Source organism: Crotalus tigris, unplaced genomic scaffold (assembly GCF_016545835.1).
Source record: "Crotalus tigris isolate CLP2741 ecotype Arizona unplaced genomic scaffold, ASM1654583v1 scf7180000017589.2436309, whole genome shotgun sequence".
Lineage (NCBI taxonomy): Eukaryota > Metazoa > Chordata > Lepidosauria > Squamata > Viperidae > Crotalus > Crotalus tigris.
Window position 1 is genome coordinate 919,319 of NW_024096495.1, and position 144,179 is coordinate 1,063,497.

Sequence of the window (144,179 nt, forward strand, 5' to 3'; positions counted from 1 at the left end):
TCATCTAATCCAACCCCCTGCTCAGACAGGAAACCCTATATCATTTCAGACAAATGGCTGTCCACTCTCTTCTTGAAAACTTCCAGTGTTGGAGCATTCACCGCTTCTGGAGGCAGGTTGTTCCACTGGTTAATTGTTCTGTCAGAAAGTTTCTCCTTAGTTCTAGGTTGCTTCTCTCCTTGATTAGTGTCCACCCGTTGCTTCTTGTCCTGCCTTCAGGAGCTTTGGAAAATAGCTTGATTCCCTCTTCTTTGTGGCAGCCACTGAGATATTGGAATACTGCTATCATGTCCCCTCTCGTCCTTCTCTTCATTAAACTAGACATACGCAATTCCAGCAACCGTTCATTATTTGCTTTAGCCTCCATCCCCTAATCATCTTTGTTGCTCTTCTCTGTACTCTTTCTAGAGTCTCAACATCATTTTTACATCGTGGTGACCAAAACTGGATGCAGTATTCCAAGTGTGGCCTTTCCAACGCATTGTAAAGTGGTATTAATACTTCACGTGATCTTGATTCTTGTTGTTGTTGTTAATTGCGAAGTCATGTCCGACCCATCGCGACCCATGGACAACGTTCCTCCAGGTCTTCCTGTCCTCTACCATCTTCTGGAGTCCATTTAAGTTCACACCTACTGCTTCAGTGACTCCATCCAGCCATCTCATTCTCTGTCGTCCCCTTCTTCTATTGCCCTCAATCTTTCCCAGCATTAGGCCCTTCTCCAGTGAATCCTCCTTCTCATTAGGTGGCCAAAGTACTTGAGTTTCAACTTCAGGATCTGGCCTTCTAAAGAGCAGTCGGGGTTGATCTCTTCTAGGACTGACCGGTTTGAACGCCTTGCAGTCCAAGGGACTCGCAGGAGTCTTCTCCAGCACCATAGTTCAAAGGCCTCAATTCTTTGGCGCTCAGCCTTTCTTATGGTCCAACTTTCACAGCCATACATTGCAACTGGGAAAACCATGGCCTGGACTATACGCACTTTTGTTGGCAGGGTGATGTCTCTGCTTTTTAGTATGCTGTCTAGATTTGCCATAGCTTTCCTCCCCAGGAGCAAGCGTCTTTTAATTTCTTGGCTGCAGTCCCCATCTGAGGTGATCTTGGAGCCCAGAAAAATAAAATCTGTCACTACCTCCATTTCTTCCCCATCTATTTGCCAGGAATTGAGAGGGCCGGATGCCATGATTTTGGTTTTCTTAATGTTGAGTTTCAAGCCAACTTTTGCACTCTCCTTCTTCACCCGCATCAAGAGGCTCTTTAGTTCCTCTTCACTTTCTGCCATTAGAGTGGTATCATCTGCATATCTTAGGTTGTTGATATTTCTCCCGGCAATCTTAATTCCAACTTTTGATTCATCTAGCCCTGCCTTTCTCATGATGTGCTCTGCATATAAGTTAAATAGCAGGGCGACAGTATACAGCCTTGCCGGACTCCTTTTCCAATTTTGAACCAATCAGTGGTTCTGTGTTTGGTTCTCACTGTTGCTTCTTGACCCGCATATAGGTTTCTCAAGAGACAAATGAGATGGTCTGGTACTCACATCTCTTTAAGAACTTGCCACAATTTGTTGTGATCCACACAATCAAAGGCTTTTGCATAGTCAATGAAGCAGAAGAAGATGTTTTTTCTGGAACTCCCTAGCTTTCTCCATGATCCAGCGTATGTTGGCAATTTGATCTCTAGTTCCTCTGCCTCTTCGAAATCCTGCCTGTACTTCTGGTAGTTCTCGATCCACATACTGCTGGAGTCTAGCTTGTAGGATTTTAAGCATAACTTTACTAGCATGTGAAATGAGTGCAATGGTGCGATAGTTTGAACATTCTTTGGCATTGCCTTTCTTTGGAATTGGAATGTAAACTGACCTTTTCCATCCTGTGGCCACTGTTGAGTTTTCCAAATTTACTGGCAATTGAATGTAGCACTTTTACTGCATCGTCTTTTAAGATTTTGAATAGCTCAGCTGAAATACTGTCACCTCCACTAGCTTTGTTGTTGCTCTTTGATTCTATCCCTCTGTTAATGCAGCCCAGCACTGTGTTGGCCTTTTTGGCAGCTGCAGCACACTGCTGGCTCATATTTAGTGACTGTCCACTAGACAGGAAGTTTCCGAGGTTCCTCTCACAGTTACTACTATTGACCAGGTTCCACCTATACTGTACTATGTGCATTTGGTTTTTCTTGCCTAAATGTAGAACCTTACTTTTTTCACCATTGAATTTCATTTTGTTAGATAGTGCCCAGTGTTCAAGTCTGTCCAGATCCTTCTGTATCCTAAGCCTGTCTTCTGGAGTGTTGGCTATTCCTGCCAGCTTGGTGTCGTCTGCAAATTTGATGAGTTCCCCATCTATCCCTTGTCCAAATCGTTGATGAAGATGTTGAAGAGCACTGGGCCCAGAACAGAGCCCTGGGGCACCCCACTACACACTTCCCTCCATGTAGATGCGGTTCCATTGAGGACCACATCGCTGAGTACAGCCGGTCAGCCAGCTACGGATCCATCTGGTGGTGATGCTGTCTAACCCACATTTTTCTATCTTATCAAGTAGTAGGTTGTGATCTACTTTATCAAATGCCTTACTGAAGTCCAAGTAAATTATATCCACAGCATTCCTCTGAGCCACTAATTTTGTCACTTGATCAAAGAATGCAATAAGATTTGTCTGGCATAATCTGTTTTTGACAAACCTATGTTGACTTTTAGTAATGACTTTGTTTGCCTCTAGGTATTCGCTGATTCTTTGTTTGATTATCTTTTCCAGAATCTTCCCAGGTATTGAGGTCAGGCTGATAGGTCTGTAATTTCCTGGGTCCATTTTTTTTCCTCTTTTGAAGATGGGAACTACATCACCTCTTTTCCAGTCCTCTGGTAGTTCCCCAGTGCTCCAGGATCTTTGAAAAATATAGTTCAATGGTTCTGAGATCACATCTGCCAGTTCCTTGAGAACCTTGAGGTATAATCTATCTGGTCCTGGTGATTTGAACTCGTCTAAGCTGGGCAGGTACTCACTTACCATTTTCTTGCTTATCTTAACTTGTGTTTCTATTCTGTTTTTACGGCATTATTTTTGATAGGTTGGTCTGTTTTTTCCCTTTGTGTAAAGACGGATGCAAAAAACAAGTTAAATAGTTCTGCTTTCTCCCTGTTGCTTGTCACCTTCTTGCCACTTTCACCCACTAATGGACCAATCATTTCCTTCACTTTTTTTCTTGTTTTTTACATGTTGAAAGAAGCTTTTTTGTTATTTTTGAGTTTGGTCACAAGCCTTAGTTCGTTTTGAGCCTTAGCTTTCCTCACTTCATCTTTGCAGGCTCGGGCTATTTGCTGATATTCTGACTTAGTTATGTGCCCCTCTTTCCACTTTCTATACTTGTCCTTTTTATCTTTCAATTTATCAGAGAGTTCATTATGCAGCCATGCTGGTTTCTTTTGAGAGCTGTTATTTTTCCTCTTTGTTGGTATTATCTGACTTTTCAAAATTTCCAAGCTTCTTGAGTTGTTTTCCCCTTGAGGATCCTCATCCATGGAATCCTTTCCAAGCCCCCTCTAAGTTTATTTTATTTTTATTTTTTTTTATTGAAAATTTTTAAATTTTACAAAACAATACGGTTCCCCTCCCCGAGCCCCCCAACCCTCCCATACCCTCCCCCAACCTTCCCAGAGCTGAATACAGGCTTAATTAATATTTTTTCAAAAAGTATTAAAACAGATATAAACCATAAACAAATCTAAATACATTAATTAAACAAATTATAAACTAACTAACAATAATATATGTATACCAAAACAAAAATACAAGGAAATACAAGAAAATAGGAAGAAAGAAAAAAGAAAAAAGTCTGTAAAATATCTTAAATTTTAAGTATAAGTTATTGAAAAGCTAAATAATATTTTTTATATCCAACTTATATTGTATGAAGTCTATCCATTTTTTCCATACCAAAAAATACTTCTCTTGCGATTGGTCTTTCAAGAAAGCCGAAATCTTTGCCATTTCCTCCAAATAAGAAACTTTAAAAAACCACTCTTGCAAAGTAGGCAAAGATTCCTTCTTCCAACATTGCCCTACTAACAACCTTGCCACTGTGATTAAATTTAACGTTAATATAGTCTCTTTAGTATCACAATCAGAAACAATACCTAACAAAAACAATTGTGGGGTAAATTTTACCCTTCTTCTAAAAATTCTTTGAATATTCCACCATATCTTAATCCAAAAAGCTTTTATATTTTTACATGACCACCAGATATGATAGTAAGTAGCATCCAAACATCCACATCTCCAACATTTAGGCTGTAAGTCAAGATACATACGAGACATTTTTTGTGGATCAAGGTGCCATCTATAAAACATTTTGTAAAAATTTTCCCTTAAATTTTGGGCTTGTGTAAATTTAACATTCCTCACCCAAATAATTTCTCAGGTATATAATAGAACCGGTTCATCAAAATGTTGTGCCCATTTGACCATACATTCTTTAACTAATTCTGCTTCTGAATCCAATTCTACTAACACCCCATAGATTCTCTTAATATGGATTCGTCTTTGATCTTTTATTTGTTTTAATAAATTCTTATCTTCTCTATGCAAACCCACATTACAATCTATCTTCCACCTCTCCACTATTTGTCTATAATGAAACCATGAATAAATAATATTTTCTTGTATTAAATCTTCCAAAGATTTTAATTGCCAATTTTTACCATCCCATCTAAGTAGTTGTACATAAGAAACGCTGTCCATCTTAACTCCTCTCCTTATCCCTTCTATCGCATGCCCCGGTATAGACCATAGTGGAATTTTAAAATCACTTCTATAATATTTCCTCCAAACCCGAAGTAAAGAAATCCTTATAATATGAGATTTAAAGACCCTATCAACCTTTTTATTAAAAATTAAATAGGCATGCCATCCAAAAAGTAAATCCCAACCCTCCAAGAGGAGTATTTCTACATTTGTTAAATTAACCCAATCACTTATTAATGTTAAAACCACAGCATCATAATACAATTTCAAATTCGGTACCTTGAGTCCACCTCTCTCACGAATATCCTGTATAATTTTAAGTTTTACTCTTGGTTTTTTCCCTGCCCAAATAAATTTGTTAATACCTTTCTGCCATTCATTTAAATTAACCTCATTCTTTAAAATAGGTATCATTTGAAATAAAAAAAGAAACTTTGGCAAAACATTCATTTTAATCGCCGCAATTCTTCCCCAAAGGGATAATTGCAACCTCTCCCTGTTTTCCAAATCTCTTTGTATATTGACCCACAGCCTTTCATAATTATTTTTATACAATTTTGCATTAGAAGCAGATAAAATAACCCCCAAATATTTTACCTTATTGACAACCTCAAAATCTGTCAACTTAACCAAAGTCTGCTTATCCAGATTAGTCATATTTTTAGGCAATATTTTAGTCTTATTGTTATTAATTTTAAAACCCGAAACCTGTCCATACTGATATATCAATTGTAATAGCTCTATTACAGAATAAATAGGTTGAGATAAAGTAACCACCAAGTCATCTGCGAAAGCCCTTAGTTTATATTCTTTTTTATTAACTTCTATTCCTTTTATTTGCTGTGATTCTCGAATTTTAATCAACAATATTTCCAAAGTTAAAACAAACAGCAATGGTGACAATGGACAACCCTGTCTAGTCCCCTTCTCTATTATAAACACCTCTGACAAACCCCCATTAACTATAAGTTGTGCCGTTTGCTTTTGATAAATAACACCAAGAGCTTGTAAAAATTTTTCTCCAAAATTCATTTTCTCAAATAATCTTAACATAAATTGCCAATTCAGCTGGTCAAAAGCTTTTTCAGCATCTATAAATATCAATCCTGCAGAAACTTGATTGTTTTTATCTAAATATTCTAATAAATTAATAATTTGTCTAACATTATTCTTCATGTACCTTCCAGTTATAAAACCCGTTTGATCCATATGTATTACATGATGCAAAACCCTCATAAGCCTGTTAGCTAAAATTTTTGAAAAGATCTTGTAGTCTACATTTAAAAGAGATATATGTCTATAATTCTTTGGTAAAGTGAGATCTTGATCTTCTTTTGGAATCAAAGATATAAAAGCTCTACCCCATGACGGGGGAATCTCTGAACCCTGTAATATATTATTAAAAAGCTCACTTAAAGATTGAATCATCTCTTGTACCAATGTTTTGTAATAAATAGATGTCAAACAGTCCGTACCCGGTGCCTTACCTAGTTTTAATTCTTTAATTACTGTCTGAATCTCCTCACTACTAATCAAACCATTGATTTCTTGTTTCTGGTCTTCTGTTAATTTAGGAAAGTTAGCTTCATTTAAATAATTATCTATATCTAAAACCTGTACTTTAGTACTCATATATAATTTTTGGTAATAATCTAAAAAAGATTTCTTAATCAACTCCTTCTGATATACCAATTTACCATTATAATTTATTTTATCTATAGTTCTCTGTCTCTGCTTTTTTCTCAGTTGGTAAGCCAACCATCTCCCTGGTTTATTAGCATTACAAAATGTGTTTTGTTTCATATACAGTAAATTAGTTGCAGTTTGATCAGCCATCAACATATTAAATTGTGATTTAAGCAATTTTATAGATTCCTTAAACTTCTCATCTGTGGGATTTAAAATCAAAGCTTTTTCTTTTAGTTTAATCTCATCTTCCAACTCCTTACGTTTCTGCATCTGCTTCTGTCTATGAACATTGTTCATTTGTGCCCTCTCTAAATTTATTGAAATTACCTCTCTTAAAGTCCAAGACTCTAGTTTGACTGTGTTCTATTGCTTGTGCTTCCATAATGTTGAATTCCATTATTGCATGATCACTTCCTCCCAAGGTTCCTGTGGCTTCAACACCTTCTATCATTTCATCTCTGTTAGTGAGAATTAGATCCAAAATGGCTAATCCCCTAATTCCCTTCTCTACTTTTTGGGAGACAAAATTGTCTGCTAGGTTTGCAAGGAATCTGTTTGATCTTCCACTTGGTGCAGAGTTTGTCTCCCAGTTGATGTCAGGGTAGTTAAAGTTCCCCATTACTACTGTGATGTGCTTCCTACATACCTTAGTTAGCTGATTAGCAAAAAAATTCATCTATTTCCTCTGTTTGGTTGGATGGTCTGTAGTATACACCTATGGCAATGTCATTTTTCCCCTTTTATATTGACCCAAATGCATTCAAGAGAGTTTTCATCATTAATAATAATAATAAAGTTGGAAGGGACCTTGGAGATCATCTAGTCCAACCCCCTGCTCAGGCAGGAAACCCTATACCATTTCAGACAAATGGCTGTCCAGTCTCTTCTTAAAAACTTTCAGTGTTGGAGCATTTACCACTTCTGGAGGCAGGTTGTTCCACTGGTTAATTGTTCTGTCAGAAAGTTTCTCCTTAGTTCTAGGTTGCTTCTCTCCTTGATTAGTTTCCATCTGTTGCTTCTTGTCTTGCCTTCAGGCGCTTTGGAAAATAGCTTCACTCCCTCTTCTTTGTGGCAGTCCCCTGAGATATTGGAACACTGCTATCATGTCCCCCCTTGTCCTTCTCTTCATTAAACTAGACATACCCAATCCCAGCAGCCTTTCCTTATATGCTTTAGCCTCCAGTCCCCTAATCATCTTTGTTGCTCTTCTCTGTACTCTTTCTAGAGTCTCAACATCTTTTTTACATCGTGGTGACCAAAACTGGATGCAGTATTCCAAGTGTGGCCTTACCAAGGCATTATAAAGTGGTATTAATACTTCACGTGATCTTGATTCTATCCCTCTGTTAATGCAGCCCAGCACTGTGTTGGCCTTTTTGGCAGCTGCAGCACACTGCTGGCTCATATTTAAGTGATTGTCCACTAGGACTCCGAGATCCCTCTCACAGTTACTACTATTGAGCAAGGTACCCCCTATACTATACCTGTACATTTGGGGTTTTTTGCCTAAATGTAGAACCTTACTTTTTTCACCATTGAATTTCATTTTGTTAGATAGCGCCCAGTGTTCAAGTCTGTCCAGATCCTCCTGTATCCTAAGCCTGTCTTCTGGAGTCTTGGCTATTCCTGCCAGCTTGGTATCGTCTGCAAATTTGATGATTTCCCCATCTATCCCCTCGTCCAAATTGTTGATGAATATGTTGAAGAGCACTGGGTCCAGAACAGAGCCTTGGGGCACCCCACTACACACTTCCCTCCATGTAGATGCGGTTCCATTGAGGACCACACACTAACTACGGCCGGTCAGCCAGCTACGGATTTTTTATTATTCTATTCTATATTTTATTATTCTGTTCTATTCTATATTTTATTCTATTCTATTCTGTATTTTATTATTCTATTCTGTATTCTATTCTATTCTATTCTATTCTATTCTATTCTATTCTATTCTATTCTATTCTATTCTATTCTATTCTATTCTACTGTATTCTACTCCTATTCTATTCTATTCTATATTTTATTATAGAATTCATTGTTGTGCTCTATTTCTGTAGAGATGTAGTTATTTCTTATATTATAGAGCAATTCCTCCTCCTCTTTTATTTGGTCTGTTTCTTTTAAATAATTTAAATCCCTCTAGCTGTGTGTTCCATTTGTGGGTTTCATCCCATCATGTTTCCATAATTGCAACAATATCATATCTGGTCTCATTAACCTGAATTTCTAATTCACCCTGTTTGCTGTTCATACTCTGTACATTGGTGTATAGACATTTGAGTCCTCTATGACTGACCCTGCTGTTTGTTAGCTCTGCATTCTCCAATCTCTAAATATCTTGACTTTGACTCCCAGAATTTCCCAATCAGCATGCCATTGCTAAGAGTGGAAATTCATTCTGAAAGAGACAAAGATTGGAGAAAATTGGTTTAGACTCAAAACAAACCAGAGGAATACTCAGTTTGTTCTTGAAAGAAATCAGAATTCTCCAGTTTAACCAATATGCTAAAGAAACCACAAATGCAATCTTTTCTACTCTGTTGTTTGCAAATTGGCTCAATTAAAGCTCATATGTAACCTTGTGTCATTAGTGTTAATTGAGGGGGAATGTGACATACCCCCACTTTCCCAGAAGGGAGGTTTCCTTCCAAGCCAAGCCCTTATTTTGTGCCATAATACTAAGTCACTTATTCCAATCAGACTCCTACAAGTACCAGTTTGACAAAACAATTTAGTGTGGTTGTGACTTCCTAAGTTTCATTCAGTACTTTGTTTCCCAACTCTCCATAAGGCACCAAAATGGACTGAAACTTTATATCAATTATTTTATATTTTCACCTACCACATTAACAGGAGAGAGTTGAACACCTTATACTAGATATGAGCCTCCCTTACCTACTCCTCAGGAAATTAACCAGTTTACACTTTGGTTTATAGGTTGGAGAGTCAGCATCAAGTCTTCTTTCCTGTGATATGTGAAAGCAAAGAATATGTTGTTAATCAATTGCTAAAATTATTTGCCTTTCATTTATTAGCTAGCTCATTTTAGGTCTTGTTATCACACAGGTAATTTACCTGTGGCTAAACCATTAGACTGAAATAAATTCTTCATGTCAAGATATACTCTGCACAAAAAAAAGTTTGTTGCATGTTGAGAAGATGATAAGTTATAATGTGTGAGTCCATTCACAAGGTGAACACACAAACAATAGAACTAAAGATCTAGCTGAGGCCATAATGAGCTAATGCTATCACTATAGTAGTAGTGTGCTTTTGCATAAGACATCTTCCTGTGTTCGTGAAATTATATTCAGTCCAGTGGTTTGGAAAAGAAGCTTATGGAAGTCTAACACTAATTCTAAAGATATCATGTTTGAGGGAGAAAAATCCCTAAACGTTAGGCTACTTAGTTATCTACCCTTTTCTATGCCATATTCTGAAATGCCCACCTCTTCATTCTAGTCAGAGAGATGCATTTCAGGCCTCTTTTATGTAAAGTATGAATATTTAACATCTCAAATAATATTGCAAGTGGAGCATTACATACGGCAATAAAAAATAACATGTTTTATCAGCCTGATTTATTTTCATTTCTGAAGGACAAAAAGTGGATAAAATATAGACATTTCTCAGAGTGACAATAAATTACAAAAATAACACAATTACAATTCTGTGGTATTGTTGGCTTTATTTAGTTGTTCAAGAATATTTGAGTTAGAATAATGGCTGTTATTTTATTTTAATAGACTTTGAAGCTTTTTTCCAGTATAGCAGAGAGTCCCTTATGTCCTATGCAACATGCTTTCAGTGAAGTGTATTAGACTTGTTAGGAGTAAATGAGTCATAACATTTCAGCTTTCTGTTATGTTCTGAGTTGTTGCAGTTACTGCTCTGAAAGATATGTAGAAAGTCATCTCAAAACAAATTTCTCTTTCTCTGATGGTTATATATACAATTTTTTTGTCTCCACATTTATATTTCTAACTTCAAAGCACTCCACATTTTACCACTTTATAGCCAAGAAAAAGCAACTTCAGAAATCGATTCACATCTGACCCTCACATTTTCTTGACAGAATTAGGAACACTTTCAGCTTTCATTTTTCTAAGCAGAAGATACCCACACTTATCAAACAGTCTGTGAATTCATTGGTAATCAGGAAACCAGGAGGCAGGAGGAGAATAACATTATGACTGAGAGGTACAAATAAAACAAAGAGATTGTTTTACAGACAAGTGGAAGAAAAAAAGGTAATATAAAATAGAGTGAGGCTTTAATATAGATGCTATGTAACAGGGAGCAAGTACATAAATATGAGTTATGTAGTTAAAATTATTAGGAATCTGGAAGGCACTTGGCATCATGCATTATTTTCTTAGGGTTTTGTGGTCTGAAAACATTAAGGAGTATTGACATTACATTAACCGGTATGCTCAAAACTGCATTTTAAAGTCAGAGACAGCAGATACAGACCAAAGATAACTGGAAGGCACCACCTATACAAAGCTACGCTGTATGAAAATACACTAAACAGTATAGAACATAGAATAATAGGAGTGGAAGGATCTTGGAGGTCATGCTCAAGCTTGAGTCCCTACATCATTCCAGACAAATGGCTGTCCAGTCACTTCTTGAAAACCTCCAGTAACACAGCATCCACAACTTCCAGAGGCAAGCCATTCCACTGACTAATTGTTCTTGCCAACAGGGAAATTCTCCTTAGTTCTAGGTTGTATTTCTCTTTAATGATCTTCCACCCATTATTTCTTCTCCTGCCCTCAGGTGTTTTGGAAATTAGGTGGACCCCTTATTCTCTGTGACAGCCCCACACTACTCTCAAGTATTGAAATACTGCTATCATATCACCCCTCTTTGTTAGACTAGACATACCTAGTTCCCTCAATCTTCATTGTATGGTTTAACCTTCAGACCCCTTATCATCTTCATTGTTCTTCTCTACACTCTTTTTAGGGCCTCAACATCTTTTTTGTATCATGGTGACCAGAACTGGATGCAGTATTCCAAGTGTGGTCTTACAAGTGCAATATGGAGTGATGCTATTACTTCACATGATCTTGAAACTATTCCTCTGTTGATGCAACCTAGGACTCCATTAGCAGATTTTTGGCAGCTGCAGCACACTATTGGCTCTTACTTAAATAGTGGTCTACTAGGACACCTAGATCCTTTTCACAGTTATTACTGTTGAGCCAGATACCACCTATTCTACCCTTGTGCATTTGATTTTTCTCTTTTGTGTGTAGCACCTTATTTTTCTTACCACTGAATTGCATTTTGTGGGAATTTTTTGTTGAAACTTGTTTTATAGGAATGCCATGTTCTCAACTTTGGATTTAGAAAATGTTGGTAATCTACTAGAATCAAAGTGCAGCACCAATAGCAAAAGTCCTGTTTCATATAGTGAATTTCAAATATAAACATGATAATGGAGTGAGAGGAGTTGCTACTGTGGAATATTACCAACAGAGAACCAAAAAAAAAAAAAAAAATCAACTGTCAGCCTGCTATCATCAAGGGCAGGCCTACCATCCAGAGGAGTTTCAAGGTATTTCCATTGTGAAGAAGAATGCTATTCAAACAATACAATCCCTGGCATTAATTCTACATCTGCCCAATTTGTCCTTGTTCTAACTTCATCCATTTGGTAGCCTATCCTTTTATATTTTCCCTGCCATTGACACAAGGCAGCTTGCCAAACCTCCCAATTTCACTTAAACATTAAGGTCTTTAAAGACCAAGGGGGAGAAAAAGCTGGATGTACTTCAATAGGACGCAAACGTTGTGTGTATGTGAATGAAAATGAATAAGCTGAGTTTTTAATTTTTTCAATAAAATTAATGATACACTGTTTCATTTGACTGAGCTGTGATTTTTATAATTCCATCATCTTAATTTATTAAAATTTATCTAACATTATTAGAATAGGATTTGGAAATTAGACATTAGAATGTTTAATATTTAGTGTTTAATGCATGCCCAGTTTTTTCATCATGCTAAGCCATCTTTTGTTTATCTTTGTTTATTGAATGAAACACATTGATTTAGCAATAAAGGAGAGTATTTGGAGCTCAGGGTTGAAATGAGGGATCCTTGGAGCTCTCTGAATTTGGTAGTTTTCTTGCAGACATTTCGTTACCCAAACTAGGTAACATCATCAGCGCTAGTAAGGAGTGAGGTTTGCTCTCAGTTTATATTCTAGGGGTTTGCAATAACAGCAAAGCAGAAGGTCAGAAGCTGAATTATGCTGCCAGTGGTCTGGTAACATATGAAGTAAAAAAAAATGTTTGTTTATTTATTTGTATGTTTGTTTGTAAAATGTATTGGCCACCCATATTATTTCACGGTATTTCATTCATGCTCTCTTGTAGACCTATCATGGGTTATTTTTCAGAAGTTCTTCTGTGGAAAGATGCAAGTAGAACTGGAATCAATTTTCCCCACTATCAGAGTACTGAGGCTTGGGGGGGGGGGTGATTCTTATGAAAAGTTCTGAATCTGGTGCTTTCTATATCCATTGGACTTTAACTTCCATATTTCCCAACTGGCATAATCTTTGTGGACTGCAAATTATGAGGAATTTTGCTTATTTAAGTAAAAAAAATTCAGTTATTGTTTCTTGAGTTTGACTTGCTTTTTTGTTTCCTACAGCTGATTTGAAATGTTAATGTTAACAAATCCTTGGAAGATCAAATTATGATTCTTTCATGGTCTTGACTATTTTGAATCTCAATTCCTAGAAGACAGGAAGTATATAGCAAATCTCAGACAGTAACTTGGACAGTTTGTTTATTGTTGAAAAAAGGAGAGAGAGAGAGAGAGAGAGAGAGAGAGAGAGAGAGAGAGAGAGATGATGTTCTTGCTCATTTGTACACTTGTTCGTTCTGTTTATAATTCTCTAATTATTTGCAGGAATAAAATTACCACTATAATTATATCATTATAATGTAATTATGGCTATATTAATTGAGCAATTATATAAAGCCAAAGTTCATTAATACAGAGTACATAAAATAGAAGCTTGTCTTCACCAGGTATCTGAGAAAGGAAAGGATGTTACTGAAGTGCTGCCATTTCAACCAAAATGCTAAATCATCCCAAATAAAGCTAATCTTTAAAACCACACTATTCATAAAATAGCAGGAAATCTTTGTCCACTTCCTGGACAAAAAATAATGGTCCTTAAAAGCAGAAGAGAGGAGGAGGAGAATTAACTATGGTTAATTGAAATAAGGTGTGATGAATTTTCTAAATTATTTTATTTTTCTGCTGAGATTCAAATCCAAATCTCTTTAGAGATTTGCTCTATCTCATATAATATCTTCTATCAGATCTCAGTATTCCTGGCAGAATCTGACTTCTAAGATCATTGCCTGCAACTCCAACATAAACCCAAAAGGCCTCAAGGAAGTCACTATTATAATAAGTGGCTCATTAGTCAGCATGATGATGAGGTAATTGCAATTTTGGAAGTAACCTTGTTAGTAATAAACAGCACTTCTATGAAAAGGAAAGAAACATACTTAACTAACATGCTAGGTATGATAAAGTATATAAAACTGTTATACCAGGCAACCAAGGAAATACTCTCAGCACCCAAATGATAAAATGTATGCCCAAGACATGTTTAAGAAACAATTTTATCCAATGTATGAAATCAGTATGCATAGCTGAAATTTTGAAAACCCACTTTAAGAGTACTCTTGCCTTATAGATAGCCTATAGGTAACTTTAAATAAATGAATGAAATTAAAATAAGATTACTTATACGACAAAAAAATTCTCTCAAGGTAAATTATAGAATTCATAAAAAAGACATTCATAATTAAAATCTGGTAAAAAAATTGGATGGAGTCATTGAAGCAGTAGGTGGATGGAGTCACTGAAGCAGTAGGTGTGAACTTAAATGGACTCCAGAAGATGGTAGAGGACAGGAAGACCTGGAGGAACATTGTCCATGGGGTCGTGATGGGTCGGACACGACTTCGCAATTAACAACAACAAAAAAAAATTGGACTAAAACAAATAAAATGAAAAAGACTTTTTAGCTGTGCTGGTGACCTGATGGAGTTACAAATACTTGTACAATAAGGATGCCTTACCTGAGAAAATTTAGAATATGGCTTTTCAACCTTTTCACTCATTGTACCACTTTTAGGATATGGCAATATCTGAGTACCACCAGTTGCCTAGCAAGGTGTCAAAAACTTGATGACCAAAAAAAGGAAAAAAGGAAAAAAGTGATAAAGTACAGGTAGCCATCGACTTACAACAGTTCACTTAATGACTGTTTGAAGTTACAATGGCACTGAAAAAATTGCCCCCCAAGCCACAGCCGAGCAAGACACCTGCCTGCCCACCCGACCGTGCTCTTCCTCCTGCCCGAGGTTTTCATGGTTGTGAGCATTTCTGTTGAGGATTGGCAGCGGAAGTGGGGTGGGAGGGGTGTTTGGTTTTTATTTCCCCCATCTGCTGGGTGGTTGCAGCAGGTTTTGGTCACTTCACATGACCCTGGGACACTGTGACAATCATAAATATGAATCAGTTGCCAAGCATCTGAATGTAAATCACAAGACCCTGGAGATGCTACAACATTCCAGCTGATCGGCACTTCTTCTGGGCTCAGCAGATGAGCCAGGTTCAGTGCTGCTTTCCAGCTGTTTGGTGCTTCTTCAGGGCTCAGTAGAAGCACCAGGATCAGCGCCGAGCTCCAGCTGCAGCCTGGTGCTGATCCTAGCACTTCCATTGAGCCCTGACAGCCCCAAAGAAGCGACAATCATCTGGAAAGTAGTACTGATCCTGGCGCTTCCGCTGAACCCCGACAACCCTGCAGCTCCAGCCATCTCTCGCTCAGGCTTGTGCGGTGCTGCCACTGGTTCAGCTCATTCCCTTCCCCCGCTACCACTTTTCTAGGATGGTCATGTACCATCTGCCAGGTGCCAATGTACCACAGGTGGTACCCGTACCACTGGTTGAAAAGCCCTGATTTAGAAGATATAACAATCAGAAAATTAGGTAAAAACTTTATTAACTGTCAGAAACAATTAAGAGAAAAAGGAAACCATTCGCTCCACCCAGTTATTATTCAATTTAACCCATATTAAATGGTTGAAATTTACAGGGGGAAAAAGTTTATGTTTTCCTTTACATTTTAAAATGGTAAGGTTCATAGATTTGCTATGAACATGGTAATAGAATCAGATGAGTTTATTTTATCTAAACTTCCTTTGGAAGCAGATATTATCTAAGATAATATTATCTAAGATAATATTTTAGATGTTATCTAAAATTCCAAATCGTTCATCCCATTGGACAGTAAATGTGGTGCTTAATGCATTACAGAATTAATGCATAATTAATCCACAGTTGATGCACCTTCTTGCCTAGTTAAAAAGTACAGACACAAGAGCTTTAGTAGTAAATCGATATCACAATAGATTCAATAGTCTCCATCAATGGGTGGAATGGCTGTTGATTCTGAAACATTTTTTTTTTTGCAATCCCTCATGCTTCAGAGATAGAAAATTACACAGATCCATCCTGGAGCCAGTTTTGGGACTATCTTCAGTATCATCATGCAGAAATGTAGAGGCTTCTGCCATGGACAGCTGGGAGATTTGCTCTCTCTCCCCCATTCAATTTCGCATCGCTGGGGGGCCCTGAAAAGTGCCAAAAGTCACCCCGAAGAGGCGACCAGCAAGGAGGGACTTTTGCTGGATCGCTGGAGAGCAGCAACTCTCCCGTTAGAGCTGGCGATCCCTCCAAACCAGTGGATGAAAGGACCAGCCACAAAGTTGCATTTACCATCTGGCAACTTTAAAGCAGCGTGGAAGAGACTGGGTGAGATCTGCCTCTCTTACATCCTAATTACTTAATTACCTGCATAAGTTGCTAATGTACTTTCCCCCCTGTGGTGAGGGAAGGGGGATTTTAGCCCTCCCTCCAGAAACAGCAGCGATTGATCACTCAGGGGAGTTTAAAATGTTGGAAAAATACTAGGATCCTAATTGGAATTCTATTTCCTAAAATTGGTGGATTATAAGACTTGTAACTTTCTACTCTCTACTTTTTTTCCCTCTGATTTTTCCTCTAATTATTATTGAAGATTTGGGATTTTTTCCCCTTTAAAATAGAGGGGGGGGGACTGAAAAGATCCAACTAACTCTGAGATTACATTTACTATTCTTTAAAAGAGACTTGTTGACAGCTTTGAAGATAGATAAGATATAAAGCAACCTTGAAGCACCAGCTGCAAGAAACTCAGCTCAGTTCCTCACTTGGTGGACTTTCTGACTGTAAGTTTTTTTTTTTAGTTTAATATATTACAATGGAAGAAGAACAGGAATGGATTTCTCCTACAGAGGAAGAACAAAGAGATGACCTGCTAAATCAGCTAGTCGTCTTAAGAAAACATCAACTGGATGCTTTTATCAACATCAAACAATAGCACAACAATACAAGAAGATCTTTTTGATGATTTAAAAGCAAAGATACGAAAGATGGCTTGGCAAAGAAAAAAAGCTAGAATAAGACTGAAAAGGATTGGAGTTTTGATTTACACATGAGATCTAAAATAGAATATATCCAAATGGATAGAATATGTATTCTGAACACAAGATATTGTAATGATTTGAGATAAAGAAAATTTTGGTTATATAAAATCTAGAAATATATTGAAATAAGAATATTATATTGTTTTATTAGTTTGTTAAGATAGATGGTAGAATTTATATATAAGGTGTATATTTTAAATATTAGATTGTATGAGGAATTGTGATAAAGGAATTGTGCTTAATTAAAATTTTTGAAAAAAAATATTAAATGTCAAAATATTAAGGGAAAATTAACTATCAGGTCACTGACTGGCTAAAAGTTTGAATGTTTAAAAATAACTAAGATTTGAATTTAAGATATTGTTATGAGCTGAGACAAAGGTTAAGTAAAACTTAAAAGTATAAATACTAATAATTAAATTTGTATATTGGTTTGTGATACAAATGCTGATGGTTTATTTTTATTTTTTAATTTTTTTATTTGAAAGGAAAAAAGGAAGGAAGTAGAAGGAAGAAAAGAAAAAAATTATTAGCCCCAAATATGAGATAGGAGACTTAGAAATTGGGGTCATTTAAAATTTGGAAATGATAAAGATTAAATGTTAAATTTAAATATCAATGGGAAATTAAAGTTAAGAAAAACTTACTAGGTTATTGTCTAAAAGATGGAATGTCGAATCAGTTAAGATATGCATAGACTGAAGATTATTGATGAATACTAGAAAGGTATTTTTTGTTTGATTGATAGAATAAGAATTGTATTGGTCTGAATACGGGACAGTAGATATTATGGGGAAAAGAGAGGGAATTAGTTGTTGTAATATTTTCAGATTTGTACTGATGACATTCAAATGTAATGGAATTACGGTGCTCAGCCACCATGCTGCTTTTCAAATATGTAAATGTAATATTGGAAAATTAATAAAAAACTTGGGGGGAAAAGTAATGTAGAAAGAAGGAATTTCTCTGTTGAAGTTTATGTTCAATATACTGGTTTTTTTCTAGATCATTTGCTAGATATGTTGGTTGTGGATAAGTGTTTAAAACAACTGGTAAGCTCAGAGTCCATTGGATTTGGGCAGCTAATATATTCAAATAAATAAATCCATCCATCCATCTGGAGGACACCAAGCTGGAAGAAGGTGGTCTGTCACATTCATAGCCTCAGATTTTTTTTTTTATAAAGAACTAATACGTAAAATCCTTTGCTAGAACAGATATTGTTGGCAGAATGGATTGTCCCTGGCCACCCTGTTCCCTAAATAGGAAAACCTTAGCAGCAGAATTGCAGTAAAAGGGGAAAAGAAGGATCACCTTCAATATATGAACAGAAATCCACTTATGCAGTATTGGTTGGAAATCATCACTGTCACATATAACTAACAAAATCACACATTTATTTTTCTAGTCAATCAAAAATTGTAGAAAAAATTGTTTTTAACAAAGCACAGAATAGTAGACAAACTGATAAGATTTCATGTATTCGATATATCCAAATAGTTTAAGACAGCAGCAGGAATATATTTCTCTTGATCATTTCATCACTAGGACTTATAATATCCTTGGCTATGATCCAGCCATTGTTTAAGTAATATAAAGTCTATCTTTTTTTCTAGTCTGTTGTCATCATAATGATTGATGATGCTAGAAAACACAACAATTACTAATGAGGTAATCATTTGGGTTCAGCAAATATTATTACTATAAAGTATGGAATTTTTTTTAAAAAAACCTTACATGTAGACTCAGAAAGATGAAAGAGCATAAAAAATTCAAATTTACATTCTTTACCTCTATCCCATGGCCTCTGCTTGTATACACAGTAGGAGTAGTTTGACTCTCTATTCATGTGCCTAGACTAATCTAAACTTTCTCATTGATGGGAATTTTCTTCACTTTCTCACTCTATCTTGGAAATCAGAAGGACATTACAATGCTCTCTTTGTTCTTGCCTTTTTGCAATCTCCTCTAATCTTGAACCGGCTTCATGCAATAATATTCTGGCTATGCAAGGGGTAATAACTTTTATTTTCATCTTCAGCAAGAGGACCTTGTACAGGTAGTGTTTGAGAATTGTAGTGGAATCTGTCCATTACAGTCACAAGTTGTGATGGCCATTAAACAAGGTGGCCTCATGATCACCTCATTTAATAGTCCCCGTTCCTACTCTCTCATTTAATGGTCATTAAATGACTGTGCAGCTCATTAAGTGGAGATTGAAGGAGGGGGGACTGGGAGGACTAGAGCAGGCCCAGGCTGACCTGCCCTAGACCTTCCGCACCCCTCCTTGTGGCACCCATGCTTTGCTCCTCAACGCTCAATGTCCCCACAGGCCTTGGGCCTGCTTCCCACCCTGCCAGGTCCCACACCCTCCTTCACTGATTATGCACTTACCTTCTATACAGTAGATCCCCAGGAAAGGAGAGCTGGCTGCTTTGTTCCTCAGCATCCCTGCAGGCCACATGGCATTTTCACAGAAGCAGGTGCCATTTTTGAAGCAGCCACAAATCATTGCGGTTGCTCAAAAATTGATGCCTGCTTCCAGGATAAAGCCATGCAGCCTAGAGATGCCAAAGAATGGAACAATTTGCTCTCCTTCCCTAACATAAGCTCTGAAGCTCCAGATATCTACAGAAGATAACTGAGTAATAAGCAAGCAAAAGCCCTGGTCATGACTTGGGACCAGGGCTATTTGAAGAACTGCTTCTCCCTTATTACATCTACCTAGCCCATCAGGACAGGAAAGCAAGGCATATTATGGATCCCATTAATTAGGGATGTTTATCTAGTAGGACCACAAAAAGTAGTCCTTCTTGGTGGTAGCCCCTTCTTTAGAGGTATGGTTGGCCACTATCCTATTGTTCTTCTGAAAGACCCTAAAAATGTGGTTTTGTCAGCAGACCTGGGACCACAAACTGAAACGGAGCTGATCAGATGGCTGATCTGATTGTGTTGTTGCTGCCATGAAGAGTGAGGGGGGAGGTTTCTTATGAGTTTATATTATATGGTGGACTTTTTTAATGTTGTAAGCTGCCTAGAATCACCTGTGTGTGAGTTGGGCAGCTATATAAATTATATAAATAATAAAATAATAAATATGAAATAATAAATATAAAATAAAATTATTAAAATAAAACAATAAAATAAAATAAATAAAATAAAAAATAAAATGAAATATAAATAAAATAAAATAAAATAAAGCAAGCAAGCAAGCAGGGTCAATAGGGAAGCTGGCAGGAAGTCGGAAGTTGCTACCACTGCTTTTTTGCCATGATCATCCTGTTTCCCTGTTTAGGTAAGGAAATATTTCGGAAAGGATGACCCAACAGGTCATGGGTTGTATAGTTATCTGCTAAAAGAATAAATGAATTTGTGAGGCACTCTTCTGTGAATAATAGTAGTGATTTTATCGAGCAAGAAATCAATCTACTACTTCTATTTACAAAATTAATTTTTAATGTATTGTATATCACAGGATTTTCAAACTTTTTATCATATGCCCACTGTCATATGCAAAGTTAAATGTAAACCTTGCTCTCCCTGTGTTGGCAAGCCTAGAGTGCTGGCAAAACCATTTTCTTTGGCCAAGCCTACATTCACCTTGTGCAGGCCAAGTAGGGAACAAAGTCCAGAAAGAATTTTAATAGTAGTCCTGCTATACATGAAGAAGTGTGATCAAGCTTTTATAAAATGTAATTCTTTCAGTAAGCTCACAATTTCAGAACTCCTGGATTAGGCCCTAGCTCCCATGGAGCTATGACCCCAGATTGTATTTTATCTCCTATACCACCTCCAATAGTGTGTGTGTGGGGGGGGGGGTTGTTAGATACGCTTTTAATTGTTTTTGTATTGAAAGGTGAAATTCCTGTTCATCTTCAGCATTTTAACAGAGGTCTGAAGGTTTAATGCCAAAACTGACTGATACTTGCAACTGTTCAAAATTCCTTACACCTTGACTAAACCCCCAATTCCAGCTGATAAGAAATAGCTCCAAAACAAAATGCTGCCATCACATTTTACTGTGGGCATGGGATGCATTTGGCAATGTGCAATGTTACTTTTGCACCATACTTTTTGAAATTATGGCCAAAACGTTCAACCTTGGTCTCATCAGAGCATAACACATTTTCCCATATGCTTTTGATAGACTTGATGCAGATTTTGGAAAATGTATCTTGGATTTTATTATTTTTTTGTAAGAAAAGGCTTCCATCTTGCCACCTTACCTCACACTCCAGACATATGAAGAATATGGGAGGTTGTTGTTATATGTAGTACACAATCAGTACTCACCAGAAATTCTTGCAGCTCCTTTATTGTTGTTGTAGGCTTCTTGGGAGCCTCTTGGACCAGTTTTCTTCTTGATTTTTTTTTTCATCAATTTTGCAGGTACATCCAGTTCTTGGTAGTGTCATTGTTGTGCCATATTTTCTCCACTTTTTGACTGTCTTCACTGTGTTCCATGGTATACCCAATATCTTGGAAATTTTTTGTACCCTTCTCCTGACTGATACCTTCCAACAATGAGATCCCTTTGATACTTTGTAAGCTCTTTGCTTTTGGCTTTTGTTAAATAAATGTCAGAAAAATCCTACAAGAACAGTTGAACTTTATATGGACTTGATCAGAATTACTTTAATTGATTCCAGGTATGTATTGACTGCTATTTAACATCAGTTTCAATGCGAATGGTTGATTTTGAACACAGCTATATCCTATTTATAAGGTGTGCACATTTATTGTAAACAAGTTGTTTTTTATTTTTTTGCCCTGAAAGATTTCAGTTTGTTTTTCCATTGAATTGTACAGCTTATATGTTGTATTAAAGGTAGGGGAAAATCTGAAGTGATTTATCTTGGTCTAATTTTTTTAAATCTCAAAAACCTAGCATTTTAGCAGGAGCGTATAGACTTTTTATATCTTCAGGAGGGAGGGAAGTAGATCCTAGCTAGCTAACTAGCTCCAAAACCAGTAATGTGGGGTTGTGAATGAATATCATTCTTTGCACATTTTTACTGAGCTGCTGAACAAGCATTGTATAGTTCCTACACATTCTCAGTATTTCAAATTTGATGGAAATAATTACAGGGTTAAGCATGGTTTTGAAAGAGTAGAAAGTAAAAATAGAGATGATGTACGTGTGTTTGAAGTGAATAGAGATATATTCATTTCCTAGGTGTCACCAAAAGATAAGTAAGAGCAGGGGCGAAAGATAAGTAGCCTTTTCACTGGGTAACCCAAAAAATAAATTTCTCACTTATGGAATTGTACTTGGCATCTTGTAGAAGCTTTCAATTATTATATAAATCAATGCTGTTTGTTCCTAGTTTGATGTATAGGATAGTAATATGGGAAAATAGGTTTATTATCTTATTTGAATAAGAAGTTTCAATATTAATGGAACAGCTTGCCTCCTGGAGTTGTGGGTGCTCCATCACTGAAGGTTTAAAAAAGAAGATTAGGCAAATGTTGTCTTTGGGAAGGGAGATGGACCAGAAGGCCTCCAAAGCCCCTTCCAGCCCCAAGATTCTAAGTTCAAAAGATAATGATCCAGGCATGTAGTTTGCAGTTTTTTTCCCCAAATCAGACATTACTCATTGGGATATCAAATGAGCATTTGTGATTGAACAGTGATTTAAGGAAGTCATGCATTTGCCTTCTAAGATAATTAATGTGGAAATAGGTAAAGGAAATATATGGGCTCAATGCTTTTTTCAGTTATAATAAATCAAATTGTTTTAGACCAAAATTGTTATAGTTAGCATACAATAACAATGTTTGTCACATATTATTGGCTCTGTAAATAAATGATGTGATCGTGATTGAATCCTTGCATCCATCTTATTAGGCAGATATATAGATTCTTACTTGATAGCAACACAAACATTCTTCTGGAGTAAACAGATTTAGGATTATTTTAGTCAGATACATTTTATATTTTTCACAAACTTTGGTAGTCTGTAGCCATTACTCTTCATTGACAGTCTTTTATTATCTTTGCTTTCATAATGATACTCTCATTATTTAGATTTCACAATAACAAAATATATACTTGTAACAGCTATTTTATTGGATACTATAGTAATCATGCTGTTATAGAGAGAAAACAATTCCGGACTCACATCATGCTGTAGCTCTATTGTACTGTCTTCAATTAAAGATATGATCAATTTCATAAAAACTTAGGGCTACCAGATACTGTAAAAATGCATTCACTAATTGACAGCAGAGAGTTAATGTTTACTATGTCTCTTTGCTGCCATCTCATGGTCATCTAGATCTGGTAGCCCTACTTGGACTTGACTGATTCATAACATTATTAAAAGGAATAATGCCCTGGAAAATGATCCAGAGTTTTTTGTGCTATGTGATCATACACATATGTTCATGTATAGCCAATGGAAATTAATATATATATATATATATATATATATATATATATATATATATATATATATATATATATATATATATATATATATATTGAATTATGGTTTTGATTTCATTTATTTTGGCTGAAAATACTTGGATGAATGTTTGATCACTCACATATAACTCTAACACACTTATCCAGCAAAGGGAATGAGCTAATTGTTAAATTCAGTTCAACAAGTTCCTCATTAAGAACAAATTACTTGAGTTTGAAATCTGCTAATTTTCCAATCAGGGTAAGTGTTTGCACTTGTGATTTGGAAATAATTACCACAATGTATAACATCTTAACCTATGTAGAAGCTAATGAGAAAATTTATTTCTGTGGAATGAGAAAAAAGCTGAAATAATCTGTGATGTCCTATAGATTTTTATTAACTAAACACTATGTCATTTATACAGCTGATAACTTTTACAGACAGTTCTAATTGTTCTTTCAAGTTGATTTGTATTTCACTCTGATTCCATAGAGAATGTTAATTTATGTTAGAATTATGTCTATCTTGATGCTGAGCAGTCATTTCAAACCTGGAAGAGATAAATTACATTATATTATCAACACAGCTGTCACCATAACTAGCTTTAGACAACATAAAAAGTCAAATCCATATTATGGTTAAACATGATGTATGAGCTCAGCCTTTGTCGAGTCATGTTTTATGGCTTAATATATGAGCTCAATGTAGCCTAGCTATGGTTAAACAAACCATGGCTCAGAATCTTATTGCTTTGATCTCTGTCAGCCTTCCCCAATTTGTGGCTTTCAAAGATGTAAACCTACATTTTTAATTTAGGCCGCAGTGTTTTTAATATAATGCTAAGAATGAGATATGTTCCATTTGGGGATGTAGTGAGATAACCTGAAACAGACAACTTTAAAGATATTGCCACTTGAGTAGGAATGTATGCTAGCTTCCATAACCCCATCTGTTGGCCCTGTTGCTTATAGCCTTCCTGGAGGCATATCTGACCACAGTAGAAACAGGATTTTCCAAATATATCTTTGCATGGGCTCTTCTTGATTTTAGTGAAAGCAGCAAAGAAAATTCACCATTAAGCAGAAAATACATTACTCTAAAAAAAAAAAAAGACAGAAATCTATATTTGGAAATACATGGTAATACATCTCGCTATAATTGAGAAGACTGTGATCAATTGTTTTATATCATTTTTGCTTTGTTCTTGGGGACATCAGGGTCTCAGTTCTGCCTTCATAGATTTCAATTCTTCAGATTAGGAGGGAAATTGATAGTGTCCAAATAAAATATTCAAATAAAATACTTTCCAAAACAGGATTCATGGCTGTTCAACTGATTTAGATGAACAATTTTTATCTGGGGAAAAATGCTTTGCACCCTTATTTCTTCTCTAAGGATATATTTCAAGACATCATTTCCCCCAAAACAATGCAATTTACTAGTTTTAACCATTTTTGTTCTGTTTCTTCCTATTGCAGACTTATAGCTATTTAATACAATTCTCGGCAATACAGAAGATCAATGCCAATATGCTATCTTACGAAATTGTACCAAAAGAAAAAATGTGAGGGAGCAAGAAATTTGTTTAGGAACTGATAGCAGTAGCAGTGAATTTTATTACTGCTCTATTATTTTAAGCCAGAAACACTTGTTTTCTAAGAATTTAGAGACATTTAATCAAAGTTTAGCTATTTAGTTTTGCCAATTATCACAATGGGTCAAAATGTGACTAATATAAAACCATTTCTATAATGCAAACGGACAATTTAGAAGCAATGCTTGTTTTAATAAATAATATTACAAGAAAAGTAATTTTATAATGAATTATATGATAGTAAAAATAATTATCATTCCAAGAAGATCCATGCACAACTATTTTGAGATTAATTCCAGATAGCGCTGATCTCATGGCCTCATCTATTTTTCTTAAGCATTGGTCCATTTTTCCATTTAGTCCAGTTTACCAGCAATAGTAGCAAAATTGGCATTTTCCTTTGAATCAGTGCAACTGTACAGTCGTTGTGGTCAATCTGTTTTCTATTGATGGAATTCTTGCTTCTAGAAATGGGAGCTTTAGTTCCATAAGATTTGTTTTAGAGATCAAATTTGTAGGGTATTTAGCCCACAATTTACAGTATCTATATAAATTAGTTTTTTTATCCTTTTTTATCTTGAACAAGCTTTTCAGTCTCTACCTTTTTATGTTACATAGTCACAGCTAGATCTTCATTCTGTTCTAAATTGTTTTCAGTTGCATCTTGGGCTTTAATCATCTGTTATTCTTGATCATTTCCAATATGATAGCCATCAGAAGTGAACATAAATACTGCATAGCATAATCAGCAGAGGTATACTGATTATGTACTTATAACATTATATCTTAATTTTGAAAACTTTAAATTTTAAAATAGAAAGATAATAAGTAACTGGAACTAATAATAATCAAGGAAAAAGAGAAGAGGAAAAGAGTAGAGAGAGAAGTGCAACAAAATAAAAAAGCAAAGATACAAAAAGATATTCTGACTTCTTTTACAGCAGATATAAGGAGCAGGTCTTTTTAGGAAAGCTAAAGGAGATTGTGAAATAGACTTATAGTATTACATGCAGCCAGAAGACAACTGTTGGGGGATGCTGTGATTCGATTCATGGGAAAGCCTACTGAACAACAAGTGTTGCAGAAATACTCTCAATTGAGCATTTCTTTTTCTTCAATTCATTCATATTTTATGACGGTTGCAGTGTCCCAGGGTCATACGATTACCTTTTGCAACCTTTTGACAAGCAAAGTCAATAGGGATGCCAGATTCACTTAGTGTGTTACTAATTTAACAACTGCAGTGATTCACTTAACAACTGTGGCAAGAAAGGTCGTAAAATGGGGCAAAATAAATTTAACAAATGTCTCACTTTGCTTGGGCTTAATTGTGGTTGTGAGTCAAGGGCTACCTGTACTGTATGAAGAAATATTAATATTAAATTATTTTTAAATCAAATTTAATTTATATTCTGTTTCCATTCTGCTCTATATTTTAGATTGTAATCCCCATTAAATTCCAAGGCCAACAGAAGCAGTCAAACAAGAAGAGCATCTCTGATCTACAATATAATCAAAGTCACGTCCATACAGAGCTACTTTCCATTTGGTGTGAATGGAACTTCCATTGAAATAGATTTTATACACATATACTGTATATGTAATGTTAGTTTCCAAATGGCTGTAAGTCGAGGACTAGCTATATCATCTGTAATTGTTTCCAGAGAAGAATCCTTTAATTCTTTTAAAAATCAAAGGTATTTAAGGCCATTCCCTCAGTAGTGACTTACAGCACCGTCACATCACTTCTAGCCATTTTTAAAGTAATAAAACCAATTCCTAGAACACGGGTGTCAAACCCGCCGCGTCACGTGACGTGTCGCGACATATCACGTTTTTTTTTGCATTGCTGGAGCTGGGGTGGGCATGGCCTCTGTATGATGCAACCGGCCCACGGGCTGGCAGTTTGACACCCCTGTTCTAGAAGATGCTTTAACTGAGGACATGGACTTAGAGAAGATGAAGTGTTTTCTAACTTAATAATATTAAAAGATAGTTATTTTCACTTGGTTCTTAAAATTAGCTATTTGAAATCAATCTTTCAGATTTTGATGCAATGATATTTTTCCACAGAGCAAAATGCATCAACTGGGTTAAAAAACAAACAAAGAAAGCCAAAGTTAATTTGTCATACTAGACTTCTGTTATTGTTACTAGGTTTTTCCTAGAAAATCATCTTGAAATTATAGTTCTAGCATCAATTTTCACTATTTTGAGATTGTATGAAATACCCGTATTTTGATCAAATAGAGTACAGGAAATAAAATCCTTGCCCCCTTATTTCTGTGTATCATCTATCTAAAACAGAAAATTTCTCTTAAATATAATTCATATGCTCTCCAAATGGTCACTAGATGGCATACTAATTTTGCTTCCTACACCAACCAGGGAAGTGATTGAAGCCTGGGAAACAGGCCCCTTATTAGTCAATAGGAATGCTGATTTACCACAAGCCTATCAAGTACTTAGAAGGCAAGGGCTGGGCAGCACAAGCAAATGACAGCTAATGACTTAAAAGCCAGCCATCAACACACCCCAATCAACATCTAAAAAGCCACTTACAACAGGCACTATAAATACCACACACAGAACAGCACACACTTTCTGCTAGAGAGAAGTTCCCTGAGGATGGGCTCCAGCACGAGTCCGAAAGCTCAGAAGACAGAAACTCTGGTCCCGGTGACTGACCCAGATTGGATCCTGCAACATTATCCTGGGACACGTATATTCGCCTTCATTTGTGAGAGATATGGGTGGCTAGCGCTTCAAACAGCTCAGCTTTGGGAATCCTTCACAGCATATGAAGCATCCACTTATAAACAGCTATGCTTCCTACATCAATGCACTTGAGAAGGGGTCATTCCACGCAGCCTATGATACCAATCACCAGTCAACTCAGAGATGGGCAGATGTATGGCAAAAGCATTCAGCAAACAGATGTTAAAAGACTTAATTGCCATCTCTAATTGGGCAAATATAAAGCAGCCATCAATATACACAAGGGGCATTGCCTATCACAACTTGAAGAATAATTAGTCACCCACTTAGAGAATGTTATTAGGACTCTCGTAAAAGAAAAACAGGTGAGAAAAAGGAAACAGTTGGAGGAAAAAATTCAAAAGTTAAAGCCATGTTTCGAAACCTGTGTGAATCTGTTCTATAATTTATCAAACAATTAAGCCAGCAGAAACTACACATACTTGATGAAGGATTCAACAAATGAGATGCCACACCAAGAAAATTCATAGCAGCACTGGAATCCATATTCAACAGAAATAGAAGAGCCAGATAAATATGCTATCAGACAAAAAGTATCACCAATGCTGGTCACACACAAACCAAACAATATGCTCAACCCAATGCAGCAACGCACCTTGAAAGACCTAAAAAAAGATCAGGATATCATTATTTTACTGGCAGGCAAAAACTGCTCAACGGTGGTGATGAACCACACAGATTATGAAACGAAGACATTTGCCCTGCTCAATGATTCCTCAGCATACAGACCAGCAAAGACATCACAGATTAGAACAATGGTCACCCTACTGAATACTTATTTCAGCCAATTCAAACAAAAAACTGTATAACAAAAGGAATGGTGGAAAATGAGAAGAACAGATGCTGCCATAGCTACTTCCCAAGATACACAAAATAGTAGTCCCCCTCAGACCTATTGTAGGGCTACAAGACACCCCTATGTATAACCCAGCTAAATGGCTGTCACAACACTTAAGCTTCCTGACCTAACCTTGAACAGCACATCATCCACACAATTTCTGACAAAGCTACAAGGCTTAAATGTGGCTCCTGATGAGATCATGGTCTCTTTTGATGTAGTGCCCCTATTTATATTCATCCCTCCCCACTTAGCATATGAAGTAATAGATAGAAAACTAGAAGAGTACAACACAGATCAGAACAACTTAACCAGGTCACAAATCATGAAGCTACTTTAATACTATCAACGTACCTTCTTCATATTCAAACACAAAATGTATGAACAAATAAAAGGGACACACATGGGATCCCCAATATAAGGAATCATTGCAAAAACAGTCCTGCAAAAACTAGAACACCGTGCATTTCAGAACTACATACCTAAATTCTTGTGCTGCTACACATCTTTCATCATCAAGAAAAATGCTCTTAAAGACATTCATACCATACTGAATTCCATCTTCCCTGACATACAGTTCACAGTGGAGGAAGAAACAGGTAGGTAATTACCATTTTTAGACATATTTGTCAACAGACAAGAGGGTGGAAACCTAAAAACCACAGTTTATCATAAGGCCACCAATACTTCATGCATTCTGAATTTCAATAGCAACCATCCACTGTCACACAAAAAGAGTTGCATCAGAACACTATATGGAAGGGTGAGAACCCACTGTACTACCCAGCAAGCCAAACAGTTGGAGAGCAGGTACATATGTGAACAATTCAAGCAGAATTGGTACCACAATCATCTGTCACAAGATGTCTGTGCAACAGGGTGGGGAAAAAAAGGAAGAAATAAGGTACAAGACCAACCACATGGCATACCCTGCCATACATAAAAACATTTTGGAAGCTGTAGAACGCAACTTCCAAGATCTGCAAGTGGGCACAGCATATCTCTCAGAGGCTACCATATGAGGATAAATTATGCATTATAAAGATTGCTTGGAGGTCGGAGATACTTCCAATATAATCTACCAAATCCCTTGCATGGATTGTCTCTGACTATGTAGGACAGATGTGGAGAAAGCTAACCATCACATTGCAAGAACACAAGCGAGCAGTCAGATGAGGAGACCCAAACTCATTGGTAATCTCATACTGCAGTGAACAAGGACACACATTCAATTTTGCAGCTACCAAGATTGTTGGACGAGCAGGCACAAAAACAGCCAGGGAAGTGATGGAAGCTTGGGAAACAGACCCCCTTCTCAGTCAATAGGAGTGCTGATTTACCACCAGCCTATCAAGTACTTAGATGGCGAGGGCTGGGCAGTACAAGCAAATGACAGTTAATGACTTAAAAGCTAGCCATCAACACACCTCAATCAACTTCTAAAAAGCCACCTACAACTGGCATTATAAATACCACACACAGAACAGACACTCTGCGAGAGAAAAGTTCTCTGCAGATGGGCTCCAGCATGAGTCTGAAAGCTCAGAAGACAAAACCTCTGGTCCCGATGACCAACCCAGATCCTGCAACATTATCCTGGGATAAATATATTCACCTTCATTTATAAAGGTCATGTTGGTTTAACAATATATATATTTTAATAGTACACTAGACCAGGGCTTTTCAACCTTTTCACTGATTGTACCACTTTTAGAATATGGTAATATTCGAGTACCATCTAGCAAGATGACCAAACACACACACACCTGTTTAAAGTTGCAATTGCACTGAAATGACTTATGACCATTTTTCACACTTATGACCATTGCAGCATGCCCAGGGTCATATGACTTATATTTGGATGCTTGGCAACTGATTCATATGTATGATGGTCACAGTGTCCCAGGGTCATGTGATCCCCTTTTGCCACCTTTCGACAAGCAAAGTAAGTGGCAGGGCTGCTGGTGGCCAAGTGCTAAGGTGGGACTTCCTTCCCTCCCTCCCTCCTTCCCTTCCTTCTGAAGGAAGAATTTGAAAACCCCCCCATATTTTCATCAAACAAGGAAAAGCCTCCAGAGACAGAAAAGACAAGCCGCTGGGGGAACTAGCTTAAAAAGGTGCATTCCCCTTTAAGAATTAGCTATTGGCTAGAAAGGAAAATTAAGGAGCAGGCAGCCGGCACTTAAAGAAGAAAATAAAATGTAGTAAGTACTGGCTGCTGACTAAGGCAGCCTCTCCAAATGGCTCCATGCATAAGTAAAGGAATGCTACAGGCAAAATCCATTCAGGAGAAAAATACTTCAAAATCCCTTGCAGCAAAACTTACAGCTAACAATAGCAGAGCAATAGACGCTAACATGAGACATCAGCCATCAGCCAAACAGAAATTGCCAAACACTCCTTAAGAACACAAAGCCCACATTGCACAAATCCCAGAACTTCAAAGTCACAAAAGCACATAAGAATCCTTCCACTCTTCATCTCCCTCCCTCACTCCATGCCTCACCTCCACTGATGCTATCTTTCTTCATTCCTTGTGGAGGGTGACCCCTCCCCTGCTGTGGTTCTTGCCTGTTTGCTGCTGCCAGCACAGGGGGCTGCCACAGAAATTGTAGATCGGCTCATGACCAGCCTGCTTGATCTCCTCTCCTCTCCCCCCACCCTCCTCCTTCCTTCCCTTTAATGCAGCTAAAGCTGACTCCGCCTCCTCCCAAGGCTTCCTCTTTCTCTCTCTCTCTCTCTCCCTCTCCCATCCAAATTGCCTCCTTTTATAGCCTCTCCTGTCTCCACCCCCCTCCTCCTCCTTTCTCATCCAGGTGAGCCGGAAGTGAGCCTGGGGCCTTTGCCTTGCCCCAGCCACTCTGCAGATCCAGAGGACTCTCTCATAGTAAGTCCTGCGCTGCGCTGGCTCATTCCCTCCCCCACTATACTTGGCTGGGCAGGGCTGTGTACCACCTGCCATGTGCTAATGTACCACAGGTGGTACATGTACCACCGGTTGAAAAGTCCTGTTCTAGTTCAACCCCCTGCTCAAGACAGACCTTATACCAGTGATACCTTATATCTTGACCCCCTGCTCAAGACAGGAGACCTTATACCAGCTGAACCTTTTAAAGCCCAAGTGCCCAAACTGTTCTTGAAAACCTCCAGTGATGAAGCACAACTTTGGGAGGTAAATTGTTCTACTGATTATTTTCATTTTAATGAAATTTCTTCTTAGTTCTAAGTTGCATCTCTCTTTAATAATATTCCACCAGTTACATCTTGTCCTGTCCTCAGCTGCTTTGGGAAATAAGTCAATCCCCTCTCCTCTGTGAAACAAGCAAAATGTAAAATCTCCTCCACATGGAACGTGCCACCAGCTTAACATAACTGAAAACTTAGGTTGTTACAGAAACTTGTCCCTGTTTTTAACCAAGTTCCTTCCACTCACTTTTATATTGTTTGCCAGCTGCTGCTTTCACTCACTGCTTACATTCAAACCACAGCATGCTTTTGTAAGCCACTTGAACTCCTGGCTGGGTTGTGAGGGGGTAACAGAGGTCAGTCCCACATATGGCTGCTTTGTGTCATTAATGGAAGCTAAAAGATATAAAAGTAGCACATTGAAAATGAAAACTATCCAGAAAGTAGCAGACAATATCATCAAGGGAGTTAGACAAGGCAGCTAAATTCAGTATCCATATTCAAGGACATTCTTCCTTGCACTACTGACAAACAAGAGAACAGTGTGTTCATTTTCAAATTTCAGATTCTGGAAGGATCCGGCTGCTGTTTGCTAACAATCAACTATTAAATTTAAGGAATGTTTATGTCAGAGAATCAAAGGGCTGGAAGGCATCTTGAAGGTCTTCTAGTCCAACCCCCTGCTCAAGGCAGGAGACTCTATACCATCCCAGGTAAATGGTTGTCCAGTCTTTTCTTGAAAGCCTCCAGGGATAGAGTACCAACAACTTCTGGAGGCAAGTTGCTTCACTGGTTAATTGTTCTCCCTGTCAGGAAATTTTTCCTTAGTTCTTTCTAGCCTGGATCTCCCTTCAATGAGTTTCCAGCCATCTTTTTGTGTCTTGCCATGTGTGTGCTTATGTTTCCACAAAATGTGATTGAAACAATTATTTAGCTTAGAGAAGAAAAAGAAACCTTAAGAATTGGATTTTTTTAAAAAATCCACTAAGGAGTAGCCATCTGAGAAGTAAAGAGACCAACACCCCAATTTTCTTTTGCCCATTCAGCTGAAGGGTTACAGAGGGAGTTCTAAGTATTCACCATATTGACAGTTCATGAGTGTTGATAGACGTGCAGGTAACTACTCTTAGGATCTCGAGAACCTTCACAGCTATTTAAGCCTTTTGCAAATTAACTGGAACTTAGCCTGAAGGGATGCCAATGGAATTCTTTTAGTTTCACCAGTATCAGCAACCCTGCCAAACAAGAAACAATGAAGAGTCATCCTGTAACAGTGGATTGGCTTCCTTAGCACTTGGAGTATGCTAAATTCAGAGAAGGGGAGAAAGACATCCTGATTCAAAGTCTGAAGAATTGTTATTTATCAAGGTAGATCCAAAGCATGCCTTTTTCTTTCAAGCCATAACTTGTCAACCAGCACTTTCCTTGGGATGTGTGTCAAAGGAAAGGCTTTCTGAGTTTGGCCTATTTCTTGCAAATATTTCATTACCCAAACTAGGTAACATCATCAGTGCTGATTATATTATCTAGTTTGGGTAATGAAACATCTGCAAGAAAACAGCCAAGCTCAGAGGACACCAAGGATCCCAAAATTGCCCTCTTTCTCTTTCTCTCCTCCTCCTCCTTACCACAAACTCCATTCCCTTCTTACTGATGATATTGCTAGAATAGAATAGAATAGAATAGAATAGAATAGAATAGAATAGAATAGAATAGAATAGAACAGAACAGAATAGAATTTGAAGGGACCTAGTCCAACCTTCTACCCAAGCAGGAGAACCTACATCAATTCTACAGATGGCAGTCCAGTCTCTTCTTGAAAGCTTCTAGTGATGAAGCTCCCACAACTTTTGAAGGCAATCTGTTCCATTGGTTGATTGTTCTGCCAGAAAAAATCTCCTTATTCCTAGGTTGAATCTCTCCGTGCTCAGTTTCCATCTGTTATTCTTTGTCTGGCTTTCAGGTGTTTTGGAAAATACTGTAGGTTGATCCCCTCCTCTGTGACAGCCCCTCAAATATTGGAACACTGCTATCATGTCATCCCTGGTCCTTCTCTTCACTAAACAAGCCATGCCCAGTTCCTGTAACTGTTCCTAATCAACTTTTTTGTTCTTCTCTGCACTCTTTCTAGAGTCCCAACGTCTTTTTTATAGTGTGGTGACCAAAATTGGTTGCAGTATTCTAAGTGTGGTTTTACTTTATAAAGTGGTATTAGTACTTCACACAATCTTGCTTGAATCCCTCTGTTAATGCAACTTAGGAGTGCATTGGCTTTTTTGGCTGCCGCCGCATAGTTGGCTCATATCTGATTGTACACTAAAGACTCCAAGATCCCTCTCACAGTTACTGCTATTAAGCCTGGTTCTACCCAATCTATATGTGGTTTTTCTTGCCTAAGTGTAGGACTTTACTTTTCTCTGTATTGAATTTCATTTTGTTAGATAGGGCCCAGTGTTCAAGTCTGTCAAGATCCATCTGGATCTTCAGCCTATCATCTAGGGTGTTGGCTATTCCTGCCAGCTTAGTATCATCTGAAAAGTTGGTAAGTTCCTCTTCTATTCTCTCATCTAAGTTGCTTATGAAAATATTGAAGAGTACTGGAGTTAAGATGGAACCTTGTGTACCCCACTTCTTACTTCTCTTCATGTAAATGTAGTACCATTAAGGACTACTTTTGGGTATGATTTGCCAGCCAGTTACAAATCCATCTGATGGTGATCCCACTTTTTTCTAGCTTACCAAGAAGTAGGTTGTGACCTACTTTGTCGAACACCTTGCTGAAGTCTAAGTATACTATATCATAGCATTTCGCTGCTCTACTAATTTAATCACTCCGTCAAAGAATGAAACAAGATTGGTTTGGCATGATCTGTTTTTAACAAACCCATGCTGACTTTTAGTTATTATTTTACTTGTTTCTAGATGTTCGCAGATCTGTTTTTTTGATTATCTTTTCCAGTCTCTTCTTGGGTATTGATGTTAGGCTGATTGGTCTGTAGTTTCCTGGGTCTGTTCCCCCTCCCCCTTTTTTTGAAGATGGGAACATTTCCTCAATGCCTTCCACAATGCAGCGCTTCTAATGTACTTGAAAAGTTCTTTAAAATTCAGGGAGATATTCAGATGTATCTGCCTTGAAAGTAGCCCATGTTGAACTGCATAGCACAGTCACAAATCAGGAGTTGACCACAGGAAATGTTTTGTGACATTATTACATTTTGTATTATGTCATAAAATGCTTTATGATAATTTTTATGTCACAATTGTTTATAAAATTTGCCAATTTTCAGTTCCATAAAAGACATGAGTCCCGGAGTTTGAACAATTCAGTAACCTGGCTTGTTTGGGGTTGAAAAACTGTTGCCATATGATGCACTGGTTCACCCAGTTAAAAATTATAGATACGAGTTTAATAGTATATAGATATTGCCAAGCAAATTATTCTGGTAAATTATATTTCTATTTTCCTTTTATATTTACTGCATTGTTGTTGATGTTGTCCGTTTTTTTGTTGAAAGTTTTTTTTATTTCTATGCCCAATACAATGACATACAATCATACAAAATAACTTTTTTTATTTTATCCTTGATCTAGAGCAGTGGTTCCCAACCTTTTCTATACCCCTCACCCCTAGAATGCTTCTGATATATTCTCGCACTCCTTACAAAAGTTTGAAATAATGGCAACAAATTATGCATATACACTATAATTTTGAAAACCCAAGTTTTCGCACCCCCTGGAATATCGTCTCATACCAAGGGGTGCGAGCACCTCTGGTTGGGAACCCCTGATCTAGTGTATATTTTCTCTTTTTAAAGTTTTTATATTCATGTCTCTGATTTCCTGAAACAGGAATTGGTGTAAAATATACTTCAAAAATGAGATTATTTTATAATATTAGTCTCCAACAGGCAAACTAATATTAAACAAATTAAAATTTTGAATTGCTTAACCTGAAAGTTTGCTAATTGGTTGAAATAAGTCCATACTTTTTGGTAAATGACTCTCAATCTAGTGATCAGGATGACTGTTAAATAATACAATGAGTCAGAATTGAGATATAGAAATCTCTAGTCTATACCATCTAATGATCTTCTGGATTTCTGGAGTACAAATATGATAATCCTAGAGACCGATCTTAAACTGCACTGGTTCATATGTATATTTTTGTTACAGTTGCTAAAATTCTGCTTCTTTCCTTAGATTCTTAGATATTAAAGATAGCTTGTGCTTGCATGTGTACTCACATATATAACTGATATATATATATTCATTACCACTACTTATTTGGATAATAAAAATTACTAAACGAATGTGGGTTCCAAATATATTAATGGACTTCGCAATTAACTTGTACATTATTTTTCTTCGAAGGATACAGTTGAACTTAGTACCTCTTGCTTTCCAAGGACAGGCTTCTGAAGATAGAGAAAACGGGATTAGAGCTTCAATTAATAAGCAAAAGAACATGGGTTTATTTGCATGTCAATCCCGAGCATATGAACATCTCATCTTCACCTTCAAATCCCGCTAGGCCCATACACTACCATTTGCGCTTGCGCTTTCTTTTGGCTGTCATGCTGATAGTAGGCGGTGCTTAGGTAGGTGGGTGGGCATTCAGGAAAGCGAGAGGGCGGCGGTGGGATGTTGGCTTTTTATTATCCAGTCAGAAGACTGGGTGCGCATGGAGGGCGGGCACTTCTTAAATAGCCGGCGACGTCGGGGCGGGCTGAGCAGCTACGGGTGGTGCGGGGGGGGGGGAGGCATAATACGTCCTCTTGCTCTCTCTTGTAGGTTACGATGAGGAATGGAGCGCGGAGCGGCGGCGAAGACAACACCAACTGTTGCTGATGCTCGCGCCTCTCCCGCGCGTTCGAGTGGCCGTGGGGAGTTATTAAGCCGTTGCGAGCGTCTTCCCGCCCCCTCCTCGCGCTGTTTATGTGCGTGAGCCTCCGTGCGCGTCGCCAGACGGTTGCTTGGCCGGTTCGACCGGGGCCCTGTCGACGTCCGTGGTGGTGGCGGCCTGGCATATCCCCGCACCTAACCCGCTTCCTCAACTCCAGTAAGGAACCATGCGTCTATGTGGGGCGCTTCTGAAAAGCCCCATTCCCAAACAGATCGAATACTACTCTCGCTTTTCCCCGTCGCCGCTCTCTATTAAGCAGTTCCTGGACTTTGGTGAGTGATCAAACGGCACCTGTGCAGTCGCAGCGCGCGCGTACCTTCTACCATCATCTCCGCTCAACTAAGAATTTTTGATTCAGTCTGACTGGAGAGAAAGATCTCTAGGATACTCCCCCTCTGCTCTGTTTGACGTCATCAATGTTGAGTAGGGGCTGGAGACAAGGCAGTGTAGCAACGGGTAGGATCTAAGGAGACATAACCTGAGTGAGGAGTATACGGCATTAGTTTGGGAATTTAGAAGGCGGTTTAGAACCTGCTGCAGGAAAACAAGCTCAACAGATGGGTTTTTTCCCTGCTACATAAGTGCAGAAAGCTCCTAGATCTTGTACGTCAAAAACTGCTTCGGAAGTTCTCCATAGGTCTCTTGTCCAGAGAGTGAACTGGAAGTGAAAAGAAATATTGCTTTACTTAGCCAGCACTGTGCATCTTCAAATTATTTTATGGGCCTGTTCGTTATTGAATTTCAGTTTTCTAAAACTTTTTTTTCCTTCCAGTGTGCAACAGCTTTTTCAAGGTCAGTGCTACACTGCCCAAACTAGGCAATCAATCATACTTTTACTCAGGCCTGCAAAGCCTAGATTAGAGTTAGTGCTACTTGTGTTTTCAATATTGTGCAGGTTATGCAAGAGTCTTCAACCATGAATCTTATATGCGAGTTTGGTGATTTAGTATATGCAATGTTATGTTTGTGTTCTGATCCTACAGTACTTGGATTGCAGTATAGCAGTGCATTAGAGGAAATTTGTAACTCAAAGGAAATTGGAGTACAAGGAGAATGGAATTCAGGAGAAACAAAAATGGATTGCCTTTCAGGACAATTCTTATTTGAAGGATTATTTGAATCCTTTATTTTGTGGTTTCAAAGTGAGAACATAGTGAGCAGCCTGATTTAAGCTAATTTGAACATAGTTTGACTTACCTGAATATTAAATTGTTTTTAGTATTTTGATATAATGTGCAGAAATGAATTTGCTTTGTGCAATCTGTTCGATTTGGGTAAGTCAACAATTCATTGTCTTTTTTTAAAAAATCAGTTCCTTGGTCATTTTAGGTTCTTAATATTGCATTTCTTCCATACAACTGCCAAACAGTCCTTGGTCTGAAGAGCTGATAGAAGTTTTGGACATTCCCATTCACCTTTGCAGCCTTAAAATTGAAATACCATTATTAAGGTATGACCAAGATGATCAAGGATAATTATTTGCACTGGATATTTAAAATGGAACATTACATTGAATTATATCTGTGAAGTACAGTTCAAGAATTACTTGTATTGATTATCATTCAGCAAAAATGGAAAACAAATGGTTTTACCTTAAAATACACAAGTAATATTTTATAAATTTATCTGTTTCTCTGTAATTTACAGTGCCTCTTTGTTAATAATTCATAAAGAATCCTATTTTATGTCTATATTCATATTTCCCATATGTTGATTTAAAAATGTCCATGTCCCAGAGTCACTATCTATAGCATGGACTGATTGATGGACCAGGAATTTAGATGAGAAAAAAACTCAACTTTATTTTCACTTATTTTATTTTATGCATTTAAATACATCTTTCTGAGAAGGGGCTGACCAGCTTCTCAAACAATACATAAATACATTGAAAATGCTTGGCCTAAAGATAAATCTTAAATATTTATTTTGTTCCATAGTTCTTGTTAGGATCAGTTTAGTCTAGTGGTTAAAGTACCAGACTACAAACCAGAATATTGTGTTTATTACTCCTGCATTAGGCATGGAAAGCCAGCTGGGTGTCCTTAAGCCAGCCAGCCCCTCCCAGCTCAACTCACCTCACAATATTGTTGTGTGGAAATAGGAGGAGGAGCATTAGGTATGTTCACTGCCTCAGGTTATTTATAAAAATAATAAAGCATATAAATAATATTTTATGCAAAATGTTTAATAATAAAATTAATCTTTAAGAGGTTACAATACTTTTGTGATATAAATCACAAAATAGGTAAATCGTATACGTTAATGTTCATTTCTATATTCAGAATTCTTGGGAATCTGAAACTAAAATAAACAGTCACCTTTATTATCTAAACTGAGTGCATATAAGTAAAAGTAGAGCTATTTGGAAAGGCTTCAAACTCCAAGTATCTAGCGCTGATTTAATCCAAATGTAAAGATTAGATTAAATATTAACCAGCCGCGTTCCATTTCTAAAGGGTTTTTTATTGTAAAGGATGAAAAGGTACTTAATTGGCTAAAAATTATTCCATCAATTTTAGTACATTTATTTTAAAAAATATTTTAGTATTTAGTAGTGCCATCAACAATGAAATCTTTGCAAAATGGTACCAAACTACTGAAAGTTTCTGAAAGTATTCAGTTCATATTGCTTATATTGAAAAACTTGTCTAATTTAATTTAATCATAATTTCTCTGATTTGCAAAAGTGTGACAAAAGAGACATTAGTATAGTAACCATAATCATTCATAAATGTTTTCAAGATCAGATTTTGTTTTATAATATGAACCAGGTTGTGCCCATGTTGAATTCGTTGTGCTTGGATTAAAAAATGATCTTCAGTTGTAGAATATGTTCTAATTTCATTTGTGATTATCACAATTTAAAAAGAGTAGGAAATTCTGAAAGCTTAATGGCTTTAATTAATAAAAACTTCATCTGCTGAGATAATCTGGGGAACAGAAGTAGTTGAATATAATAAATGGCATAGATCAGGGGTGTCAAACTCAATTTCATTGAGGGCTGTATCAGCATTGTGGTTGCCCTCAGGGGGCTGGGTGGGTGTGGCCAAGGTGGGTGCAGCCTACTGGGTGGGCGTGGTCAGCTCTACATCGTTCGTGTCAAGGATACCTGTGGAGGCATGGACAGGAATGGGATAGATCTGAGGGTCTCTGGCAGAAGGGGGTGGGACCAAGGCAAGTGCCAAGGTATGGTCCACTGGAGGAGCCTCAATGTTCCTCTCAGGCCATGCGGGGGGGGGCGCTTATGGAGCTAAGACTAAATGCATTTCAGCATAGATGGTCACCACAAAATTGTACATTGGCTCCTGGCCAGCCTGAACCAGGGCCAAGACAGAGAGGGCCGTTACCCTCACTGTTTCCAGGATGGCTTCGCGGGCCACATGAAACCACTTCGCAGGCCACATCCGGCCCCCGGGCCTTGTGTTTGACATGTCTGGCATAGATGATTAGTGAATGCCTTCAGCTACTCACTATACTATATTTGTAAAAATATCACATGGTCAGAATTGAAGCTAATTCGCATTGTGTTTTAAAAGAATATCCTTTAGTGCAGTGGTTCTCAACCTTTCTAATGCCGCGACCCCATAATACAGTTCCCCATGTTGTGATGACCCCCAACCACTTATACATCACCGGGTGCCAGGGGGGTGGCCAAAGAAAAGGGGGGAAAAATGGCAGACAGCCTTGTTTGGTGACCCCCGTGAAATGGTCGTTCGACCCCAAATGGGGTCCCGACCCACAGGTTGAGAACCACTCCTTTAGTGGTAGGGCTGTGCAGGATTCAGTGAAAAATGTGTGCGGTACCTATCTACAAGTCTTTAAGCCATTTCATTTCCTGGAATATCCTGCCAATGCTGAGGGCAGTTTCATGAGCTTTGGAAAAAAAAGCTGCGGTTTCAAGGAGTTGCAGATAGGTGCTACATAAGCACCCCTTATGTGCTCCAAGTTACCTTTTTGATTTTGCTTTGAATCCAAAGTGCCACCACTCCTTCTGAATAATAAATAATGAACAAATTGTATATATCAGTTTACCATTGCTCTTGCCTATTGGTTTTACGGTCTCAGTTGGTAACAAATGTTCTTGGTTGCCAAATGAGGCGCTTAGCAAAATTCCTAGCTCTTTCATTTGTTAGGGAATACTAGGTAACCCCTGATCCATTGGGTCATCCTTTCAGAGTTATTTACTTATACACCTCTTACTCTTGCTGTGCCTTCTTTGCACCATTGTACATCTACCTGCCTAGGACTTCCAACTTCCATTGACTTTCCTTGGTCAATGGAACCTGGTATTTATTTGGCTTTCTATGTTCTGGTGGCCAACACATAGGACAGCAGCTATGAGTTTACATGCTAATCTATCCTGTAGAGTTTTTGTCTGTTCTGTGTATTTATGCTAAGAGGATTGCTGACAGTATTTCCCCATGATGAAAGCAGGAGACTGAAAGTATGCCTCTTCATTAACAGCCCCCATCTTATGGAACTATCTCCATGAGATATCCATTTGATCCATATTTCATAAGTTGACTAAGAATGTTCTATTCCTTTTATCATTTGGTATGGATGGCAGACTTAGACTGTAGTTCTGTTTTTGATAAGAGTAATGTTACACTTTTTATTATCTTACTTATTGACAGTACATTACAGAGCATCTCAGGTTATGACTACATGTTCAGTGACTGTTCAAATTTATGGCAACACTGAACAAGGGGAGTTATGAATGGTCCTCAGAGTTCTACCCTTCGCAGCATCCCCACTATTTTCATGCAACAGACTTACATATCTACCATTTGTTGCCCTAACAAGTTATTCCTCGGTTAGCAAGTGGTCACTTAATGACTATTTAAAGTTTCAACAGACTTCAAAAAAGTTACTTATGATCTGTCCTTGAAGTTAAACTGCTGCACCACCACTCCCACAGTTATGCAATTGCTTTTCAGGTGCTTAATAGCAGGCTCACATTTATGACCAGTTGCATCATCCTGTGGTCACATGATCATGATCTGCAATGTGGGTTTTTTTCTGTTTTCTTCATATAATAACCAGATGATTCACTTAACAGCCAAGGTGACTTGCTTAACGGCCATTGTAAAATGATTGTAAAACCAAGTCAGGTCACATGGTGACCTGCTAATAACTGCAACAACTTGCATCCAAAATTCCAAGCTCTATTGTGATTGTAAGTCAAGGACTAGTGTAGGTACTGCCCCAATTCATTCTAGGCTAAATAGTCTCCTATTAGGAACATATGAAATGCTGAAGTAATAACTAGGGATAGTCTAAGGAAACAAGTGTGCAAGTATGTCATAAAAGAGGAACATGGCTCTGTCATTGGATATCTAAAACCCAAATCTTCTGCTTCAGTCCAGTTATGGTTTTATTACATTCCAAAACAATTAGTGCTGACAAATGTGCCAAATAATCAGTTTCTTTGTTTAAGTGGAAGAGAACCTATCTAGCAAGGTGAGATGGATTAAGGAAGTTTTCCAGTATACTTGTTTCAGCCAAAATCTTAAGATAGCAAAGTTTTAATTGTACTCAGGAGAAAATCAGTCTAATTCTACTTGTACTAGAGTATTAAGAGTTGAATATGGAACTCATAATAAGATTTTAAACTGTAAACCAGGAAAGTCCTTATAAATAAATAGCTGAGTGCCAATAATCTCTAACCCAAATGGTTGATTTTAAATTCTTTAAAAGCTTCAGGGACACAATTACTAACAAATTGACCTGCGGATTTAGCAATTCCAAGATATGCTTTGGGAGCTTTTAGTAGAAACATTCTTGTTTGAATAGATCAACAGGTAGAAGATTAAAACAGACCTAGATTTATAAAGAACTTTACCTGATTGATATTTTTATTTTTTTAATAAGCTTTTATTTCCAAAGTTAAAATATAAAATTAAAAAAGGAAAAACAAAGCAAAGATAAAAACAAAACAAAAAAGTATATCAAACAAAATATCAAACATTCACATAAAACATATAAAATGTCCGCCCTGGTTGAATACTCATAAATATATTACAGCAGTAATAATAATTTCCCCCTTGTCTGTTTGATGTATTTCTTTTCATTGTCCATCTGGTTGGAACCTTAAAGCATTTCCTAGAGCAGTGATGGCGAGCCTTTTAGAGACCGAGCGCCCAAACTGCAACCCAAAACTCACTTAAGTATCATGAAGTATCAGGGCCGCATCAGCACTGTGGTGCCCTCAGGGGGGTGGGGGTAGGCGTGGCCCAGGGGTGGGCGTGGCTATGGTGGTCACAGCAGACTGAGTGGGCATGTCCAGGGTTGGCGTGGCCATCTTGATGTTGCTCGTGGGGGATGCCTGTAGGGGCTGGGCAGGATTGGGGGAGATCCAGTGGGTCTCTGGTGGGTGGGGCTGTGGGCAGGAGACTCGTCCTGCGGGATGAGGCAGAGGTAGGGCAGGGATGCCATTGCTGCGGGGCAAGGTGAGGCAGGGGCGGTTGCTGCCTGACACCATTAGCCCCTGCACACAGAGACCAGCAAGTGCATGGGGGGTGTGCTCTACTGCCTCTACTCGAGCTTGCTAGCCAGCTGCTTTGCCTCCTTTGTGCTGGGTGGGGCTGCTGCTCCAGGCGCCAATGGTAGCCTAACGGACCTGCACAAGCTGGCGTCGGCGGCAGGCGTGCCCACAGAGAGGGCTCTGAGTGCTGCCTCTGGCACGAGTGTAATAGGTTCGCCATCACTATCCTAGAGAATACCAATACTTTTCGTTTAGTTTATTTTGATTTTAGTCATGATGTACTTATTAATGAGTTTAGGCAAGTTCCTGAATACACTGTCAGAATTAATGCCAATAGGCAAAGATTTATTTACCAATATGTTAATTAAAATCAACATTATGTGAACAATTCTAACATTGCTATCTTAACTAAGTTAAAAAAGCCCTCAGGAAGAGAAACTAACTATTTTAGCCTCTTCTGGAATGTCAGTACATTAGGACAAGTCTGATTTTCAGTGGAAGACTACACTATGGTTTGGGGACTTAATGGAGAAGCACCTTCTTCTTGTTTCTTCGATTTTACAGTACTTGAAAATTACTAACAAATTTTCCTGAGGCATTGCATCAGGGATGCATCAATTTTGATTCAGGGAGGTAGCTCTGAAAAGATATCAGCCATAAACATCTTTATAGAATTAAACCAGCAGTTTAAATTGAACCTGAGAAAGTGGTAGTTATTAATAGGTTTGTCTGTACCTTGCAGTATATCAATTTATCTATAAGAGATTCTTTAACACTGATTGTATTCTGGCAAAATGCTTCCTGCAATATGAAAAGCATGAGATTTTATGGAAGAGGTAATAGTAGTAGTAGTAGTAAAGTTGGAAGGGACCTTGGAGGTCATCAAGTCCAACCCCCTGTTCAGGCAGGAAACCCTATACCATTTCAGACAAATGGCTGTCCAGTCTCTTCTTAAAAACATCCAGTGTTGGAGCATTCACCACTTCTGGAGGCAGGTTGTTCCATTAGTTAATTGTTCTAACTGTCAGGAAGTTTCTCCTTAGTTCTAGGTTGCTTCTCTCAATTAGTTTCCATCCGTTGCTTCTTTTCTAGAGTCTCAACATCTTTTTTACATCGTGGTGACCAAAACTGGATGCAGTATTCCAAGTGTGGCCTTTCCAACGCATTGTAAAGTGGTATTAATACTTCACGTGATCTTGATTCTATCCCTCTGTTAATGCAGCCCAGCACTGTGTTGGCCTTTTTGGCAGCTGCAGCACACTGCTGGCTCATATTTAAGTGACTGTCCACTAGGACTCCGAGGTTCCTCTCACAGTTACTACTATTGGGCCAGGTATCCCCTATACTATACTATACCTGTACATTTGGTTTTTCTTGCCTAAATGTAGAATCTTACTTTTTTCACCATTGAATTTCATTTTGTTAGATAGTGCCCAGTGTTCAAATCTATCCAGATCCTTCTGTATCTTAAGCCTGTCTTCTGGAGTGTTGGCTATTCCTGCCAGCTTGGTATCGTCTGCAAATTTGATGAGTTCTCCATCTATCCCCTCGTCCAAATCCTTGATGAAGATGTTGAAGAGCACTGGGCCCAGAACAGAGCCCTGGGGCACCCCACTACACACTTCCCTCCATGTAGATGGGGTTCCATTGAGGACCACATGCTGAGTACAGCCGGTCAGCCAGCTACGGATCCATCTGGTGACTCTAGTTTGACTGCGTTCTATTGCTTGTGCTTCCATAATGTTGAATTCCATTATTGCATGATCACTTCCTCCCAAGGTTCCTGTGGCTTCAACACCTTCTATCATTTCATCTCTGTTAGTGAGAATTAGATCCAAAATGGCTAATCCCGTAATTCCCTTCTCTACTTTTTGGGAGACAAAATTGTCTGCTAGGTTTGCAAGGAATCTGTTTGATCTTCCACTTGGTGCAGAGTTTGTCTCCCAGTTGATGTCAGGGTAGTTAAAGTTCCCCATTACTACTGTGATGTGCTTCCTACATACCTTAGTTAGCTGATTAGCAAAAAAATTCATCTATTTCCTCTGTTTGGTTGGGTGGTCTGTAGTATACACCTATGGCAATGTCATTTTTCCCCTTTTATATTGACCCAAATGCATTCAAGAGAGTTTTCATCATTAATAATAATAATAAAGTTGGAAGGGACCTTGGAGATCATCTAGTCCAACCCCCTGCTCAGGCAGGAAACCCTATACCATTTCAGACAAATGGCTGTCCAGTCTCTTCTTAAAAACCTCCAGTGTTGGAGCATTCACCACTTCTGGAGGCAGGTTGTTCCACTGGGTAATTGTTCTAACTGTCAGGAAGTTTCTCCTTAGTTCTAGGTTGCTTCTCTCCTTGATTAGTTTCCATCCGTTGTTTCTTGTCCTGCCTTCAGGCGCCTTGGAAAATAGCTTGACTCCCTCTTCTTTGTGGCAGCCCCTGAGATATTGGAATAGTGCTATCATGTCCCCCCTCGTCCTTCTCTTCATTAAACTAAACATACCCAATTCCATCAACCTTTCCTTATATGTTTTAATCTCCAGTCCCCTAATCATCTTTGTTGCTCTTCTCTGTACTCTTTCTAGAGTCTCAACATCTTTTTTACATCGTGGTGACCAAAACTGGATGCAGTATTCCAAGTGTGGCCTTACCAACGCATTGTAAATTGGTATCAATACTTCATGTGATCTTGATTCTATCCCTCTGTTAATTCAGCCTAGCGCTGTATTGGCCTTTTTGGCAGCTGCAGCACACTGCTGGCTCATATTTAAGTGATTGTCCACTAGGACTCCGAGGTCCCTCTCATAGTTACTACTATTGAGCAAGGTATCCCCTATACTATACTATACCTGTACATTTGGTTTTTCTTGCCTAAATGTAGAACCTTACTTTTTGCATCACTGAATTTCATTTTGTTAGATAGAGCCCATTGTTCAAATCTATCCAGATCCTTCTGTATCTTAAGCCTGTCTTCTGGAGTGTTGCCTATTCCTGCCAGCTTGGTGTCATATGCAGATTTGATGAGTTCCCCATCTATCCCCTTGTCCAATGAAGGTGTTGAAGAGCACTGGGCCCAGAATAGAGCCCTGGGGCACCCCACTACACATTTCCCTCCATGTAGATGTGGTTCCGTTGAGGACCACTTGCTGAGTACGGCTGGTCAGACAGCTACAGATCCATCAGGTGGTGATGCTATCTACTCCCCATTTTTCTATCTTGTCAAGTAGTAAGTTGTGATCTACTTTATCAAATGCCTTACTGAAGTCCAAGTAAATTATGTTCACAGCATTCCTCTGATCCACTAATTTTGTCACTTGGTCAAAGAATGCAGTAAGATTTGTCTGGCAGGATCTATTTTTGACAAACCCATGTTGGCTTTTAGTAATGACTTTGGTTGCCTCTAGGTCAGACATGTCAAACACAAGGCCCGGTGGCCGGATGCAGCCCGCGAAGTGGTTTCATGTGGCCCGCGAAGCCATCCTGGAAACAGTGAGGGAACTGCCCCCTCCATCTTGGCCCTGGCCCAGGCCAACCAGGAGCCAATGTACAATTTTGTGGTGGCCATTTATGCTGAAAAGTATTCAGTCTTAGCTTCACAAGGCTGTCTGGAAACAGCGAGGAACCAGCCCCTGCTGTGTCGGCCCCGCCCCCTGGGTGCATGCTGGGGAGGTGTCACCCTTTGTGAGGAATGAAGAAATGCACCATCGCCTGGAAGTGGCCAGCAAATGGCCCTCGCCTACTTCACATATCCGGCTTGATTGGCTCCAGCAGAGAGGTTTCAGCAGGCAGTGAGGCTCCTCCAGTGGACCATGCCTTGGCACTTGCCCTGGTCCCACCCCCTTCTGTCTCACCCTTAGATCTGTTCCACTCCTGCCCAGGCCCCCACAGGCACCCTTGACGCAAACAATGTAAAGCTGGCCACACCCACTCTGTCCACACCCACCCAGTAGGCCACATCCACCTGGCCCCCCAAAGGCAACCACAATGCTGATGCGGCCCTCAATGAAATTGAGTTTGACACCCCTGCTGTAGGTGTTCGCTGATCGTTGTTTGATTATCTTTTCCAGGATCTTCCCAGGTATTGAGGTCAGGCTGATAGGTTTCCTGGGTCTATTTTTTTTCCTTTTTTGAAGATGGGAACTACATCGGCTCTTTTCCAGTCCTCTGGTAGTTCCCCTGTGCTCCAGGATCTTTGAAAAATATAGTTCAGTGATTCTGAGATCACATCTGCCAGTTCCTTGAGAACCTGGGGTGTAATCCATCTGGTCCTGGTGATAATAGTTTAGATAGTTTAGGTAATAGTTTAGAGCATTGTAATTATACAGTTTGACTCCTTGTGATGAATGGACTGATGTGCCTAATTGGAACAATAGATCCTTACTCTTTTCAGCAGACCTATTAATTTCAAACATATATTAAATCATTTTTATTCTTTCCAACACAATTGAATGTTGGAAGAAAATGATGTAAGGCTCAGAACTCAGTCAACAGGATAACTTTCCAAAAGTGAAAAAGAATAGTGTCAAATTTGATATTATAAGAGAAATTGATAAAAGAAAGCTTACATTCAAAAATGGCCAAGATTCAGGTAAGGTCTGCGAAGAAAAAAAATTCCAGGAAGTACATTTGGACTGTAATTTGGTTGTTGCTGACTCTTCCATTCTCACTCACTCCCTTCTTCCACCTGGTCATTTGATGCAGATTAGAGCATACTCAGGCAGCCTTGTGCTTCCATTGTACATACACCCCCAAAGAGAAAAGATACAGGAGGGGAGAGCAGAAACATGATTACACATAAACAATATATATGTACTGACCCTGATTAATATTTGAGGAGGAAATGCATATGCACATGTAAAGACAGTGTGTGACTTTATTATGCAAAAGAAGTGGAGCCATTGTTGGTAAGTGATTAGGAAGAATTCTAGAACCTATGATTTGCATGTTTCCCCAATCTTTATATAGCAAATTACATGGAAGAACCTGATCTGTATTTTAATAACACATTTTAATTTTAACTGAAAGGTTTTCTAGTTAAAAGGGAAAAAAAAACCTCAATTATGGACAAGCATGAAAACATATATTAATATTTTAGGTTCATATCTAAAACGAACATTGCTAAATTATAACAAGCCATTGTTAGCCATAACTTAAAAGAGCAAGGGAAAAGTATACATAAGAAATAACAGTGTTGTATTCTGCCATTGTACATTTATCTGTGAACAGATGCTGAATGATGTGCTGTTGGACTGATTATAATGGGACTGCCTTAAAAAGTATGACTTTGATTGTGCCAGTTGCACTACACTTAAGGATTTTTCAAATTGCAAATCTTAGTTATTATATGCATAGCAATGCTTTTAACATTATTTCCTGGGCTGCAAGAATATAACTTAATCAGTACCTTGCAGCACTTGTTCATTTTTCAGGCAGTTGTCTTTTGTGACTATGACTAATGCATTTGCAATCTTTCTTTTCCATAAAATGGAATACTGACAGCTCATTAAGGTAAAACATAGGTCTGAGTTCACTTGGCCTTTTTCAATATTAAAGAGGTGGGTAAGAGGAATGAAGTTGGGTATAGTCTCTAATCTGAAATCTAAATGTCTGACTTTATACTTATAGCATGGTTAAGTTTCCTTATAAGAACAGTGAATAAATTTTAATGGGTTTTTGATAATTTGAAGATAGCATTACAATCCAATATCCACTTGACTGGGAACAAGCCCTATTAAGCATATTACTTAGCTGAGTACATAAGATTATACATTAAAGTCATAACAAAGTTAAAGCTAAAGGCTCATTAAATTTCATGAGGATGAGGCACATAGTACAACCTTTAATTATCATTAATTTTAATGGAAATATTTTAGAAAATCTAACTTTCTGAGATGTCCCTAGCATTTTAAGATTGTACTTTTTTCAGAGAACAGATTTTCTTTTATCACACACACTTTTCCAACAGAACCATTGGTTTATGAGAAGTACATGGAGTTTGTTGGTATATGTGTACTGTAATACTAGTCTAACTATCATTGTAGAGAAATTCAGCAACGAATTAACCTATCTCTCCATCCCTAAAACTATCCACATACAAAACTATCTGTATAGAGACAAAATCAAGTATTGTACTATTAAAATCCTCTGATATTTGTTTTGAAAAGAAGTAATTTGGACCAAACAGATTTATTTTATTAATCGTTATCGTTATATCCTGAATGTGAATTAACACAGTTGAAAATATATAAAAATATATATAATGTTGGATCCAGTCTTCATCAGAAGCAAATGGAAGCTAATTAAAGATTACATTATATCCTAAGCTAGTTTATCTAGGATTTGAGAACTTCAGGAAATGACCTTCTTGTGATCTCACTTGTACATTAAATAGGAAATAGTCTATTAAATTTTTTGATATACAGGATCAGAAGTTGAGAGCATTGTGGCTGTGCTATTGCACTCAGTTGCCTTAATAATGGTCTTGGGTGGCATGACAGCTCAGCAGTTAAGACATCGGGCTTGTCAGCTGGAAAGCCAGCCCGGGTTTGAGACCTGAGTGTCATGCGATGGTATGAGCTATTATATGTCCCAGCTTCTGCCAAACTAGCAATTTGAAAGCATGCAAATGTGAATAAATAGATATGTTTCGATAGGGAGGTTTCTGCGTTCCATATTTTCATGCTGGCCACATGACGACGGAAGCGTTTTGTCAGACAATGCAGGCTTCCTTGGCTGAGAATCAGTGCTGAGCACCCCCTTTCTTGAGTTGGTTACGACTGGACAGGTGAAACCTTTAAACCTTTAATAGATATGATATGTGAAATATGGTAAGAAATTCTTGAAGTTGATGATTTTGTTGTGGTTGATAATTCGGATAGACTTACAATGTATGTTTATATATTACATATCAGAGTTTAATCACTGAAGTTCATTATATTTCCCAGACTTTCATCCTTTACAAAATGACTAGTTTGTGTAAAAAAAAAAGCTACAATAAACAGCCATAGCCAGGAATGATGTTAAGCTTGATGCAGAATTCTTATAATCAGATTGAAATCATATTTAGTAACCAAGAAGAAAACTTACAATAATAAAGTGCAGTCCCAATAAATTATATTTTAATATCTTATTTGTATTGTCTAAGAATGTTTCAAGAACATGAAAACATAAAACTCTTTTCTTTCCACAGGGCGTGATAATGCATGTGAGAAAACATCATACATGTTCCTGAGAAAAGAGCTTCCTGTGCGACTTGCTAATACTATGAGAGAAGTAAATTTGTTGCCTGACAATTTGTTGAATAGGCCTTCTGTTAAGCTAGTACAAAGTTGGTAAGCACTCATTAAAATAAGGGCAAATGAAACTTAGTTCTAACATACTGTATTTTCTTATAATTAATTCAGTAGCTGTGTTTCTGCTCCATTCTCTACTTGCCTTGTGCATTTTTACTTCTTTCCTTTTAGAAAAGCTCAATTCCCTTTTTTTCTGGCCTTACTGGTAGAAACTATTCCCTGTTTTTTTACTGCTCCCCTAATTTTCTAAGCGCTTTTTTAGTCTGCTACAACAATTTAAAATAATTTTTGTGTATATGTATAAACATGGATACATGGGTGTATTAATTATGCAATTTTATAGTATAAGACTAAGATTATCATTTGCCACTGAAGATAATTTACGTTATGTTAAGTTGACCTTTCTTTAAAAAAATATTTACCTATATAGGTAGTCCTTGCTTAACGACTGGTAACTTAACAATTGTCCAGCTTAATAGCCTTGGAAAGAGTACTTTAAGGCCTGTAAAGCACTTCCAACCATCACAAAGCATGCGTGCGCACACATACCACATGCCATGTGATTGTGACCTGGATGCTTGGCAATCTGTTGCACTTACAGTCATTACCAACACCTCATAGTCATGTGATAACACTCATGTTATAGCTCTCTCTGTTACAGAAGCCGATACAAATAATATTGAAAATGTTGATCTTTCATATTACAAAATTATGATAGCTATGGTTGTTATTAACTTCTGTGTAAAAAAAAAAATCACCCCAATCTGGATACTTGTGTTATGCCTTGTTTGCATTGAAAAATTGTTCTATCCATCAGAACCATTTCTCCTATTCCATGTTGACTACTTTTCTCAGGAAAGGTTGTCCATCCTTAGAGTGTACATTTGCGTCTTTACTAACTTCTGGGGGAACTGATTTTTTTTATTTCTTTTCCAAAAATAATATTTTTTTTAAATATATTTTATTGGTTTTATAGTTTTAACAAAAAGTGTTTAAGACACACCGTGGTGTTTGGGTAAACAAAGATTCCAACATAAAATCACATAATAACAGCTCAACTTAATACATTCACTATCTATTTCCCTCAAGTAACATAGTAAATTTAATATATTTCATTTCTATCCTAAATTTCTATTACTACTAAACCTGTTTATTAAAACTTTAAATCAGTTTCAATTACCATAATCAGATAGTGTTTTACATCAACATATTATCACTTCAAATACCTCTTGCAAATATATTCAAGTTCTTAATCCCTCTCATCCCTTTTTTATCACCAATCTTCTTTATTTCTTCTTCCAATAATAACTAGTTTAATTAAAAAAAACAATATCATATCAAATCGTATTATTATACACAAACATCTCTTAAGTAATTAAACATTACACATGTATATAGTTATAGTTTTCTTACTTCTAAATCTAAATCATTATCCTTAACCTTTCAGCCAATAAGTCCATTTTTGTTACTTATAGTAATCTTTAACTTAATTCATTTCCATTCATTAAAGAAACCAAATTCCATCCAATTAATTATCATACCATATCAAGATGTATTATTATACACAAAAATCTCCTAATTAATTAAGCATTTCAAAATTCCAGTCTAAATCAATCTATTATTCCAAGGAATGCATTCTTAGTCTCTATAAAGCCAAGTTTCTTTTTTCATTCCACAATCCAAAAATAATAATATTAACTCATAGAATCATGGGGCTGGGAGGGATCTTGAATGTTTTCTAGTCCAACCAGGAGACGTTCCACTGAATGATTGTTCTCGCTGTCAGGAAATTTCTCGTTAGTTACAGATTGGATCTGTCTTTAATGAGCTTCCATCTATTGCTTCTTGTCCTGTCCTCCGGTGTTTTGGAGAATAAGTCAACCTCCTCTTCTCCAGCAGGATGACTGTAGAGTCCAAATGGATGGGTTCTATGACGGCCTTCCTGCCTGGCAGACTGGGTAAAAACTTCGGCCACACCCCTTCCTTTGGGCGTGACCCCAGTTTTGACTCAGTCTCGAAGCCTGGTAGAAGTGCGAGAAGCAGCTCTCAGAACAAAACTAACTTAACTTAAAAAAAAAAAAAAAAAAAAAAAGGGAATCCCCTCTTCCTCCAGTTGAACGAAAATTTGTCTGGCAGCGGATAGGACTCGAGAGAGGCAGCCGGGATCGGCGGATTCGTGAGTGGGGCGTCAGGGACTAACGGGAGGCTTGGAGCCGGACCGGATCGCTCGCCCGCCGATAACCGGCCCACCGAGCAGCTGTTGGGGCGGGGGTTTTCACTACCGGATTGCTCGCCGCTCTCCGGGGCCGCCAAACAGCTGAGCGGTTCGGGCGATAGAACTAGGCGCCGCTCAGCGCCAAACAGCTGAGCCGCGCGGAAAGCGTGATTGGGGCCGATAGAACGAGGCGCCGCTCAGCGCGAAACAGCTGAGCCGCGCGGAAAGCGGCTAAACCGCGGCGCCGCTCGGCATAGACCAGCGGAGCGGCGCGAGAGGCAGAACCAGCGCTAGAAGTGCCTTCTCCTTAGAGGAGAGGCGCGGTCCCTCAGAGTCAAAGATCCGCCATTGTTTGAACCTCGTGGATTCCCGGGCTAACATTAGGAGGCGTGGTTTCTTCCACATTCGCCATTTTGAGCGAACGGACCTTCCCGCCGTTTTCCCTTGGGGGCGGGGCCATCCGGACTCCATTCCCTTGCAGACAAAGGGGCAGCCCTTAAGCTAAAATCCGGGATTATCGCAAGAAGCTGAGACAGGAGGAAGGAAGAGGGAAAAGGAAGAGAACCTTTCTGATCGTGGTCGGCTGCCACAGCCACAGACAGGGGGAGAGAGAGGTATAAACTGCACTTTCTCTGGACTAAGTGAGGAGGTGAGGAGGAGTATTTTTCTCTGACTGTTCCTATAGTGACCTTTAGTCACTGCCTTGCAGGATCTTCTGTCCAAAGACTCCTGTCTGTCCGGCCATTGTTTGTATAGGCAGAGGAGGGCTCAGCCCCAAACATCTGCATCTGATCTGCGTATCCTGTCCCCCACTCCAGGCACTACCTACTCGGGGTGTCTGGCACAATGGCAGACAATGTCTCGTATTCAGTCACACAGGTCCCTCAATTGTCCCCCCCACAGCAGCAACAAAAACGCAGATCTTCTGAATCTGAGGTGGGGGGGAAGAAGAAAGCTAAAACAAAACACCTTTCTCAGAAGGGACAGTCTAAAACGGCTGAGCGAGAGGCTTTGAGGAGACATTTGGCTTTAGAAAGACAGATTAGCAGGGCACAGAGAACCAATGCCAATGGGACAAATTCGGTTTCCCCTGTCCCAGCGGTGACACCCAGCACAGACCCTACTGCCGAGGAAGTGCTTAAGACTTGGTCTCCTCCTGGGGAAACTGAACAGTTAGACTCCTCCAACCCCTCCTCACCAGCTTCTTCACCCGACCGCACCCCAGCGCCTCACTCTAACGACAAAGCGCAGGAGGGCATTTGGTCGGCACAATTCCATGCATTCATGCAGGATGCATTCTCCCAGTTCATGGCTTCTAAGGGACAAGTGGCCTTTCACACACCCCGTAAGGGTCGGGCTAGGCCACCCCCTACCAGCACCTCTGAAACTTCCTCTCAACTGGGAGAGGGTGACTCAGTGGACCTCGACATGTCAGACATGCCCCTCTCGGAGGACGAGGAGACGGCACCTGAGCAGGCAACGAGCTCTGGACTCTTTAACCCAGCGCTCCTAAAATCACTCCTGGTAAAGGCTGTTTCCACAGTCAACCTAACATCAGTACAGGATGAGAAGCCCTCAACAAGCAAGGAGGCCAATCCTCTGTTTGCCAAAAAGGTTCCACAAGATAAGTACATCCCATGTGCGGAGGTCTTCATGACCACGCTGGAGGAACAATGGTCCTCACTTGCAAGCCCACCGGCACCAAACAGCGCGGAAAGAAAGCTTTTCAACCTATCTCCCTCCTTCTCTAACATGTTAGAGGTTCCCACTGTCGATAACCCATTAATCTCATTATTTTCTACCTCCGCGATTCCAGGAGACATGGCGGAGGTCTTGAGGCCTGAGGAGAAGAAATTTGAACACTCACTCCGGCGTTCCCATATGGCTGCAGCCTGGGCGGCCAGAGCAGCCACTTCCTCATCTTTCTTCGCGAGGGCCAGCATCATGTGGCTGAGGGAACTGCAAGGCACGGTGCCTCCAGACCAGGTCAGAATACACCAAACATTGGCCAAGCTCCTCGCGGCCTCGCAATTTGTCTCAGACGCTTCACTGTACGCAACAAAGTATGCGGCTAGATCCATTGCGGCCACAGTGGCCTCACGTAGGCTACTATGGCTCAAAAATTGGAAGACAGACCTGAGGTCCAAATGGCGTCTTTCGACGTCCAAATACAGTGGAGTAGACCTATTTGGTTCCATTCTGGACCCACATGTCAGCGAAGGCAGAGACAAGAAAAAAATCCTAGTACACCCATCAAAGAAGTTAGACAGGAGAGGCAGTCAGGACTTCCGGAGACAGGGTTCCCGCCCAGGAAGCCCCTGGGAATGGAGGCAGCCCTTTCGATCAGGGCAATCCTGGGACTGGCCCAGAGGCTCACGATCCTTCTACCCCAGACAGGATCGAACCCAGGATCGCCAGAGCCCGGGAGCCAGGGGCCAGTTCCAGTCCAGACGCCCATATAGGGGAGCGGGAGGCAGATCCTTTAAACGCACCAAGTGACGCCAAACAGGATACTCCCATTGGGGGTCGGTTAGGAAATTTCATCAGGGTCTGGGAGCAGACCACGACCGACTCCTGGGTCCTGGAAACGATCAGACATGGCCTGACCTTAGACTTCTGCTCTCCCCCACCAAACCGGTTCATCAGATGTCCCATCTCCAGAAGAGCACACAAGACGAGGCTGATAACTTCGGCTATAGTCCACCTCCTGTCAATTCAGGCCATAGAGAAGGTACCAAAGGAGGAGGAGGGAAGAGGATTTTACTCTATCCTCTTCGTCATCCCAAAGACATCAGGAGGGTGGAGAGCAATCTTGGACCTGAAGGGCCTGAACTATTTCATAAAGTACAGGAGGTTCAAGATGCACTCCTTAAAGTCCATACTAGCCAGCGTCAGGGAAGACGATCTACTATCCTCAATAGATCTCACAGAGGCGTACCTACACATCCCCATCCACCCCAGCTACCGGAAATTCCTCAGATTTACCTACGCGGGGCGACATTACCAATACAGGGCATTACCCTTCGGACTGTCGTCAGCACCAAGGGTATTCACAAAGATCTTGGCTATACTAGCGGCCCATCTCAGGTTGATTCCGGTTCGCGTCCAGTTTTATCTGGACGACATCTTGATTCAGTCCAGATCTCGGGAACAAGCAAGGACAGATCTCAAGACCACAATCCGAACCCTACAGGGGCACGGATTTTCGGTCAATCTAAACAAGAGCCACCTCATTCCCTCAAGGAGACTGCAACACCTGGGCGCGGTGATAGACACGTCACAGTGCAGGGTATTCCCTTCCCAGGAGCGACTGATCAGCATATCCAAGCTAATCCACCAAATTCAAAAGATCAGGAGAGTGCCCTTGCTACAACTCTCGAAGCTCCTGGGAAAGATGATATCTTGCATGGGCATCATCCCATGGGCAAGGCTCCACTCGAGGGAGTTGCAGTGGTTCCTCCTACCCTACCAGAGGAGGAACCTCAGCACCTCCAACAGGAGTGTGCTGGTACCAGCACAGGTGATGAAATCACTAAAATGGTGGCTATCCCCCATGACACTCAAGGGGAGCATATTCAGGGAACCGAACAGGGTCACGCTCACGACAGATGCGAGCCTGTTCGGATGGGGAGCCCATCTGGGGACCCAGATAGCACAGGGCCAGTGGGGTCAAAAGGACCTGTCACACAGCATCAACTGGCTAGAGCTCCGGGCCATACACCTGGCCCTCCGTCATTTCTCACACCTAGTAACGAGGAGACACGTCCTCGTGCTTACAGACAATGTAGCAGCCAAGGCACATGTAAACAAGGAGGGAGGAACGAGATCAGTGGAACTAATGAAAGAAGCATTGGTTCTGGCTCGGTGGGCAGAAGCCAATGTGAGTTCCATCAGAGCGGAACACATCTCAGGGGAAACAAACACCCAGGCGGACTCCCTGAGCAGAGCCAAGGTGGACCAGTCGGAATGGCGTCTGGACCCGGCTCTCTTCGAGGAGATCTCCCGGAGGTTCGGACAACCGCACCTAGATCTATTTGCCAACCACAAGAATACACAACTCCCCAGGTTCTTCTCCAGATTCCCGTCCCCGGGATCGGAGGGAACGGATGCTCTCAGGTGCCGGTGGCCGGCGCAACTCCTGTACGCCTTCCCACCGCTGCCACTAATACCGGCAACCATACGCAAGATGATCCTGGAGGGCGCAGAAATGGTCTGCATTGCCCCTCACTGGCCACGGCGCCCGTGGTTTGCCGACCTCGTGGACCTTTCGATATCACCTCCGTGGAGGATTCCCCCGGACAGGGTAAAACTCAGTCAGGGCAAGCTTGTACACCCAGATCCCCAGTGGCTACAACTAGCCGCTTGGCATTTGAGCGGCAAAGCTTAACTAAACAATCTTATTCTGCAGGGGTGATATCGATCATACAGGCATCACGAAGGGCGTCCACCAATAGGATTTACGACGCTACATGGAAGGGATTCTGCAGGTGGTGCGCTTCGCTTCACCTAGACCCGACCGCAGTATCTATCCCCAATATCCTAGACTACCTATTGGAGGGTCTTAATAGGGGCCTGTCAGTCAATACCATCCGCAGACAGATATCGGCCCTCTCAACCGTACTCTCCTGCGACAACTTAACTTCCCTAGCACAACATCCAGCGATTAATGCCTTCTTAAAAGGGGCGTCTAACACAAAGCCCCCAGTCATACACAGGTACCCGTCCTGGAACCTGCCTAGGGTCCTTCTAGCCTTGACATCTGCACCCTTCGAACCTCTTGAAACATGCTCACTCCATCACCTATCACTGAAGGTAGCTTTCCTTGTGGCAATTACTTCGGCAAGGAGAATTTCAGAACTAGCAGCTCTGTCAGTAAGGAAGGATCTGTGTACCTTTTTCAAAGACAGGGTCGTTCTTAGACCAGACCCGACCTTCATCCCGAAGGTAAATAGCACCTTTCACAGATCTCAGGAACTTACGCTTCCTGATTTCTGTCCAAGACCCAAACATAAGCTAGAACACAGATGGCACAAGCTAGACGTACGGAGAGCACTGTGTTTTACGTGAAACGCACCTCGGCTTTCCGAAAGACTGAAGCATTATTTGTGTCCTTTCAACCATCAACTATGGGAAAGAAGGTATCTTCTTCCACCATAGGCAGGTGGATCAGAGCCTGCATAGCGCAGGCCTACGTCTCACAGGATTTGCCAGCACCCACTCAGGTGACTGCCCACTCAACTCGGAGCGCAGCCACATCTGCGGCGTGGCTAACGCAAGCTCCGGTGGAAGAGATTTGCAGGGCCGCAACCTGGTCCTCACCTTCGGTTTTCATTCGACACTACCGTTTAGACTCCCTAGCAGCAGCAGACGCGGCTTTTGGCAGAAGAGTTCTTCAACAGGTCGTATCTGCTCAGAGTTCGGTAGCCTAGACATTCCCTCCCAGGGGGACATGAGGGCTTTGGTATGTCCCATCCATTTGGACTCTACAGTCATCCTGCTGGAGAAGGGGCGTTGTCTTACCTGAACGCCTTTTCTCAGCAGGATGATGTAGAGTCCAAGCCCACCCAGAGGATAGGTCTAGGCAGGGATATAATAAAGATATAATAAAGAGCTGCAAGGTTAATTCCAACAAAGTTTCTCGCCTAAGTCAAAACTGGGGTCACGCCCAAAGGAAGGGGTGTGGCCGAAGTTTTTACCCAGTCTGCCAGGCAGGAAGGCCGTCATAGAACCCATCCATTTGGACTCTACATCATCCTGCTGAGAAAAGGCGTTCAGGTAAGACAACGCCCCTTCCCTGTGAAAACAGTTCAAGTACTGGAAGACAGCTATCATGTCATCCCTAATCCTTCTCTTTGTTAGGCTAGACATACCTAGTTCCCTTAACTGTTCACAATCATTATACAATTTAGCCTCCAGACCTCTTACTATCTTCATTGCTCTTCTCTTCACTCTTTCTAGGATCTCAACATCTTTTTGTATTGTGGCAACCAGAACGGGATGCAGTGTGTCCTTCATGGTGTAGTAGATAGCAGTACTATCACATATTGTGATCGTGATGCTATCTTCTGTTGATACAGCCTAAGTCTGCACTGGCTTTTTTGATAGCTGCATCACACTGCTGACTAATATTTAAGTGGCCTGGTGGGGAGAGTGTAACTGGGTCACGTGAATGGTGGGCCAGCACGCATGTGCATGCAGCTTGACTTGCATAAGTTGAGCTGTGCGTGTGTACTTGCAATAGCCTGCTGATCGCACAAGTTGAGTGGTGCGTGCATGTGTGATGGCTGCCACTCGTGCTGCCTGGTTGTAAATAGGCCACAGCCCAGGGATTGGGGATCCCTGCACTACGACACCTAAATCCCTCTCACAGTTACTACTGTTCACCCAGGTACTACGTATTATATACCTGTGCATTTGAATTTTCCTTCTTAAGTGCAGGACCTTACTGTTCTCACCACTGAACTGCATCTTGTTGGATAGAGTCCAGTGTTCAAGTCTACCTTCCAGAGTATTAGAAATTTCCCTCCAGGTTGATGTCTGCAAATTTAATATGCAAATATCACATATATTCTTCTTCTATGTTTCAGGTATATGCAGAGCTTTCTTGAGCTTTTAGAGTATGAAAATAAAAATCCTGAAGATCCACAAGTTTTAGATAAGTAAGTAAAGAAAGGTGTTGAAACATGAAATCAGTATGTTGAACTTGGGCTGAGTTTAGTCTTGTAATAAGCTTGCAATAATTCAATGAGCACTTTTGAATTTTTTAATTAAGTTTTTAATTGTAATAATTTTTAATTATTGTATTAGAACAAATTATACAATATTAATGTGTTTCTAATTAGGACCTTGATCTTGTTTAAAAAGGAGAAATCAATATCACAATGTCAGGTGAAATTATTTCAGAAAGATGTAAGGACTAGATTGAGTTTAATAAATAAAAATTAAGCAAATAAATGTAGAATATCTTGAAACTATTTGTTTTCCCTTTTTGAGCTAAAGCTTTCAATGAGCATAGCATTAAATAGTTTGGATAAGTTTAGTTCAAAGAGCATAGATAAGACTAAGCATACATAAAATGCTCCAAGCCAAATTTCTTTGTGAAAGACATTATCTACTAAGAGTGGATTTTTCATACTTTGGCTTTGAAAGTATGTCATAAAAATCAAGTAATTCAATTTTATTGCCATGTATCAGAATCCTATTTGGCATGTCTCTATATTTTAGAAAAAGATATTTTTTAAATTCACATTTTCTGTATACTTCTGTTTTCTTAATTTGAAGTAGCAAAGTAGAAAATTTGACTTCTTTTGGCATTGTCAAATCCTCATAGAATCAGCAGGTTCTAATCTAAGTCTTTAAGCATTAAGTAATTTTCAAGTAGGGGTGCTATTCCAATCAGCAAGCCAAGTAAGTAGTTTAAATACTCGTTGGTCAACATAAAGTTTTGGGATTCAGTATTACTGTTCAGATTTTGCAGTTATTATTAGAGTAATAAATCATTTGAAAACTGCATGAGGAATTTTCAGCCTTCCTTAAGCTGTGCTGATTAGATGAGGGAAAAGGCAAGTAAGGAATCTTAGGAAGAATGATGCTCTCTTGCAATCAGAAATATATGCTAGAAAAGTACCTGCAAGGAAAACTGATACGATTTTATTACTGGGCAGAAAATGTTATATTTACATTTCTTCACTCCTTTAAAGAAATTTCTGATAGGAGAAGTGAAATTTAAAGTCAGTGTTATATGTCTATTTTTTTTTTTAAGAAAGCTTAGAGGTTCATGAATTATGGCTGCTGGATCCAATATTATGTTGTGTGGTATTAACATTTACTGTTCCTTGGATATTAAGATAATTTGAGAAAACAAAGCTACTAATACTAATTAGAATATTCATAGAAAGCCATATTTGTACTCTTGACTATATATTTATGAATTATATCAGTAACAGTTAATCATTACCCAGGATTATGGCTATCTGTATATTGCAATTATCATTTTTTTTCATGCAATGTATGCAGATAATGTAATTATTGTGTCCATTATTCTCTAGCCATCATGTTTCCAACAATGAATTTATCTAGCTTCATTTAGCGCAAATGTAGAAGATCCGATCTGCTAACTGTAGACTCTGATCAGTTTTTCCTTTTGCATACAGTTTCTCTTCTCCATTTCTTTTTAAAATTGTCTGAAGCATTGTTAGTTTCCAATTACAATTTGTAGACATTATTCACAATGATTCAAATTTTTAAAATTCAAAACTAGTTTGAACTAATAGTGGTTGGCCCAAAATCACTAAAATAAATATAATACTAATAATGTGTAAGTTTGAAAATATTCAATAATTACCTAATAGCATACTGCTATCCCAAAATCAGATACAAACTATATGATATATCATTTTTATTTTAGAACTATTGCACAATAATAGCATTTTTAATTCTACAGTTATTGCACAGTAGAAATTTTCATTAACATTCTGGACACCTTTGTTCAACCTTTTCCTTCAGCAAACTTTATGGTTCTGAATTGTGAATGATATTTTGAAGCTGTTATCCAAAATTTGAAAATAACAGTAATTGTAATACTTTTGCTTCTATTTTTTTTTTCTCTGCAGCTTTTTAGATATTTTGATTAAAGTCAGGAATCGTCACAATGATGTTGTTCCTACCATGGCCCAAGGAGTTATTGAATACAAGGAAAAGTATGGATTTGATCCTTTTGTGAGCAGTAATATTCAGTATTTTTTAGATAGATTCTATACCAATCGCATCTCATTTCGCATGCTTATTAATCAGCACAGTAAGTATCTCTTTAATAATGAAATAAATTGGTATTTTACAGCAAAAAAGGATATATGCCTGTAGTGAAAACATTTTTAAAGAATGTAATTTTTGAAATATTTATATCTTTGTTACTCAGAATTTCATTTCACTGTATATGGTTGCCTTTCCTCCACCTTTCTTCTCATTTGAAATTTGGGAAGTAGTCTAGCACTAGAGAGTGGGGGGATAATTGGCTAAAGAATATACAGAGAGTATAATAAGTCATTGGGCATTTAGACCTGGATTTTCCTACGTTCTAGTAAAACATGCTATTTACTGTCCTGCCCTGACTTTATTTAATACAGGCTAACAAAATAATTAGCAAATTGGAATTATTTATTGAATTTGTGTCTTTTTCCTGGGCTAACTGCAGTACTGCACAATTTCTTAATATTAGAGATGAAAAAATATGGATGTTTAATGGACAAAAATACCTTTGGGAGTAGGTGGGGATTTTGGATTTTATTTGGCAGAAAGAGAAAGGCATATCAGTCAAAATTAATAGGAAACAAGCCAACAGCTTTTCCAGATTCCTCCCCCCCTTCAGCTTCTCAGGAGAAATGAAATTGGTGAGGAATCTAGAAAATGACCTTGGAAAATACCTGAGCAATAAAGGGCATATAGAAAAATTATAAAAGATATATTAATTTTAAGATCTGTTGCCAGGAAAAGTCAAAAAACGGATGTATAATGAATGCCTTTGCTTGTTTGGCAAGGAGTAGTTGCTTCAGCTTGTACATTGGGCAGAAAGCACTATCATGTATGATGTCTCCAAGTCACAGTAATTGCCAAGGCTCAGTGGTCAGGAGGCTTATTTTTTTAAAAAAATATCTAAGCAAGGCTTGTTTGAATTGCATATTGTTTATCCGTTAAGGAAATCTGATTTGCATTATTTGTCATTGTGATTGTGCCAGTTTTTCTCCCCAGCCCAGTTTAAAAACATACCAGTGGAACCATTTTTAAAATTGCAGTAAAATATGATTCATCTAACATTGTGATATTTCACAGATTTAACGTTGAAATTAATATTTAAATTATTCTGCACTAATTATCCACCTGGCCAGTTTTGCTTTGATGATGGCATATTTTAAACTGCTATTTCAACAGCTACAATTAACTTAACAGAAAAATGTGTTTCTTACTCAGTTATTTTCAGGATTTTTTTTTGTTTATATACATATGTAAAGAGTGCACTGTACATACCATTCCATTGCATAACACTTGCAAATTTGATTTAATATGTGCAGTATATTTGGATATGCTTCTCAAGAAGCTGCTAATTTACCAAGACTGAAGAAATAAGCTGAGGGATATTACTTACTTTATTTTATAGTGTCATATTTCTAAAAGACTCATGGCAGTGCACAATTAAAATTAAATTTTAAAAAATAAACATAAGAAATCAAAACCAGTATAATGATATCTAACCACAGATTTAAAACTGATATAAACCGTCCCACTAGGTTAGACAGCAAAAGACATTCCTGGGACATTTTTTTAAACCAAGAATATAACTTTACTGTAGATTCCATGTGGTTACAGAAATAGGAAAGCCGGTTCTAATGTTTTCCTGCGAAAACAGCATAGATAAACTTTTCCTTTGTCCCCTGGACCTCCTACTGTCCATTGTCCACCCAAAAAATTCACCCTCCCAGTAGATAGCAGAGAGTGAATTTGAACTGATTGAAGTATTGGGCCCATCGGACTTGTTTGGAAGACAACTTTTGGGAGGACCGCATTTCTTTTAAGTTCTTGTGGTCCATCCACACCTCAAAAGTATTCTTACTGCCTTTCAAGAATTGCCTCCAAGTTAGGAGAGCCCAGTGGACCACGTAGACTTCCTTTTCCCAGATAGCCTATCATCTCTCAGTCTCTAAGAGCTTGCAAGATGTGTAGGCGCATGGCTGCAATTTCTTTTTTCATTCTTCTGGAGCAGCACTACCCCCACGGCCACATTGCTGGTGTCTGCTTGTATCACAAAAGGTTTCTCTGGGTCAGGGTGCTTCATGTTCGGCGCCAAAAGACATTTTAGGTTGTTGAATGTGGTTTGGCACTCAAGTGACCAGTTCAGGGGTTGGCTGGGCTGGAGTTAGCTTCCACTTTTGTCTTCAATAAGTTCATGATCAGCAGGGCTATTTGAGCGAATGTGGGGATGAATTGGCAATAGAAGTTCGCAAAGCTGAGAAAACTTTGCAATTGTCTCCTCGTTCGCAGGGGCTCCTACTCTAATATTGCCCAGACCTTCCCAGAATCCATCTCTATGCCATCTTTCGAAATCCGGTACCCTAGGTAGTCTAGGCTGACTTTATGGAAATCACACTTAGAGAACATCGCATAAATTTGCGCCTTCTGCAGCTTCCCAATCACTGCTCTTGACTAATTTCATATGCTCCTCCTTGGTTTTGGTATAATTAATATATCATCCAGACATATTAGGACTCCTTTATACAGGAGTCATTTATCATTTATCAGCTGCATGAACACTGCTGGGGCCCCCTGTAATCCAAACAGTATCACTCAGAACTGGTAGCAGCCTAGGGGCATTTTCCGTTTTCCTCTCATCCCCTTCCTTAATTCTCACTTGATAGTATGCCTCCGTCAAGTCCAGCTTAGTGAAGATCCTCCGCTTTGCAAGGTGCCCCAGCATGTCCTTCATCAATGGGAGGGGATACATATTTTCCATGCATATACCATTTAGCCTTCTATAGTCGATGCACAGCCTAAGGGACCTATTTTTCTTCTCTTTAAAAAACACAGGGGCCGCCATCCTCAACCTGGCCAACTGAATGAATCCCCTGGCTAATTTTTTTTCAGTGAAGGTATGGAGCTACTCCATCTCCCTGGGTGTCATTGAATATAGCTTTGGCTTTGGCAATTAGGCCCCAGGCGTGCTCTCAGTTGCACAGTCTGGGGGGCTCCTGGTATGGGGCGTCCCTCACTCGCTACTTTGTGGCCGTGGCTAGCTGCTCAGACTTCTCAGTCTTTAGTTTCAGACACGCGCTGGCTGGCTGCACTCCTGCTCCATCCTGAGGTGGTGCCAGCTTTTCCTGAGCTGGGGTCTCTCCCAGTTTTTTTTCCTCTTCTGAGTCTTTGCTCATAGCCGACATCTCGAGGTTACCTCCTGGTGGGATCCTTGTAGGCTATTTCTGTGAGAACTGGCTTAATGTCAATCATCCCACTAAGTTAGACAGCAAAAAAAAAATTCCTGGGACATTTTTTTACCAAGAATGGTAAAAATCTTTACTGAAGATTCCATGTGGTTACAGAATTGGAAAAGCCAGTTCTAACATTTTCTTGTGAAAACAGTATAGATAAACTTTTCCTTTGACTGAGAGCACTGTAGTTGTTCAGTAAGAAAATTAATCCTCCAAAATACACCTTGCCTAATAATTGTGCACAAGGTGTTGTTTTTCACTGTTAGCTGCTATTGTAATTCCTCCTAATGATCCAAGTAGCCAAAATTAATATTTAAATGATATTTTAGACCAGGCATGTCAAACTGCCGGCCTGGAGGCCGGATGCATCACGCTGAAACTGCGCCCACCCCAGTGCCGGCAATGGGGAAAAAGTTGCGATACATTGCACAACATCATGTGATGTTACAAGTTTGACATGCCTGCTTTAGACTGTAGAAAATTGCTTTGGCTGAATTTTTTAAAAATGAAAAAAAAAATGGTAATATTGGGATGCATTCAAGCCTAAGCTTACAGATATTCTCTTCTATCAGTATTGGATATGTTATCCATCTTAATAATAAAGCTTTTCTAAGAATTGATTCTCATTTATAGAAATTTAATTTTGGATATAAATACTGAATATGGATATTTTAAATGTTTATATTTCTAAAGAACACACATGTAAGCTTGTGCTTGTATATCCTCAGTTAATATTTCTGAGCATTTTTCTCTGTGTGTGTGTTTGTGCATATATGTCCTATCTATCACAGATTGATTAAATGAACAAATAATTTATCCTTAATAACATAAATAAATAAAGCTGCCCTCTTTGCAGTTCCAAGTATAGATCAGGAAACATTTGAATAGGGCAATGTGAATTTATGCATGCACGTTCTGAAATAAATGCCACTGAATTTAATGATACTGAGCCAACTTGAGTTGACATTTTTCAGTAGACAGTTTAATCATTTTTAAACCTAATAGAATTATCATCATGACTTAACAGTAATAAATGGTTGTCAGTGAGTAAATTTAGATTTCCAGCCCAACTTTCCACAACTGCCCTTCCCAAGCCAAGGACAGGAAGGCATGGCCTTAAAACAGAAGGGGGAATAAAGAAAGATAATATTGAAGAAATGATGGGTTAGAATCATTAAAGAAGGAATGCTAAAGGAGGGGCAAAATGAATTATGAATGACAAAAATTAAAATAATGTCAAAGAAACTGGTGATTATCTTGCACTGAGTTATCGTACATTGAATTGTCCCCATGGTGAGTTGTCCCGTAGCAAGTTGGCTGGGGCAAGTAAGCCAGGGTGAGTTGTTCTAGACCTGGATAGCAATGAAGATTATGGAAATGATAGTCAAATGCCCGGTGTATCTTTTTTCTTCAAAAATCAGAACAGCAAAATAAGTAGTTTTCCCTGTGACACTCTATCGATGTGAAAGTTGAACTTCAAAAAAAGGATAGAAAAAGTATTGGCATTTTTGAACTTTGCTTTTTGAGATGACTCTGGAAAACACCCTGAATAATAAAATAAAATATACAAAAATAAAAAATAGGCAAATAGATCCTAGGACAAATCAGTTCAGAGGACAAACAGCAGCAAGATAGATGGACTTAATTACAGTGGTGAAGGATTCACAATTGGAGGATGTAAAGGGCCAGGCTTGGGACAGATCACCCTGAAAAATATCAGTCTGTGCTCTTTAAGCGTTACCATTGACTTAATGACACATAAATCATTAAAATATAGATATGGTTTGCTTAAGGAGTGATTATGCAATTATATATGCACATATATATGAAAGAATGTTATTCCACAAGGAGAAAAGTAGCAAGTATGCCTCAAAAGCTACAAGAAAATTGGTCTGTGCAGGGTGCCCAGTGAGGTGTTAGCAGTATTTTAATTGAAAAAGATTAAGAGGTGATACAGAGCCATATATGTGAAGTATAACATTATTCTGGACAGAGACCATACAGATCAGATTTTGTTTTTAGCAAATTATATTAATATTTTCTGCCAGCTTATTAGTAAAGTATAGTATATAGTTTGCTATCTATTTGTTTTCTTAGAGCAGTGGTTCTCAACCTTTTTAATGCCACGACCCCCAACCGGTCGTAAGTCGAGAACTATCCAACCGGTTGTAAGTCGAGGACTACCCAACTGGTCGTAAGTCGAGGACTTTCCCTGCCCAGGAGCACCGTGCAGGCGTAGTACCGCCCCCTGCGCCAGCCGAGGCGTAGCTGGCAAGTGGCAGAGATGGCGCAGGCCTCCCACTGGCTGGGCCACCAGCTGGCCCAGCCCAAGGGAGGTAAGGCACCCACTGGGCCCCATGCACGCCAGCAACCCTCCCTGCGCCTGCCGGCCTCCCACCTCCCATCCCTGGCCCTCTTTTACTTACATTTTTAGTAGTTCCTCAGCAGGGAGGGGTGGAAACTTCCAGACAGCTCGCCTTTGTTGCAGACAACTTGCAGCACCGTTTGCAGAATGGGACTTTTGGCGGGCTCAGCAGGGCAGAGACAGCCTGGACAATTCCTGTTGGCTTTTGAAAGCCAATAGAATTAGACTCTATTCAAGAGAGTCTATTCTATTGGCTTTCAAAAGTCAATAGAATAAAAGGGAGTAGCACAGCTAAGGAAAAGGGGAAAAGAAAATGGTGGACTACGTTGTTTGGCGACCCCCGTGAAATGGTCGTTCGACCCCAAATGGGGTCCCGACCCACAGGTTGAGAACCGCTGACTTAGAGAAAGCATTTGATAAATTATTTTTTATTTCTGTAATAAATATGAAATTGAAAGTTGTTTGCTAAATGCAATAAGAGTGATATATGATGGAAGTAAAGCACACATGAAAATGAATGGTCAACATTCTGTAGAGAATAAGACAAGGATTAGTGGTATCTCCATGTTTATTTATAAATGAATAAGGAAGCTTGGGGAGATATTAGAATGTATATGGATGATGCCATTATGTGGCTGAGAATCTAAGTGAATGTTAGCTAAATGACATAATTTTATTGCCTCTATAAAGGATTCATGTGGAGATAGTGGTGTGGAGTGAAGAATAAAGTTGAACAAAAAAGGCAGTGTGTGATGCTGTGTATAGCTGAGGGGAAAGCTGTTTCCTTTTCTCATGCTTTAATTTCTTTGTCTTACTATTTCTTACTCTTTTTTTTGTACTCTTGCTTACCCCCCAAAGGGAATAGCATGATCGGTATGTATGTATGGAATTGTAGGTTGTCTTAAACCCTCTCAAATAGAAATTAAGCAGGTCATAACTATATCAGTTTTCTGAACTTCAGTAGGTTTATCTGAAGGCTGCTTATTAAGATGTTCTGCAGGACCATTTTATTTTAAAAATAGAAATGTACAGATTAAATGATATTTAATAAAACACAGCACTGGCAAAGCCATGTGAGACTTGTGCTGCTTGACATAAAATAATGATTGCAGTATTTTTTGTTAAGTTTGCATGAAGCCAATCTTAATTTTTTCAGATATTAAGTTGGTTAGCTGTATGAATTAAATCACAGAGATAGGTAACAGATAGGATTTTAACAATGTGTGAGTTTGTTGTAATTATGTACTTTATGTTTAGTATTAAATACTATTCCATCCCTAGTTTTATTGATATGATCATTTAATTCTTTTAAAATTTATCAATCTGTCTTGGGCACTGTATAGATTACAAAGCAGTTCCATACAAGTCTACTAAGAAACAAGATTCATGGAAGCTTTCTCTAAGTCTTTCCTTGAGCTAAATCTCAAAACCAAGAGATTGTGAATGTTTTTGAGGAGCGTAGTGACATTTCATATGATTGTTCATGACATATTTAAAAGGTTGAGTAAAGGGGATCCATTCAATACAATCTGCAATTAGGCTAATCTGTATTGTAGTACGTTGTATGCAGGAATTAAAAGTCTAAGTAGTACTGCTGAAGAAAGGAGCATAGCAGTTGTTACCAGTATACATTTTGTCTGCACAAGGATTTCTTCACAATCATTGGAAACACATTTTTCAGTATTAATAATTTATAAATGGTGATATTTACTGTATGAAGGATTTTAACAAGGTTTGTTTTTCCTTTGCATGGAATAGAAACCTGTAATTTTTTATTCTTTAAAAATAATAGTATTTCAATTGATTCTGCCTTTTTATCCTCATAGCACTGCTTTTTGGTGGAGTCACCAATCCTGCTCATCCAAAACATATTGGGAGCATTGATCCTACTTGTAATGTGGCTGATGTAGTAGAAGGTAAAAGTAAAAATAATATTGCTTTGCATTTCAAATGTAATTTCTGATCATAAATTCAGTAGCTATATTAATTTTCATCAAAGTAAGTTTGCTTCTTCTTTCTATATTTTGATAGCTTGATCTTTGCATTATTGATGCTAACCATAGTTAAAAATCAGTCACATTCTTTTAGCCAAAATTTCCATACCCACTTCAGTTTAAATTTGGTATCGTTACTGATGGCTTAGGTGTACCATGATTAAACAAGACACAAGTAAAGTGGCTTCCGAGGCAATATCATGTCTGGCTTTAACTTTGCTAACTATGTTTTGCAGTGAGTTATAGATATTGTTGCCCTATTTGTAATTAATTATCACTTTGGACTTGACCTTGGCCCTTTTCCCATCAGTATCTCATAGTCAATGAGATTATATTTTTCCTAATTTTCTGTCTTCAGAATTCTTTGTAGTCCTCAATATATTTGGAGATGAAGCAATAGCTTCCTAAGTTTAAATAAATAAAAAATATTGCTCAGCTTGATTATGCAAAAATTGATTCAGGAGCGAGCTGACTTTTTTGTCTCTAGATGGAGGCACAACATACATAACAACAATAATAAGTTGGAAGGGACCTTGGAGGTCATCTAGTCCAAACCCCTGCTCAGGCAGGAAACCCTATACCATTTCAGACAAATGGCTGTTCTGTCTCTTCTCAAAAACTTCCAGTGTTGGAGCATTCACAGCTTCTGGAGGCAGGTTGTTCCATTGATTAATTGTTCTAACTCTCAGAAAATTTCTCCTTAGTTCTAGGATGCTTCTCTCTTTGGCTAGTTTCTATCCGTTGCTTCTTGTCCTGCCTTCAGGTGCTTTGGAGAATAGCTTGACTTCCTCTTCTTTGTGGCAGCCCCTGAGATACTTAATATAATCAAGTATATTCTTCTTAGTAAAATATAGTAGTAAAAGTAGTCATAAAATATTTTAATTTTTTTTAAATGCTCCAAGATTTTTGTGCTTGTTACATTCATTGAATATTGGAAATAATGGGTTAAATACCCATTTCCTTGTTCAAATAGTTTTGTCAACTATGAAGCTGCACTGGAAAATCCATTATTGAAATAACTACTTTATTCTCTTGGACAGTATTGTATATCTATATTATGAGTGAGATGCCAATAATTACTTTGTCTACAATTTTAAGGTAGTTTTCATGAAAGGTGCAGGAGTAGCTTTTGAAATTTGAAGCTTTTATTAATATGTGGATTTTTGGTTCTGAAATTGGGCTGTGCAATCTTACATATGCCTAATGAAGAATTGTTCCCATTGATTTCAATAGAATTTATTCTTCAGGTAAGTGCGAGTAATACTATACCTTAAATTTTTCTCCCTTAGCAGATTTAAAGTAAAGATATTAGGAGATTCAATTAGGCATCTCTTACATTACTCAGAATCTTATAGGTTTTGTCTAAAGATAAGAAGAACTTGCAACTTCTACATTTTGTAGTATATAATATACTATTATCTACTCACATGATTTATATTGTTATTCTTCCCTAACAGATGCCTTTGCAACTGCCAAGATGTTGTGTGAGCAGTATTATCAAGTAGCACCTGATTTGGAAATTGAAGAATTCAATGGTGATACAGATATGATTGCTTTTTAATATTAAGAATCTGTCAATGTATTGATTGCAAGAAATTGTTATTTAAATGAAAACTAATTGCTGAATTCATTTTTAACTGAGAACTGTAACAGTTTTCTTTGGTGCAGAAAATACTTTTCCTTTCATTCCACCATTTCTTTCTTTTGGATTTGATTGATTGGTTGCTTATGGGTCATCCAGTTGGTAACAACTTAGCAGCCACATACATTTTCTCCAGGAGAATCATGTCCTCAGCTTGGTCCTTCGGCTGCTATGATGGTGCAGCCATTAATGCTGTAATTGCATTCCATTGCTGCAGGTTGTCCATTTCTCTTTCCTTGCATCTTTCCTAGTATTATAATCTTTGTGAGAGAACTAATTGAATTTTTAGATGTTGTACATTTCTAGTAAATAATATAAATCAGAAAATTTACTGTTGTTTGTGTTAACTTTAATTCTCAGTTAAAAATTTTATTTATGTTTTCTAGCTAAAGCACCAGGCAGGCCCATTCAGGTTGTCTATGTACCCTCGCATTTGTTTCATATGCTTTTTGAATTGTTTAAGGTAAGTATACTAACATCAGGGGAAGGGGATATTATTTGGCTTCTTTTTGAGTTTGCCAGAAATAGTGTTATCACGCTTCACCCTGAATATAGCTGTAGATACACTTTTAGATGCAATATTGCCTTTGGTTGCAAACTCTGCATGCTAATTAAAAGTCAGATTTCAGCAACAGATTTTAACAACATGGGGAAACTTTTAGATGCTAAATGTGTTACTATCTGAAATTGGAAATGAGAAGTGTCTGGATTAGAGCAGTTGTAAATCTATCCTGTGAGTGAGAGGGACTGCATCTTCCTTGAAGGACATCTCCTTCACAAGAAACCATTGCTCAGTCTGAACATTTTAGCAGTAATATGCAATGCAATCTCCTCTTTGGGGTGAAGATTGTTGAGGCTTCAGAACTGGAAAAGCTGATTATCTGGACCCATTTTATTCAGGTTTCAGGTCTGAGTTCTAACATGGATAAAAAAAGGATTGCTATTGTGAATAACATCTGATGAGACTAGGATCAATGAGTACAATCCACTTGGTATACTCTTTATGCTTAGCCAGGTGTCTGCATAGTATGTTAAATGTTTCTAACTGAAGTGATCTATAAAACCTGAAAAATAAACAAATATCCATAAACAAAATTTCTGAGCTTGCACAGAGAAACCTCCACATTTCAATGAAAATTCCCTACGAGATTTGTTAATTATTCTCTTAGAATTAGTATTGAAAGAACCTTTTCAATTTTTTAGGGTTCTTTTTTTCCTATTAAAATCTGAAACTTTAAATTGAAGCTCTTGGAAATAATTCTTCTCTCTTCTCAGCTTTGGTTGAGCAAATTTTGTCCTGGTTTTAAAAGTAGAGCAACTTAGAGCAATATTTTATACACTTTAAATAGGAGAATGGACTGGGGTATCTCTCTATGAACATGACAAAGGCTATCTCTGATGAAGATGTGGATTATATGTTACAGCTATCTGCCAAGCAGGCTGGCTGACGCTATGTCAGACTTGCAGTTCCTGCTCACAACAGATTGAGCTTCAATTTAAAAATACAATTACATTAATAAGATTAGGCTTCTATTATAATTTCAGTAATTTTTGTTCAAAGAAATATGCTCCTACTTGCATGACAGGAAAAATTTTTACATAGTATCATTTATACACTCGAATACTTTATAATGAAAACATTCAGGTTACTGTCTTCTTTTTTAAATTGTATATAACTGATAGAGAAGTTCATAGTTTTAAATTTAAAGATGACCAGAATTTGTAAAATTTTCTGATGTTGCTACTAACATGAGGTAAGCATCTTTAAAAGTTTGCTTTGAATTGCAGAATTCAATGCGAGCTACAGTAGAACTGCATGAAGGGAAATGTGAAAGCTATCCATCAATTAAAACATTAGTCACTTTGGGAAAAGAAGACCTGTCAATAAAGGTAAATAATATACTAAAATTTTAAAAAATCTTGTTTTGTTAACTGAGGTAGAAAATAACTGTATATATTGAGTAAGTACCTTTGTGAATAATGTAGTTAACATAAAAGGGAACATAGCTTGAGAAATTTTTATGATAAGATATTGGTGTTAATTTTCTCAGATAGAATTTTATTTCAAATTATTATGACTATTTGGCTCTTTGAATATTTATTTACACATTCATTTTAGTTTATAGCACCTTGATGTATTGAATAGGCTTTTCTAACATGGGTCACCTACTTTTCAGTACAGTATAGTTAGGATAGTGTCTATCAGTATAGGGAGGCTGGATATTGGGCTTACTTCATAAATGATGAATTTATTTTATTATTTCAGAATTGCTGCGTCTCAATCTCTCTTCCCTAGATCTGTAAATTTAACCTGTGGGAATTGTAGAGAAATATGGTACATTCTGTTAGTTCCTTGGAGGTCATTGTGTTGTATCAATTTCTGATTTTATTCTGTAGATAAGTGATAAAGGTGGTGGTGTACCTCTGAGAAAAATAGATCGCCTTTTCAATTATATGTATTCAACTGCTCCCAGGCCTAGTTTGGAGCCATCAAGAGCTGTACCTTTGGTAAGTTCTTTTCTGCAAGCTAAAATGCTCCCTGGATTGTTTTTCAACATAAAGCACATTAAGGGAATAATAGTTTGTAATATGAACACAAGCTCTTCACTTGAGATGTCGTCATAATAATACATACATAATAGAGTCTAAATTATAGCAGTCCAGTAACATAGCAATAGCAGTCCAGTAACTCTCATGTATTCCTATAGAATTCTTTCTGATTTTTTTTATATTTTGTATTTTTTGATTATCAGATATCAAATGCATGCATCAATTTATATAAATCACTGTTTGTATAATAGCAGGTATGTGATTACTTTCCATGTTGCCATTTCCATACATTTCACGAAAGCAGTATGCTCACAATTTTCAAATGTGCTGAACATGAATTCTGTGGCTTTCATTCAGTATTGAGGAAAATAGCAGAATTTAAACTAAGAAACAGCCTTGAACTGTTTGAATAAAATCCTTGATGGGGTACCATTCAGTAAACATTCAGGTAAAAATGAAATCAGAAGAGTAAAACTATCTAGTGAAGTGGATATTTATATATGTTGAACTTATCCTTCCAACTCTCCCTCATATGTTAGTAAGTAATATTAGTAGCACAAACCAAATTGAATATTCCTAAAGTATTTTAAGTTTTTTAATTTAAAGTATTCATAATTCTAGTTGAGATATCATATAAGTGAGAAATCCCAACCTAAACAAGAAGACAACACCAAAATAAAACACAATAGGGAACAAACAGCTTCTTTAAAAAATGACCCCATATATGAACATAAAGAAGAAAGTCGAAACACCCAAATTGAACACAATAAGGAACAAACAGCTTCTGTAAAAAATGACCCTACATATATAGCTAAAGACCAAGACCAATGGAAACATCACTTCTAGAAGAAAACAACAACCAAGAGTAAAGCCCTTAGTATCTACCCTAACCCACTCCAATGAAGCCGTTCTGGAACTGAACAATTGCTTTCATAGCCTCCTCCTGAAAGAAAATATGCAGACATCCATAAAAGAGTATTCATCAGTTTCTTAAAAAGAGACACAACCCAGCATTCCCGCGACAGGAAGAAAAGTATCCCAGATTTCCCTAAGAAAAAAAAGGTGACTATTGGTAATAGGAGATTCAATTCTTAGGGGAACAGAAACTATAGTTTGCAGACTAGGCAGTCAATCTAGGAAGGTATATTGTCTCCCTGGAGCAAAAATCAAAGGTGTAACTGAGTACCTTACTAAAATAACCCCATGGATTACTACCCCTTTCTTCTCTCACATGTGAGGACCAGCTACACAACAATGAATCTGAAAACAATAACAAGACATTATGAACAACTGGGGAAGAAAGTTAAAGAATTAGAGGCTAAGTGGTGTTTTCATCTATACTTCCAACAAAAGCCAACATCCAGTGAGGAAGCAAAAGATTTTAACAAACTCAGAGCCTAAGAAAAATTCCATGGATAAACATCCTAAAGGTGAAAACAACTAAAGTATGTGAAATTCTGAAAAATGTGATCATAAAAGCCAGTCAAAAACCAAAATACCATTGAAAAAGGCAAACAAGAAATCCAAGAAGAAACCAGGATGTCTGCACAAAGATCTCTTTGATAAACTGAAAGACAAAAGGGATAATTAAAAAAAATGGAAAGAGGAACACATAACTAAGGCAGAATATCAGCAGATAGCCAGAATCTGCAAAGATGAAGTCAGGAAAGCAAAGACTCAGAATGAACAAAGACTTGCAACAAAAATCAAAGATTAAGATTTTTCCTAGGACATTATTGGATCATAGTCCTGTGTGGTTGGAGTTATTTCTTGAAGATAGGAATAGAAGATCCTGGAGAGTGAATGAGAATTTGTTCACTTGGGAGGAGTTTGTTCAAAAATGTAAAGAACATTTGAAGGAATTTTTTGTTTTAAACATGAATAAGGGAACATCAATGCCTATGGTGTGGGATGCTAGTAAAGCTTATATGAGGGGCATTTTGATTCATATGAATAATATTTTTAGAGGTAATTTGACACAAAAACGTAAAGAATTAGAAGAAGAGATTAAATTAAAAGAAGAAGCTTTTGTTTTGAATCCGACGGATAATAGGTTAAAGGTTGCTATAAATATGCTTAGGGCACAATTCAACATCTGTTGATGTCAGATCAGGTGGCGACAAATTTGCGTTATATGAAATACAATACTTTTTGTAATGCAGATAAGCCTGGAAGATGGTTAGCTTATCAGTTACGTAAGAAACAGAAAGCAAGAATTATAGAGAAAGTAAAATATAAAGGCACTGAGGTTTTTCAACATAATTTGATTAAAAAGAGTTTTTTAGATTTTTATACAAAATTATATGCTAGTGATTTATTTTTATTTATTTATTTTTAAAATTTATAAGCTGCCCCACTCCTGAAGGACTCTGTGCGGCTAACAATAAAAAACACATAAAACATAACAAAACAACAATACAAAAACAATCATCCAGGGATAAGGTTTTATAAACCCCAGGCCTGCCGGAAAAGCCAGGTCTTAAGTAGCTTATAATGCAACAGGGTGGGAGCGGTCCTAATCTCCGGGGGGAGCTGATTCCAAAGCGTGGGCGCCATCACAGAGAAGGCCCTCCGCGGCCCCGCCAAATGGCACTGCTTGGCCGATGGAGCCTGAAGGAGGCCCAGCCTGTGGGATCTAACCGGACGTAGGGAACTATGAGATAGTAGGCGGTCTCGCAAATAGCCTGGCCCTGAGCCATATAGGGCTTTAAAGGTAATGACCAACACCTTGAATTGGACCCGGAGACCAATAGGCAACCAGTGCAGCTCACGGCGGATAGGTGTAACGTGGGTGTATCGAGCACCCACTATCACTCGCGCGGCTGCATTCTGGACCAATTGTAGTCTTCGAATACTTTTCAAGGGTAGCCCCATGTAGAGCGTGTTGCAGTAGTCCAAACGTGAGGTGACAAGGCCGTGAGTGACTGTAAGGAGAGCCTCACGGTCCAGGTAAGGCCGCAACTGCTGCAACAGGCGAACTTGTGCAAAGGTCCTCCCAGCCACAGCCGTCAATTGATGTTCCAAATTCAGCTGTGGATCAAGGAGGACACCCAAGTTGCGAATCCGCTCCGAAGGGGGTATATTTTCCCCCACAAGAGTCAACACTGGACAGTCGACATAATCCTTGGGAGGCAACATCCAAAGCCACTCGGTCTTGTCAGGATTGAGCCTGAGTCTGTTAACCCCCATCCAGACCCTCACGGCTTCAAGGCAAAGGCCCATCACATCGGCCGCTTCACTGAGAGAGCTCGGGGAGGAGATATATAACTGGGTATCATCAGCATACTGATGAAATCTCACCCCGTGCTGTCTGATGATCTCACCCAGCGGCTTCATATAAATGTTAAATAGGGGAGAGAGGACCGACCCCTGTGGCACGCCGCATTCAAGGGGCCTCGGGGTTGACCTCTGCCCTCCCACCAATACCGATTGCGACCGGCCAGAGAGGTAGGAGGAGAACCACCATAAAATGGTGCCTCCCACTCCCACCCCTTCGAGTCGTCGCAAAAGGATACCATGATCGATGGTATCGAAAGCCGCTGAGAGGTCAAGTAGCACCAAGACAGAGGAATAACCTCTGTCTCGGGCCCGCCAGAGATCATCCATCAGCGCGACCAAAGTGGTTTCTGTGCTGAAGCGGGGCCTGAAGCCAGATTGAAAAGGGTCTAGATAATCCGCTTCATCCAGAGACCGTCGGAGCTGGAGCGCCACCACTCTCTCTACAACCTTCACCACAAAGGGGAGATTGGAGACTGGACGGAAGTTATTTAAATCAGCCAGGTCCAGGGTAGGCTTCTTGAGCAGGGGCCTCACAACCGCCTCCTTCAGGGATTGTGGAAAAGACCCCTCCCTCAACGAAGCGTTGATCAACACCTGGAGCCAGCTTCGTGTCACCTCCTTGGCAGCCGAGACCAACCAGGAAGGACATGGGTCCAATAAACAAGTGGAGGCGCTCATTGCTCCCACCGCTCTGTCAACATCCTCAGCGGTCACAGACTCAAATTCATCCCATAAAACTGAGCTAAGACCTGCCCCAGTCATCTCAAAAGGCCCTGCCCAATCGGAGTCTAGGTCTGTCCGAATCCGAGCGATTTTGTCTGATAAGAATTGCACAAATTCCTCCGCTCTACCCTGTAAGGGCTCCCCAGCTTCCCGAACATTAAGTAGGGAATGGGTCACCCTAAACAGGGTGGCGGGGCGAGATTCTGCAGATGCAATCGGTGTGGAAAAATGCGAACATTTTGCCGCTCGTATCGCCACTAAATAAGTCCTAATATAGGCTCTTAGAAGTGTCCGGTCGGATTCGGAGTTACTAGCCCTCCAGCGTCGCTCTAGACGTCTCTTCTGACGCTTCATCTCCCGTAGCTCCTCGATAAACCAAGGTACCCTCCGGGATCCACAATCATGGAGAGGTCGCAAAGGCGCATGATAATATACATGCTGCAGAAGTAGAAAAGTATTTACAATCAGTGCATTTTCCTAAACTTTCTAATGATCAACAAATTATGATGAATTCTCCAATCACTTCAGAAGAAATTGGTTTAGCTATTAAGCAGTTAAAAGTGGGAAAGTCTCCAGGTACAGATGGATTGACAACAATGTATTATAAAATTTTATCTGAGGAAATGATGGAGCCATTAAAGGAGCTTTTTAATAGTATTTTGTTGGGAGCTCAAGTTCCCCCTTCATGGAGAAGCGTGTTTATATCATTGATCCCGAAGGAGGATCAAGATCTTACTGAACCTAGGAATTATAGACCTATATCTCTTTTAAATGTGGATTATAAGATTTTTTCAAAAATTTTGGCAAATAGATTAATGGAGGTAATGAAGGACTTGATTCATTGTGATCAATCAGGATTTATAACAGGAAGATATATGAAATATAATGTAAGGCAGATTCTTAACTTAATAGAGTATTTGGATAAGAATAATCAGATCCCTGCGGTCTTTATATTTCTAGATGCTGAGAAAGCTTTTGATCAACTAGATTGGAAATTTTTATTTTTATTGATAGAGAAAATGAATTTTGGAGATAGGTTTTTACATGTTATTAAGGCTATGTATCAGCAACAAATTATTATCAATGGGGGTCTGACTGAGACTTTTAAAATTGAAAAGGGAACAAGACAAGGATGTCCATTATCTCCATTGTTATTTGTTTTAACAATGGAGATTTTGTTAATTCAGATTAGAGAGTCAATGGTAATTAAGGGAATAAAAGTAAACAGGAATGAGTATAAATTGAGAGATTTTGCAGATGATTTGGTTTTAACTTTAGCACAACCTACTCAAGTAGTTGGTCATTTGTTGGAAATTATATCTCAGTATGGAAAAGTTTCTGGTTTTAAAATAAGTAATAATAAAACTAAAATGTTATCTAAAAATATGTCTAATAAGGAAAATGAAATTTTAGTTAAACTTACAGGTTTTCAGATGGTGAAAAAGATTAAATATTTGGGAGTATATATAACAGCTTCTAATGGCAAATTATATAAGAATAATTATGAATTATTATGGGCAAAAGTACAAAAGTATTTAAATGATTGGAAAAAGTTGCAATTGTCGTTGTTGGGGAGAATATCAGCGGTAAAAGTGAATGTTCTACCAAAGTTTCTTTTTTTGTTTCAAATGTTACCTATTCTAAAAAAAGATGCAAATTTGGATGAGTGGCAAAAAGGTATTAATAAATTTATCTGGGCTGGGAAAAAAACAAGGGTAAAGTTTAAGATTTTGCAGGATGCCCGAGAAAGAGGTGGGCTTAAAGCACCCAATTTGAAATTATATTATGATGCAGCCACCTTAACTTTGATAAGTGATTGGCTTAATTTAACAAATAAAGATGTTCTTTCTATTGAAGGGTGGGATTTACTGTATGGTTGGCATGCATATTTGATTTTTAATAAGAAGATCAGGCTTTTAAATTACATATTTTAAGGAATGCTTTTCTTCGAGTTTGGAAGAAGTATTATTATAGGTTAAATTATAAAATACCTATTTGGGGGATTCCTGGACATGTAATTGAGGGTGTTTCTAAGGGGATGAATTTTGATAAAATTTCATATAAGGAGTTATTAATTTGGTCAGGCAAAGATTGGCAGTTAAAATCCTTAGACGTATTAAGACAAGAAAACATTTTATACTCATGGTTTCATTACGCACAAATTGTGGGTAGGTGGACAGTAGATAAGAAAGTTGGAATAACATTAGGAGATGAAAATCTGATCGTTCACATTAAAGATCAGAATCATGCTCATATTAAAAGAATTTATGACGAGTTAATAAAATTGGATTCGGAAACAGAGTTAGTAAAAGATTGTATGATTAAATGGGCTCAGAATATCCAGGAACCGATCTTATTGGATCAATGGGATTTTTTCTTGAGGTTATAATTACTATTTATAGATTTTTATAATATTTGATTTATAGTAGATTTGTTTATGTTATTATTATTATTATTTTATTATTATCAATCATCGCACAGTTAGCCAGATGTTCAGACTGGATTTGGCATTTTGTCTACCTATCGAGTCCTTACCCAGGACCTGGGATAGGCAGATGTAGATGTTTGATGGTGTTACAGGTATCGTCGCAGGATGGAAGCAGTTCCTAATAAGGCCGCCTTTTGCAATTGACTAATAGCAAATTTGTCAATGCCTATGGTGTTCAAGCGGTGCTCCAGTTGTTTTGGGATTGCGCCCAAGGAGCCTATGACTATTGGTACTACCCTTGCTTGCTTTTGCCACAGTCTTTCTATTTCTATTTGTAGGTCTTTGTATTTTGTTATCTTCTCCAGTTCTTTCTCTTCTATTCTGCTATCTCCAGGCACTGCCACATCCACTATCCAGACTTTTTTGTCTTTCTTATCGACAATTGTTAAGTCTGGGGTGTTATGTTGCAGGTGCTTGTCTGTTTGAATTCTGAAGTCCCAGAGCAGTTTAATTTTATCATTTTCTATGACTTTCTCTATTTTATGATCCCACCAGTTTTTGCTTACAGGCAAATGATATTTTTTGCAGATCTTCCAATGCACCATTGTTGCTACTTTGTCATGCCGCTGCTTGTAATCAGTCTGTGCAATCTTCTTGCAACAGCTTACCAAGTGGTCCACTGTTTCTTCAGCTTCTTTGCATAGGCGGCACTTACTGTCTGTTGCTGTCTTCTCAATTTTGACTTTGTATGCATTTGTCCTTAAGGCTTGGTCTTGTGCAGCCAGAATTAGTCCCTCGGTCTCTTTCTTCAATTTTCCTGCTCTTAGCCATTGCCAGGTTTTATTATTATCTGCTTTCCCAGCTATTTTTTTCATGTATTGGCCATGTAGTGCTTTGTCTTCCCATGCCTCTATTCTGTTCTTCATTTGGTCTTTCTTGTAGGCCAGTTTTTTATTATTATTTAATAATAAGGCCAATTATTGTTATTATTATTATTTTATTATTATTATTATTAAGTTTAGAGAGAGTTAAGGGTAATGTATGAATTTGTTTATTGTATAGAAATTTTGTTGTTGTTTTATTGTGTTTGTTTTGTTTATAATAACCCTGTATTTTGCTCTGGGAAGTGGGGGGGGAGGGGTGGGGTGGGATTAAGTATATATAGAAATATTAAGGTATGAAATAGATGGAGTAATTTAGAGAGAGGTGCCGCTCCGGTGTTTCCCCTGAACTGTATCCGAAGAGGGATAGAGAGAAGGAGGAGGGAAGGAAGGAAGTTGGATGGGAGGAAGGGGTGAGGGGAGAGAGGAGAGGAGAGGAGAGAGGGAGTAGGAAAGTAAGGAAGGAAGGTTGAGAGGGCGGATGCAGTCGGGGGGAGATAGACGAGCGACACCTAAGGTCTTATTTTAAAGGTATTTCTCTTTTTTTAGTTTTATATATAATGTATGGAAAGTATTATATGTATTGAAAATTCAAATAAAATTTTTAAAAATAAAAAAAATCAAAGATAATAAAAAGTTTCTTTCAACATATAAGCAGCAAGAAAAAAGTCAAGGAAAGAGTCGGTCCAGTAAAGAAAGAAGATGGCAAGGAAGTAACAGGCAGTAGAGAGAAAGCAGAGCTGCTTAACTCATTCTTTGCATCAGTCTTCACACAAAAAGAAACTACCAAATACATAACTGTAAAAGACAGACTAGAAATAATTAAAATAAGCAAGAAAATGGTAAAAGAACACCTGTCTTGTATTCATTAACATATTGATGAATATAAATCACCAGGACCTGATGGATTACATCCCAGAGTTCTGAAGGAGCTGGCAGATGTTATCTCAGAACCACTGTACCATATCTTTAAAAAATCCTGGCACACCAGGGAACTACCAGAGGATTGGAAAAGAGCTGATGTAGTTTCCATCTTCAAAAAAGGGGAAAAAACAGATCCAGGAAACTACAGACCAATCAGCCCAATATCAATACTGGAAAAATAATAAAAACATAGATCTGTGAACATCTAGAAAAAAAGTTATAACTAGTAGCCAGCACAGGTTTGTTAAAAACAGATCATGCCAAACCAGTTTTATTTAATTCTTTGATAAAGTGACTAAATTAGCAAACCAGCGAAATGCTGTGGACAGTATATTTAGATTTTCAGCAAGGCATTTGACTAAATAGACCACAACCTACTTCTTGGTGAATTAGAAAAATGTGAGATAGACAGCATCACCACCAGATGACTGACAAACCATACTCAGTGAGTAATCCTTAATGGTACCATATCTACATGGAAGGAAGGAAACAGTGGGGTACCACAAGGTTCTGTCTTAGGCCCAGTACTCTTCAATATCTTCATAAATGACTTAGATGAGGGAATATTAGTGGAACTCATCAAATTTGCAGATGACACTAAGGTGGCATTTGAAAGTCACTACTTGTCAATTTCATCTACATAAAGCCTCAATTTAACAAATAGGAGGAAAGGAGTGTCCATTAGACCTGATATACCTTAAATGTGAGTGAAATTCTACATATGTTAAAAGAGCAAATGCCATTTTATGCGTGTAATTTTCATTTATATGTAAAAAGGAATAATTGCATAGCATAACAAATGCTTTTTGTTCTCTGCCATTAGGCATTTTAAAATACAGTAAGGCATATTAGTTCCAAATTCTAGAGTAGAAATGTTACAAAAATTGAATGAACAGTTCTCCATTGTTAAACGGGGCAGAATGTTGTTTAATTTAAGTATAAGGAGAGACAGTTGTAATCTATCAATAGAATACTGTGGCACAAAATATGAGATAAAACTTTGGATAATCTGCCCATCATATAATTGATGGGAAACAGTAGAAGTTATTTTTAATTCTAAAAACAGAGAGGAATTTCTGTGAAGATTCTTGTCTCTGTTAGGGTTAACATTTCAGGTTTTTTAATTTTTATGTTACTGATTTTTTTTCTTAGGCTGGATATGGGTACGGCCTGCCAATTTCTCGTCTTTATGCTCGATATTTTCAAGGTGACCTCAAACTATATTCTATGGAAGGAGTGGGTACAGATGCAGTAATCTATCTGAAGGTAATAATGGATTATTGTACGGGAACAATATGGGAAGTTAGTACTCTTACTAACTTTTGAAGTTTTATAGCTGATTATATTTTGGCAAGTGCTTTATTGCTATGCATTTGTAGTAGAAGTCATTCTGATTTATTCAAGATAATATTTTTCCATATTCGGGGAACATTTTTTTTAAGACAAGTTTTATTAGTTTTTTTATTTTTAAAACAAAGTACTCAAGACACACCGTGGTGTTAGGATGGTCAAACATCCGCAGACAAAACATATATACATAATTCAATCAGTACATCAAATATTTCCTCTCTTTTTCCCTTAAGTAACATATTTTATTTAAAATAATCCAATTCTATCTTAAACTTATTCAACCTAAACCTGTTTTTAAAGCTTTATAAATTTACACTATCATAATCAAAGTAACTTTAAGTACAAACATTATCAGTTCGGGTATCCCTTCCAAATATATTCTAATTCTTTAATTTTATCATAGATCTTATTTATTTCTTCTTCCACTAATATCCCTTATTTAAAATAAAATATTAATCTATCCTATACATATCTAATCCATCCATCAATCAATCTCTTTAAACTGACAAAGTCCAACCTTAAATCATTTCAATCCATTTGACAGAATTCTAATTTCATCCAGTTAATATTCATAACTAATCACATCCATGTTATCAAACAAACAGATCATCTTATTAGATTAACTCAACATTACATAATAATTTTCTTACAAATAAACCTATCATTCTAAAAAAAATTAAAAAAACACATTCTTAATCAATTTAATATATATATTCCATTAATCACCCTTTTTTCTCTTACTTTTTAAGCTGAAAAGATAATATCAAACCTTAAATCATTTCAATCCATTGGACATCAAACAAACAAATCATCTTATTAAAAATAATAATTTTCATACCGATAAACACATCAATTCAAAAAGTACATTCTTAGTCAATTTAATATATATCTTCCATTAATCGCCCATTTCTCTTACATCTCACTCATAATCTTAGTCCTTAAATCAGTCCATAATTCTAAATTGCCTTTAATTCATTACATAAAATTTTAAATTTCACTTCTTTTCAGTCTTATTCTGGATTTCTTCTTCTGCCAGGTAGGTTTCCACAACAGAGCTTCCCTTCCAACTGATTTAAGTCTCTCTTTATTGCTTGCAGTATCATTTGAATCCATGTAAACCAGTGGTTCTCAACCTGTGGGTCGGGACCCCATTTGGGGTCGAACGACCATTTCACGGGGGTCGCCAAACAATGCAGTCCGCCATTTTTTTCCCCTTTTCCTTAGCTGTGCTACTCCCTTTTATTCTATTGGCTTTTGAATAGAAAGCCAATAGAGTCTTGAATAGAGTCTAATTCTATTGGCCCGCCAAAAGTCCCATTCTGCAAACGGTGCTGCATCAGTTGAGTAGTCCTCGACTTACGACCGGTTGGGGGTCACGGCATTAAAAAGGTTGAGAACCACTGATGTAAACCATCTTGGCCTTTGCATTGGCCCTCTGTTTCTCTTAACCATAAAATTTTGTTGCTTTGACATTTTAAATCTCAGTCTTTGCTTTTCCTGGTCCTCAAAACCATAGGTGAACTGCTTATCAGGCAAAGTCAATTTCTCTTTATTCTCAGTTAAGTCCTCTTCTTGTGTAGTCTGTTTTATAGAATAATCAGAAATAGTTTGAGAGTCAATTCTGAAGTTTAAAGGAGAGATTCTGGTTTTTAATTTTGTAGTAAACTCTTTCATTATAGCACATATTTCTTCTTTAGCCTCATAAATCTTTTCCAGAATAAGTTTACAATTTAAGTGTGAATGCAGCTCCATTTTAAAAGTTATTCAGCTGGATCAGGTTATCTTTCTCTCTCTCTCTCTCAAAAAAAAAAAACAGTTTGAAAGGCAAACATCTCATCTCCAAATAGTCAACAATTACAATATTAGCTTTTGGCCAGTAGATGTCCTCAGTAAGCTAAAAAATCTTTTTCAAGAGTCATTTTTTTCCTTTCTTTCTATTTTTTAAGGAAAAAGTAGAGAAAGAAATACTCTTCCAATATAAGATAGTAATAGCACTCAGCAAGAAAAAAACTACAACAGCATAAACTGATAATACAGCTCTTAAGAAAAAAATTTTTTTCGTACCACAAAACATGTATAAAAAAGTAGTCTTTAACATTTTGTTTTATTCTGTTGTTCAATGCCTTTCTTCCCAAACAAGTAGAAGCTGCTTTTCCAAGCCAGGGAAATAATTCCAACAGGGCTCTTACAGGCAAAAGAAAAAAGAAAACAAAGTAAAAGGAAAGATAATTCAGGACGGAGAGAGGGAGGAAAGGTCTTACCCAGATTCACCACGGTGGTTCTTTATGCTTAGATGATTTTCTGACTTCAGCTGGCACAGCGAAGTGATCGGCCATTTTACTGACCGATTTTCTTCTCCATCGGCCCTACAGAGTTAGCTCGGACTGTAAGGGGAGCCGCCACTCCACCGCAGCCGAGCAAAAGCTTCCTCGACAGTGGTCGTCCCTCCAGGGCAATTTAAGACCCGCATAAGGATCTACTGGTACAGAGAAAAACAGCCAACGAAGAGCAACAACTCTTCGTATGGCTGAAGCTGCCTGATCCAGTTTTTTGAACCCTTTATTCATAGATAATAAAATGGCCTTTGGAACCAGATTGGTAACTAAGTTCAGTTGTAACATTACTAAATTTTTATCTGTTTATTCTTTCCAATAAAGCTGTTTCTAAATGGAAACGATATAGAAAGCATAATTCCAGCTAATAGAGAATGGAATGTTTCATTATTGAAGCAAACTCCAAATCTGAGTTGGAATATATTATATTGTAGGGCTTCCGTAACTAAGCAGGATTATGTGTCTTTAGTAAGAAGATATAAATCCGCATTCTGCAGTACAAAGAAAAGTACAGAAAGTGAAATAAAGATTGAAAATACAAAATATTAAATAAAATATTCGTTCCATTGAATCTGTATTGAGCATATACACTCTTTCTTCATTTAGGATGATGATCTATCTTTATTGAATTTTCTTGTAACCACTTGGAATTATCTGAAGCATGTTTTTGTTCCTGTTTCTTTTTTTAGGCACTATCAAGTGAATCATTTGAAAGACTACCAGTTTTTAATAAGTCAGCTTGGCGACATTACAAAACCACTCCAGAAGCGGATGATTGGAGTAACCCTAGCAGTGAACCGAGGGATGCTTCCAAGTATAAAGCTAACAGATAATTCATCAACCTTGATACATACTTGCATTCAACAATGCTTTGTTTCAGTTTCCAAACTCCTCTAAATCTATGTAGCCAATTATTTATTTAGAAAGATCTGTTAAGGGATTTGAAATAGCAAGAACAGAGGACTTTGAAGGACTGGCATTATGCATTTTTGGTGTGAGTTTTTGTAATTATTTTGCCAAAATATGCTTGATTACAAGTCATAAATTACAAAGAGGGTTGCACTATGACTGCAGTTAGATTATAAAATTGTATAGTAAAAGGGTACTATTTTGTAAGATCACTTTCTAGTCCTGTGTAATAATTGAAAAAAAATGCTTTGACTTGTTATTTGACAATAATGCCTTGCACAGCAATATAATGCAACAGAAAAAATATTGTGTACTTGAATGTCTGCATAGAAAACTCACATTGCTGCATTTTTATATGGCACTATATATAATCTGTTATCTTTTAAAAAATCCTTATTATGGAGATTTGTCAGATCTTATATCAGTATATGATTTTTGATATTATCAAAAAGTCCTTAAGGCTTTAAATGTTTTCTTTCTAATTCCCAGTTTCAAGAGCCAGTTTATTTAATATTGATTTAGTTTTCAGGGAAAATTAGTAAGACTTTCATTTTGCAGGTATTATCCTGATAAAGTTTTCCTTTTTAGGTTAATAGCTTCAATACTGTAAATGTGGAAACTGCCTCTTCTGCTAGGCCAAACCTATTGATAAATAAGACAATTATGTTTTATAATTGAAGTATTTTCTACTGATCATAAAGAAAAGTAATTTCAAATGTTAGCTTCATAACATCAGATCTTTAATTTACAGTATTAATGTTAATATGTTAGTTTATTAGAGACTGATTTATATTAAAATGAAAATAATTAGCAAAAAGATCATAAAAGGAATGTCAAATATTGTTAGATTAAATATTCAACAGCACACTGACATAAATGTCTAAAAATTGTTTAAGAATTTTTTTTAATGGGAACAGAATAAAGGTGAAAGAGAGGACACATTTCAATTATACTTCCTCTGATATGACTAGAAATAGAATTTTATTTTCAAAGAAGTCAAGTAAGAATTCTTGTAATATTTTTTCACAAAAGCAGTACTAAAGTGAGGAGATCTGCAGAACACACACAAAGAATCTTAGTTATCTTTAGATTGTATCTTTGTCTATATTGTTTTGACAAGAAACTATGAACAAAATTGTAATACAGTTTGTTCTAACACAAAAATAAGGAGAAAGTTTGAATTTTTGCCTATATGGTTAAAAATTACTATGGCAATCTATATTTAGATGTAGAAAGAATCTTAATTCCTAATTAAAATGGAATACCCCAGTTTCAATTGAGGTATCTATAGCTTTGTTTTGAAACTTTTTTGATATACATATTTGTATCTCTAAATATATACATGCATTTTAATGATGTTTATTAATTTTATGCTATTGTCTTCTTTCTGAGCAGTAGAAATCCTTTGCACTCTGAAAAATATCCGTATTAGCTCTGTGTATATTTCCAATAGCTCACAATTTAACTAAAAGGAAAGTAAGCTATAGAGTGATCAACAGAATATTACCATACATCAACTTTTAGAACTCCTCATTTATCTTGTGTATAAAACTGTTAATCTTATTGGGTTAAAGTGTCTTGGCATCTGAAAAACAGGCAGATGTATTAAATTCTTCGTTTTTCATCTCGAAAGGACAAGAATTAAACAATGGTTCAGTCACTATAAGGTATATTCAGATCCCCTTCCAGAAGATTTGGAATGGATACTATTTGATTGAGTGCCATTTTGATATAGTAGTTAAAGTATCAGGCCAGAAACTGAGAGATTGGAAATTCTAGTCCTATTTTAGACACAAAGCCAACTGGGTGACTTGGGCCAGTCACAGTTTCTTGGCACCAGTAAGAAGGCAGTGGCAAACCACTTCCAGAAATCTTGCCAAGAAGACTGCAAGGATTAATTTACACAGTTTCCAAGACTTAATATTAACTTAAAGGCATCCCTGTCGTCCAAACTACTGGATTAAAACTTGTATCTCTATTTTAAATATGACTGTGCCATTTTGATGTGGAGTTATTTTTAAAGATACATTGTTGCCTTCTGGAATTTCTTTTTTATTCCTCAGACTAGCCTGCAGTCCTGGGATTTCCTGAAATATTTTCCCATCCAGGTACTAAATATCTGTGACCCTATTTAGCTTTTCAGGGTCAACTGAGATTGGCTAAAACCTCTCAACTAGCTGTTTAGGTGTTGGCCACTAGGTAGAAAATAAGGCCTAGATCACGGGTGTCAAACTCGTGACGTCACGTGACATGTTGCGATGTATTGCGACTTTTTCCCCATTGCCGGCAATGGGGTGGGCACAGTTTTGGTATGACGAATCCGGCCTGCCGGTCGGCAGTTTGACACCCCTGGCCTAGATAAAAGCAAATTATATGTAGGTGATTCAGTGTTCCTGTCTTCTGTAGTTTCATTTACACTGTTGTGCTCTTATATATGGTCTAAATATGGGCAACTTCTTCCTAAAGACTCAACATTCTAAAATATGTGGTCTAAAATATGGGCAACTTCTTCCTAAAGACTCAACATTCTTGTTTTATACACAGAAGTGTGATTTAAGTGTAAATGCAGCATTGTAATGTTTGGAAGAATTGTAGTGATACTATCTATAGAATCATCTGAAGCCAAATTAGAAATTACATTCAGTTCTATGTCTCTGTTATTATATATGAAAGTAGTATTGGAGTCAAATAGCATCAGGAAGAAAAGCTTCATAAAAATTATTCTAGACTTGTTTCTCTACTAAAATGGCCCTCAAATACTTTTTATCTACATCATTTCCCATATGTTGAGATGCTTGGTTTTAGCAAACAGGATAAAGATTTTCCTGCTGTTTCTTTTTTATTTCAAAAGATTTTTCAAGGATTCTGTGCTTTTTAAAAAATAAATTACAGTGAAATGTCAGTTTCATAAATCAGTTGGGGGGAATGCCTATTAATTTTGCATATCCATCAAAATGCAAATTAAATAATGGCAGATTGAGGCAAATAATGTGATTTGCATCTTTGAGTAAGGATGTCATTACACAAATGATACAAATTGAATGTAAATTTAACTAATTTTTAACTATCTGGAGTATTTTAGATGCAATTGATCTCTTTGTTATTTAGGGAGAAGTAGAGGTGAAAGATATAAATTTAGTCAATTATATCCAAAATCCACTAAATCAAGGTTTTATTGGAATTCCATTGAGAAAGAGAAATGTTAGATTCTCAAACAAATCTTTGTTGGCCATGTCTGATTTATTAAAGGGAGGCAAGTATAGTATGTAATGTGTGATTTCTCTGCAATGCACTTTCTCAAAAATTTGAATGTCTCATTTCTTTATGAGAAATGTTCTGGTAGATGTAGATGCCCTACACTTTGATGCATCTGAATTCAGGCATTTATTTTTTTAAAACACCTGGAATACATTAGTGTCTCAGCAAAGATCGGTTGGGGAGAGAGTGGGGGCAAAAATGTCCAATGCAATCAGTACCTTGTGATATAGAATAGAAATCACAAAAAACGTAGAGTGCTCCTAATGGATAAACTGCTTTCAATTAAAAAACATTGTGCAGTTTTTTTCTCTTCTTTTTTTAGTATTTAAAAAAAAAGTCAAAAAAATTGTGGGACAACAGAGGAGGTTATAAAATGGAACATGAAAAATTTCAGTTTCTTTAAAAAGTATATTTATGTTGAAGGATTGTACAGTAAAAGTCTCATTTGGAAAAAAAAAAACAAGAGATGGCAGTGGTTTTAGTATTAACTTATAGAGACCCTAGGAAGAAAATGACTGGATTCATGTTTGCACTACTTTAGTTTGCTTAACGATCAATAGTTCACATATCACACTAAGCAAAACCAACCAAGTCATCTTCTAGTGTAGCACAATGTGTGGAAGCCACTAAGTTGTTTTATTTCTTTCATGCAGGTAGCAATTAACGGCAGCTCTTGGCTCTTCATCTATCTTGGGATCCTCCTGCTGTAAGAACATCATGCCTCCACCCTTATAGTGTGCTGTAATCCCTCTCTCAAAATAATTTGAAAACCTAGGATCTAACAACATCTTAAAAACTCTTTGCTTCTTGGCTCTTTCCCCTGAAATTGTCCTCAAGCAAGTGTTTCACGGTACTTCACTCATTCCATAGAAATTAGTCTGTTTTTAAATTCATTGATTCTGTTAACCTTAATGGAACTTTGTGTTATTCTATACAACACCTATATGTCACTGTTAGGTAGTTGTGTTTTTATTTGGTTAGAATGGAGCTTCATTTGGTTAGAAAACCTTTTCCTTTCCTAAGAGAAGGAAAAAGTTGTTCATGCACATTTATTAAACATAATCAAATATTAGTTCATTGGTTTAATATGAGAGAGGAAATAGCTCCTTTTGTATGACTCTATGATTTTTAAATTATTTTTAATAGTGAAATAAAAAAGAATAATGTCAGTTGGAAAAAATGGCAATGATTATAAATAAAAAAATATAAAACACCAAAATATATTGTAATGATTAAAATAAAAATAACAAAGAACAATAACAAAAATGTAAAAAGATCTCTATAATATCCATAGGCATTGATGCAAAATTAATCCAGTTCATAAACTTATTAAATATGTCAGATGAAAGTTTATTTCATCTTATTTCAGAACACATAAACTTCTAAAAAGGACAGAAAATTGTATCCTGAACCTAATCCTTAAAAACAGATGGATATGTCTCTTTCCATTTAGATAAAATTATTCTCTTAGCTTTGCCTAGGCTTGATAAAGCCAAAACTCTTAATGAGATAACAACTATACTTCAATAGCACATTAAGTGTTTTAAGGATTTTTTTCTCAGAATTTATTGACATACGTAGTAATTTGAAAACAATATGACATAGCCGAACCAGTTCAGATTATATGAATTAAGGAACCTTCAAATCTTTTTACAGCATTAGCATGAAAAAATCTAATGCCTAACCCTTTTTAAACATTTAAGAATGGTGCAAAAGCATGACATACTTTCTGGTGAATTAATTTTGTTTTTAAATCATAGGAAGTATAGTTTATATTTCTTAACCTTAGAATCCATTGATTCTTCAAAATTGAGTATTCCAGTTTTTCATTCCACAATTCAGGTAAAGAACTGATAACAAACTTTTTTTATCTTTTATTTAAATTGGATTAATGGTTTCCATTAGAATGCTGCTTCTTTTGAGGTTCCTAAAATTTCAGGTAACTCTGCTAATATATTTGGGTTATTTTGCTTAGTAGATCTCTCAATTGCACCAGTATCTATTGATATGTGAATGTTGTAGGAAAGTCATGTTCAAAATGCAGTCTTGCAAAAGTTTTCGAAACAACATTTAGAAGTCAGCCAGATCAAAGTATCGATCTTTTATTTGCCTAAAGTGTTCCATTAAGCTATTTTACCTGCTATTTTCACATTTGGCTATTCTTCAATGTTGAATTCTCATGTGATTAAGGATCAAAACTTAACCACTTAACTGTTAGTAACCAAACGTTTCTGGCAGCTATCAAGGTTAATAACAAAGATCCCTCTTTAATATTTGTGCCCTAAAATTTGCTAGTATTTCAGAGGTGTTCATGTTTACCTCTGTATACCCAAAGAGAGGAATATTCATAGAAGGTTGCATTCTAAACAAATATAGTTGTTAAATGCCTTGTGATATAATTGAAAAATCTGGCAGATTAAAACCAAAATCATAATAAGATAACCTCATTATGGCCAAAGATATTTGAGGAGAATTAACTTGTCATATAAATGTACTCCATAGTATGAATCATTCTTGCAATATTTAACATGTCCACTTTAAAGGCTCATAAAGGTGGAAAAGACCTGCATTCTGACCTTAGAAAACATTTTTGGACCAAGTTGGGAGTGCTTGCCTAGGTAGTTCTGCATTACATAAGAAGCTCACATGAATGTGACAGGATGAAATATACTAGAGAAAGGGATTGCCTTCTCATGGAATTCCAAACACATGGAGCTCTTCATAATCCTCTGTAACATGGTAACATGTTTTAGAAGTCTGGTGTTGCCACATATAAAGTTATTTCACTGTAAATGCTGTATCTCTCCCTTCTCTTCATACTGTGCAATAAAAATACTAAAATGATAATTTATTATTGATTCTTTTTGGGCTATATTTTAGCCATATCTTCTTAAAAAGTAGCTAGGGTTTGGCCAGTTAAATTTACTTTCCAAATTCGACTGCATTCTTTAGCCTGAAGTCATTACTACACATATAGTGTTTTTTTTTTCCAGTTTTTAGCATCCTATTACTGAGTCTGCTTTAGCAGTGTTTACAAAACTCCCATAATCCTTTGAGCATAATTATGCTTACTCTAACTGTTCTTGATTTCTCTAGCTAGACATTTTATCTGAAAGATCCTAGCTCTTTATCTTAGTATCCATCTAAAACAGAGGTACCCAATCTTTTGGGCACGAGGGACCAGTTCCATGGAGAGAGGTTTTTCCATGGACTGGAGGGTGCATGTTTTTGTGTGCTGCCTGCATCCCGCGGATGGGGCTTTGCTTGTTTGTGCAGACCGGTTGCTGGCATGCCGCAATCCAATACTGGTCCACGGACCGGGGGTTGGGGACCCCTGATCTAAAAGGCTGCAGTTGGTGTGATTGATGGTGGTTTGATTGCGGGGGTCATTCTGAACTCTTTGTTAATGACTACCTGCCTCTTTTCAGAAGATATTTTAAGAAAGCAAGCACTGATACATAACATTTTCCCCCTCCTCTCTCTCTCTCTCTCTCTCTCTCTCTCTCTGTGTGTGTGTCTGTGTGTGTGTGTGTGTGAGAGAGAGAGAGAGAGAACCATAGTGCTTTTGTTTGCAATAGAATGGTAATCTGAAACAACAAATCAGAGCCAAAAATATACTGAGTCTGGACAGAGCAGGTTAAAACCATTTACCCACACTAGTAAGTTAAAGTGTCTTTCCCACATTGTCCATTGTACCCATGATTTCAGCTGCATCTTGTGTCCAAGCATAGGGATAGCATAATTTCATTGAATTTTTTGTCACTAGAAGAGAGGGATTATTGCTTGTTGTTATTTTTATATTGGATTTTTATTTTTGTAAGCCACCTGGAGTCACTGAGAGTGAGTTGGGCAGGAATATAAATTTTCTGAAATAAATAAAGAAGGAAATCTATTGTCAATGTTTCAAGACAATTATGGCAGAAGCTGTTGTTCATTGGATGATCTTTTAAGCTAAGCTGTTTCATTTAACTAGATGCATACTTTTATGCCTTTTTTTCCTTGTATTGTGGTGAACCTATGTATGTATATTTCTGTAATCTCTGTGTGTTGCATCTGTGTGTCCTGTTTGTCTGCTCTAAAAAGCCAGGGTAGACTGCATACACTCTGGATCGTGTAACTGGGAGAGAGTAGAGTAGAGTAGAGTAGAGCTGAAAGGGACCATGGAGGTCTTCTAGTCCAACCCTCTGCTCAAGCAGGAGAACCTATATCATTTCAGATAAGTGACTGTCTAGTCTCTTCTTAAAAACTTCCAGTGATGGAGCGACCGTGATTTCTGAAGGCAAGCTGTTCCACTGGTTAATTGTACTCACTGTTAGAAACTTTCTCCTTAATTCCAGGTTGCTTCTCTCTTTGATTAGTTTCCAAAAGGACGAGTACAAAAAATGGAAAAAGGGCACATAACTAAGGCTGATTACCAAGAGACAGCCAAAACATGCAAAGTCAGGAAAGCAAAGGATCAGAATGAACGACTTGCAACAGAAATCAAGGACAATAAAAATAGTTTATTTCAACATATTAATAACAAGAAAAAAATCAAGGAAACTGTACGTCTACTAAAGAGAGAAGATGGCAAGGAAGTAACAGGCAGTACAGAAAGCAGAGCTGCTTAACTCATTCTTTGCATCAGTCTTCACAGAAAAAGAAATTATAGCTCAAAATACCCAAAGAACTACTGCAAAAGACAAACTAGAAACAAAAAATAAAATAAGCAAGAAAATGGTAAGAGAACACCTATCCGACCTTGATGAATATAAATCACGGGGACCCGACAGATTACATCCCAGAGTTCTGAAGGAGCTGGCAAATGTTATCTCAGAACCATTGCACCATATCTTGGAGCACTGGGGAAGTACCTGAGGATTGGAAAAGGGCTAATGTGGTTCCCATCTTCAAGAAATGGGGGGGAAAAAAGACCCAGGAAACTACAGACCAATCAGTCTAAAATCAATATCTGGGAAGATCCTGGAAAAGATAATAAAAAAACAGATCTGTGAACAACTAGAAACAAACAAAGTTATAACCAGTAGCTAGCACGGGTTTGTTAAAAACAGATCATGCCAAACCAATCTTATTTCATTCTTTGACAAAATGACTAAATTAGTAGACCAGTGAAACACTGTGGACATAGTATACTTAGACCTCAGTAAGGCATTTGACAAAGTAGACCACAACCTGTGCTTAGTAAGCTAGAAAAATGTGGGCTCCATCTGAGGGCCAGTTCTCTTAAATATCTTCATAACTCATAACTTAGATGAGGGAATAGAAGGGGAACTCATCAAATTTGCAGATGAACTAAACTAGCAGGAAGAACCAACACCCCAGAAGACAAGCTCAGGATCCAAAAAGATCTTGACAAGTTTGAACAATGGGCCTTATCCAACAAAATGAATTTTAATGTGGAGAAAAGCAAAGTTTTACATTTAGGCAGGAAAAATCAAAGGTATAAGTACAGATTATGCGAGACCTGGCTCAAAAACAGTAACTGTGAGAGGGACCTTGGAGTCCTAGTGGACGATCACTTGACTATGAGCCAGCAGTGTGCAGCAGCCGCCAAAAAAGCTAATACAATCCTGGGTTGTATAAACAGGCACAGAATCAAGTATTAGTACTGTTTTATAAAACCCTAGTAAGACACACCTGGAATACTGCAAACAGTTTTGGTCACCATACTACAAAAAAGATGTTGAATCTGGAAAAAGTTCAGAGAAGAGCAACTAAAATGATCAAAAGCCTAGAGACTAAAACATATGAAGAATGGCTGCAGGACTTGGGTTTGGCTAGTATAAAGAAAAAAATAAATGGGAGACATGATAGCAGTATTCCTGTATTTGAGAGGCTGCCAGAAAGAAGAGGGCATCAAACTTTTCCAGAGCATCAGAGGGCAGGACAAGAAACAATGGTTGGAAACTGACCAAAGACAGAAGCAACCTGGAATTAAGGAGAAACTTAATTTATCCTATCCTATCCTATATCATACCATTGTTTCTTGTCCTGCCCTCTGGTGCTTTGGAGAATAATTTGACTGAAGGGGAACTTAGAATGCAGCAGGTTCCCATCTTGTGCACAGCTGAGCTGCCTGTCCCACAAGGCTTGGAGGTTTCTCCCTATCCTTAACTGTATATGGCCTTATGCTGGTCATTTTTCCCAGAATTCTGTTCCCATTTAAGAAAGGTCTTTTTTGCACTATGTGCTCCATTCTGGCACTAGAATCCTTAGCAGCATTTTATTTTTGCAAAAACAAAGCAGAACAAAGGAAAACAGGAGTAGAATTTTTCTCCTCCATTCCTATTTTGGTACAGTTCCTTTTTTGCAAACCAGTCCCAGGACATAGACTACTATAAAAAGGAAAGATGTATAGAATCTTTGCCAATAGTTAGAATACCCCAGTGGTGCTCTGGATAGAGCTTTATTTGTGAGTTGGTGTGTTCTTTGGGGATTATGTGAGAAAGAATTTCAATTCTTATGGAAAAAAAATACATGTCTGATTTTTCACTTCTCAATCAGAGCACGTTACTGCACTTGTAAATTTCATAACATATACACTACTGAATGGATAACATCATCATCATCATCATATTAAATGGGCATTGGTACTTTTTTTCCAAATTCAAACCACTTGCAACAATATCTGCCTTTTTACGTTTGTGTTCTAAAAAAACTTCAGAATGAATAAAAATTCAGTATTTTAAATATTTCTAGTTAATAGTGGTTAAAAGTTGTGGAAGAAGGCTTAAAACTGAAAAATTTGTACAATTGTTCAGGGGATTAAGCAATTTTTCAAGATACTGTAGATAAGACTAAGTATACGAAGGGAAATAAATTTTGGAGAATAATATGTTTTGAGATGCTTAAATTATTTTGGCAAAAAGTAATAGAGATAAATTCATTCTCTCAAATTCTTTAGTTTGAATTGAATTAAATTAAACTTTATTTGGCCAAGAGTGATTTGACACACAAGGTATTTGTCTCCACTACAGAAGCACTCTTTGTTCATGCAAAGCAACAGGATCATCATCATCATACCAATAAAGGGGGGGTTTAAAGAAAATAAGGATAAATAATATAACCACACTACATTGGTAAATATACATAGATATTAACACTGTAAGAATTACGTGTTCACCAGAGTGATGGCATGGAGGAAAAAAGTGTCCCTGTGTCCAGTTGTTTCGGCATGCGATTCCCTGTAGCACCATCCCAAGGGGAGGAGTTGAAACCGTTTATGGCCAGGATATGAGGGGTCTAGATACTTTCTCAGGCCTCAGACCCGTGCAATGTACAGATCTTCTGTGGAAGGCAGGCTGGCTGCAATTGTTCTTTCTGCAGTCTTAATTTTCTGATGGAGTCTGTATCTGTCCTGTTTGATTGCTGTACCAAACCAGGCAGTTACAGAAGTATAAATGACAGATTAAATAATTATTCTGTAAACTGTATTAACAATTCCTGAGGCAGTCTGAATTTCCTGAGTTGATGCAGAAAGAACGTTCTTCGTTGTGTCTTTTTAATGATGGTTCTAATATTAAATGTCTACTTCAAGTTTGTGATCAATAAATATTTTAAGGATAACCTATGATTATTTTTAAAATAACTGTGTAATGTATCCACATAAACTTTCCCCAAGCACTTTCTCCTTTACGTGACATTAAAATTGCAGAAGCAGAAACAATTGATTTCCTGGCCTCAAGGTTATGTTCCTGTTACTATCACGATTGCTTGGAGAAGTTACTTTCAGCATAAACTTAACATGTCTCCGTTAGTGATACACAACAAACCCAGACATTCCTGCCTTTGTATGCCACCATTTGGACTTCCTCACACAGGTTTGTCTAATGCTTCAGTGTTTTTCTTGAAAGGGTATTTGTGCCGAAGAGACAGGCCACTGATTTTGATGAGTTTTAGAACTGAATAGAGTCTCTGCATTCATGAGAACGACTTGCAATTTGAACTTTTTATATATTGCTTTAGGGAAGATTCATATTAAAATGGGTATTAATCTAGTTAATATTCATTTTGTATATATTGCTGTGCTTCAAATTTTAGACAAAGTAGGCAATTATATATGCAAATCATTTGGAATCAATTTCCTATTTGCTTTTATGATGTCTGTACTTTGTATACTGAACAGCATAAAAAGAATCTTATTACACCTTAGTTTGCCAGTTTTTCTACTGCAAAAAGTGTTTAAAATCCTTGCTATTATTTCTGTTCATGAACTTTTGGAGCAAAATTTACAGTGATTTGCATCTATTTGACTCACAAAATGCCTGATTAGTCTAATCATCTTGTAGAATTTTTGCCATTCTTTATTCACATATACAGTACGAATATTTTAAAAAATACACTTTTTGTTGGTTCTACTAGCAATATTATGCACACCTGAGGCCCTTCAGTAAGTCAAATCAGGAAAGTCAACTCAGCATAAATCACCTAAGTCAGGGATGAATAGGTTATAAGTATCAAATTGCATTTGTAATCAATTTACATAAATAGAATTTGTGAACACTTGACTAACAATCGTAAATTCCAATTTCTAATTGCTGAAATATCTCTTAAAACTGAAAGTCCTTGACTTACAAGTTTAAGGACAATAAACATTCTTAAAAATGGAATGCTTGTAAAAAAAAAAACCCTTATATTAACTTGTATACTGAAGTGTAAGAAAAACTCTCACAGTTAAATACTTGGTGAATAAGAACTCAGTATAGGTTATTAAACTTAATTATCTTGTTAGCATTCCAAACCATCTGTCTTTTACTTGTAAAAAGGATGTAATAATGAATGTACTTTTCATAAGTGGTTGATGGGTTTCATTGCTCAAGTTTAATTTGTTGCATTGATATTTTAATGAAAAAAATTGGGAAATGTGGTTTCTGAGACTCCTACAGAAGTATTGTGGAAAGTCATTATTATGTTAAAAAAAATCCAACAACTGTTATTAAGTAAGCTACATTTTGTTACAAACTTATGAATCTGATGGATCATCATTATGTATACATCCCTGTAGTGGGGTGCCCCAGGGCTCTGTTCTAGGCCCAGTGCTCTTCAACATCTTCATCAACGATTTGGACGAGGGGATAGATGGGGAACTCATCAAATTTGCAGATGACACCAAGCTGGCAGGAATAGCCAACACTCCAGAAGACAGGCTTTAAGATACAGGAGGACCTGGACAGACTTGAACACTGGGCGCTATCTAACAAAATGAAATTCAATGGTGAAAAAAGTAAGGTTCTACATTTAGGCAAGAAAAACGAAATATACAGATATAGTATGGGGGTACCTTGCTCAATAGTAATAACTGTGAGAGGGACCTCGGAGTCCTAGTGGACAATCACCTAAATATGAGCCAGCAGTGTGCTGCAGCTGCCAAAAAGGCCAACGCAGTGCTAGGCTGCATTAACAGGGATAGAATCAAGATCACGTGAAGTGTTAATACCACTTTACAATGCCTTGGTAAGGCCACACTTGGAATACTGCATCCAGTTTTGGTCACCGCGATGTAAAAAAGATGTTGAGATTCTAGAAAGAGTACAGAAAAGAGCAACAAAGATGATTAGGGGACTGGAGGCTAAAACATAAGGAACGGTTGCTGGAATTGGGTATGTCTAGTTTAACGAAGAGAAGGACGAGGGGGGACATGATAGTGTTCCAATATCGGGCTGCCACAAAGAAGAGGGAATCAAGTTATTCTCCAAAGCGCCTGAAGGCAGGACAAGAAGCAATGGATGGAAACTAATCAAGGAGAGAAGCAACCTAGAACTAAGGAGAAACTTCCTGACAGAACAATTAACCAATGGAACAGCCTGCCTCCAGAAGCGGTGAATGCTTCAACACTGGAAATTTTTAAGAAGAGACTGGACAGCTATTTGTCCAAAATGGTGTAAGGTTTCCTGCCTGAGCAAGGGGTTGGACTCGATGACCTCCAAGGTCCCTTCCAACTTTTTTTTATTATTATTATTATTATTATTATTATTATTATTATTATTATTATTATTATTATTATTGATCATTGCATAGTCAGCCAGATGTTCAGACTGGATTTGGCATTTTGTCTACCTATCGAGTCCTTACCCAGGACCTGGGATAGGCAGATGTGGATGTTTGATGGTATTACAGATATCGTCGCAGGATGGAAGCAGTTCCTAGTAAGGCTTTTTGCAATTGACTAATAGCGAATTTGTCAATGCCAATGGTGTTCAAGTGGTGCTCCAGTTGTTTTGGGATTGCATCCAAGGAACCTATCACTATTGGTACTACCCTTGCTTGCCTTTGCCACAGTCTTTCTATTTGTAGGTCTTTGTATTTTGTTATCTTCTCCAGTTCTTTCTCGTCTATTCTGCTGTCTCCAGGCACTGCAACGTCCACTATCCAGACTTTTTTGTCTTTCTTATCGACAGTTAAGTCTGGGGTGTTATGTTGCAGGTGCTTGTCTGTTTGAATTCTGAAGTCCCAGAGCAGTTTAATTTTATCATTTTCTATGACTTTCTATTTTATGATCCCACCAGTTTTTGTTTACAGGCAAATGATATTTTTTGCAGATCTTCCAATGCACCATTGTTGCTACTTTGTCATGCCGCCGCTTGTAGTCAGAGCTTACCAGGTGGCCCACTGTTTCTTCAGCTTCTTTGTATAGGCGGCACTTACTGTCTGTTGCTGTCTTCTCAATTTTGACTTTATATGCATTTGTCCTTAAGGCTTGGTCTTGTGCAGCCAGAATTAGTCCCCCGGTCTCTTTCTTCAATTTTCCTGCTCTTAGCCATTGCCAGGTCTTGTTATTATGTGCTTCCCCAGCTATTTTTAAAAGTTGTTGTTGTTGTTGTTATTAAAAAATATGGAAGTAGAAATATTGTTTTGGGGGCGTTTTTCTGCAAAGGGGACAGGACAACTTCACCTCATCAAAGGGATGATGTACGGGGCCATGTACCATCAAAACATGGGTAACAACCATCTTCCCTCAGCCAGGGCATTGAAAACGGATCATGGATGGTTATTCCGGCATGGCAATGGTCCAAAACATGGCCAAGGCAACAAAGGAGTGGCACAAGAAGAAGCACATTAAGGTCCCGGAGTGGCCTAGCCAGTCTCCAGACCTTAATCCCATAGAAAATCTGTGGAGGGAGTTGTAAGTTCCAGCTGCCAAACATCAGCCTCGAAACCTTAATGACTTGGAAAGGATCTGCAAAGAGGAGTGGGACAAAATCCCTCCTGAAATGTGTGCAATCCTGGTGGCCAACTACAAGAAACATCTGACCTCTGGGATTGCCAACAAGGGTTTTGCCACCAAGTACTAAGTATGTTTTGCAAAGAGGTCAAATATTTATTTCCCTCATTAAAATGCAAATCAATTTATAACTTTTGTGAAATATGTTTTTCTGTATTTTTTTTGTTGTTCTGTGTCTCACGTTAAAATAAGCCTACCATTATAATTATTTCTTTGTCAGTGGGCAAACATACAAAACCAGCAGGGTATCAATAATTTTTCCCCTCACTGTATCACTGGAAATTGGAGATGATAGGACAATACAAGTATTCTCATACCTTTTTGTTAGTGTATTACATCATAATAAAATTACACTGGAAGTGCCATTGCTTACTGTATGTTCAGTGAAACCAAAAATATTTGGACGATTAAAATTTGAATTTCATCCATTCTGGATATTTGGGGGGGGGGGGCTATTATAGGTTGTTCACACAATATAGTCTTGGGGAAAAAAGCAATTGAATATTGCTTTTAAAAAATCCCTGATTATCTCTTGTATGATTTGCTATCTCACATTCTTTCTAATGTTTCTAAAGAAAATGTTAAAAAAATTAATTTTATAATATTGCTTGAATTTTATTCCTACTTTAAACTAAATGCAATGCTAAAGCTGGATTTGTATTCAAAATCAGGTGGACAATTATGCAACTATGATCAGCGTGTTTGGCTCAGGAATTCTGGGAGTTGAAGTTTACAGGTCATAAAGTTGCCAGAGTTGTCACCCTTGATTCAAAATGCTGACTTCTGACTTTTGAGTGCCAAACTGTCAAAGACAAGCATGCTTTGTGCTCACTTTTTTATCTCCTTGAAAGCAGGTGGGGAAAGTTTATCCATTCCAGGGCTTTCAACAATATAAATTCTGATTATTTATTTTTGGGGGCTACCTGATTCCATAAAGATTCTGGGCAGCTTACAATATTTAAAATACACAGTTTGTAAAAATATTCTTCCAGTACCCTTCAAACAAGCCCGAGCATTAAGCTGTTCTCAAACCTGAAAGAAAGATTTTGTCCGAAAGTTTGATCCTGATTTAATTCTGATATGTTGGTGCTGAGTAGAAGAAAGATAAGGGAAAAGCTTAAGGTAATTTGTGGCAGTAGAGAGCAGAAAAAAAGGATGAGATTTCTATATATTGTGATCATTAGACAAACATTCCAGGGTTCAACAGAGTTACACGGAATTATTATTTCCTGAAAATAAGCACAAGTTGATGTTATTGTTTATATTTGAAATGCATGACTAGAATGAATTCCACACACTTTAGTTTGGTATTTTATGCATACCGCACAGTTTTCCAAATTTAAAATATCCATTCATAGCAAGGTCAAATCAGGATTTGGCTTCCATATGATTGTTAATAAATTATGGCTTCCTATAATCTCTGCCCTATTTTTTCACCACAAGAAAAAAAAAGTGGCAGAAATGTAGTAAGCCATGTTTAAGATTCTGGAAAGTGTGCAGGGAATAGTAACAAAAATTATTAGGAGGCTGGAGGCTAAAATACATGAACAGTTACAGGAAATGGGTATGTCTAGTCTAATAAAAAAAACTAGAGGTGACAATGATAACACTGTTCCAATATTTGAGGAGCTCCTACAAAGACGAGGGGGTCAAACTATTTCCCAAAACATCAAAAGGCAAGACAAGAAACAATGGTTGGAGAGAAACAACCTAAAATTAAGGAGAAATTTCCTAACGGTGAGAGCAATCAACCAATGGAGCAGCTTGCCTTCAGAAGTCGTAGGTGCTCCATCACTGAATGCTTTCAAAAAGAGACTGGAAAATGATTTGTCTGAAATAGTATAGGACCTCCTGCTCAAGCAGGGGCTTGGACTAGATCCAGGGGTTCTCAACCTTGGCAACTTTAAGACTTGTGGACTTCAACTCCCAGAATTCCTCAGCCAGCTTTGCTGGCTGAGGAATTCTGGGAATTGAAGTCCACAAGTCTTAAAGTTGCCAAGGTTGAGAACCCCTGGATCTCCGAGGTCCCTTCCAACTCTTATTATTCTATGAAAACATCTATAATTTATACTGTACTAATTCAGAGAAATTCATCCAAAAATCCATGTCACCCAAAATGTAGAGTTGACAAAGCCCAGAAAGACTGGCCAGATAAACTGATTTTGGCTAACTAGTAACATCTAATAGTTGCCTAACTATGTAATAAAAAAATCAAAACTGCATTTCCAAGCACCAAGTATCCTGCTCTTGCCTTAAAAGTATTTTGCATTATCTACTGCCATTTTTTTAAATAATCAAAGCTTGACATCATACACCAATTATATAATGTGAGATAAGCCACTGTAAAAAAGAATAAAGTCAACGTACCTTCCAATGTATTGGATTTACTTTACATGGAGTGTGAGCACACTGGAATTTGATACATAGTACAGATTTTAAAAAATATAAAAATGCAACAACAGCAAAACAAAGTTAAAAACACTTCCTATGTGACCCAGCATAAGAATGTATTCTCTATCAGTGTGTCAGGGAAACAAAATCTTCACTATCAGTGGGAGAAATTATATTAAATTGATCAATTACATAAAAATCTCTGAAATTTAAGTATCATAGAAGCATATTTTCACATTTCATCCATCTGCTTCCTTAAAATCACTGCTAAAATAATACCCTGAAATCGTCTTTTCCCCTCAAAGCAGATTGCTCATGAAATACACTACAGGTGGTTTTCAATTTATGACCACAATTGATACCAGAATTTTGGTTATTGAGTGAAGCAATTGTTATGTGAGAGGCCCACGTAGCTTAACTCAATGACTCTAATTTTGTCTCTCATAGTTGCGAGTGTTAAGCAACCATGCAAGTTATTAACTGCAGTGCGGGGTGCCATGGTATGGGGAGGCCCGGTGCCAACCAGTGCATGGAAGCCTGCTGTCTTATCCTCATGCCAACATGCCCAGATTCATCCCCAGACTAGGAAAGCTAGAAAACATGATCATTCTTGTGATGGGTTGAAAGGTCCTTTGTCCAAATTGCAGTTTTCAGAGGGAGCCTTCTGTCTTGCCTTGTTTGGGCAGACCTGTCAGCAGCTGCAGAACAGGTAAGTGGAGTCAGGCATGATAAAGTGAAGAGAAGTCAGCAGGGAACAGTGAGGCCTCCAAGGCTGAGACAGCTTTGAGTGCTCAGGTGAGCCCAGTGGGATTTGAGATGGGAGGTGACAGCGCCCCTGTGGCTGATCTAAGGGTGGGTGAATTGCCAATCACCCAAATTTTGATCACGTGGGGAATGCTGCAACAGCTGTACCTTCAACCAGAGATCGTAACTGTGTTTGTTCAACACTATTGTAATTTCAAACTGACATTGAATGAATGGTTATTAGTCAATGATTGCTTATAGTTAGGATTTTGGAAGATCATGTTAAAATATACAATTATGAACCATGCATACAATAATTCCTCATAGCATGAGATTAGTGCATCCATCGCTGCCTGAGCACTAAGTAAAATTTAACTGAACTTTTTATCATATGCAGATATTTACCATAGAAGATGTAGAATATTTATCTGTATAATTAAATTTGTTATTATAAGTAAAGAAAATACAAGTCAAGAAAAAAACAACAGCCTTATGTTCCTGGACAAGCAAGACAGAAGTATGGCTACCTTAAATAGCTATTTGGATGCTTTAAGTATCTCATGAAAGTAACTCTGTTTTTTTTGTGTGATTGATCTTACTTCCATCAAATTCCATAGCTTTTCAATATTTCTCAAGGGTTTTATGCATTCCATGCTGGCTTTGACTAAATCAACATTTAATTACCTGAATTTAGATCTCAAATTCTGTCTTCCCCAAGTGTTAACTAAACGTTGACTGTTTTTGTCTCCTTCAGCTTCAGATATGCAAGTTCTAACAAGTCATAAGGCACTGTAAGCTAATGAACAAAATGATTACTGAAGCAATCTTCAACCTGGCATCCATCAATTCTCTTTGGCCTCTCAAGACAGTTGTCTTCTTAGTACCAATGGAGACTCTTAACTGTTAGGATTGCTCCCTATACAGTACATATACTAGCATGGATAGTTGTTTATAATTGCTGATAAAATTGCATCTATATGTCATGCATGCCAAACCTCTGTTGATCAAAATAGATTTAGATAATATATATTGTATAGGAAAGGCACATCTGATACCTCAAGTAAATAAAATTGTTGCTGCTATTCTGCTGCTGCTGCTGTTATAATTACGTTCCATCTTTTTATGCAGAGGGCAGCTGAGGCAGCTAAGTAATTCAAAAGGAAAGGATAGTGCTACACTGCTATCTGTAACGAGACATAAACTATACACTTACTCAGTTTTTTCAATCATCACAGGTGATTTGTATTTGTAAATATATGACTGTCTCTTCTTTCTACTGGAATATTTAATTTTTTTCTTTGCAATTTCCTTCTTTAGAAAGTTCTATAGAGCCACCTATGATAAAAGATATCCTTCTTGATTTAAAATTGAATCTTCCAATTGAGTTCTATGATTTTTAACAAAAGGCTCTCTACTCAAAATTAACCAGAGCACTGGACAGATTATCAAAAAATGCAGTTATATTTAATGCTACCTGCAAGAAGTATAAAATTAAATCTGTCTTAAATTGAACTCACAGACTGCTAAATACATGAAAACACCCACATTACTTTGTTTTTGGCAATACTACTGAAAACATTTGTCACTGCTTTCTTTTAGGATGTTGTTTTAATTTTCAAAACTAGCCTACAGTCCTATTTTTCCTGGTGGCACCCATTCAAGTATCACCCAGACCTGATCCTGCTTAGCATTTTTAATTCTTTTAAGTCCAGGTAGAAGCAACCACCTAACTGAGAGAGAGAGAGAGAGAGAGAGAGAGATCTACTGTACAGGCCTGCCAATTTGTAAATTAAGAAGCAAAATACAGTCTGTGAGCCTTATACAGTGGTTGACATCTGGCAATGCCAGATGTGTCCATGTTTCAAGATATAAAGATTTTTGTGGAGATCTATCTTAGCTTGGAACACGAACAAGATTGGGTTTAGTATTTCCTTAAGAACCCTTCAGGGAATACAGAGCACTAGAGTAGATGGGAACTCAAATAAAGAAGGTGAAGGCAATCTTTTTTGTATTGTTGCAAAAAAAAAATATGTTTCCATGCAGGCATGGGAATCAGTTTGATTTGAAGGGCACTTTAATAGCTACAACTTGATAGGTTGATAGGCTTGATAGGCATAAATTAGGCAGGCCTGCAATAATACCACAAATCATTTCTTTCACTTGGTAATCTTAATTGTCATTTAAAAAATTGAAAGGCTGATGGGAGACATTTCAACTGTTAGTTGATCAATGAAAACTAGTGTTTAAAGAACATTGTAAAACACAATAGGGCTATCAAAGAGATCCACTTCCCTGCAAAAAAGACAATAGGCTGCATAAGAAATATTCTGAAGTTTCAATCACTTTCTAAGTATTACTTTCCTATGTCTGCTTTTGAATATTAACAGATGTGATGCCAGTGACACAGGCTACTAAAAAGGATCTAATTACTTACAATGTTTAGTTATATGCTGCATATGTGTGTTTCTAGACAAGTTTTCCCCAATGCACCCTCAGATATGTTAAGGGTTATGGGAAATTGTCCAACACATCTGAAAGGCACTAAGTTGAGAAAGGCTGTTCTAGAGCAAGGGTTCCTAACTTGTGGACCATGAGGGGCTTGCAGTTGGGCTGTGGAAATGGCAGGCAAGTGCACGCGTGAGCATGTGCATCCTCACTTGTGCAATGGGTGAGCACAGGCACTTCATTTAAGTGAGTGGCAGACGTATGTGCATGCCATTCATGCAAATAGAGCTGTGCACACAATCTTGCTGGCCATTCACTGTTGGTCCCACCCTGTTGGTCTTCCGTAAGCTACTTAAGACCTGGCTTTTCCGGCAGGCCTGGGGTTTATAAAACCTTACCCCTGGATGATTGTTTTTGTATTGTTGTTTTGTTATGTTTTATGTGTTTTTTATTGTTAGCTGCCCAGAGTCCTTCGGGAGTGGAGCGGCTTATAAATTTCAAAAATAAATAAATAAATAAATAAATAAATTCACGTGGAGCCATCGCCTCTCCCCTCCCCCTGCCGGTTCCCAAAGCCCTAAACATTGGGGAACTCTGTCCTACAGTATTATAACAGCATATAGAAACGAAAATGTTTTATTAAGTCCATATGCAAAAAACAAAGCTGCTGAAAAGTTGACTACTAAAATCTAATGATATTTTGGCAATAAAAAGTCAGTTGTAATGTAATGCTTTGCTTCTATAGAATTACACATGGATTCTCAATGGAATTACATGCATATTACCAAACACTTTACCAAAATGGGACAGCACCCATGTCACCCTTGATTGCTTCCAGGTTTATTATCTGAAAACTCTCTGTAATAATATGTTATATGCAAAAATGGTTTTAAATGATATAGTGTGTGATATAAACATTAATGAATGAATTGGAATTTGCTCTGTGAGCTAATTTACCAAATTCACCAGATATAAAATCATACAGAATGAACAGCTTTAGGAAACCCAAACAATAATTCTAAAAAGAAAAAAAATAGCTTTGGAGGATATATAATAATAAAACTGAACCCATTGTTTTTTTCACATTAAATAACTTTCTCTGGTGTGTATAAAAGCCAGTTCAATAAGCAATATTAATCAAATTCAATAGAATTATATTGTGTCCATTGTGAAAGACAGAGCTTAATTTTAATGGCATGATTTTATTTGAATGTTTCCTGGCACTGTAGGAGCTTCTGCTGTTTCTAGGCAGTATTTCATTTTATTCTTGGGAGATCCAACTTTTTAATGGAGTGCAGTGTTATTCAAATTTAAATGTGTCTTCTCTAACCAAAAAGAGTCCTTCTTAACATCATTTGTCAAATTAACCTTTCAACAAATCGTCACAACAGTCCAAAAGCTTAAAGCAGCAAAAGCTGCAATAGCATAAAAAACTACTCATAACTGTTGGGAAATAATGGCAAGTTGTTATATGTTCTGTCAACATATGTGACTTATTTGACAGGCTGTCCTTTGGCAAGTACTACTTTATAGTTGAGATCTTCAGTGCTCCAATAATCTGAATATATATTTTTCAGAAACATCTCATGCAACATTTTCTTTCTTCTACTTTGAACTGTATGGTGAGCCATTGGCATATTTCTTCTTTCTTTTACTACAAATTTTCCCTTGTTTACTTCTCATCCTCATCTCCTTCACTCATGCTGCTAATGGATGCTGAGGCAGCTTTTGGGGAGGAAGGCGGTGAAGCCTTTCTGAAGAGCCAAGGGGAAGGAGGAGATGGGGAACGTGATGGGGAACGTCCCCGGGTTGGACTGCTTGTGGGACTTTGCCTTGGAGATAAGGCTTGAAGCATGCGCCCACTCCTCTCTTGAAACATCTGCTTCTGGAAACAAAGAAATGTGGACATGTATGGATACAGTAATAGATCTGTCCCCAGCTCGCTCTCCTAATTCTATTTTTGCTCAATAATCTTTTTATCTTTATATCTGTTTTTATGATGGCCCTTTCGGTGACTGAGATATCTCCCCCCCCAAAAAAAATGGATGTAGCCAAAGTACATGCAAGGTAGGAGGGATTTCAAAGGGCAATGAAGTGGCAGAGAGAAGGAAAGGGCCACAAGTGAGCTTGGAGAATTGTTCTTTACATTATTTGAGTGCCTTACAGTGTTTCTGACAAAGGGAAAAAATAAAACGTAAAACAAAAATTTTCCTTCATCAGAATGTAATCAGACTTAACAAGGGTTAGCTCTTATATTATTTCTAGCATGTTACTGAATTCTTGGGGAAACCAGGAGGATTTTTAGACAGGAAAACAGTGATTTTTAAAATAAAAAATAATGAAAAAACTATAAAAACTAATCAAACACTTATGAACTAGAATTGTGAATAAGCACAATTAAGGTTTGTTTTATGCATCCTTCCTATGGAAGTTAACACACTTAAAAACAAAAAAAGTATAAACCCAACCAAAATAATGCAACATAGAGCACTGCCTATTTTACACATAAGAAACATATTTTATAAAGTTTTTCATGCCAGCACCAATTACTGCTATGCAGATCAACTGAACTTCCAACTTCTTAAGACAAGAAATAAGATTAAACTGTAATGGATTGATTTCTCCATTTTTAATATGTTATATATTCCTAGCTCTACCTGCTTGAAAGTGCATGAGAGTTCAAATACATTATTTTATATAGTTATAATAGCATATTAATACATGCACATGTATGAATCAAGAGATGAATTAATCTTCTATATTTAATGTCAGCATTGAAAGCAATATTTGAAAAGAAAAATTAACAATGTTGATAGACTTAATTTGCCTCACAGCGATATCATTTATTTTTCTAGAACAATGCTAGCTCAAGTTGTACTCTTAAAATGATTATTCTATGTGGCCTCTACAAAGACTTTCATGCAACTATTAAACTTCAGTAGTGTAGGTACTGCCACACTGAACTGTAGACAAAAACAAAATATCTTTTCACTGAAAATGGTTAACCAATAGTTATTGTGAAATCAAATCCATTACATGCAACTGTATCTCTTAAAATCAGTATTACTGATTACTACTTTATATAGTAGTGCTTTTTTTTTTTTTTTTAGCACCCATCAGGTTTTTCATTACAAACTGAGGCAAAAATCTTACATTACTACTTAGGGTAATTTATCTTGCATGAGAATGGCCTCAGATTTAATCCCTGGCATTTTAAGAGAGTTTGTTCTATTTGATTTTGGATGTTGAATGATTTTAAATATAATACAGCTCAGGTTATAATTTTGCTGTTTTGTATTTTTGTTATATTAATTGTTTGAGTAGGTATAGCATGTTTTATTTCTCTTTAAGATATTTGACGGATCAATAACTTATAAATTATATGTATGTGTGAAAAAAACAAATACCCAAGCTCCATCTGGTCCAAATAGTTCTAAGAAGTTGCCAATAAATTCCCTAGACTTTTCTTCCCATTTCTGAATGAGATCATGGCTTTTTTCTTCAACTTTATTCACAAATTCTTTAGATCTTTCTTCCACATTCTTCACTTTTTCTTTCATCTTGTCTACCTGATTTTGAAAACGATATTTCTTCTCCTAATTAAAAAATAAAAGTAATATGAGACATGAAGAAATTTTGGTCACTATATACTGAAATTCATATGAGTAACATATTAAATGTTTACATAAACATATCTGAGTATTAAAGATAGCAAGAATCACAGTTTAGGAAATAGAAATAAAATGTAGTTTCCATGAAAAAAAGCACTGAATAGATGAAACCAACATAGTATATGGTAATTTGGGATGACAGACAGGGAGCTCATTAACTCATACAGAAAGATGACCTTATGGTACCTTATAAAGCAGCGGTTCTCAACCTATGGGTCGCGACCCCATTTGGGGTCGAACGACCATTTTACGGGGGTCGCCAAACAATGCAATCCGCCATTTTCCCCCCTCAGGGGGCGCTGCCGCGCATGCGCGGCACCGCCGCGCATGCGCAGCGCATCCGTGTGACGGGGGTCGCTGTCACACAAACGTTGAGAAACGCTGTTATAAAGATACTTTTTAGGACATGCAAGATATTTTAATTGTGACACAGCATGCTTTTTTCAGGACATAGCAATGCTTTCTCTAGCCTAAAGGATATATATGCATATTTCTTTTCTTTTTTTCTTGTGGATTTGATCAAACAGATTGCAAAATGCATTTTGTTAGTTTGGTATTTAATGTAAAAGGAGATATAATATACATTCAACAGAAAAAGCAAGATACTTAACAGAATATTGGTCTGTGTGATCATTGTTCTAGAACTTCTCAAATTGAGCTTTTGGGCAGGAAGCTTACCTTCTGGAGAAACCATTCACATTCATTAAATCCCTGAGTTCCCAGACCACCATTGTGCTACTGATAAGACAGCATGTATAGCAAAGAAGAATTAGAGGTCATGAATATACAGATGACCACTTGAAAAAATAAGTTACCTGTTCTAGACATTGTAGAAAGAGAGCTGTATTAGTCCATGATGGGCAAAAAGACCCAGAAGGTGTCTGATAGCATATTTTCTGACTACCAAATTTTATTAAAAGACACAAGCCTATGACTGTTAATAAATTATATTAGTCAGAAAAGGTGCTACCAGACTCCTGATTTTTAAGGTACCTGCTATTATTCTCTGCATTTGTTTACTTATTTAGCGTATGGCATAACATACATGGACTTACAATGTATATTAATGTGTCACCTAAAATGAAAATACAGTAAAACATGAATGTTAAAAGATCTATATTCAGATACCAATGTCTAGGCCAGGGGTAGGCAACGTTGGCTCTTTTATGACTCGTGGACTTGGTCTACGCCATCTAACCATTGAAGTACAGCATCATTTATCTGAAAGAAATCAGAAACTGGACCGGTATATGCCTCAACTTACAGCCAGTCATGATGTGACCTACAGTTTGATGTGAGACCCCATAGTCACACTGAGGGGAGGATGTATACCCCATGTATACAATGAATGTCAGCAGATGCCATGTGAGGTGCAAATCCTATTCTCTGCAACCTTTGTGCAATACACATTTGGAAGATGTTAGCTTATCTTAAGGACATGTGAACTGGATAGTATTATATAAACATGGATAAGATAATGTAGATAAAGGTGCCAGACAATGAAATCTAGTTCTTATACTGTTTCAGAAATTCAGAAGAGCTTACTATAAGTAGACTCACATCAAGAAGATAGTACATCTGATTTTACAGTATATGCATAACTACAGTGGAGGGAAAGCACCCAGCCCAGCCCTTGAGCTCCTGGGGCACCAGGACCCTCCAGCTCAAACCATTCCAACCCCACTTCTCTGAGGGGGCGCCTCAGAGAAGTGGGGCTGGCTGTGGTTACCTCCTTGTCAAGGCTGCTGCTGCTGAGATGCCCTCTCTCCTTGGCCAGGTTGCTCATGGTTGGTACAGGAGGGCAAAGTGCTTGGGATACCCACTCCCTCTCCGTGTGAGGAGACCCAGCTTTGTAACCAAAGCATCCTTAGTGATAGGATGGGAGACCATCAGGATAGGCAAGGGGATGGTGAAAGGACAGTAGAGCTGCTGGCGGCCACGTGCTAAGGCAGGACTTCCCTCAGACCCTCCCTCTCATTCCAATCTCCTTCCTTCCTTCCTTCCTTCCTTCCTTCCTTCCTTCCTTCCTTCCTTCCTTCCTTCCTTCCTTCCTTCCCTCTCATTGTCCCATCCTTCCTTCCTTCCCTCCCTCCCTCTCATTGTCCCATCCTTTCTTCCTCCCATTGTCTCTTCTTTCGTTCTTTCCCTCCCTCTTTGTCCTTTCCTTTCTTCCCTCCCTCTCATTGTCCGTTCCTCCTCTGTGCGTGCCCAGGCAGGTTTGGCTTCTCGCTGGTTCACCTTGCCCAGCCCAGCCTCTCCACGTGGTGAGGAGAGCGCGCTGCTGCCTACTGAAACCGAGCAGTCAGGGGTCTGGGTGGTGTAATGCAAGTAACATGGACTCTCATGCCACTCGTGGCATCCCCTCCCCCGGAGTCCACGGGTGTGTGAAGTGGGTGAGGGCCATTTGATGGTCTCCTTCAGGGGATGCTGCCTTTCTTCCTTCCTCCTGGAGGGCAACCCTTCCCCAGCTACGTTTCTTGCCTCTTTGTCGCTATGTGCGTGCCCAGCACGGATGGCTGCCATGAAGTTGGAGATCAGCTGCCAGCCAGCCTGTTTTTTATCCTTTCCTCTCTCGCCCTTCCTCCTCCTTTTCTCTTCGGTACAGCTCCAGCTGACTTCTCTTCCCAAGACTGCATCTTTTTTTCCCTCCCTCTCCCGCCCAAACTGGCTCCTTTTATATCTTTCTTGTTTCTGCCCCCCTCCTTCTTTCTCTTCTGGGTGTGCCTGAAGTGCTGATCCTGGGACCTCTGTCTCACCCCAGCTGCCCTTCAGCTCCCAAGGACTCTCTCACAGCAAGTCCTGCCGTTTTGGTTCGTTACCTCCCCTGCTACACTTGGCTAGGCTGGGCATGGCCGCATACCACCTGCCAGGTGCCAATGTTGAAAAGAAATACAGCAAAACAAACCACTGTCTTTCTAACCATGCCACAATCATTATATAATCATTACAGATTTTTTCCAAGTACAATGTAACTGGAATGATTGATGCACTTACATTTATAAAGCTGACATTCAGCTCTTTAGCAGTATATCCTCTTTGCAGGTTGCGACGGGCATAGACATCATAATCACGTACAATTCTAGTGATAATATCTGAAGTTGAGATGCCTTCAGTTCTTTGAGTTGGTACAAACATACCTTTTGAAAAGAGAAAAAGAAAACAGAACTGTGATAAAATCTCCAGTTTTCATATGATTAATTATTTCAAAGTGCTTGATGCCTTTGTCTCCTATCACTTGAGTTAGTGAAAAACACTTTACATGGGACTGTCCTTGAAGAGCATTCAACTTCCCTTTTATACTGATAGGGCCTGAGGCTGAAGTGGTATGATTGACCCCATTACGAAGGGAAAATGTTTTGCTTTTAGATGAGTTGATTGTGATATATTTCTGTCCTATATGTGTGATTTTATGGAGTCACATCTATTTTTTTGTATTTTTTAACCTTAATCTCAGTTATAGAAGTGGGAATTGTGTATAGCTCAGAGTTGATTCTGACTGAACCATCCTAGAAGCTCCGTAACATAATTATGAACCAATAATTTACTGTTTGATAAAAGTGGCTCTGGAGAATTTATTTCATAGTACAGAATAATCAACTCTATAATGACAAATGTTTCAATAATTGGCTTATTATGCAATTTATTTTCATAATTTATTTCAATAAATATTCAAAATAATTTCAGGGAAGTAATTTTTGACAGAGAAAGGAATTCTTGCACAATTTAATTTGGGGGAGAGTGCTAGTTAATAAAATATGGATATTCTCTAACAAAAAGCATTTGGACAAAAGGCCAATGATTCTGAGAAGAATAAATTAATACTTAATATGATTGCAAGAAATCTGCATGTCCTATCTAACTCTGACTCTGGGGTTTAGTGACACCATATTGGTAGAATACAATGGGCTATAAAATAAGGAATGTTAGTATCATAAATTCAGTGGCTAATTATTACATAGCATAAAATGACAGAAAAGTTGCATACATATTCTAGATATTGTGAGTATAATTTTATCTCTTTAAATTATTTTGTAGCAGAACTGAGTTGAATTAAATTATTTCTTTAAATAGGAAAAATATGCATTGTTACATATGTTTGATGCCAAGTTTATAACAGGAAAATTATCTCAGGAAATCAAAAACCTGTCAAAGATGAAATTGAACAATAAACTAAACACAATATTAAGAAGACCATAAGTAGAAATTCCTACTGAAGTCCCTTCAGCTATCTAAAAATGACACCTGAATTACTTTTTACTTACTATTTTTTTTCCTTCCATTCAATCTTGTCTGATTCTTGAATAATGCCTGGACAAGACCCTGCAATTTTCTTGGCAAGGTTTTTCAGAAGTGATTTGCCATTGCCTACTTCCTAGGGCTGAGAGAGAGAGAGTGGCCTATGATCACCCAGCAGGCTTTGTGCCAAAAACAGGATTACAATTCATGGTCTTCTGGTTTCTAGCTTGATACTTTAACTATGACAAACTCTCATATACTGAACATATGAGATTGATCTTACATAATTCTTTATAAAATCTGATATAGAAATATGTCTGTTACTTGATTACATAAATGGTATGCCATGTATAATTCTTACCATCTTTAATGTAGACAAAATTGCACTTTACTAAAAAGTGCATTCGATGTCCAGTTGGCATTTCCAGAAAAAGAAACTCCTGGGACATGATTTTACCAAGAGTATAATACTTTACTGAATATTTATATTGGCACAGAAGAAGCGAAACCAGCTCTGATTTTCCTGCTTGAAAGCTTACTTAATTAAAAAATAGATTCCCTTGCCTCCACCCACTGGGTGTTCACATTGTCCAATAGTAATACTTCTTCTCGTTATGGGAAAAGTCCACTTCTCCATCAAGTACCTGCATTAGTGACCTTGGCATTTTTGCAAATTCTCAAAGATGCCTCGGTTGCCTAGATACCACCCCTCCCACCTTTTCATTCCTTTCCTCAATCTTGTCAAGCTAGGAGCAAGGGAGAACATGTAGGTGAAAGGGCGAATCAGTCTTGACACTGACTTTGAAATGATTTGAAGATACTGAGTATTTAAAAGATTAAAATCAAAGTAACTTTGATGGTATATATATTTCAAAAGTTCTTATAAATATGTATTGTAACTGTTAAACTAATGATTTAATTAAAGCATTAAATATCATTTACAAGTTAATTTTATTTTATTTAACAAATTTTTATAGCCATAAATATAATTTACACTCAACACATTAATTGTTACAGGTAGCTTAAATCATTCTGCACCTCAACATTTCATTTAAGTTAACATAAGCTTGCATCATCTCCTAGAAGCATACTTGGAAGTAAGGTATATAAGATTGTTATATAATCTTGCATTTTGTACAGCCTAATATACATATTTATCTTTTTTTATAATATATATGCAAATATGTATCCAGCAGCTTTGCAATAATCCATCAAAACACACATTATATGCAACATTGTAAGCATTTAACATTCAATTGTCCCTATAATTGGTAAAGTAATAATAACAAGAATTTCTCTAGAAATAGATTATTCTTTGGAAGAAAACAATAGTGGGGAGCACATGAATCTTTCAAGAAAAATTTCCTTTAAATGTAAGAAGAATTCAGACAGACAGATTATATTCTGATTATCCCTACTTTGGAATTGTAAAATGAGGCAAAGAATGGCTGAACAATCTGAAGTGATATCCCTATGAAATTCAGGGAGAAAGTTGTTACTACTTTCTTTAATTCTGTTAACTGTTGATATTAACAAGTAATATTATAGGTTGAGAACAAGATTAAAGATTTCTAAATTTAAACTTCAATTTTGCTTGTTGTCTTTGGCTTGTTTTTTATGTAATAAAACATTTTTAAAAAGTTTTATTTTCTTTTTAAAAAGTATGGAACATTATCACTGCCTCATAATTTGGAGAACTGTTGAGACTACAATGCATACAAAAAAGAAGCTACTTAATCTTTTAACAAATATATTGTTGCAAAGAAATAATGGTCCAGGAGGCACCAATAACTGATATCAAAGCTAAGATGAATAGATAATTGTATGGATTAACTGAAAATATCAGGTTTCAAGGCATGGCTAGATGTTACAAGAAATAAAGCTGGCATGCTCTATCATTTTTGTCCCTTTCTCCCAGCATCAAAGCAAGCAGACTATGATGTAATTATATTGTGCATTATTCTGCTTGTAACTAATGTCTGCCACCAATAGCTATAGGGAAATATCTGAAATTCTAGAAAGGAAAGGAAAGGAAAGGAAAGGAAAGGAAAGGGGAAAGGAAAGGAAAGGAAAGGAAAGGAAAGGAGACAACCTCTAATAATATCCAGGTCTAGTTTTAAAAGAATCAAGCTTTTCTATTATTTGGGTTCCTGAATTTCCATACTTTTGCACAAATAATGAAACTTAAAAATATATTAAACTCAAAAAGTTAACAGCCTCATTATCTAAAAGTGGAAGCATTAGGACTAGGTCTTAAAATGAATGTGACTATACACCGAAAGTTTACCATTTACAAAAAACTGACATATTATATCAGGGTATATAATATTGACTGATGAAGAAACAAACACACTCTTGTTAGGATTGCTACTAATTCAGATTCTGAAAAATTCCTTGACAATCAAAAATGTACAGACAGAAAGACATTTTATCACAAAAGGCTATAATATTTATAGATGTTTACTTAAGGAATGGTAGAGGAATTTTGCATTAGAAAATTGTCATAGGTAATTTTTAGTTCAGTTTGCAGCCAACAAATTTCCTGTCAATCTTGTATCCAGATCAAAGCAGGCAAATAGAGCCCAACTCAGTTCCATTATAAAAATAAGCTTGATGTTTATTTAGTAAACATTAGCAAACATCAAAAACAGTTAACTAAAAAAATGGGATGAAGCAGACAAAAGCAGGAAGAGAGACAGATATGAACAACAGATAGGACTTTACATTATGCATATATTCATACATCAGCCCTTCAAGGTAGATAAAATCAATGGTACTTTTCAGTTGCAAGGTATAATAGCAGAATCTTGAAAGCCTGTCCAAGTTTCTCTTTGTCACATCTTATACGAAACAAAATCAAGGCAGAGTTATTTTCTTTTTTATACTTCCTCCTACCTCTGGACTATATAAACTCATATCCAAGTTCCTCCTTAACAGTTCATTCATACTTTCCCCAAGGTCAGTTGTAAATATCTCTATATATCAAAAGTGACAGAATTTTGCAGAGCCAGAGAAAACAATGCTGTGGGTAACTACATGCACAGTCCCAAAGAGCACGGCCTTTTTGTTGTTCTAGAAAATAGGTGGCAACTATTAGTAAACATCAGCTTAATCTGGGAAAAGAGGAAAGTGTGGAAACTCAAGATAGCCACTTCACTGTCTTTGGAATAAGAGAAAGGAAAATGAAACTGTAGGCTTTTAAGATTCTGTTATTATAACCTAGATCAAGAGAATTCTATGTTACTTGAGGTGTCTTTTTCCTAAACTGGTCTAACTTAAAGGACCAATGATATCTAATAGTTTGTTGTTCATAGACAACAAGTTTGCTTCTCCCTATCTCATATTTAAGAATGTTCCTCTAGAACAGAAAAAGGAAGCATTTTAGTGTAGAAATAATTTAGGCAATGTATATAATGGATTGAGAGCTAGTTTGGTGTAGTAGTTAAGGCACCAGTCTAGAACCTGGGAGACGACAAGTTCTTGTCCTGTCTTAGGCCAAATCCAGCTGGTGACCTTGAGCCAGTCACTCTTTCTCAGCCCTATGAAGCAAGCTATGGCAAACCACTTCCAAAACCTTGCCAAGAAAACTATAGAGATTTGGCAGTTGCCAGAAATCAATACGGATTCTGATTCAAAGGCATGCAAGCACAGAAAAGCATGCAAGCATACACACAAGCATAATTGATGACTCCTATTGTTGCAATATAGCAGGTAATGGATATGTTTTGTTACAAAGGAACAGGACTAATAGAAATGGAGATGTTATACTATATGTTGTCTCAAAAGTGTTTTTTCAAGAGGCACCTGGACTTTCTTTTCTTTTTTCCTTTGAAGACGTTTTGCTTCTCACCCAAAAAGCTTCGTCAGCTCTCTTGGATGAAAAGAGAAATGTCTTTAAAGGAAAAAAAAAAAAGGAAGTCCAGTTGCCTCTTGAAAAAGCACATTTGAGACAACCATAACCTGGATGACTGAGAATCTCCATAGAAACGTACTATATGTTGCAATATCCATTCTTCAAAATCCAAATTCCTCATTCTCAAACCCAGTAATCATGGCATGAACCATGGCATGATTGTGGTTGATGATCCCAGTAGAGATGGCATCTATTGAGTTCTTATTGGTCACTTTAAACTGCCATGGGAACATCCATGACTATTTGGCTTGGACTGCAGGAGAGACCAGGTATCTACCTTCTGATGAGGCATATGCCCCTATAATCCTTGATCACTGCTTTCCAAAGTATTTATCAGATCTAACATGAGCTCCTTAAATATATAAGGTTTAGCATTCTTCTGAAAAATCCTAAATCTATGTTTAAAAATCCAAACTATCATTCTCTTGAGAAGGCTTTTATTGCATTCTGCACAGAAAATCAATTTAAATTGGGAAAGAGAGCTGGGTTCTGTGAACTGTGCGATTCTGGTTCTGTCACCAATGATATTACAGTTTTTCCCTATAGGAAGGAAACAAAGTAAGGAAATCCATTAATCCTTTTTCTTAACTTGTCCCATATTAAAATAATAAAAACAGCATCATTTGCTGGCTTTGTTTTTGAGGCAGAATGCAGATTGGCAGAGAGAAGCACAAGTTATGCCAGCCTACATTTCTGCTGACTATCAGGCTCAAAAAACCCCACTATTAGAGAATCACAATACATTTGGTATTGTTATATAGAGCCTGTCCACCAAAGGATCAACTGTCCTTGATTTGACACCATCCCATAAGTATGATTTAGTTGTGAAGCTAAAGAGAACATTAGAAGACAATGAACGTGTAACTCCGGAGTTCTTCATTTTAAGAAAAATTAAAGCTAAGTGTAGTCCAACAGGTGTTGAGGACAGTTACGATGAACCTATGACACGTGTTTCAAAGAAAACACACCTGTGTTCACCAATTTCCAACAACAATCTCAGAACACATCATGTATTCATATGACTTTTTATGCCTGCTGAAGCTATGAGAGAATGGGGTTTCTCTTGCCTAGCCTTCGGACCCTCCAGAAATAATTTAAGTAGGCCAATGCTCTCACAGGGCCTCTGGAGCCATCAGAATGGGTTTTACTCATATTTCATTTTTATAATTATTTGATGTTTCTTTATATAATATATAGCCCCACACATGATTGGAATGCATTTTTTTAATAAATGAATACATAAAGAGTTGTTTATTGTATCTTTAGTTTAATGAAAAGAATGACTAGGAGTGACATCATAGCAGTGTTCCAATATCTAAGGGGCTACCGCAAAGAAGAGGGGGTCAGTCTATTTTCCAAAGCACCCAATAGCAGGATATGAAGCAATGGATGGAAACTCATCAAGGAGAGAAGCAACATAGAACTAAGGAGAAATTTCCTGACAGTTAGGACAATTAATCAGTGGAAGGACTTGCTTCCAGAAGTTGTGGGTACTCCAACACTGAAGGTTTTTAAGAAGAGATTGGACAACCATTTGTCTGAAATGGTATAAGGTTTCCTGATTGAGCAGGGGGTTGGACTAGAAGACCTCCAAGGTCCCTTCCAACTTTATTATTCTGTTATTCGGTTTCTCTTTTGTTCCATATGTGGGTTTGTGTGTGAGAGAGACATGGCAGCAGAGTCAAGTTAGGCATTTGCCATATGTTTGACATACTGTGCCCAAAAGTTTCACCATCACTGATCTAGGACTTTAAAACTAGATTTTAATAACTGTGAGAACAATAATCAGGATTTCAAGACAGCAGAAATAAATAGGAAGGCAACTTAAAATGATTCATCATTACTTAGAAAAGAATACTAAAAGCATAGGAAACAATTTGAAGAGGGGAGGAGGAGGAGGAGGAGGAGGAGGAGGGAGAAACGAGAATAGTAGAGGATGCAAATGTGACTACACAAAAAACAAAGTGAAATTATAAAAAAAAAGGGACCAAAATTTACATTGCTCAGCAAGGCAGCTGTTAAGTAAATCATGCCCAATTTTACGATTTTTTGCCATGGTTGTTTAGGGATTACTGCAGTTGCTAAGTGAATCATGTGGTCATTAAGTGAACTCAGATTCTCCTATTGTTTTTGCTCATTGGAAACTGCTGGGAAGGTTGCAGATGGCAATTGCATGATCCCGGAGCACTACAACCATCATAAATACATGCTGATTGATAAGTGCCTCAATTTTTATCATGTGACTGTAGGGTTTTGCAATAGCTATAAGTGCAAGGCCCGGTTGTAAGTCACTTTTTTCAGTGTCATTGTTACTTTGAACAGTCACTAAATAAATGATTGTTAATCAAGAACTACACATACATATAAGCAACTGAAAAAATCCCAGATTGTCAGAGAAAAGTACATGTAGAAAGCCAAACACTGCAATTGCAGTATCAGAAAAACAAAATCTCCTTGATTAGTTTCCATCCATTGCTTCTTATTTTGCTTTCAGGTGCGTTGGAGAATAAGTTGATTCGCTCTGCTTTGTAGCAGCTCTTTAGATATTGGAACACTGCTATCATGTTACCCCTACTCCTTCTTTCCATTAAATTAGACATACTCAATTCCTGCAATATTCTTTATATGTTTAAGCCTCTAGTTCCCCTAATCATCTTGCTCTTCTCTGCTTCTCTTTCTACAGTCTCAACATCTTTTTTATATTATGATAATCAAAACTGGAGGCAAACTAGATAATCCAATCACTTCTTTTTTTGTTAAATAGCCATCTCTCCCACATTGGTCCAAATAGTTCAAATTATTGTATAGAAAGAAGCTTTACAAACTCTTATTTGCAAGCTACCTTCGTATCTTTATAATGGAATAAAAAACAAATAGTCTGAACTTGTTTTTTTATGATAAATTTTTTCTTTACACCTTATGATGTTTGCAACTTGGCTACTTAAATTCTTTCTGTGATGATTTAAGTATAGCTGATTCTCTCTTAAACTGGGCAACTGTCCTATGCAACACAATCACCTTGGGAACATTCACAATAACTAGGATACTGAGAAAACATTTCACATTTAAGTCATGTATAAGGAAAGTATTTTAAGGAAGTATTTTACTTATGTTTTATAGTTCAATCCCATGCCCAAGGCAGGAGTCCTTATACCATCCTGGACAAATGGATGTCCAATCTTTTCTTAAAAAGCTTCCCCAACGGAGCACTCACAACTCCACGAGGCAAGCTCTTCCACTGGTTAATTGTTCTCACTATCAGGAAATTTTCCTTAGTTCTAGGAAAAATCTCTCTTTAATGAGCTTCCACCCATTGATTCTTGTCCTGTTCTCAGGTGCTATGGAGAATAAGTTGACCCCTCATTCCTGTGGCTACCTCCAAGTACTGGAAAAGAGTTATCATTTCTCCCTAATCATTCTGTTCATTAGGCTAGACATACCTAGTTCCCCTAACTGTTCATAATATGGTTTAGCTTCAATACCTCTTATCAACTTTACTAGTCATACAGTGATTACTAGGAAATTTCTAGAGAAGTTTGTAAATTCTATAAATACCTTGGAAAAAATGCCACAATCACCAGAATTATTAGCATGTATTTGTCAAGGGCATGTCTTGCCTAAATATTATGCTGTTATGTTATGCTTTGTTTGTCATGTCATGTTATCGGATAAGTCATTTCTATAATGAGAGTCAATTTGGTATAGTGTTTAAGGCAAGGAGACTTTGAGTTCTAATCCTTACTTAGGCAGCAAACCAACTGGTAACTTTGAGCCACTTACTCTCTCAGCCTTAGAAAGAAGGTGAGGGCAAACTATTTCTAAAAATACTGCCAAGAAATCTGCATGAATTGACACAGCCAGTTGCCAGGATTCAAGACTGGGTTGAAAGCACTCTCTCACACACAATTTTAATAAATTGTAGAAATGTGATAGATCCAACATATTTTGACATTAGCAAAACATTTGCTGAAGTGCCTCATGACATTCAGATTAGTAAGTTAGTTAAGCATAGACTGGATAGTATGACATTTAGGAAAACTGATTATGAGTCAGCAGTGTAATGTGGCTGCCAAACAAGCAAGTATAATTAAGTCTGAATTATTTCCAAATCACAAGAAGTAATCATTTCACTTTTTCTATTTTGATCAGATTCCACTCTGAGTGTTGCATTCAGTTCTGGGAACCACATGAGAAGAAGTATTCAAAGAAATTAGAAGGGCAATGGGAATGATCAGGGAAATGGAAATAGACCTCTGAAAAAGTTGGGCAGAAACAGTTTGAGGAGACTGAGGAATGTACAACATTCATCAAATATGTGAGGATGTCACACAAAGAAAGTCAAGGTTGTTTTGTTTTATTCCAGAGTGCAGAATAATAGTTACAGAAAGACAGATTCCAATTGAATGTTAGAAATATATCCTATCAATAACATCGCTTCAGCAGTGGAACAATTACTTAGAAAGATAAATGGGTTCTTCTTCAGTTGACAGTATTCAACTGAAGGCTGTTTTGCCACCTGTCAGGGATGCTTTTTAAAAAAATTTATTGTGGTCTTAAAATTTAAGATTTTAAAAAATTCACTGAAGAAGTATTTTTTCAATCTGATGGTTATGTGAGGCAATAATGAGGCTAGCTACTTAAAGGAACAACAAAGCATACCTACCTGCCTCCTTTATATGCTTGTAAACATCATCTGAACCAGCAGAAGAATATGGAATATCATCATGGGCTACAAAATCAATCTAAAAATACAGAATAAAAGGAAATTAAGTTGTCCCTTACTTTGGAAACCTAACTTCATTATTTGCTAAACAAATTTTAAATAAAGATACTTTAAATGATTGTAATAGATTTTATAACACTGCATAGCACATGAAAGTACAAAACCTTTTAGTTATGTATATGTGATATTAGTTAAAGAATCTAAGCTGTTTACAATTACATTAAGTACCACATCAGTAATACAAAATATTCACTATGGTGGAATCTAAAGAATCATGCTAAAGAAAAAACGTGTCTCAGAATATTTTAATGACATTTTTACTATTATACTTTGCTTCTTAATATAATACAACTTATTCCAAATAAGTGGAAGACCAACCATAGCTCATTATTTGAGCTTTGCATATTATTGAGAAATGGATGACATAAACATGTAGTAGGTAGTGAAGAGTAGCTAATCTTACAATTCAATCAATCGGCATTATCATTGTTATTACTGGAACTGAGTCAATGTTTGAAAAGATATTTTCCCTTTTTATTATAGTAGCATGAAAAGTTCTTTTTCACTTCCTCAAATCCTAATTACATTTTCTAAAATTTTGAATGCATAGCATCTAAAAGGAGACAAGAAAAGGAAAGGAGATTTTCATAGTGTTGTTACTATCACAGCTATAAGCAAAAGGAAAGAATTATTACCACTTTTGAATTACAACCTGAATTACACAAATAATATGCTAGGGATGGTAGCAAAAGACACCTCAATTTATAGTCAACTACGCTTTATAAACATGACAAATATGCAGTATTTGGCACCATCGCTAGTATGAAACTGGTTTGGGGGGGGGAGAGGTTAAAAAAATAGAAAGAAAAATACCTTATGTTTTTCCAAAAACTCTGCTGTGAGTGTCCATGGAGCATCTCTGATTACTTCATCTACATAGCGACAGTGTCTGAGAGCCTCATAACGTTCCTCTTCATTCATTACAGTGAAACCTTTAAACTTATGTGTTAGATCATCACTGCAAACTGACATACATGCAAGAAGAATTCAAAAAGAGTAACCTTGGCCCTGTAAAATTCAGTGCATCTCTTTGGCTATAAATTATTCAAATCTATTTTCAGAGTTTAAAACAGTACTAGTTGTCATACCAAATCACAAAGGTAGCAATTTTCAGTCCCTTGATCACATTTAGTCAATTGAAAACTTGTTTATATTGGACGGCCATTACATTAAAAGCTATCCTATGTTGGATAGCTGTTTCTCTAATTTGTTGGTCAGAGAAATTGCTAGCTGAGTTTCTTTCAGAAGCAAGTCCCAAAGCTTTTCAACTGTGGAATGGTGGATCTTTTCTTGCAGTTCTCTTTGCTGTCCTAGCTGGAAAGTCTGAGACTTATCTCAAGACACAGAGATAGCAATGAAATGGAGTGAAGCTAGACTGGCCATTGTTTTATTTCAGCATTTCCACATTCTCCATGGCATTTCTTTTTCTGGATATTATTATTGTTCCAATTTCTTATGGAAATATCAGAATATCAGTCATAGGGACATGTTCTTCAATTGCCTTCTCTTAATACAAACTAATGGAAAGAAGCAATTATATTTCAGCGTATAAATTTGGATGAAATGACATTCAGTAGGCTCCATTCCACATTTCTGTTTTTAATATCTGAGAAAGAAGAATCCAGAATTGATCTTGAACATACGTAATATTAAATTTATTTCTTTTCTTATCTCAATTTCATAAGTTCTACAAGTCTTAGGGAACAGGTCAGCTTTACAAACGGAAAAAAGATCTTCTGGATCAGAGGAAAAATTACCTTATTGATCATGTGATATTTGCAAGCCCTTTAGTTCTTTCCTAATATTTCTTAGGAAAAGGTTAAAATTAAATGCTTGCTTTTTAGTAAATTAAAATTAGAAAACTCACAGAAACAGAATCTGGGCTTGTTTAGCAAACTATATAAAAAAGAATGTCAGTCTAAAAGTAATATTTGTTTGAATATCAGGCTTACCTCCTACTAATAAGTAGCTATTAGGAAACAGAGTTTTGGCTTGCATGAGAGCTCTTGCATGACCAGAATGGAAGAGATCAAATATTCCATCTGCATAGACTCTGACCGGTCTGTCCACTATGAACATAAGAAACAATTTCCATGTCATACCAGACGTTTATGATGCATTTGCTACTTCTATTCAGAAATATAAGGAAGAGGTTCAGGCAGTGTTGAGTCATTTAGCCCAATAAAAATCCATATCAGAAAAATTATTTTCCATAAAAAAAAAAGTAATTGGCTGGTCTTGGCTGAGCTCAGAAGCTAACAAGAGTCAGACCCAGGTTAATACTTGGATAGAAGATCACCAAGAAATTCCAGAGCCCTAGATCAGATTGGGAATTTGATCTGCATCCCAGAAGAAAAGATTGCTCCATTACTCTGTTTCATGGAATCTGTACAATATCACTAGAAGGTGAGTTTAGCTTAAAGAGGATTTCCTTAATAAAGAAATAAACTACCAGATGAATTATTATTATTGTTATTGTCATTAACAACTATTACTATAATTATAAATTATAATAATGCAGACCAGAAATCAGTAACAACAAGCCTTGGTTTACAGCTAAACTCAAGCAGCTACATCGTGCCAAGGAGGAACCTACAGGAAAGGAGATAGAATGTTGTACAATCAAGCCAAAAATGTATTAACAAGGGAGATCAGAGCAGCAAAAAGAAGCTACTCTGAAAAACTGAGGAATCAAATCTCAATAAATGAACCAGCAAATGTGTGGAAAACTCTTTAAAATATCGGTGATTACAGCAAACTTCCTTTCCATGCTGAAGGGAATCGACAACTGCCAGATGACCTGAATGAGTTTTACGATAGGTTTGAGAGGAAACCACTGTCAGCTATCTCTACCATCTCCATCGCAAATACACCAACAACAGCCAAACCTCCTACAACTGACCCCATCCTTTTGGGTCCCTCACCTCTGGTGATCACAGAAAAAGATGTGCGAGATCTATTTCACAGAAAAAGCCTGGAAAAGCACCAGACCCAGATAAGATAACTGCAGTGGTGGGATTCAGCTGGTTTGCACCACTTCAGCAGAACCGATAGTTAATTTTTTGTTGCCCAGGCCCAGAATGGACTTCTGGAAGCAGTATCTACACAGAGAACTGGTTGTTCATATTTTGAATCCCACCACTGAGTAATTCCTTCTTGCCTGAAAGCTTGTGCTGACCAAGTGGCCCCCATCTTCACCCACATCTTTAATAAATCACTAGAGATGTGTTATGTTCCTTCTTGCTTCAAATGCTCTACTATCATCCTGGTGCTGAAGAAATCCTCCATCAAGGAACTGAATGACCACAGACCAGTTGCTTTGACATACATAGTTACGAAAACCTTTTCAAGGTTAGTGCTGGCCCACCTGAAAACCAGGGCTTTTTTTTGTCATAGAACACCCAGAACGGAGTTCCAGCACCTTTTTTGGATGGAACCTTGTAGGGTAGGCAAGGCGGGTTATATGACATATGTGAGTTCCGGCATCATTCTTTTTTACAAAAAAAGCACTGCTGAAAACTATCACGAATCAGCTGTTAGACCCCTTGTGATTTGCCTACCAAGCCAATAGATCAGCAGATGATGCTGTTAATATATCTCTGTACTACATCTTACAACATTTTGAACCTCCAAGGACCTATGTCCTTTTGTAGACTACAGCTTGGCTTCAATACCATCATTCCAGATATTCTTCCAAATAAACTGATTCAGTAGCCGTGCCCGACCACACTTGTAAGTGGATCATAAGCTTTCTAACAGACAGGAAGCAGCAGGTGAAGCTAGGCAAAATCACATCAGTAATCTGTATAATTAGCACAGCCCCCCAGCCAGGGCTGTGTGCTCTCTCCATTCTTTTTTCTTTCTATACCAACAACTGCATCTCAAAGGATCCCTCTGTTAAAGTACTGAAGTTTGCAGATAATACAACAGTCATTGGTCTCATTCGAGACAATGACGAATCTGCATATAGTCGGGAAGTTGAATAACTGGCCTTGTGGTGCAGCTGGAACAATCTTGAATTGAACACAATCAAAACTGTGGAAATGATAGTAGATTTTAGGAGAAGCTCTCCAATTCTACCACCTCTTACAATACTAGACAACATAGTATCAACAGTAGAGATCTTATAGTTTCTAGGTTCTATAATATCTCAAGATTTAAAATGGACACCTAACATCAAAAATGTCATCAAAAAAGCACAACAAAGAAGGTTCTTCCTGGGCCAACTTAGAAAGCTCAGACTACCCAAAGAGCTGCTGATACAGTTCTACACAGGAATCTGTCTGTCATTTGCAACTCTATAACTGTCTGGTTTGGCACTGCAACCAAACAAGACAGACATAGACTTCAACTGATAGTTACAACTGCAGAAAAAACAACTGCTACCAGCCTGCCTTCCACTGAGGACCTGTATACTGCACGAGTCAGAAAGAGGGCTATGAAAATATCTACGACCCGTCACATCCTGCACATAAACTGTTTCAACTTCTTCCCTCAAGACAACGCTATAGGACATTGCACGCCAAAACAACTAGACAGAAGGACAGTTTTTCCTCCATGCCATCATTTTGCTAAACAACTAATTCCCACAGCACTGTCAAACTACCTAGTAGGGCTGTATTACTATCATCCTTCTCATCTTTTTTATTACCTATTCCTTATCTTCTTATGACTATAACTTTGTTGCTTGTATCTTACGATTTATATTAATTGTTTTATTTAGTATGCTAGAATGGTTTACGTTGATTGCTTATTTAGTATCCTATAACTATCACTGAGTGTTGTAACTTATGAATTATGATGAATGTATTTTATGATTATAATCATGATTTATCACTTGTTGCTTGTATGTTCATTGAGAGCTTATGCACCAGAGACAAATTCCTTGTGTGTCCAATCACACTTGGCCAATAAAGAATTCTATTCTATTCTAATTGGGTTGCTTCTATATGGTAGAGCTAAAACAGAAAGTGCTCTTCTAAAATGAGAAGCATATGCACACATTTATAACTCAAATATTTATTTCTTGATACTTTTTTATCTATACACTACTAAAACTCTCTTTCCTGTAACCTTTAACTGGGTGAAATGATGCACTACAGGACAAATTTTTTTGAACCAAAGTATGGTTCAGCTTACTTGATTGCTTTCAGAATGTGAGCATGACTTCCATGCAGTTAAAATTTGAAAACTTTATGCAACATTTTATGACCCCAAAATTATCTGAAGCTCTGTAATTGTTAAAGGCATTGAGGAATCTGAAGGAAATATCTCTAAAAGGATGGCCCAAGGGGTCATGGATTGCCTAGTTTCCCTTAAAAGGCAGCTGAACTTGTTATGGGACAGGACTATGAGGGCAGCAGGCTAATTGGGCTAATCATGTGCCGAATGCAGACCTCTGACCTCCCCAAAAGGGAAGACTGAGCAGGAGGACCCAGAAGGAATAGGACAGCTATTTCTGCTATCCCCGCCATCCCCAACATCTATTGCTGAGGTGATTGTTTTGAGTCTGCCTATTTGCAAGACTGCTTTTAAATATGTTCAGATGTTTAATTTACTTATTTGTTTTGTATGGCTGTCAAAATTGCAAAAAGCAACTCTAAGTGGCTAACATAGGATTAAAAACAAAACAAACAATAAAAATAAAGCCAGAAGGTCACAAAATGTGATCTCAGGTCCCAGAACAGTGCAACTGTCATAAATATGAACTAGTTGCCAAGTATCTGAATATTGATGAAGTGATCATGGGGATGCTGCAACAATTGTAAGTGTGAAAAATGATCATAAGTCACCTTTTCAGTGCCACTCTAACTTTGAACAGTCCCTAAACCATTTATGGCAAGGACTATTTGTATTTTATTCCAATTTTCCCAATTGGTGCCCCTTCGATGGGGGAAAGTGCTTTAAATTGGGACTACAAAGTCCAGTCTGCTGGGAATTTTGGAGGCACTGGACTAATGTGGTTGAAATCCATTCTGAAATTAATTTATAATGCATAATACCAGACTCACCTGGTGTTCCAACACGGGCCTGAGCAATGGTTAGCTTCTCATGAGGAGCTTTGCACTGACAGCTTGTTTCACCTGCAAATGGAGCCGGTGCTGTCAAAGTCTAGAAGATGGGAAAGGTCAGAGCAAAATAAATTGTCAGTTGTGGAAGTTATCAAATATGACGTTATTGCTTCCACCAATATCACTTGATAAGGATTTTTTAAAAAGTTAAATCTTAAGGAGAGTGAATAACTTTATAATATCCTTCAAGTTTGTTTTCTTCCAGTGAAATATTTTAGAAGTGGACACAGGGATGTAAATATTTCATTCACCTACTGATTTCAAGTGCATTCTCATTGCTATTTATTCCAATTCCTGAGAAAATTTAATTTGAAATATCTATAACTTCCCCTGTTAAATAAATTGCATTAACACATCCATACATAGTATACATAATATGAGATGGGAACAGAAAAAGTTTAATTAAGAATTTAAATAGAGATTCTTTCAACTAATAATAAAGAAGCTGGATATTATGCATATCATCTTTCTTCTTTTGGCTTCTTATGTCATATTAAGCAAGAATAGAAAGAACATAAAAAATAAAAAGGAGTGAAGTTTGGAGAGTTTGTCATGGTCAGCTCTCATGTGAAACTAACATTGCAGAGTCAACAGTTCTGAAAAACTGGGAAAAAACTTGAAACATTCCAACTTCCACATCCTTATGGCTGGTACCAATGATTGTGTAGGGGAACCAATAAAGCTTTCTGGGCACAAAGATAAACCTCTCAGATGGAGTCCTCCAATGATGAGGCTGCAGCAGGTGACGATAGCAGGAGAAAGAAAATAGGACAGCTCTTTACTGCCATTGCAACAGTGGGCCTGAACCCCAAAGGGTCTCCCTCAATTCTTCAGCCACCATAAAATATCCCTTTCTCCTTCTGTTTTATCTTCTGCATTCAGACCCTAACTTCTCCCCCGATAGAGCTCTTCCTCTAATGTGACCTAGTCATTGGTTTTACTGCCATGTCTGCATGACTTTGCTCTGATTCATCCCCAGCCCACATCTGAGGTTGGGGATGTACAGTCACCCATAGCTATTAATTTAAAGGTAGTTTTCCCTTCTTGTATCCATGGATACAATTTGGCACACTTCTCCAATGAATGTGAATACTGATGCTATCAGGATGCAAATTGCTCAACTTTCCTATTAGCTATTTTAGGTTACTGTGGGTACTCCTTTTCTATAGATCACTGAGAACTGCCCTCCAAGACCACTTTGTCTAAGGCTGCAGGAGAATGCCTAACCAGCATTTTTCATAGTGCTTGTCAGATCTTTCACAGGGTCCTTAAAAATACAGGTTTCAGGAAAAATTCTTTCTATGTTGAAAGCAATACACGAAACCATTCTTTTAGCTTGTGATAAAATAAGATCTAAAATAAAAGATCAAGATGCCAGCTTAGATGCACAAAGCCAAATTTTGACTACAACTAAAGAACCAACAATGCAGAAGATAAAGAAGAAGAGGGACAACCAAATATTAAGACAGAGGACTCAATTGACCAACAAATACAGCTGATGGAAAATCCAGAAAAGGAAGTGACAGCATTGCAATGGAAATGACTTTCTATATAAATCAGAAGAAATTTGAGAAAGAAGTAGAACAGATTGAATTGAAGACAAATATATTAGAGCAAAGATGGGGAACTGGAATAACAGGGAGACAATTTAACGAATACAAATGGGCTAGTCCTTCCAGAAAACATGGGAAGATCTTGGAAAAGATAATCAAACAACGAATCACCGAACACCTAGAGACAAACAAAGTCATTACTAAAAGCCAACATGAGTTTGTCAAAAATAGATCATGCCAGACAAATCTTATTGCATTCTTTGACCAAGTGACAAAATTAGTGGATCAGAGGAATGCTGTGGACATAATTTACTTGGACTTCAGTAAGGCATTTGATAAAGTAGATCACAACCTACTACTTGACAAGAGAGAAAAATGTGGGGTAGACAGCATCACTACCAGATGGAACCGTAGCTGGCTGACCAGCTGTACTCAGCGTGTGGTCCTCAATGGAACCGCATCTACATGGAGAAAAGTGTGTAGTGGGGTGCCCCAGGGCTCTGTTCTGGGCCCAGTGCTCTTCAACATCTTCATCAATGATTTGGGCGAGGGGATAGATGGGGAACTCATCAAATTTGCAGACGACACCAAGCTGGCAGGAATAGCCAACACTCCAGAAGACAGGCTTAAGATACAGAAGGATCTGGACAGACTTGAACACTGGGCACTATCTAACAAAATAAAATTCAATGGTGAAAAAAGCAAGGTTCTACATTTAGGCAAGAAAAACCAAATGCACAGGTATAGTATAGGGGGTACTTTGCTCAATAACTGTGAGAGGGACCTCGGAGTCCTAGTGGACAATCACCTAAATATTAGCCAGCAGTGTGCTGCAGCTGCCAAAAAGGCCAACACAGTGCTAGGCTGCATTAACAGAGGGATAGAATCAATATCACTGAAGTGTTAATACCATTTTACAATGCCTTGGTAAGGCCACATTTGGAATACTGCATCCAGTTTTGGTCACCATGATGCAAAAAAGATGCTGAGACTCTAGAAAGAGTACAGAGAAGATCAATAAAGATGATTAGGGGACTGGAGGCTAAAGCAAATAAGGAATGGCTGCTGGAATTGGGTATGTCTAGTTTAATGAAGAGAAGGATGAGGGGGGACATGATAGCAGTGTTCCAATATCTCAGGGGCTGCCACAAAGAAGAGGGAGTCAAGCTATTTTCCAAGGCGCCTAAAGGCAGGACAAAAAGCAACGGGTGGAAACTAATCAAGGAGAGAAGCAACCTAGAACTAAGGAGAAACTTCCTGACAGTTAGAACAATTAACCAGTGGAACAACCTGCCTCCAGAAGTGGTGAATGCTCCAACACTGGAAGTTTTCAAGAAGAGACTGGACAGCCATTTGTCTGAAATGATATAGGGTTTCCTGCCTGAGCAGGGGGTTGGACTAGATGACCTCCAAGGTCCCTTCCAACTTTACTATTATTATTATTAATTCAAATAATATATATAAGAATAGAGGGAGATCTATTTTATGCTTTAAAGGCGCTGATATGGAAGTCTAGTTGGCAAAAGAAGAAAGCTAGAATAAGGTTGAAAAAACTGGGATTTTGACTCATTAGAGGGGATTTTATATTGCCAATTAGAGGGTTAAAGGGAGATGTTGAGATAAGGGGAATATTGGTTATTAGATTTAAAATATTTGGAAACCAGTTGAAAATAAGGATTTTATTTTAATATTTAAAAATTAGACTTAAAAAAGAAAAGAAAATTAAATATTATGAATATTTGATTTATTGATTAACCCAGGCAATATATATAATGGTTTTGATTTATTAAAGGGGATATTGTGTTATTAAGTAATGACTTAACATGGTGGGAAATAGATAACTCTTAGGAAATAGAACAAGATTAAATAGATAAAATGTGTATTTTGGATAGCATAGTTTGTTATGAAGTGAGATAAGGGAAATTTTGGTTACCCAAAGTCTGAAAATTATAAATATCAAAGGTTAAATTGGAATATTGATAAGAAATTAAAAACTGAGTAAAAATCAATAACATGATATGGATTGTTTATGAAGATTGAATGTAATTAAGATATATATAAGCTAAAAATGTATTGATAAATGTAATAATGATGTTCTTATTGAGTTGATATAATTAGAAATGTACTAACCTGAATATGAGACAGTAAATGTTAATGGAAAAAGAAAAGAAATATTTGATCTTGTAACCTGAGATTTTGTTATTGAACTATTGATTAACCCAGTCACCACGTTGCTTTTTAAATATTCAAATGTAAAATTGGAAAATTAATAAAATATTATATAAAAAAATACAGGTTTCGTATTTTTTGCAAGAGTGTTAAGACTTTTTTTTTTTAGCTGCATAGATTGATTTAAATCAAAAAGTGTTCTGCCAGATGCATGCTGGTAGTTCTGTTACCAGAACTATTTTTTAAAGTAGTTAATTGAAAGATACCCTAGGTCAGTGGTGGCAAACCTAGGGCACGCATGCCAGAGGCGGCACTCAGAGCCCTCTCTGTGGGCATGCACATCACGGCCACTAGCAGCTCGTGCAGGTCCATTAGGCTGCCACCTCCTGGAGCAACAGCCCCGCCCAACACAAAGGAGGCAAAATGGCCGGCTAGCAAGCTCGAGTAAATTGTTAAAGTATCGAGGTGGCCACGCTTACTTGGCCACATCCACCCAGTCTGCTGTGACCACCCTGGCCACACCCATCCAATGGGCCACACACCCCGCCCTCCCTGAGGGAACCACACTGCTGATGCAGCCCTGGCACTTTGCAATAAATAAATGGGTTTTGGGTTGCGGTTTGGGCATTCGATCTCTAAAAGGTTCGCCATCACTGCCCTAGGTATACTGTATTTGTGTTTGGGTTCTATCTCTTTATTGGCATCTAGTGGTTATCTGGACCTCCACAGCCCAGATATGGCAGTTTTATTATCTTTATCTTTATAAGTAGGAAAGAGAGGAAAAAAGAAGGAACTAACAAACAATTGCCAGGAAGACTCCTGGTAGGGGAGGACTCCACTTGCAGCGTATGATACTACTGTTGAGGCAATAATAAGTGGCTTGAGAGTAGCCATTGTGGCAGCTCTTACTTTTCATTCCATTGGCCCTTCCTTTTTCTATGTTACTTTTTGTCATGACACTATTGGGGACCCATGCTTGCACTTATGAATCTTGGTGCAAAAAATCAAGCTGGTTCTACACAGGAAAGAATTTCATGTAATCCACTAAGAATAATGACATTCTGTTCCTTTAATTTTAAACTCACTTTGGGGAGCAATTTCATGCCCACCCTGTCTTTTCTTCACCCACTCATTCCAATTTAAATCCTACACCAGTTTAACTACCTCATTGCACTGATAAGAGTTATAGCTCACAAAAGCGTATACCTTTTTAATAAAAATTGTTAGTCTAAAATAGTACTACCAGACTCCTTTGTTTTTTGGGCTACTACAGGTCTCAGTTAGAAAGGAAATTTCTTTAGGGCTAGTACAATTTCAGAATAGGATATGGAAAAATCTATGTCATAATGACATTTGCCATTGGAATAGATTTCACGTTCCCTGTGAAATCACTTCTGTCCCTGCAAATTTTAGAGAAGTGTATTAATTCCTCATTACAAAGAAAAAGTCACATTACATGATTAGATGGCAACTCACATAATGTTGGATGTAGCATATGGGATCTTTGACAGAAATAAATTTAAGAGTACTCTTAGCAAAATTAAGAGTACTTAATTTAGGCATGACTAAATATGTCTTAAGCTCAGTTTTTTTATCCTACCTTACAATTTTGAGATAACATAAACCAAACTTGGAATAACTATACCATATCATTCTTTAAAAATATGTTGTTTAGGTTAGTTCCGCTGAAATGTACAGTGCTGAATAACTGAACTAGACAGAAATTAGGGTTCTTCAAAATACCGTATTGTTTTTGTTTACATATATTTTTAATTAATTGATTCTTTTATTGACAAATCCCTAAGCTGATTTTAAAATATTAAAAAGAGATTTTAAATATATAATCTATTGCATAGGTTTATGCAAATCTATTATTTTCAATGTGAGGATTATATTATAAATGCATATTTCTAACAAGGCAATAAATATAATTAAATGAAAAGGTCTCTTTTTCAGAAACCATTCTTTTGCACTGAGTGATCATGAGGCAATATTTTTTCCTTTTAATTATCCATGATAATAGAGGCTGGGTCCTTTCCTTTCCTTTCCTTTCCTTTCCTTTCCTTTCCTTTCCTTTCCTTTCCTTTCTCCTTTCCTTCCCATTCCATCATTGTCAAAAGACAATGATGGAATGGAATTGAGTGCTAAACTGCCCTTTTGTTTCTAAGTAAGGTTAAGTTATACAATAACCAGTCCAAATGGTTCGTACTGAGTTAAATAGCAAAGAACTAATGTTACAACAATCATAGATATAGTCTGAGTCTACAAGTGCTAATCCTGATCTACCTAGGAAAAGCCAGTTTCCTGGGAGTTTACTTTTAGGAAATATCACAGTTTTGCAATTCATCCCTGCCCCCCAGTACCACAGGAAAATCCTTTGACAGTGCTAGTTCAAGTATTCTATAGTGCTTTGAACTACCTAGCTTCATAAAACTACTTATGCTGGTCTTTTGCTAGTAAGGGCAATATTTCACAGATTATTTCTACAAAATTTACCAGTGTGGTGCCCATTGGCTTGAATTATGCTGTGGAAATGACCAGTGTAATTTTCGCAGGAACTATTATTAGGCTGTTGCATGTGTTTAAATGTACAGTACGTTTTAAAAATGTCATCAAATCCAACACTATTGGGTTTAATGATCAGAATAGAATAGAATAGAATAGAATAGAATAGAATAGAATAGAATAGAATCTGGAAGGGGCCTTGGAGGTCTTCTAGTCCAGCCCCCTGCTCAAGCAGGAGAACCTGCGCCATTTCAGATAAGTGACTGTCTAGTCTCTTCTTAAAAACTTTCAGTGATGGAACACCATGATTTCTGAAGGCAAGCTGTTCCACTGGTAAATTGTCCTCACTGTTAGGAAGTTTCTCCTTAATTCCAGGTTGCTTCTCTCTTTGAATGGTTTCCAATCATTGTTTCTTGTCCTGCCCTCTGGTGCTTTGGAGAATAATTTGACTGAAGGGGAACTTAGAATGCAGCAGGTTCCCATCTCGTGCACAGCTGAGCTGTCTGTCCCAGAAGGCTTGGGGGTTTCTCCCTATCCTTAACTGTATATGGCCTTATGCTGGTCATTTTTCCCAGAATTCTGTTCCCATTTAAGAAAGTCTTTTTTGCACTATGTGCTCCATTCTGGCACCAGAATCCTTAGCAGCATTTTATTTTTGCAAAAACAAAGTAGAACAAAGGAAAACAGGAGTAGAATTTTTCTCCTCCATTCCTATTTTGGTACAGTTCCTTTTTTGCAAACCAGTCCCAGGACATAGACTACTATAAAAAGGAAAGATGTATAGAATCTTTGCCAATAGTTAGAATACCCCAGTGGTGCTCTGGATAGAGCTTTATTTGTGAGTTGGTGTGTTCTTTGGGGATTATGTGAGAAAGAATTTCAATTCTTATGGAAAAAAAATACATGTCTGATTTTGCACTTCTCAATCAGAGCACGTTACTGCGCTTGTAAATCTCATATCCTATACACAACTGAATGGATCACATCATCATCATATTAAATGGGCACTGGTACTTTTTTTTTTCAAATTCAAACTACTTGCAGCAATATCTGCCTTTTATGTTTGTGTTCTAAAAAAACTACAGAATGAACAAAAAAGCAAAGTTATAATAAGAAGCTAAGGAATTAGGTAATAGGAATGATGAGAAAGATAATAGTAATATAGCTCTAATACCGGTAGGTGGTTTTACATCACAGGGAATTAGTTGTTTAGCAGAGTGATGGCATGGGGAAAAAAGTGTCCTTGTGTCTAGTTGTTTTGGTGTGCAATGCCCTATAGTGTCATCTTGAGAGAAGAAGTTGAAACAGTTTATGTCCAGGATGTGAGGGGTATGTAGATATTTTCACTTTACACATAATATGACTATGCGTAGTATGAATTATATACTTGTAATACATATTGGATAATGACACAAACACTAAATAGTATGGCAATACATTAAATAGTATGAATTCATACAAATGAACGATAGTTAAGAATATACATATAGTATTTATGATACTCCTTGGTTTTACTTTAAATGTCTGTATCACTCATTGTTATATAAACTAAACAAAACCAAGCACTAATATAACTTAGTTTCTATGCCACCTGATTCCCAGCAATTTTGGGTGGTTTATAAATTGTTAGAATATTAAAACCAACAAAAAACAACAAAATAAAAAGTAGAAACGGTAAAAATGCCAAAACTGAATAGAAATAAAGAAAACAATGCAATCTAAAGGCAGCTTCAGTTACCCTCACCAAAGGCCTGCACAGGCCTTCAGAGAATCGGAGATGCAACTTCCTTGAAAGTAGCCTATGTTGAATTTTATATTTTATTTATATTTATTTATTATATTTATTTATATTTAATATTATGTCATAAAATATTTTATAAAAATATAATATTTCCATGTTATTTCTTAAGTTGTGGAATTTAGTATGATTCAAAATTCTTACCTTTGCCACAAATTTCAATAGGAATATATTTATAATAATTATCATAGGAAACAGTTCAAATAGCTTTCATTATGTTATTAACAAAGTAACAAGATACATGGAAACTTATTTACTACCATCTGTATTAACTATAATATAGTATGAGCCCATAATGGTTTTTAAAATATATTAAAATTGATTTTAATATTTAGAGCAAGTTACTTGCTAATTTATTTTTGAGTGGGAAAACATTAACTACTTCCTATTTATAGAGAAACTCTTCTGAGTGTTACTTTCTCAGTTAGCTGCTACCTACAATACATCAATAGGAATCCTTCATAGGAAAAGTTTTTCCTACAATGGAGAAAATGATATATTTTTGTTTTTTGCTATTTTGTTTTTTGTAACTTCTGTTATTACAGAGAGCACACTGTTACTAGGCCATTGTGGATAGACAAGGTTAGATTTTCAGGCCTAATCTTAACTACATCTACTTTCAGAGAAGTAGGCTTAGCACTGCTTCCTTACTTTTAGAGAAATCTTCTCATCCCAGACATATAAATCAGGAGAAAGTATATTGGTCTTCCAAATCTCATTATCTCCTAAAATGATTGCTTCCTTCCATGCAAATTTTTAATAAATTCTTATGGAAGCTCACACAAAGCTAAAAGAATAAAGAACAGAACAAACTCTTATCCTTTCTACTTTTTAGAAAAGAGTTTCCTTTAATATAAAATGTATATGCCAAATGATGCCAATGAAAATGAATGAAATCTAAGACATGTTAGGCAGTGAGGAAAGGATGCTATATTCTATACACAACTGGCTTCTTTATATGTACTGCTTCAATAGATAAATTACTGAGGAAATGCAGATTTTCTCCTAAGGTAACTCTCCCAACTCATATGTGCTGAACTACTTGAAAGTGACATATATGTGTACAATTTCACATGATTTATATATACAGTTTAACTGCATCTTTGGAAAAAAAGAGAGTGAACTGTGATATCCTTTCCTAATGCTCACTGAATAGGCTTTTAAAAAATTAATGTGAAAATCTGTGTCTAAGCAAATTTGTTTTAATAAGTAAAAAGGCAAATTAACAGACAAGAATTAAGTTTTGTGGCAAATCTAGCAAAGGCTAGAGGAAAAGCCTATTGCAGAGCTGGATGGACTTTTTATTGAAAAAAGCCAGGCTGCAGAAACATATTGTAATCCCAGATTCTCTCTCTGAATGCAGCAGGCACAATAATTGCTTTGTAACCCACATTCTTGTAATAAAGAAAGCAAACACAGAGCTAACACAGATTAGGTCCTTTTTTATATTTCTATTCAGACTACAAAACAGGATTAGTCTGTAACCTCATAATGCACTGAGCTCAAGAATAGCAAAAAAGAAAGTATCCTTTGTCTTTTACTTACCAGTCGAGGCTGAGGACATGTGTGCTCTATCTCCTCCATGGTTTCTGAAGGAAGCTCATTAGAAAGGGATTTTGGGATACCTGTTTCTGACTCAGCATTAGTTGCAAGCACTGGCATGGCCAGTGAATGCTTCTTGTGGTGGTGTCCTTTCTGCTACTCTTCTCTCAGCCAGATAATGTTTTCGCATGTAATTCTTTCCCTCCCTCACCTTCTCCCCCTTCTTTTCTTTTCATTCCCTTGAGAAATTAAAGGTTTTTCTTTCAAGGAGAAGCCAAGAGGCAAGGCCTCAGTTTATCACTATAACAACCAGCTAGCAGCAGAGCAGTTGGTACATGATACAGTATTCTAATTTGCATGTCGCATTCTGGTTGGTTACTGTCATCATAGTACCATTTTGACTGAAGTAGCTGATATAGGCTGGGAGGCAGGTTGATATGAATGCCTTCTTTTCTTTATTTAGTGCTTTCCTGCTAAGCATCACATGACTTTACACATTTGATAATATTCTTCACATTTATTATTATACTTTTATTTCATTTTGCATTTTTCTTCCTCTTCTTTTAAATAAAAAGACACATACTGAGATTTTTGATGACTAAATTGCTCTAAGTTTTAAATTCTATTTCTGTATTTAAAAATAAATGTATAATTTAGAAAGAGGGTGAGATGAGCATAATGGAAAGTCATAAATTGAGAAGAAATATGGAGAAAAACATTGATCTAATTTAGCCCTGAATTTAACAATGCTGAGTGAGTTGAGAATTCATAAATTTATCTCAAACTTGTCAAAATAATATATACTTTCCACACTATTATTTCAAACTTGCCTTCTAGTTCTTACATAATGGTGTTCTGGTGCTGAAAGGACAGCTCCTCTTAGTAGTAATTCTATGTAAGTTAGTGATCAAATAATGCTGACGTATGTAAACTAGAGATATACATAATTGATACAATTTTAAGTAAATATTTTTTGAAAGGGAATATAAAACTAATGAAAATTAATATGAAGTTAAAAAAAAGAAAAAGAAAGAAAAAATTAAAGCGAAAGCTAACAGTGGAACAAAAGGAAAAAAGTAAAAGAAATTAGAAACAAAGTATGCTTATTATTGTTTTTATAATTTATCCTAGTGTTTATCAACCTTGACAGCTTTAAGATGTGCAGACTTCAACAATCAGAATTTCCCAGCCAGAATGCTGGCTGGAGAATTCTAGGAATTGTCACCTACACATTTTAAAGCTGTTAAGGTTGAGAAATACTGGCCTATCTTATTTAATAATCAAAGCCATATATCATAAGTTCATTTTTTTCTGTTTCATACAAAAAGTCTATAAAATGTTTCTAATCAGCAATAAACATAGATATTGTCTTTTCTCTGATCAAAGAAGTCAGTTTAGCTATCTTAACCAGTTCTATCATCTTTATTGTGGGTAATGCAAAATCCTTCTATTTTTGTGCAACTTGCTGCAGCTATCATGTATAAAACAAAGTTTCATGACTTGTTTCCAACTGTTTGTTCATCAATCCAAAGGAAAAATCTTTAATCTTAATTGTTTATTAATCTTTAAAATCCTCTGAATCAGTATATGTATTTGAATCCAGAATTTTCTAGCTATTTAACAGGTAAACCAAATCCCTTCTTGTTGTTCATATTTCTAACATAAATTTGAAGTGCTTTAATATTCTAAACAATTTCTCTTGTGACATATACAACCAATAATTTTATAAAAATTCTCTTTAATATTATAATATAGTTTATATTGCAATCCTTCCAGATACATATTTTCCCATTGTTCCATTTGTATATTATAACAAATTTTAGACCATTTTATCAAACATTTTTTCACTTGTTTTTCTTCTGTTTCAAATTAAAAGTTTATATGTTTTAGCAATTACATCTTTATCATTTGTAGACAATTCTATTTCAAAATCAGTCTTACAGTGTTCAAAATCATAAATTCATTTATCTATCTTAAATCCTTCTAATAATTGTAAATAAGAGACCATTGATAGCTATAGCCCTGAGCCACAAAGCTATTTTCAGGCACAAACTGAATTTGATCTATTGCATATTCTCAATATGGCATGTCTAACATTATTCTTAACTTTATTGTATCACAAATATCCAATTTTCAGATTATGTTATACTAACACCAGAAGTTTTTTATTTCTCAGTAATACCCAGTCTTCCATCAAAACCAAATAGCAAGCTGCAAAATACAATTTCAAATCAGATAACCCCTATTCTTCTTTTTTCTTTGCATCTTGTAACACCTTTTATCATAGAAATTCTCCCCAGCAATGAAAGTTGTCATTTCTCACATCTTAACATATATTTTAAACTTCATTTCATGTCTTAACACGGTTATTTTGAAATAACATACAATTCATATTTGTCTTACTGATACTCAATATCATACCTCCTTCTCAATCTTAAAACCCATTTTATTCATCAATTCTGTTTGATCTTCTATTTTCACGTTTTTGCTAGCATCATCTTTATTCATTTTAAAACTGCTAATGCACAAAATTATTTACATTTGCCCATCAATATTTCAATCCCCTTTAAAGAGCTTCCAGAACCAACACCAAATCATCTGCAAAATGCCTTAATTTATAAGTTTCTTTTTAAATCTTTATTCCCACAAACTCGTTTTATATCTCTATTCAGTTTTTCAAGAATGAAAATAAACGAGAAAGGAGACTACCTTGTTCCTTTTTGTATCTCACAGGATTTTGCTAGATCTCCATTATTTGTGTTTTCTATTAAGTGTAAATCAATCTTATCCATTTTGTAAAGTTCTACCCAAAATTTATATCTTACAAAACCTTGAACAAGAAAGCCAAGTTCAAACTGTCAAAGGCCTTTTCTGAATCTAAAAGACCAATGTGGCATGTTTTTCATTATATGCTCCAAATATTCCAAAATATCCAACACATTTGTAATATTGTCCTTTAACTGTCTTTTAGGTAAAACCCACATTGATCCTCAAGAATAAATTCTTGCAAAATCTATCAACTAGAATGTGAACTTGTAGTTATTATTCAATAATGAAGCTGCCCTATTGTTTCTTGTTAAAATTAAATCTTGTCTCCTTTTGTATATTAATGCTATATTGGCCTCTTTCCAATTCTCTGGACTCTTTCCTCCCTGTAAGATAGAATTCGGAATGGTTTGTAAATGTTGTAAAAATTCATTCTCAAAACATTTATAATAAAAATCTGATAATCTGCCTGATCCAGGCACTTTCCTAGTTCAAACACTTTTATAGCTTCAGAAACTTTCCTTATTGTTATAGGTTTCTTAACAATCTGTTCCTCTATAATTCTGGTAAATTTTGTTTATTTAGATATTCATCTATTTTCTTTAGAGACATGTCACTTCTTATATACAAATGGAAAAAAAGTTGATAAAATGCTTTTTGTATGTCCACATTGTCCATCAATACACTATCTCTCTCTTGTAATTTCAATACATTTTTTTTCTTTTCATAATTTATTTGCTATTTCTCTGGCTTATTTGCAAACCTATTTTTTTCTTTATATAATCATTTTTATTTTCATTTCTCTTACTATTAATATAGGTAACTGGCATTGTTAAAGCTTAGTTTGTTGAGAAATATATCTTCTCTGGAAATTTAATTCTTTTTTTCTCTTTATTTCATCCAAAATAGCTTTTATGTGTCAAATTCACAGGATTATGATTTGAAAAAGGCTTTACTGTTTATGTCCATCTCTACTTTATGAACCTTGGTAGTCAAATTGTTTGAAATCCAAATCACATCTATTCTTGAAAAGGAGCTATATGCCTTTCAGACAAATATATATGCTTTCTCGAATTGCCATTTTTCTGTCTCCATATATCAACAACCTCTAAATTGTCTATCAAGTTAAAAAAACTTTAATAATTTGCCTTGCATAGTGTTAATATTTTTCTCAGAAGTTCTGTCCAATTGTGGGGAGAGATCACTCCATTCCAATGCCCCATCCAAAAGCAATTTTTATAAGAAAAGCCTATTAAATTCTCCATAATAAAATTATTTATAAAACAACACTTGTTCTCATTTGGATCATAAATTCCCAGTGTCATATTGACTTCCACCCAATAAATCTACCATGCTCATCAGTCAATTCAAGTTCTAGTTTTGGTTGGGGATTTATTTATTTATTTTCTCATCTTTTTCATCTTTTTTTTTTTCCCCTTTTTTCTCCTTCCTTCCTTCCTTCTCCTGATAAAATAATTCTGTTTTCTGAGAAAATAATTTCTCAGAAAAGGGAAAATTCTGTTCCCTTTTGGTAAAGGCAAGTTATGCAAACAAAGGAAATGAGGAAGAAACAATAAGTAAAAGGAACTGAGGCATGAAATAAGAAAAAGAGAATGAAATATAGCTAAAACTAATTCATATCTAATCATTCATTACAAATCTCCTTCCTTCCACCACATCCATCCACTATTTCATACATTTGACTTTTGTTCTTCTCATTTCTCTTTTCAGAATTTATCAGTTCCACTCAGCCAATATCATAATTATGTCTGTGTGTGAAGTAAAAATAAGTTTTATCTTCCTAGACTTAAAAATATGCAGAGACAGTAATTGTAGCCTTTATAAAAGTGGACATGTTGAAAAGATTTTGATACATCTAGATAGAATGGTTTTCCAGTTCTAAGAAATGGCTGTAAAAACTGGATCACCAGAGAGGCTGAACAAAACAATAGTCTCTTTGAATTAAGGGACTGAAGAAAAGTGCGAGAAGATCTTGAGCTACAAGAAAAACAAACTAGACTGTTCAATGGAAGCACTAATAATGAAGCTAAATTTTTTAATATTGTGGATATGTAACAGAAAGGTAGGAGTTACTGTAAAAAAGTTTATACCTGGAAAAGTTAATCAAAAAAAGAGGCTGACAAGAGACAAGTTGGCAAGATAATATCACTAATGACACAAGCACAGCCTTACAAGCAATGAAAGAAGCAGTTACTGCAAATCCTGTAAAAATGTCCATCAGATCAAAAGGAGTCAGAAACAACTGAATAGCAAAGTCCAAAACATACAAAAACCTGATATATTTGCAGTTCCTAGCCTGTTCTTGTATTAGTAAACAATTAAACTCTGGATAAATGAAATGTTTCTTATCTTTAACTCTATAATCTAGTCAAGCAATTAAGTCAAAGCCTGCTAAATATTCTTCTCATATAATATTCGTTGATTGAAACACCAAGAGGTAAAAATATAAAAGGGGCTTGCTGAATCTAGTCACAGTAGCAAATCAGATTGCACATTCAAGACAAGACAGGATGACAATAGCAATCTTCTAATTATGATCCCCCAAACCTATGAATTAAAAAAAAGTCCAAGACATTTTCCTGCCTGAAAGGGAGCACGAAATATCACTCTCAGTATCAAGATGCATTCTACACAATGTCAGCCATGTGTCAATAGCTATTGATGATCTTCCTTTTTCTGAATTTTTTTCTGAAAGCTGTTCAGTTTGGTGACCACACCATTTTGTGATAGCAAATTTCAAATGTGATTACATGCTATATTTAGAAGTAGTTTCTATCATTCTGAACCGACAGACTGATTCAGATTCTAGTATCATGAGAAAGGGGGAAAAAACCTATATGCTTTTCCTCCAGCATGCATAAATGTGTGTAATTCAATTATGCATTCTCTTATTCCTCTTTTATGTCTAAGTTATAAAGTCCCAAACAGAATAATATTTGCTTATATGGAAACAGCTGTGCCTTGTTTGGTTTGGTTAACCAATTGGTCCTTTCTTCAAGATTAACAAGATCATTTAAAAAATTCAATAATCAGAACTTGA

The 144,179-nt window shown here is 37.1% G+C and overlaps 2 protein-coding genes and 1 long non-coding RNA gene across 13 annotated transcripts in view; 1 reads left to right on the forward strand and 2 right to left on the reverse strand.

Annotated features, from left to right (window-relative positions):
- Positions 1-23,783: 23,783 nt before the first annotated feature.
- On the reverse strand, positions 23,784-36,395 carry LOC120316942. Of its 3 annotated transcripts, none has more exons than XR_005559098.1 (5): positions 36,182-36,395; positions 33,590-33,751; positions 32,886-33,040; positions 32,053-32,201; positions 23,784-23,959 (listed from the first exon to the last, which is right to left on the reverse strand). It is a non-coding gene; the product is annotated as an uncharacterized LOC120316942 (long non-coding RNA). The 3 variants fall into 3 exon arrangements; XR_005559099.1 differs by having other exon boundaries at positions 33,590-33,757; XR_005559097.1 differs by lacking the exon at positions 33,590-33,751 and having other exon boundaries at positions 36,197-36,395.
- A 186-nt stretch (positions 36,396-36,581) lies between these two features.
- Positions 36,582-92,157, forward strand: PDK3 (pyruvate dehydrogenase kinase 3). 4 transcript variants are annotated; one of them, XM_039363079.1, is made up of 14 exons: positions 36,582-36,980; positions 50,382-50,523; positions 59,287-59,358; positions 61,312-61,496; positions 67,898-67,912; positions 68,866-68,955; positions 70,491-70,568; positions 71,062-71,138; positions 72,464-72,565; positions 73,073-73,183; positions 82,613-82,726; positions 85,833-85,957; positions 88,116-88,160; positions 89,964-92,157. In XM_039363079.1, the coding sequence occupies exons 1-13, from the start codon at positions 36,875-36,877 to the stop codon at positions 88,141-88,143; spliced, it is 1,245 nt and encodes a 414-aa protein (XP_039219013.1). In that variant the 5' UTR covers positions 36,582-36,874; the 3' UTR covers positions 88,144-88,160; positions 89,964-92,157. The 4 variants fall into 4 exon arrangements, with proteins under 4 accessions (XP_039219013.1, XP_039219027.1, XP_039219022.1 ...); XM_039363100.1 differs by lacking the exon at positions 36,582-36,980 and adding an exon at positions 38,032-38,158; XM_039363093.1 differs by lacking the exon at positions 88,116-88,160.
- A 15,136-nt stretch (positions 92,158-107,293) lies between these two features.
- PCYT1B (phosphate cytidylyltransferase 1, choline, beta) overlaps positions 107,294-144,179 on the reverse strand; it is a 41,249-nt gene continuing 4,363 nt past the window's right edge. For 3 of the 6 annotated variants that reach the window (XM_039363195.1, XM_039363202.1, XM_039363210.1), the window contains 7 exons: positions 128,726-128,825; positions 124,667-124,783; positions 123,528-123,679; positions 122,595-122,673; positions 112,777-112,919; positions 109,519-109,707; positions 107,294-107,996 (listed from right to left, as the gene is read on the reverse strand). In XM_039363195.1, coding sequence (XP_039219129.1) covers positions 107,784-107,996; positions 109,519-109,707; positions 112,777-112,919; positions 122,595-122,673; positions 123,528-123,679; positions 124,667-124,783; positions 128,726-128,825 — 993 coding nt within the window. In that variant the 3' untranslated portion in view covers positions 107,294-107,783. Of the gene's footprint in view, positions 107,997-109,518; positions 109,708-112,776; positions 112,920-122,594; positions 122,674-123,527; positions 123,680-124,666; positions 124,784-128,725; positions 128,826-138,355; positions 139,424-144,179 lie in introns of those variants that run through there. The other 3 variants (XM_039363177.1, XM_039363185.1, XM_039363168.1) reach the window with 3 other exon arrangements.

What these genes read in the sequence shown, in the direction of transcription:
- PDK3 (XM_039363079.1), top strand. Translation starts at nt 36,875, where the DNA reads ATGCGTCTATGTGGGGCGCTTCTGAAAAGCCCCATTCCCAAACAGATC. An exon ending in GTTAAGCTAGTACAAAGTTG is followed by an intron (nt 50,524 to 59,286) that starts GTAAGCACTCAT and finishes TCTATGTTTCAG; the next exon opens with GTATATGCAGAGCTTTCTTG. An exon ending in GAACCGAGGGATGCTTCCAA is followed by an intron (nt 85,958 to 88,115) that starts GTATAAAGCTAA and finishes TTTATTCCTCAG; the next exon opens with ACTAGCCTGCAGTCCTGGGA.